Genomic DNA, 144179 nt, shown 5'->3' with positions numbered 1-144179 from the left:
GAGTGATCAGAAATTAAGTCATTCTGTGGTACGATTACCAGGTTGTCTATGTTTATACCATAAGTAAGTATTAAATCTAAGGTATGTTTACAGCGGTGAGTGGGTCCTGTTACATTTTGGGTAATACCTAAAGATTCTAAAATAGAGTCAAACGCAATTCTGAGTGGATTATATTTATCCTCATAATGAATATTAAAGTCACCAACAATTAAAGCTTTTTTAGTTGATAAGACTAATTTAGAAAGAAAATCGGCAAATTCGTTAAGAAATTCTGAGTAAGGACCAGGAGGTCGATAAACAGTAACCAGCTTAAACATACTAGTTTTATCAGATGAACATTTATTGGTTATGTCAGAGATAAGAACCTCAAACGAGTTTGTTATGGGAGTTGATTTTACAGTAAGACCTATGTCCTTGTCATAAATTGTGGCTATTCCTCCACCACGACCGCTAAGACGTGGCTTATGTTCATAACTGTAACCCGGAGGAGATGCTTCATTTAAACCTAGATACTCATCAGGTCTAGCCCAGGTCTCAGTTAAACAAAGTGTACTAAGACTATTATCTGTAATTATTTCATTTACAATTACTGTTTTGCATGCAAGTGACCTGATGTTTAGAAGTCCTAACTTTAGTTTAACTTTACTAGGGTTTTCATGATGCTCATTTAGATTAATTTTAATTAAGTTATTATGACATACTTTTTGATTTTGTTTTGGCTTACACCTGCCACGGTAAACAGACACAGTCTCAATGGTTTGTGACCTAAGGATTCCGGGTGACGTCCGATGGCGACTCGCAGACAGTCGGTTAGGCCTGTTAGTCTGCTGCCTGGTCTTGGCTCTGGATAGTCATTTAACACTATCTGCTGCTACACTAACGCGGTGGTAAAGCCTGTCACCTATGCTGCAAGAAATGCGAGCAGCACCCTCCCACGTGGGGTGGACACCATCCCGCTTCAAAAGACCAGGCCTTCCCTCAAAGGTGGACCAGTTATCTACAAAATCAATGCAGTTTTCTGAGCACCATTTAGACATCCAGCGGTTCAGCGACAACAACCTGCTGTAGGTTTCGCCACTGGGTCGAATCGGTAAGGGGCCAGAGCACACTACTGCCTCAGACATCGACCTAGCTAACTCACACACCTCTTTAACATTACTCTTAGTAACCTCAGACTGCTGTAAACGAACATCATTAGTGCCGACGTGGATAACAATCTTCGAAAATCTACGATTAGCATTAGCCAGCACTTTCAGATTTGCTCTGATGTCAGGCGCCCTGGCCCCCGGAATACAAGTGACTATGGTTGCTGGTGTCTCTATGGGGGTTGCAATACGCACGTGTCGGAGCTGATAATCTCCTATAACCAGAGCACTTACATTAACAGGCTTCTCAGCGGGTGGCTCACTGAGTGGGGAAAACCTGTTGGACACGTGCAACTGAGATAATCGGTGCTTTGCCCTACGACTATGTCACCAAGACGTCACCCAGTCGCCCCGCTGTGAGGGCTCTAATGCCGGAGTCTGGGGTTCTGTACCTGAACTGCTGGCATTCGGGACTGCTACAGCTAAATCTAAGCCCTCACTAGTAGTAGTCTGTTCTAATGCCCGAATGCGCCCTTCTAACACTGAGATCTTCTCCGTCAGACTAACAACTAATCTACACTTATCACATATAAAGTTATCACTAAACACGGAGAAGGAATAACTGAACATGTTGCACTCGGAACAGGGATATAAAGCTCCTGCTGGGGCCATTATAATAACAAAGAAATGTACTTAGCTTAGAAGATGAGTTGATGTTTAAGTTGGATTCACCGGCGCTTCTGCTGGTAGTCACAGAAAAACAGCTTTAATTCCGGACGAAACAGGCATTGATAAGCTGAAATACAAAAACCAACAACCAAACAAACACGCTTCGTTTAAGACAAAACGGCTGTAATTCTAAAGGAAAACGGTGTTTATGCGCTGGTGTACAAATAAAAGAAAAAGAACGCGGTTCCTACGGACAGAAAACCATAACTCCCCACAAAACAAAGGTGTTTAAGCGCTGAAGTACAAAATTAACCAAACACAAACGCACTTCGTGCGGACAGAAAACGGTTTTAATTCTGGATGAATAAGATGTTTATGCGCTGGGGTACAAAACCGGCTTTGTTCTGATGCCGGTAGCAGAAGTTTCCTAGTAACAGACTTTGAAAACAAGCACAGATTTACGTTAGTAAACACAAGCGTAAACACAAGCGCTTTTTTTACGATAGACAAAATAACACTCTATATCCGAATCAGAATCAGAATCAGATTTATTGGCCAGGTATGTGGATACACACAAGGAATTTGTTTCCGGCTGATGGTATGTCTCTAGTAATGGTACGATACAGTGTACAAGCAACGTATACATTAAACATTAAACACAAAATCACAAAATTATCCAAACTATAAGATTATATACACACAATATACAGATATGTAATTTAGCAGCATCTGAAATATTTACAAAACAGTAAAGTGCACAACATGTAGGATGAGTACTACAGTGTAGTCAATTTGGCAGCAGATGAATATTTTTACGCTTACGTGTTATGTATTATCAGTCATTTATTTATTTAGTAGGGAGATGGCCTGTGGGAAGAAACTGGTGGTTTTAATGTGGATGGATCTATAGCGCCTGCCGGAGGGGAGGGGTTGGATAAAGTAATGTCCAGGGTGTGAGGAGTCAGTGATCATTTTCTCTGCCCGTTTCTTGGTTCTTGAAGTATACAAGTCCTGGAGAGAGGGGAGAGGAGCACCAATGCTTTTTTCAGCTGACTTCACCTGTCGCTGCAGTCTGTTCCTTTGTTGTGTTGTGGCTGCACCAAACCAGACTGTGATGGAAGTGCACAGAACTGATTCGATGGCCGCAGTGTAGAATTGTCTTAGCAGCTCCTGTGGCAGTCCCAGCTTTCGCATTTTCCGCAGAAAGAACATTCTCTGTTGGGCTTTCTTGATGGTGGAGTTGATGTTATACTCCCACTTCAGGTCCTGGGAAATGATAGTGCCCAAAAACTTGAAGGACTCCACAGTTGAAACAGGACTGCCTAAAATTGTGAGTGGGAGCCGTGCTGGTGAGTGTTTTCTGAAGTCCACTGTCATCTCTACAGTCTTGAGCGTGTTAAGCTCCAGGTTGTTCTGACCGCACCAGTGCACCAGCTGGTCGACCTCTCGCCGGTAAGCAGATTCATCTCCGTCGCGAATCAGACCAATTATTGTAGTATCATCTGCAAACTTCAAGAGTTTCACAGATGGGTCACTGGAGATGCAGTCATTGGTGTAGAGTGAAAAGAGCAGACTAATATCAACTATGCGCGAAAGATTAACGTTTAAATTATATGTTTAAAACATACGTATATAAAAAGTTATTTAGCTAATGGCTACAAACAAACAACTAGGCTACAGTCTCAGCGTGCGTACCACCAGAAACGGAAACCAGCATCAGTGTCAATTAGAGGCCAAAATCCTCCACACATTCTCTATTGGGGACAGATCAGGACTGCAGGCAGGCCAGTCCAGTACCCGTACCCTCTTCTTCTGCAGCCACAGCTTTGTAATGTCTGCAGCAGGTGGATTTGCATCATCTTGTTGAAAAATGCTGGACGTCCCTGGAAAAGACGACGTCTTGAAGGCAGCACATAAGCAATTCTCCACATTCTCCGCAATTACAGAGCGTCCACACCAGGGTTCGATTTAGTCCAACCGAAACTGACGAGTATGAACACGAGCTAAAAAGTCTTATTAATAAGAGAGCTGGCTTCTGGCTGCACCTGATCTCTGACCCCAAGGACCAGAGCTGCCCACCCCGAATATAGACAGAGGCGCAGAGCTTGGGGGTTCTTGGTGATAGAAACTTGTGGTGATCAGGGATGTTGGGTTGCTGTTGTTCTGCCTCTCTCATCCGATCACTCAGGTTTGATGATGGTGGGGAGGTGGGCGCTGATGTCCTCATAAAGCCTTCATGACCTTGTTACCTGCTCGCTCTCCCTTTTAGTTCTGCTGTAATAATTAGTGGGCGGAGTCTAAAGTGACTTTCTGTAGAACTGATATTTTACTCTTAATGATTCACATTGTAACTCCATCTTCTGTTGTTTTACCCCGAGGTGGTTCTTTTTTTTTTTTTATATATATATTTTTTTTTAAACAACACAGCAAAACATTCTGGATATCAACGTGTACATAGTCGAAACAAATTACAAAGCAATACCCAGGAGAAAAAAAAAATACAAAGAGTAAAATAATAAAAATAAACACAAATAAACCAAATAGAAAAGAAGTGGGACAGTCACACCTAAAACAAAGCAAAACATGTAGTTCAAATACAAACTTCACAGTCAGAATCTGAATAATTACAGAGAAATCACAAAAGGATTTTGTGATCACAAATTTCTAATATGGTCTAAGAAAGGGTCCCAAACTTTGGGCTTAATAAACATGTCCAACTCTGTCCCCTCTGGTAATTGAGGAAACTGAGGGAATGTACTTTTGGCAAAACTACGATATCTAAAAAAATGTTGCTGAGGTAATACAAACCTTTGAGCTAATTGTTGGAATGTTGCAAATGAGCCATCAATATATAGATCCTTAAATGTTCTTATACCCAAACTGCACCAAATATTAAATGCACCATCCACAAGTGATGGAGGGAAGTATGGATTTGCAGCTATCGGAGCCAAAACAGAGGCTGATTGAAGCTGGAAGTAACGTTTAAATTGGTTCCATATTCTCAAGGAATTTCTAACCATCACATTCTTTGTGTAAGACGAATAGGATATTTTGGTCAGTGAACAGACCAGAGTGCCAAGGGAAGCCGGTTTGACTGAGTTAGCTTCCATGTGAAGCCAGGCCGGCGACGCTGAATGGGGACTATATTGCAACCAGTACTGTATGACTCTAAGGTTGACTGAACCGAAAAAAAAACTAAAATTTGGTAAGGCCATACCACCAAGCTCCCTGGGTCTCTGTAAAAGTTGCCTCCGCAATCTTGTTTTTTTTTTTTTATTAAGCATAGAGCAGTTTAATCCACTGAGTAAAAGTTTCTCCGAAACCAAATTTTTCCAAGGTATAGAAGAGATATTTCCATTCCACCCTATCAAAGGCTTTCTCCACATCCAATGATATTACGGCTTCTATTACGTCAGATTCAGAAGGGTTATATATTACATTAAACAAACGACGTATATTAAAAAAGAGATGTCTGTTTTTAATAAAGCCGGTCTGATTCGAAGAAATAACTGTAGGTAATACTGTTTCTAGTCGAAGTGCGGGAGTCTTTGATAGAAGTTTATAGTCTGCATTTAATAAATTAATTGGACGATACGAGGAACAACTAAGAGGATCCTTATCCTTTTTAAGTATAAGTGATATTAAGGCCTGATTAAGGGTTGTAGGGAGGTGTCCTGATTCTAGTGATTCATTAAACATATTTAATAATAATGGCGCCAATTTATCAAAGAACTTAATATAAAATTCTATAGGATACCCATCCGGGCCCGGACTCTTACCAGTTTGCATAGATTTTGCTGCACGAGACAGTTCTAAAATTGTTAATGGTTCATCCAACAACAATTTGGTTCATGCGTCTGGATCCAACAAAGGAATCTCCAATGGCCTAAAGAAATTATCAAAGTCAACAACATCTGCCTTTAAGTCAGAAGTATATAATGTACTATAAAATTGTCTAAATTCATTATTAATAATGGCAGTATTCGTTGTGATTCCTGAAGCTGTTTGAATTTGAACAATCTGATGAGAAGCAGAAGAATGTCGTAACTGATGAGCCAAAACTTTACTAGCCTTGTCCCCAAATTCAAAATAGTTGGATCTAGACTTAAATAATAACTCTGCTGCCTCATCAGAGGCCAAAATATCAAACTCTGCCTGTAAAATAAGCCGTTGTTTATAAATATCCATAGAAGGAGATACCGCATATTAATTGTCTAATTGAGAGATGTTTCTAATTAAATCATCCATTTTCCTCTTCTTACATCGTTTTTTATGTTGTGTATAAGAGATTATAACCCCCCTTATATATACTTTTATTGTCTCCCACAGAATGGATGCAGAGATTCCTGGGGTGTTGTTAGTACTAAGGAAGAAATCTATTTGATCAGAAATGTGATTTAAGAAAATATCATTCGAAAGAAGCAGCGAGTTAAAACGCCAGGGAATCTGGTTATTATTTAGCTCAGCAAGTTTCATGTTCATTACAACAGGAGCATGATCTGAAATGACAATTGTGTCATATGAACAGGATTTTACATTTTGGATAATTCTACTGTCCACCAAAAAATAGTCTATCCGAGTGAAAGTATGGTGTACGTGGGAAAAGAAGGAATATGCTCTACCTTTGGGATTGTGAAAACGCCACAAATCTGAGATTGCAAAATCTTTCAGAAAAGTCTTGATCACTGTGGCTGATTTGGACTCTGGGCTAGGTTTTTTGGAGGAGCGGTCTAGTACCGGGTCAAGCCAACAGTTAAGGTCTCCACCTAGAATAAGCGCATGTGAAGACATGGGGCATAGACATTAACTAAATGTACCGGGGTATTGTGTAGTTTGCCAGTAAGTATAATATACCGCCCATTCGGATCTGATATTACATTTGAGCAAATGAAAGAGACCGATTTATGAAACAAGATTGCCACTCCCCTTGCTTTACCGGAAAAAGAGGAATAATAAAACTGACCAACCCAACCAGCCTTAAGTTTGCACCTGTCTGATTTATCTAGGTGTGTTTCTTGAAGGAAAATAACCCAGCACCCAGATGTGATAAATGTTGGAACACTTTAGTACGTTTCTTTGAGGAATTCAGGCCCTTACAGTTCCAGCTGATAAATCTAAGTTCACCACCCCCATGGCGAAAATGTGTTACGGACTGTATCCTAATAGGACATTAGTAAAGACATAATAACAGATTGAGAAAGTGTGAAGCTTGCAAAGGACTTGAATCTGACATTTACTGGCCCTTAAAACAAATAAAGAAAACATAAAAAAGGAAATAAAAAACCAAAAGTGAGTAAAAACTAAACTAATAAAAACTAATAAAATACAGAATAAATCCAAAAGTCCCCACCCACCTCCCCAACTAGCACCTCCCCAACTGAGATGCAAGAACAAATTCTCCCCAACAAACCTAGCACAAGCCACTCCATAGCAACTTTCCAAACCTGGAATGCTATATGAGAGAAAAATGGACGTATTTTAATAAAAAAATACACAACATTATTATTAATAACCTAACATCGACAGCCATCAAATCACGTTACCCTCCACAACAACTGTTCAAATAAAGAACATTAATAATAACAGTCACTAAATAACTCACGTGTCCCTATAACGGGTGCGATTACTAAGAAAGTTTATCGGCAAAATCCACCGCTTCTTTTGCATCCTCAAATCTGTGTACCGTACCGTCTGGAAGGGTGATTTTTAATGTTGCTGGGTAAAGCAGGCCAAATGTAATGCCCGCAAAAGACCTTAAACGGCGTTACACATCACCAAAAGCAGCACGTTTCCGTGCGACAGATGAAGTGTAGTCCGGAAAAATAAAGATTTTCTTGCCTCCGTAATACAATGGTGAAGACCTACTGGCCCGCTGCAAGATCTTGTTCCGAACATGAAAAAAGTGTACTCTGGCAATGAAAGGTCTAGGTGTCTCAGTTTCTTTGGGTTTTGCATGGAGGGTTCTATGTGCCCGATACAGCAGTGGTTTCTCTTCCAGTCCGAGCACGTCTTGAAGCAGCCCCGCAACAAAGTCCGAAACCCGAGCTCCCTCCGATCCTTCTGGGACCCCAATAATTCGCAAATTATTTCTTCGCGAGCATGCCTCAAGGTCCTCACATCTGTCTTCAAGGCGTCTGCATTGGGTAGTGAGTTTGCCAACAGCCGCTTGTAACTCAGTGAGCTGTGTACTGTTATCATTACCGGAGCGCTCCAGCTCCCGCAGCGTTTCATCATGCGAGTCCAGTTTTTGTTGTAAGGGATTAATTAAGTTAGAGAGTTCAAACTTAACAGCCGCAATTTCCGTCCAAAGCCCAGAAGAGAATGAATCAAGTCTGCTACAAATGTCGGACCTTAGCGCGTCCATCATAGTTTGCAGCAGTGAAGCACTAACCGCGGTATCAGGTGGGATGTCCACTTCTCCCTCAGGTGTATCAGCCACGAGTGCCGCAGGCTTGCGGCCCAACTTTGAAAGTTCCGTTTTGCTGCGGGTAGCTGACATTTTGTCCGATAAGGCAATGCGATAATATCTATCTGGGGTGTATTCAAAAGCTGTTTTATGAAAAAAAGAATTGTTGTGTTAAATATAAAAATGAATTTAGTCCATTTTCTCTCAGAGCAGCGGGAAAGCACGTCTACATCCTACGAACACCACAGCGCCCCCACCCCAAGGTGGTTCTGATGGAAACCTGTTCATCCTCTCGAGGTTAAAGACTGCAGGTCGAGACTGCTGTGCCAACAATGCTGCTCCTGCCAGATGTGATGGTAACCTGGCAAGTTTGCACTAAAAATGTCCAGAACTTACCACAGACTTTATCACAGACTGGACTGAATAATGAAGAACTCAGATTTTTTTTGTTAGTTATGACTTTCAGTTCAATTTAATTTTGTGTTTGTATGATTTGTGTAAATTCTATTTATTCAAAGTTTCTTCCAGGCCACCCGAGGAGGACGGAGGTTCCTGCTGAGTCTGGTTCCTCTCAAGGTTTCTTCCTGTAATTTGAGGTTGTTTTTCCTCGGCTGCTCAATAGGGGTTTTTGGTCTGTTGGTCCTGGATTCTGTAAAGTTGCTTTGAGACAATGTTCATTGTAAAAAGCGCTATAAAAATAAAGTTGACTTGACTTGACAGGAAGGAACATGCCTCCGTCCCAACTTTTTTGGAGTGTGTCGCAGGAATTTGTTGTTGTTTGAGACCCATACTAGTGTTACACACTTTGTTTTGCATTTGCCTCAGAGCTGTGACGGACGTGGAGCAGCGTTTTAAATGAAGCGTGTGGTTGGAAGTGCAGTTTATGGAAATGAGTTCTGCTGAGGTGGTTTTACATTCGGTCTGAAACAGCAGCTCAGTCCATCACAAACAGCGAGACCAAACGAGACGTCAGTCCTGATCCTCTAAAGATTTACGTTCTTCAGATGTCAGGTATCTTTTACTGCTCTGCTATAATACTTCTGTATGATATAATATTATAGAACCTGAATAGTTTAACAGAAAGATATTTTATAGACTGGCTGTTTGATCTTTTTAGATTTTTGTACTTGGTGTTACTGCTGTAGAATTACTGCTGTAGAATTACTGCTGGAGTAAATTTGTGTTGTGTGAGGTGGTTTAAACAGACAGAGTTTTGTACGACTGCTGAAGAGTGTATTCTCATTTTTCATCAGTACCACGTTCATCAGTGATGCAGCATCATGTCTTCATTCTCCTGTTTATCTCAGGTGAGACGATCATTCAATGTGTAGTGATAAAATATAAGTAGATTCTGAGGTAACTGCTGTACAAAAAACGTCAGGATGCTTCAGTCTGCATTAAAAATCCTCGTATCTACAGGTACATTTACTATTTCATACAGCAGACTTTCTCAACCAAATATTCTACAATGAAAATTTCAAAAACCAGGGTACACAGTTTATCAGCTGCCTCGTACGATTGCCGTGTTCTACCACTTTTTTAGCATTTTACCCCAATTTTCTTTCCAATCTAGTTGCATCCAATTTCCCATTTGTATTTTACCTCCACTCCTGGCCAAGGAGGGTAACTAACACAAACCGAGCAAACCTAAAAGACTCCTGACATCTCTGGCCAGTAAAGGTGCAGATTATTCATTCACGGTAGGGTTCGGTAGGGTTTCTGTTTTTGCATTTCTGATTCAGATTCTGATCCTGCTTGTCCTTACTGGTTCCTTAGTTTCCAGTCCAGAGTGGTAAGAAAAGGTCAAATACGTAGATACACGTTCCATGAAACACCTTGACAGTGCGGCTTGGACACATCGTCAGTGATGACCCCCGGGTCATTGGGTGTTTCGGGTCTTAAATCATCAGACACCCTCACCTGGGCAACCCAACCAAGGGTGATCAGTCCCCGGTTTGTGTCCAAGCAGCGCGCTACTCCATACCTCTCCCTTCTTGATCCACAGCCACCTTGAGGCTTTTTCGGCAGCCTCACTGATGTTTCTGGTGGCTCTTCGTTCTAGCAACCTTCTGATGCCAAGGAGCTTGTGGGCCTCCTCCATCCGGTCTTCCCAGGGGACTGTAAGCTCCAGCAGCACTACTTGCTTAGTGGACTCAGATGTTAAGACCATGTCAGGCCTGAGTAATGTCCTTGCAATGTGCTCTGGGAACTTCAGCTGCCTCCCATGGTCCACTTTAAACTGCTAGTCATGGGCTGTGGCTAGTAGCCCAGTTGAGACCTTGTGTGCTGCCTGAGGTTTCTCCCCTGCCCTGATGAAGGTGATGTTGTGCTTTGCTGGGAGCTGATGTTTCCTCTGCTGGATTCCAGTACAGATGGTGTCAGCTACTGCCTTCAGCACCTGGTCATGGCGCCAGGTGTACCTCCCCTCTCCCAGGGTTTTAGGGCAGCAGCTTAAGATGTGCTCTAAGGAGCCTCGACCCATGCACAGTGGACATGCTGGTGTTTCTGCTAGCCCCCAGCAATGTAGGTTGGATGGGCTTGGGAGGACATCATACACTGACTGGATCAGAAACTTGAGTCCTGCTGGCTCTGACTTCCAAAGCTCTGTCCAGGTGATCTTCCGTGCGGATGCATTGTTCCAGTTAATCCAGGCTCCTTGCTGACGCATGGCCACGATCCTGCTGCGGCGTTTCTCCTCCACCCCTGCATGGATCTCTGCCTGGACCATCTGGAGTCTCTCTTTCCCCTGGGCTTTGTCGTAGCATTGTCTTGTGTAGCTGCCAAGCCCAGCCCGTCCAACTGCCACTGAGCCAAATAAGATGCCATGCCTCAGCCTCGCTTCAGCCTGTTCAACTGCCTCCTGCGCCTTTCACTTCCTTCCGGTTCTAACGGTGATGCCTGCGGAGGAGACCCTGTTGTCAGCTGAGTCTCTGTAGAGCAGTACCTCCCTGGCTCTGGTGACTTTGAACTCCTCTGTCAGACCAGTAAAAGGAAGCTGCAGCTTGTTGGTGTGCCCATACAGGGAAATGCTGCTTAGGCTCTTCGGCAGGCCCAGCCACCTGCGCAAGTACTGGCTGATATTGTGCTCGAGGCCCTCCACGATGGTTATTGGGACTTCGTATATCAACAGTGGCCACAGGAGTCTCGGCAGGATACCATGTTGATATATCCATGCCTTGAACTTACCTGGGAGACCTGACTTATCCACTGCTGATAGCCAGTTTTTCAGCTCCGCTTGCGTTGACTGGACTGCTGCCTTGTCTCTCAGAGTGCTATCGACGGTCTTCCCCAGGCTTTTGACAGGCTTCTCCGACACCTAAGTTGAAGCGATACTTCTCCACCACTCTACCTTTCCTCAGGACCAGAGACCTGGATTTGGCTGGCTTGAACATCATTCTCACCCATGTGATGATCCTTTCTAGTCCCCCCAGGAGCCAGCGGCATCCTGTCACTGTTGTATTAACTTTAAGTGTTAACTGAAACCTCACAAAGTAAATAGACTAAAGCACTGGTCCCCAACCACCGGGCCGCAGACCGGTACCGGTCCGTGGGTCATTTATTACCGGGCCGCACAGAAAGAATTCATAATTAGAGATGCTACAAGAGCAATTACATTTCCATTACTCAACACAATCACCACTAAGTGGGAGCAGTATCTCGTTGCATCACCTGTTTAAAATCACCTCATTATTTAGTGTTTTCACCTCATTACTAGCACAAAATTGCCCCCGTCCCAACTTTTTTGGAATGTGTTGCATACCTGAAATGCAGGAATGGATGTTTATTAATAAATGAAATAAAGTTGAGCAGATAAAACATGTTTTTATTTGATTTGCATTTTCCATACTGTCCCAACTTTTTCTGATTTGGGGTTGTAGTTCCTGAGCAAACTGATCTTTTTGAGCCTGACTTACAACAAGAACAAGTACAGGGACAGTACATGGACCAGGAGCTCCGTGCCCACCTCTCAAATACACCTCTGTCAGAATAGGGTGGCTGTGTGCATCGGCTCAGGCTCCGATTTATTCCACCACATTCTTTTAATGACCACTGGTGCGAAAGCCGTGACTGTAAAAAGGTTGAGAAATGCCGTCGTAGACTTTTACAGACACTTTTTAGTGTCTCCTGATATTTTTTTGAAAAACACATTTGGTGTGATCAGGGTTTAATACTGAATAAAAAAATCTCGTCCACAGGGGTTTCCTCACTCGTCTCTCGTAAATACCATCTAATCCAGCAGAATAAAACATGGAGCGATGCCCAGGCTTACTGCCGAGCCAACTACATCGACCTGGCTACCATTGAAACGGCTGCAGACCTGCTCCAACTTCAAAATGAATCACAGAGACAAAATTCCAATTCCAGCGCCTGGATTGGACTGTACAATGACGTCAATAGCTGGCGCTTTTCTCTTGGAAATGCCTCATTGGGATGGTTCAAGTGGATGAACGGGGAGCCGAACAACTCAGGCGGGAGGGAATCGTGTGGCATGATATATAAACAGTATTGGAATGATGGACGGTGTTACACCCCACTTCCGTTTGTGTGTTTTGATGGTGAGTAATTCTAGATGATTGACTTTATTATCTGAAGTTAAACACAACTCTGTGTTCAGTTTGATTTAAAGCAGTGGTTCCATCTTGGGGACCTCAGTATGTTGTGAAGGGGCTCCAGGATGGTGCTTAATGAAGAACACAGAACAGAACATTATTAAAGTAGTTCTGAAACAGAAAGCTGAAAACTGTTGGTCTGTAGTGAAGCCATGTTTTAGCTCAGAGCAGAACCGAGTTTTATTTATCAATTATTAAAGCACAAAAGAATAAAAACAAAACATTCAGTGTCCTGACTGGGGTGTAATACTGCATTGCACCCAGTGATTAGGTAAGCTTATAAATAATAGATATTGTGGAAATATTGGAGATATAAAGACCCCAACCATACCCCCCTCCGGTCCTAGAGGCCAGAAATCAGGTGTAGCCAGAAGCCAACACACAACATGAAAGCACCAGACTGCCCAGACCGGAGCCACACACCCCTAGTTTAGAAAGACTAATCAAAAGCCTGAGTAATTAAATCTGTTTTCAATCTACATTGAGACGTGTCTGAATCCCGAACAGAGGCAGGAAGATTATTCCAAAGTTGTGGAGCAGCTGAGATCTTTTTCATTCTAGAAACTATAAGTAACCCTGCACCTTGTGAACGAAGTGGACGTGTTGGGCTGTAGTGCTCAATAAGTTTACTCAGATACTGTGGCCATGTAGCGCTTTAAAAGTTAGTAAAAGTATTTTGTATATCATCCTAAAAAATCTTCTACCTGTACTTCTGTTCTAACAGGGTTTCAGCAGATTTATACCACTGGACTGGTGTTTACTTAAAGTAGAGTAGGGAATGTTAGAGGTTGCTCTGGAAAAGAGCATCTACTAAATGTCGTAAATGTAAATGCTGCTGTTAGGGTATAAATTGGTGCCACCAGCCAGCAAGGCAAAGAAATCTATGCACTCCCCTGACAGTCTGACACAGGAAACTCACATACAATGCCAGACTTTGTCTGTCATTGTCTGTCTGTCTGTCAACGTCAATTCCACTTCCAGAGATGACATGATCTAGGAAATGCAAGACTCTCTTTATGACATGACAATTTTTTAAGTTTAGTGTTAATCCTGCTTTTTCTGCCACATCATACCCACTTTATTTAGATGTAGTCTAGGTTTGAGGATCAGAGTACACTAGGAGCTTGACATCAGATCTATCAGAGCTTCTCTGCAACTACAGAGAAGAATGAAGGTGCCGATGTAGACCGATAATTTCTCTCAGGATACACAAACATATAAACCGAGATGGTAATTCCTCCATCCTCAATATAATATCATACATGTGGAATCTAAGGTTTTAGTTTACTTGTGGCTATTTGAGGAATGCTTTTATCCAAGGACACTTACATTTGACAGTGGATAGAATTTCAAAACTAAAGGTTAAAATGTATACCAAAGGGTCCAACAGTGGCAGCTGAATGCTCTGCTGCAGCTACTTCATGGTTAGAATTTTCCTTTTTTTAATTGTTTTAACCCCAAATTTCACATCAGCAAGGGTAACTTTTGTTTTCTTCATTCTCACAGACATGAAAAACGGCTCTGATAGGTACATTGTTTACTCTGTTAAGAAGACATGGTACGATGCCCAGAGCTACTGCAGACTGTATCACACTGACCTGGCTAGTGTCAGAGACTCTACTGAAAGCCTAATCATACAGGGGAAAATCTCTGCTTCCTCAAGTGTTTGGGTCTGGTTTGGACTGTTTAGAGACACCTGGAAGTGGTCAGACCAAACCAACATGTCCACCATCAACTGGATGACCGGACAACCTGACAATAAGCTGGGAAATGAAGACTGTGCTTATATAAACGGACAGGTTGCTGACACTAAATGCTCAGAGCTAAAACCTTTCTTCTGTCACTCAAGTAAGTTAAAGTTACTTTTAATATTATATTTATTTTATTTTGTTTAACTGCACGTCTGTGTGCATTTCTGCATGCAGCTCCAAAACGGATACAGGTCGTGAAGATGAAGTTTCAGTCGGATAAGAACTTCAATAATCCTGTAGTAAAGGCAGCCATCTTGGAGCAGGTGGGTCTCCTCAAGTATAAATTATAGAAATGAATAAAAAGGCATTTCAGCTTTTAAGGTGCCCATGTAGACCAATCATCTCTACTCAAACACAAGCAAGGTGGCAATTTCTCCCTCTCGGCCCAGTTTCACTTGCTAGATTTTGTACCAGTTTAACCCAATAACGCCGCTGTATAAATTAGCAATAAAGGTGATTTTCTGTATTTTAGATCAGACAGAAACTGCAGGAGCATGGACTGTCCAAGGACATCATGCTAAAATGGAAAGAGCAGCCAGGTGAAGTCAACTGAAATAGAACATTACTGTAGTGAAAGTCAGGAATCGGTTGCATATGTATGTGATCTGTTCATTTTTTAATGCAGTTTTTCGGCCAGGAAAGAAACAGATCTTGAGGCTGAAGGTTCAGTCAGACCAGAACTTAAACAATCCTACAGTGAAGGCAGCACTCCTGAAGCAGGTGAGTCTCCTAAATCGAGTAATGTCCAAGGTGGCAATTCCTCCTCCTCCTCAGATTTATATTATTATTACATATTTTCTGTATTTCAGATCCAGAAGAAACTGAAGGAGAATGGGCTAGCCCAGAACACCATGGTGAAATGGAGTGAGCCAAGAGATGGAGCGGTGTTCAAGAAAATAAAGAGAAGATATAACATTACTGTGGAAAAACAGTGCAAGGTGACACAGATTTAAATCTTAATAATGTCGTGCGCTAGCACATTTTAAAATGTAGCATGCTAATTTATATAAAAACTGATATGAAGATGAAATTGAGTTAAGATTGAGAATTTTGGCCACGACGACCAGAATTGTGTTTGGAGGAACATCACTGTACCTGCAGTAAAGCATGACGGTGGTAGTATAGCTGGTAGGAAACAGGACGTAGACCAGTCCAGTGATCCGGTAGGACAATGACTTAAATACACATTAATACTGATTTTATAAGAATAATAACCAGGCTAAAATTAAAGTTATAGAAGTGGTCAAAGATCAACACAGTGTTCCAGCTTGTTCCAGAAGCTTGTTCATGGATGTTAAAAGTGACGGACTGAGGTGAAAATGTACAGACTCACAATCCAAAAGTTTAAATGAATATTATTTAATATTTATTTATTTAATATTATTTAATATTTATTACTTATGATTATTATTTAATATTTATTACTTATGATTATTATTTAATATTTATTACTTATGATTATTATTTAATATTTATTACTTATGATTATTATTTAATGGCACCTTTGGAATTTTAGTGAAATAATCTGGGCCAGAATATTCGATATTAACTTAAATGATTAAATCAGTCGTGTAGACTTTATAGGCTTTATAATATCGTTTAACTTTGTGACCCCCTCCTTTGTCTTCTTCTCCTCCTGAATTCTGTCCAAGTGAACAGCAACAAAAATACCAGCAGCTTTTAATTCAGGATCAATCTTTCTGTACCAACAGTTTCAACACATTTCCATTTTAAGATTTTATTCCATCTTTATGATTGAGTGACTGTCAGGAAGTAAACAACTACATGTATACTGTAATGTTATAAACATAATATATACCATATTAAATGAAGCATATATTGTAATGTTTAGCATATTTGTAACATATTTGTTAGGTTGAAGAAATGTAATTGTGACTTGTGTACTGTATATACGAAAGCAACACATTTACAACCTAAATATGACGTTCTTTTATTAAATTGCATTAAACTTAAATAAAAGAATGAAAGAGTTCAGTCTGGGTTTAAAGGGTTTAAAATACTCATTACTCACTCTGCCTTGCCTTGCATTTTAAACACACATTTTACATACACACAGAACATGCAAAACAGCCTTTAAGCTACATAGTTCCAGCACTCTTAAACCTCCACAAAGGCTTTACCACATAGTTCAGCTATTTAGATGGAAATATTTCCACATTTTTATTCAAGTCAAAGCTACAATTTTGATCATGTACTCCTCCTCGTGTGCTAACCTCACAAATGCTAAGTGTGTCCCAAAATGAATGAGAACTGAATACCACATTGCTCTTAGTCTCACAGGGACGGCCTTCTTCTCTAACCAGATTTGACATTCGGAGTGAATCTGGGGCAAAAGTGGCTGGAAACCATTAAACAGGGAACCTGTCTCATTAGCAGTTCATTTTATAGGCTAGTCATAGCTCAATGTAAAAAATAATAGAATAACTAAGGTTTGGGAGACATAACACAATTAAAACTCCTCCCTATGCCTGACTGCCTGTATATTTCACAACCCACAGTTTCTCCACAGCTGAATGATCTTGATGTTCTAAATAAAAATAAGGGGTGTTTGGATGCCCAGCACAGCGGGAACCACCCTAAACTCCAGCCCAACATTCTCCCCAAGTTCACCACGATTACTCCTCATCCACTGTTACTATGTTAAGTGTATGACCACTAGTATAGTTACACACTACAGTATGTAGCACAGGAGATCCCTTTCTCATTCTCGGATTCTTCTATCATTTGTGCCATTGATATGTGGTGCCCCACAAGGTTCGATTCTTGGTCCACTCCTGTTTTTTTGTACATGCTTCCTCTTGGCCAGATTCTACGAGACTGTGGGCTATCCTACTACAGCGAGTGCAGATGACACTCAGATTTACTTTGCCCTGTCCCCAAATAATCAGGGTCCGCTTGACTCACTTTGTAAATGGCTTGAGCACATCTCTAACCGGATTGGACGATAAAGATAAACCACAGATTGTTTTATTGTGAAAAGATATGAGAGGTACAGACTAGCCCCTTTAAATAAAAAAAACTCGCACATAACCTTGGCATACTTACGGACTTAGATCTCCAATTTAGTCATAAGATCATAAATAGGATTAAAGATTGTCTGAGTAAACCAGACCTGCAGAAACTCACCCACACCTTTATTTTCCAGCAGGATTGACTACTGTACTGGTCTAACTGGACTTCCAAAAAAGATCAAAAGAGAAAGAGCTTCAACTGATTCAAAATGCAGCCGCTAGAGTTTCTCACTTTGAGCAATAGAAGAGAACACCCCCACCCCCATTCTCCTATTAAGGTCCTGCTACTGGTCTATAAACTAGCATTTTTATCAGATCTGCTACAGAAAGCCAAGCAGGAATCCCACATTGCTAGAAATTAGTCAGCTAGTCCAGACTAATGTGAGGATTTAACATGGAGACACAATGTTTAGTTACTACAGCAGTCTTAAATGGGAGCAGTTTACAGAGAACATTAACCCTAACCCTAACCCTAACCCTAACCCCGACTTAATCCAGAATTAAAATGTTCCTGTCTGACCAGACTTGCAGCTTGGTTTAAAACTCTGCTCACTTTTCATTCTGTAACTACACATTTTTTTTAAGTATTTTTTTCTTATTTGATTTTTTTATTTGTAAAGGCACTAATTATAAACCACTGCCTACACATCTGTTCACTGCTTCTTATAAAATGTAATGAAGTTTCAGTTTTAGTCACTAGCTTTATCATGCTGGAGTTGTTGTAAACTGCTGCACTGCAGTGAAGCGTCCATGCGAGGTGTTTATGCAGCTCTCCAAAACACTCCAGTGATTTAATACCCATGCAAATTCTTCTCAGTGACGGCTCAATATCACTTTGCATTTCGGGGTTCGGCTTCGTTTTTTTATTTACATGAGTCTGGCTGTTTTCCATAACCTGGTACCTTTCTGCTTTTTACACCATTCTCCTTAAATCCTCAAACCATGTGTGTCATTTAGGTTAAAACTGAATTTTGGAGAAGTTCAGACCTCTAGAAGTTGTTTTTTTCTACAGCAGCCTTTAGAAGCCTGGAGAAGTAAGTAGGAATGTTATTGATTAATAAATAAATTATTTAATTAATGAAATGATTCTGTATATGGACCATGAGCTTGCTGGACATCCCACTCTAAAACCCTGGGTATAAACATGAAGTTGTGTCAACCACCCACCCTTCACAACTCTAACAGTTTTCACTCTTTAGAACAGGCTTTTCACAAGATGAAATCAGTGCCTATTCAGGTCAAAATTAAACAAACGTGTTCTGATGTTGGATGAAAAGGTCTGGCTCACAGTCAATATTCCAATTAATCCCAAATATGTTAAATAGGGTTGAAGTCAAAGCGATGTACAAGCTACTGGAGCTTCTCCACACCAAACCTGCCAAACTGTGTCTTTGTGCACACAATTAAACAGGGAAGGGCCTTCCCCAAACTCTTTCCTCAAAAATGTTAGCAATGGGTGTGTATGAAATACCTCAAAATCAATAATAATTATATACACCCCAAGTCAGACAGTATGGAAAATTTAAATATAATAAAAACACAGAGTTTCTTACATTGAATTTGACTTTTATTTGATGTCAGACAGGATGAACCTGAGATATTTCATCTTTTATCTGTTTAACTTCATTTCATTCATTAATAAACATCCATTCCTGCATTTCAGGCCTGCAACACATTCCAAAAAAAGTTGGGACAGTAAAGCATTTACCACTTTGTAATGTCGCCGTTGCTTTTCACCACTTAAAAAAGATTTTGGCACCAAGGAGACCAAAGCTGCGTCCGGAATCGCATACTTACAGAGTACGTACTAGATTGGAGGAAGTATGCACTACTCGGCTGGTAAAAAAGTACATACTTTCAGTACAGAAGTGTGCAGTATGCACACAACACCGCTACGTACTACATCTGCCATCTTACCAATGTCAAGTGATGACGTAATATCACCATAGTTACAGACGAATTACAAACCCCACTCACCAAAATTTTGGATATTTATCATCTTTTTGTTATTTATTCATCTTTAAAAATTTTATTTTATTTATCTTACTTACATTTGTAAACAAAGGACTCTCCGTTTTCCACTATCTTTCTTGTTTCTTATTCCGCTTTGAACGCCTACCCAGCTCCAGTTGCATTATGGGATACATTAGTGGACCGCAAGAGTGCATCGCTTGCATACTCAAACATGGCTGCCCAAGAAGTATGTCATCCGGGTACTTCTCACATACCTTTTTGTGTGTACTATGTATTTGGACATACTAACCGCCCTCGCGTCTTCATTTCGCGTACTATTGAGTATGGAAGTATGCGATTCCGAACGCAGCTCATGTGATTTAGTGTTTCAGCTTTTATTTTGTCTCGTCTCAAACATGCAGTGCCAAACGTTTAGCAACGTATCACCTGCCCCACGAGGGGCAACAGGGCACCGGATCACTTCTATATTCAGTTCAAGGACAGTTATAAGGTTCTCGCATCGCCTCTTACAATGCGGGGTGCATCAGCGGAAACATGGATGAATACAAAGCTGCATTCTATGGAGTGCAGATGGTGGTGAAGGGGAAAATAGAGTTACAGTTCTAGCAGAGAGGCTCTAGAACCCAAAAGTCTTTGAGCAGCCTGGACGATAATAGTCACCAACAATGATATCCAACTAAAATCCTTTAATCCAATCTCTCCCTGTTCCAACTCGTTTATTTAAAGATTTGCTCCCTGCCATTGTAGAGGCCCTGCTCACTTTAATAAATGCATCCCTTATCCTTGGATATGTACCCAAATTTATTAAAATAAACAGAAACAGGTGCACATGCTAAACATTACAGCTGTTGCTACATTAACAGGAACACTTGGTGATTGATTTGGGAATGTGGTATTAAAAATCAAACTGTTAGTTTATTTGGTACAATTGAATGTGTCACACTTGTGTTTCTTAAATGTTGTTAAATGAAAAAAACTCTTCCCACACTGTGAGCACTGATATGGTTTCTCTCCTGTGTGAATGTGCTGGTGTATTTTGAGATTACTCTGTTGATTAAAACTCCTCCCACACTGTGAGCAATAATACGGTTTCTCTCCAGTGTGAATGCGCTGGTGTATTTTGAGATCACTCTGTTTAGTAAAATTTTTCCCACACTGTGAACACTGATACGGTTTCTCTCCAGTGTGAATGCGCTGGTGTATTTTGAGAAGACTCTGACGATTAAAACACTTCCCACACTGTGAGCACTGATATGGTTTCTCTCCAGTGTGAATGTGCTGGTGTTGTTTAAGATGACTCTGACGATTAAAACTCTTCCCACACTGTGAGCACTGATACGATTTCTCTCCAGTGTGAATGCGCTGGTGATTTTTAAAAACACTCTGGTTAGTAAAATTTTTCCCACACTGTGAGCACTGGTACGGTTTCTCTCCAGTGTGAATGCGCTGGTGTATTTTGAGAAGACTCTGACGATTAAAACTCTTCCCACATTGTGAGCACTGATACGGTTTCTCTCCAGTGTGAATGTGCTGGTGTTGTTTAAGATGACTCTGTTGATTAAAACTCTTTCCACACTGTGAGCACTGATACGGTTTCTCTCCAGTGTGAATGCGCTGGTGTTTTTTGAGATTACTCTGTATATTAAAACTCTTCCCACACTGTGAGCACTGATAAAGTTTCTCTCCAGTGTGAATGCGCTGGTGTTGTTCAAGATGACTCTGTCTATTAAAACTCTTTCCACACTGTGAGCACTGATACGGTTTCTCTCCAGTGTGAATGTGCTGGTGTATTTTGAGTTCACTCTGGAACCTGAAGCTCTTCCCACACTGTGAGCAGACGTTTCCTTCTTCCTGTGTGGGACTGAGAGAGGTGTTAATGCTGACAGTACAAGAGGACGTTTGCTGATTACTGGAGCTTCCGGTGGGCGTCAAATCCTCATCTTCAGTCTTAGTCTTCACCAGAGTCTCATATTCATCATGGTTGCAGCTCTTGATGTGATTGTGGAGGTGATTTTGGGTTGTAGAGGAACGTGGACACGAGGAGCAGGAGGAATCCTTGTTCAGTTCTGAAGCAGAAAGAATCAAATATATTTATATAAATAAACAATAAACAACAAATGTTATGTTTGCTATTTGAGGAACCTTCCAGGATGTGGAAACAAAAAGTGCTTCTACATGTGGCTAAGAAACCCAGTACAACAACCCAGTCCAAAGCACTTCAGGCTGAACTGAAGACATCTGGAGTTTCAATCCTTACCATACACCACACACTGAACAAAGCAGGGCTCTATGGACGAAGGTCGAGAAGAACCTCTGCAATGTATGCCAGCATTATGTTCACATCTACCTACAGTGAAACATGGCGGGGGATCAATAATGTTGTGGGGCTGCTTTGCTGTAATCTATCATTATTTACATGACATGTAACTTGTTCTTGTGCAGGAAGTTTTATTATTTCCATGTTCTATCAGGTTTATAAGTCTATTAAGTGATCCCTAAAGTGTTTATCTCAAACTTCTATGAGAGTACAGCAGTTATTGTGGGAATACATTTCTCAGTCACATATTTGTCTCTGCACAAACATAGACGTTGTTTCTGTTCCTGTTTTCTAGACACATCTCTGATGCTCGGAGCCCGGCACACACCATAATTCAAGGAGTCTGTAAAGAATTTGTAGCCAACTTATTTGCCGAAGTAGTCAGTGTGAGATATTATTGTACATTTGGCTTTTGTCCACTTCCCCCTCCCTTCGCTGCTCTCTAACTTTCTTGCAGGAACACTGTGACCTTCTAACAGTCGACCTTCACTCTCCTCTCTAAACACTTTCCACTTATCACCTAAGCTTTTACCTTGTAATGCTTTTGTAATAGTACCATCAGGGGCTGTATTATTTGGTATGAAAGCACAACATGAACCTCCAATCATTACACAAACGCCCTCTTTTCTGCTTATATCATGTCTAATGCTAAACGCTTCTCACAAACTGTTAGATAAAGTATGTGTTCTTATACTTTTGGTGACTTGTTCTCCTCTAGCCTCTGTGTTGCAACAGAGGTTTTTATTTCAGCACTGGTTAACCACGCCCCTGTTTAAACAGGTTTTATGTCCCCACTAGATCCTATCCTATCTGAGCAGCAGATCTAACAAATGCTGGAGAATTACATTTACATTTTCAGCATTTATCAGACGCTTTTATCCAAAGCGACTTACACAATGAGCGGAACACGATGAGCAATTGAGGGTTAAGGGCCTTGCTCAGGGACCCAACAGTGGCAACTTGGTGGTGGCGGTACTTGAACCAGCAACCTTCTGTTTACTAGTCTAGTACCTTAACCACTGAGCTATCACTGGCCCACGGAGAATGCGGGCAAGTCAGTTCAGGTAAGTGATTTTTCTCAGAAATGTTCTTATTTTGATTGTCGGTCTGGAGAGGAAACGGTGAGCTGAAACTGGTCAGCATTTAGAGTACGGTTCAGAATAAAGTGTTGATTGGAGGTTCCACACACCTATCTGATTACTCTGGTCTGGGATCCCTTATTTATTGTTGTTGTTTTAGGTTTCCTCTCTTCTACTCCTGTTGTGTCATTAGTTATTATTTGGTCAATTATTATTGTTACTCAATTTTTAGCATATTTGATATTTCTTGAACATTTCCTGTGAGAGAGGGAGTACTCAAAATCATTTTGTTGTCCTGTCTTTAGTGTTTTAAAACGGGTGCCAACGGTTCTGAGAATGTTGACTGTTCCAAATTTACATGAAACTTCTGAGCAATGGCTTGATAGATTAGGACAAAGTTGGATTGATAATTTCTAAGGATGGATGAAATTCATAGGTTTGAGGAAGGGTTCTTTTAAATCTGAATATTTGTGAACTGCTACACTGTGTATAGTGGATAAATATGGAGACCCTGATTGGGAATATGGATTTATGACAGTTGGTTTAGATCTTTGGATGAAAAAAAAAGGTATTTAAGATTAATGTAAGATGGAAAAACAAAAATAGCGAATAAAAGGAATACAGATGACAAACAAAAATGGCAAACAAAATGGTGCTTCATCTCAGAAGCAGCAGTCTCCTCCTTTAAACAACCCTCAGTGGACTCCTGGTCCCACCCAATAGGCTTCTATGCCAATGATGGTGTACCAGGTCAATCCCAAAGCTCCTCCTAATTCACGATAAAGCTGCCCACACACCAGAGACCCTGAGATGCAAATAGATTGGTCCTGCTAGACTACCACTCTGTCTGTTTTCTACTTCACCTTTATTGTCTTTACAGGTAGAGGATGAAGTTTATGACTTTCTTGTGGACACTGGTGCCACCTTAAGTGGTCGTCAGTACAATAGTCCAGTCTCTAACAACAAATTAAGGTCTGTGGATATAGAAGGGGTCTCAACCAACTGTCCAATTACACATCTGTTATCTGTTGATACGGTTTTACAACCATTTCCTTTACTCATCGATTCGTGGTCATTACTAACTTACCTTTTAATTTGAGATGCGATGTAATGCACAAACATGGCGTCATTTCCTTATTCTGAGTAACACTAATTCTGAGGCTTGTGTTTTCTCTGTTTCAAACGATCATCCACAGTTACAGGATGTACAATGCTCTCATGCTCTTTCCTCTTTCTCTATCCCTGAACACCTGTTCTCAGTTCCTATTTCATTGTAGACCACCCACAAGAACGAGGCCGGTCTTATTCCGTGTAATTCTTTAAAGACACAGGAGCCAGTATTCATAAAACAATATCCCCTGTCTGCTGATAAGGAGAGTGGAATACAACCTGCCATCTTATCATGTTTAGCTCAGGGCATCATTGTTCCTACTGTTTCTGCCTATAACAGACCTGTGAACCCAGTTTTAAAGGCAGATGTAATCACAATACTCACATCTGTACCTGCCTCTTACTAACGGTACACGTTGTTGATATTCGTTTAAAGTCCAGCAGTTGTCTCTGCTGTGGTCAGACATGCTTTGGGAGGCCTTATCTTACCTGCAGGCTCTACACTTATCAACTATGCACAGGCAGCTGAACTTGTAGCATTGACACAAGCCTGCACTATTTTCTCTGGACAGGTTGTGACCATTTACACACCATTTACCATATGCATATGGTATTGCACATGATTTTGGGAAAATATGGTCAGAAAAAGGATTTGTTTCTGCTGATGTGTTTACCCCAATGGAGCATCCACTCTTGACACACTATTTGGATATTACCTACCTGTATCTTCAGGTTCTTCCTTTTTCACATGCTTCCTCTGGAAACCTCCACACTGTTGGTCCACTGGGGAGAGGTGTTCCTCAGAGATGACTTGTTCCACAGGGATTAAAGATCCTTCACCTGAAATTCCATCAACATGTGAAGAAGAAACTCAACAACTGGAGGAAATGTAAAATTGTGGGTTTGGTTTTCCAATCACAAATAAATCCTAGTTAGATTTGAACCTTAAATCCAGACTGGAGTGGAGCAGCACTTCTCCACAGGACAGTACGGTACAGTACAGGTTCTAATCCCACTATCCACATTCTCTTATTATTTCTACTGATTAGTGACTCCAATACTAACCACACTGTACTGTACCATACTGTACTGTACTGTACCACACTGCACTGTACCACACTGCACTGTCCTATACCACACTGTACTGTACCATACTGTACTGTAACACACTGCACTGTACCACACTGCACTGTACCACACTGTCTGGTGGAGAAATGACTCGTTGTTCCATATTTACTTACAGAAGAAATCATCGTCCTCATCTTCTTCCTTTTTTATTATTTTCATCTGGAATCCTTCATGTTGTAGATCCTCCGGGGTGACGTGTCCCTCTTCTGCTGACTGCATTATTAAAGATCTAATACAAAGATAGATAGATGTACTTATTATAAGAAGAAGCAACCAGTGGCGCTAAATGACTACCGTCCTGTTGCTCTGACCTCCCACCTGATGAAGACACTGGAAAAACTGATGCTGGGCCACCTGAGATCACTGGTAGGAGCTGACCTGGACCCCCTGTAGTTTGCATATCAGGACGACATTGGAGTGGATGATGCTGTTATCTATCTGCTGGACAGAATGTACTCCCATCTAGACACTACAGGCAGCACTGTGAGGATTATGTTTTTTGATTTCTCCAGTGCATTCAACACCCTACAGCCTGTCTTACTTGGGGAGAAACTTCGGCAGATTAAGGTGGATGTGTCTATCATCTCATGGGTAATGGACTACCTGACTGGTCGACCCCAGTTTGTGAGATTGCAGGGCTGTGTGTCAGACATGGCTATATGCAGTACGGGGGCTCCCCAGGGGACTCTATTAGCACCGTTCCTGTTTAACATCTACACCTCGGATTTCAGATACAACTCATGCACATGCCATCTGCAGAAATTCTCCTATGACACGGCCATCGTGGGGTGTATCAGGAATGGGCTGGAGGCTGAATACAGGAAGCTGGTTTCAGACTTTGTTGACTGGTGTACACTGAACAAACTGCAGCTCAACATCAGTTAGACAAAGGAGATGGTGGTGGACTTCAGGAAACTCCGACCTCCCCTGGCACCAGTCACTATAAATGGAGCAGAAGTGGAGGTGGTTGACACTTACAAGTACCTGGGTGTGCACTTGGACAACAAACTGGACTGGAGTTTTAACACCTGTGCGGTGTTCAAGAAAGGACAGAGTCGTTTGTACTTTCTGAGGAAACTGAGGTCCTTTGGAGTGTGCACTAAACTCCTATGGACATTCTACTAGTCTGTTGTTGCTAGTGCCTTATTTTATGCTGTTGTGTGCTGGGGCAACAGCATCAACAAAGGGGCAATGAACAAAATAAACAAACTAATTAAGAAGGCTGGCTCTGTTGTTGGAGTCAAATTGGACACTCTGGAAGAGGTAGCAAAAAACCGGACACTCAATAAGCTGCTTTCTATTATGGACAAAACATCACACCCCCTGCACACTACAGTGGAGAAACAGAGAAGCACAGTCAGTGGTGGACTGATACAGCTGCGCTGTAATAAAGAGCGCCGTGTGAGATCTTTTCTTCCCTCTGCAGTAAGACTCTACAATGATTCTCCCCATTCCAGAAACACTACGGATCTCCTGCCACCTGAACAGTGTTGATTTTCTTTTATCAGTGCAATATCTTTTTATCTCTTTTAGTGCAATATACTTTTGTAAAATTATAAATTTATATATTTTTCTCTTAGTGCAATAATACATATGCTGCTGTTTTTGATGACGTCCTGTCTTTTTGCTTATGCCCTGTTATGTTTAATTGTGTTGTTTTTTGTCTGTCTTCCCTTGTGTAACTTGTACTGTAATTTGTAAATTGTAACTGTAATTGTGTAATTTGTAAAGTACTGTGACACTGCAATTTCCTTTGGGATCAATAAAGTCTTATCTTATCTTATTTCTCCTTTAAGGAATATTCTGCCTAATTCTTTTAGACTCTTTTAATTGGCTATTGTTTATTCTGTGAAGCTCTAAACACGGTGAGAACGTTACAACTATTGTGGGCAGCATCTAGCAGAAAAGACCTCCAATAGAACTTCTTAGATCTTGTTGGAATGAGTCTGGAGCTAAATGGATTTAGATGATGCTTAATCGTATTAAAAACATCTATTTAAAACATATTCAGGTTTGTTTCATGACTTTTTGTTTATTCCATGATTCCATGTGTGTTCCTTCATAGTTTTGATGTCTTCAATATGAATCTACAATGTAGAAAATAATAAAAGAACTTCTGACTGGTACTCTGTGAGGGTTCCATTAACGTGGAGGCGTCTCATTAATAGAAAAGATGATGGATCTCAGAGCTAAACACCTCGAGCACATTTTTGGAGTCTGTTACAGCATCAAATTCTAAATATGTTTCTGTTTACAAACTACAATGAAGTTAATCAGTGAAACATTGGAAATCTTTTCTTTCTACTTTTATCAGTGAAATAAAGATTGAAGAGAATGAACACATCACACATTCTTCTTTTTACTGGGTTTGAGCTTTGTACCATTTGTCTGAATAACTAAATGTAAAATAATAAATGTGTTTTAAATATTGAACTCCACTAAATATCATAAATGTGAATAAAAATAGAACTCGATGTGTTTCTATAAAAATGTTAGATTTAGTTCTGATCAACTGATTCATTTTGCTGGATCGGTTCAAATGAATCGGTTCATCAGTACTGAATCATGTGAGATGCTAACAGTTAGCGGAGAAGCTAGTAGTTTGTGTGAAAAGGAAGTTAAAACTCCTCAAATCCTCACAGTGATATTTTATTATGAACTCTAGTTCTGTTATTAATTAGAATGTAGTTAATAATTAAAGTGTAATAAATAAATAAATCAATATTTTACTTACAGATGATTCACTTCAGTACAAACACACCAGCTGCTGCAGCTTCTTCTTCTTCTGTTTAAATTGAGGTGGTTGATCTACAACGTTCAGGTTTATTAGCGCCCCTACTGGACTGCAGTGTAAGTACTGATACTAACTCATTCATTCATCAGCTTTATTAAGCCTGATCAAGGTCGTGGTGCTCTTATTATTATAATTTACTTTATTTATGCTAATACCATATTGAGAACATTAACATTTACCTCAGATATGATGACAGATAGCTAATAATGTTTTTTATTGAGCTACAATGACAGAATTTATACTTAGCATGTATGCTAACACAATTCAGTGTGATCAGCCATACTACAAACATTAACATTTACCTCAGATATGATGGCAGATAACTAATAATGGTTTTTTATTGAGCTAATGACAGAATTTAGACTTAGCATGTATGCTAACACAATTCAGTGTGGTCAGTCATATTGAGAACATTAACATTTACCTCAGATATGATGACAGATAACTAATAATGTGTTTTATTGAGCTACAATGACAGAATTTAGACTTAGCATGTATGCTAACACAGTTCAGTGTGATCAGCCATACTACAAACATTAACATTTCTCATCTGTACTGATTAAAAGCTTTGATGAATTCTCTTATCATATCACCACCGACTTCCAGTTTAGGTCAGACCTCTGCCACCTTCAGAAATTCTCTGATGACTGTGTGGTGGTCGGGTGTATCAGGGATGGACAGGAGGATGAGTACAGAGACCTACTGAGCAGCTTCGTTGAGTGGTGCAGGAGGAACCATCTGCTCCTAAATGTGTCCAAAACCAAGGAGATGTCCGTGGACTTTCAGGAGGACTAGGACCACAATCGGACCTGTTACCATCATGGGTCAAAATGTGGAACTGGTGGACACATAAGTACTTGGGTGTTTGGCTTGACAACAGACTGGACTGGAGGGCTAACACAGAGGCTGTGTACAGGAAGGAGATGAGCAGACTTTACTTCCTGAGAAAGCTCAGGTCCTTTAATGTGTGCAGCAAGATGTTGTCCATCTTTTATCAGTCGGTTGTTGTGAGTGCTGTGTTCTGTGTTCTTAGCAGCAGTGTGTTGGGGAAGCAGCCTCAGAGCAGGAGATGTAAAGAAACTCAATAAACTGATCAGGAAGGCTGGCTCAGTGTTGGGCTGCTCACTGGACAGTTTCGAGTTGGTGGTTGGAAGGTCGTCACTGAATAAACTCACAACCATATTTGATAACCCATCACACCCCCTTCATGACCCCTTCTGTCTATCTATCTACAGTTGCCCCCTCATAGATTTCTTTTGTTTTTGCACATTTGTCACATTTAAATGTTTCAGATGATCAAACAAATGTGAATATCAGACAAGGAGAACCTGAGTAAATACAAAAAGCAGTTTTTAAATGATTTCATTCAATAAGGGAAAAAAGCTATCCAAACAACCTGGCCCATGAATTAACTATGATTAACCACAATTTTGGGAAAGCTGGGTTCAATTTCACTAGCCACACTCAGGCCTGATTACTGCCAGACCTGTAGAATCAAGAAATCATTTAAATAGAACCTGTCTGACAACATGAAGTAGCTAAAAGATCTGAAAAAGCAACACATGATCCCCCGATCTGAAGAAACTCAAGAACAGATGAGAAACAAAGTCACTGACATCTGAAAAAGGTTACAGAGCCATTTCTAAGGCTTTGGGACTCCAGCGAACCACAGTGAGAGCTATTATTTACAAATGGAGAAAACATGGAACAGTGGTGAACCTTTCCAGGAGTGGCCGGCCTACCAAAATTATTCCAAGAGCACATTGACGACACATCCAGGAGGTCACAAAAGAACCCAGAAGAACATCTAAAGCACTGCAGGCCTCACTCACCAAGTGAAAACCACTGCTGACCAAAAAGAACACAAAGGCCCGTCTCACATTTGCCAAAAAACATCTTGATGATCCCCAAGACTTTTGGGAAAATATTCTGTGGACTGACGAGACAAAAGTGGAACTTTTTGGAAGGTGTGTGTCCCGTTACATCTGGTGTAAAACTAACTCAGCATTTCAGAAAAAAAGAACATCATACCAACAGTCCAACATGGTGGTGGTGGTGTGATGGTCTGGGGCTGCTGTGCTGCTTCAGGACCTGGACGACTTCCTCTAATTGATGGAACCATGAATTCTGCTCTCTACCACAAATCCTGAAGGAGAATGTCCGGCCATCATTTCGTGACCCTAAGCTCAAGCGTGTTGGGTTCTGCAGCAGGACGATGATCTGAAGCACACCAGCAAGTCCACCTCTGAATGGCTGAAAATAAACAAAATGAAGGTTCTGGAGTGGCCTAGTCAAAGTCCAATTGAGATGCTGTGGCGTGATCTTAAACAGGCCGTTCATGCTGGAAAACACTCCAATGTGGCTGAATTAAAACAATTTGGAACAACATTCCTCCACAGAGATGTGAAAGACTCATCACCAGTTATCACAAACGCTTGATTGCAGTTGTTGCTGCCAAGGGTGGCACAAGCAGTTATTAGCTTTAGGAGGCAATTACTTTTTCACATAGGGTAAGGTTGGTTTTGATGGCTTTTTCCATTAATAAATGAAATTATCACTGAAAAACTGCAAGTTGAAATGTGTTTGATCATCTGAAAAAGCAAAAACCAAAGAAATCTGTAAAGGGCAAATACTTAATCACAGCACTGTATATGTCTGTCTGTCTATGTATCTATCTATTAAAAATCAAACCCTTCGTTTATTTATTACAATTGAATGTGTCACACTTGTGTTTTCAAATGTTTTTAGACGAGCAAAACTCTTCCCACACTGTGAGCACTGATACGGTTTCTCTCCAATGTGAATGCGTTGGTGTATTTTGAAACCACTCTGAGTATTAAAACTCTTCCCACACTGTGAGCGCTGATACGGTTTCTATCCAGTGTGAATGCGCTGGTGTTTTTTGAGTTCATTTTTGAACCTGAAGCTCTTCCGACAATGTGAGCACTGATAGGGTTTCTCTCCAGTGTGAACGCGCTGGTGTATATTGAGATAACTCTGAGTATTAAAGCTCTTCCCACATCGTGAGCACTGATATGGTTTCTCTCCAGTGTGAATGCGCTGGTGTATATTGAGATCACTCTGTGTATTAAAACTCTTCCCACACAGTGAGCACTGATACGGTTTCTCTCCAGTGTGAATGCGCTGGTGTTTTTTTAGATGAGTCTGTTGATTAAAACTCTTCCCACATTGTAAGCACTGATACGGTTTCTCTCCAGTGTGAATGCGCTGGTGTATATTGAGATAACTCTGTGTATTAAAACTCTCCCCACATTGTGAGCACTGATATGGTTTCTCTCCAGTGTGAATGCGCTGGTGTATTTTGAAATTACCCTGTTGATTAAAACTCTCCCCACACTGTGAGCACTGATATGGTTTCTCTCCAGTGTGAATGCGCTGGTGTCTTTTGAGATCACTTTGGAACCTGAAGCTCTTACCACACTGTGAGCACTGATAGGGTTTTTTTCCAGTGTGAACGCGCTGGTGTACTTTGAGTTCACTCTGGAACCTGTAGCTCTTCCCACACTGTGAGCAGACGTTTCCTTCTTCCTGTGTGGGACTGAGAGAGGTGTTAATGCTGACAGTACCAGAGGACGTTTGCTGATTACTGGAGCTTCTGGTGGGCGTCAGATCCTCATGTTCAGTCTTAATCTTCACCAGAGTCTCATATTTATCATGGTTGCAGCTCTTGATGTGATTGTGGAGGTGATTTTGGGTTGTAGAGGAACATGGACACGAGGAGCAGGAGGAATCCTTGTTCAGTTCTGAAGCAGAAAGAATCAAATATATTTCTATAAATAAACATTGTTAGTAAATGTTAAAAAGGAAACACATTTTTCACCCAAACTGAGATCCTGTGTTAAAGTCCTGTAACCTGATTCATCCTGAATTATTAACACACACAGTTAAACACAGTTGTGGTGAATATTATCATCACCCTCGTATATTAAGACGTTATGAATACATATGTATACAAGCAGGAACAGACCACCAATCAGCTTACTCAAGCCTCCTTCCAAGCAAACAAACAAACACATACACATACACACTTATCTGGAGTTCCAGTGGCCCCGAACCAGGATTTGGACATGATCTATTCCATTTAGGAAAATAACTTGTTGTATTTGTTGTAATTTCTATTAATAGTATCAGAATATAAACATACTGTCCCCATAATTATACATTTTAACTCTTTGACTCAAGATATAGTGTTAAGAGTTATGTTATACCCACACCCTGTCCACAAGGCTAAAAAACATTTGTACTGTACTGCGTGTTTAAATCACATATGTAACCATTTCTGTGTATTACACCTGTTTATAAATTGGTATTTAGATTTTGTTCCATTATGTTAGTGTTAGATCTTAGTTACACTTATGTCCATATACTTATGGTGTTAGACCTAGTATTTCTTCACTTCTCACTGCTTATAAGCTGAGCATGCAGCTCTGAACATTGTTTTGGCTAGTTGTGATCTTGTTTATTAAAACTCTTCTTCTCTCTAAAACTTTCTCATGTAATCCTGTGTTTATAAAAACGGTTTTCTGTTAATAAACTGAGACATTCATACTTTGACTTGGTGTCTTGTCTGGGTGCTTTCCTCGTGCACCAGATTCACTGAATGATTCTTCTCCTGGTTAAGTTCTTTCTATTAGCTCAAAGGATGGGACTTTGGGTGACTGAGTAAAAACCTAACAAATGGTGGAGAATGTGGGCAATCAGCCAGGATGGTCCTGAGGGTACTGTCATAAGGAATGGTAAAAAGGGTCGTTGTAATTTTTGTGGAAAACTTGCAACATTTCTCTCCCAATAATAAAAATATGGAACAAAGTGCGTCCTGTATCAGTTCAATACGGAACACCACGTTTAGTTTCCAAATAAGAAATGATACTGTATTTTACGGGATGGTTCACAACCCTAGTGGTCAGTCATATTGAGAACATTAACATTTACCTCAGATATGATGGCAGATAACTAATAATGTTTTTTATTTAGCTACAATAACAGAATTTATACTTAGCATGTATGCTAACACAATTCAGTGTGGTCAGTCATATTGAGAACATTAACATTTACCTCAGATATGATGGCAGATAACTAATAATGTCCCAAACTGTTTTCTTCTGCTGACAGAACATTTCATCAGAACAACCATCAACAAACTGGTCTGGCATGAGTTAGAAGCTGCTGAAATGAGATGGCTGACACTGTCCACAATCGAGCAAGCTTTACATCATCATGGACTCAGATGTTATTAGGTAAGAAAGTAGCTGCAGCTTTAAATTGGCACCTTAAAGCTGGACTGAAGCTGGTTGTGGGTCAGATAGAGTCTCTTCAGTTGTGATAAATATAAGGATCATTTCTGTAATGCACTTCAGTATCTTGTCCTGTCTTGAACATCCTCCTCTATCACACCAACCACCTGCATTCCTCCCTCACCACATCCTAAAACCTCTTCTTTGGTGTTCCTCCCAAGTCTAAGTTCTCTGTAAGTTGGTCACTACAGTTAGAAGTCCTTTCAGGTGTCCTACAGTAGAGTTTTACTCCAGTTTGATTTTAGGAATCTGAAAGAGCCTGATGGCTTCACCAGCCAGAAACGTATGCTTAGCCTAAGTCTGTGTGCTAGCACCGCTGCAGTTAAGCTAAAGCATTTTTATTTCATAGCCACATTTATAGAGAAGTAACAGCAACACATCAAATAATTCTTTATTAAATTAAAACTGCTATTATTACCATTACAATCATAGTCATTCATTATAAACCTGCACTATTACTAGTGTTTATTTCAATAGAAAAACTAAATACAATAAAATCATAAAAAAATCAGTGAGCACAAAATATTCTACATTTATAAAAGTAAAAACGTATACTCAGGATTTTAAAGATCATTTAAAGTAAAAAGAAAAGGAACTTTTACATGTAGAATTTTAAAGGAAAACTTTCACTCACTCACAAGAAGGATTTATATCAGTCAGTCCACATACTGGTATGTTTTTGGGAGGTGTGAGGAAACCCTGCTAAGCCACTGTTCCACCCGACTGCAGAGACTGTGGGTTCATTTATTACAATAAAAAGAAACAGGTGCACATGCTAAACATTACAGCTGCTGCTACATTAACAGGAACACTTGGTGATTACTTTGGGAATGTGGTATTAAAAATCAAACCCTTCGTTTATTCGGTACAACTGAATGTGTCACACTTGTGTTTTTCAAATGTTTTTAGACGAGCAAAACTCTTCCCACACTGTGAGCAGTAATAGTTTCTCTCCAGTGTGAATGTGCTGGTGGGTTTTGAGATCACTCTTTGTATTAAAACACTTCCCACACCGTGAGCAGAAACCCAGTACAACAACCCAGTCCAAAGCACTTCAGGCTGAATTGGAGTCATCTGGAGTTTCAATCCTTACCATAAACCACACACTGAACAAAGCAGGGCTCTATGGACGAAGGTCGAGAAGAACCTCTGCAATGTATACCAGCATTATGTTCACATCTACCTACAGTGAAACATGGTGGGGGATCAATAATGTTGTGGGGCTGCTTTCCTGTAATCTATCATTATTTACATGACATGTAACTTGTACTTGTGCAGGGAATTTTATTATTTCCATGTTCTATCAGGTTTATAAGTCCTCCCTAAAGTGTTTAGTCAGACCTTCCAAAGTCAGGGGCTGTATTATTTGGTATGAAAGCACAACATGAACCTCCAATCATTACACAAACGCCCCCTTTTCTGCTTTTATCATGTCTAATGCTAAACGCTTCTCACAAGTCAAGTCAAGTCAAGTCAAGTCAACTTTATTTATATAGCACTTTTTACAATAGACATTGTCTCAAAGCAACTTTACAAAATCCAGGACCAACAGATACAAAAAACCCCTGTTCTAACAAACTGTTAGATAAATTATCAGTGTTCATAAACTTTTGGTGACTTGTTCTCCTCTAGCCTCTGTGTTGCAACAGAGGTTTTTATTTCAGCACTAGTTAACCACGCCCCTGTTTAATCAGGTTTTATGTCCCCACTAGATCCTATCCTATCTGAGCAGCAGATCTAACAAATGGTGGAGAATGCGAGCAAGTCAGTTCAGGTAAGTGATTTTTCTCAGAAATGTTCTTATCTGCTGGATTGTCGGTCTGGAGAGGAAACGGTGAGCTGAAACTGGTCAGCATTTAGAGTACGGTTCAGAATAAAGTGTTGATTGGAGGTTCCATACACCTATCTGATTACTCTGGTCTGGGATCCCTTATTTATTGTTGTTGTTTTAGGTTTCCTCTCTTCTACTCCTGTTGTGTCATTAGTTATTATTTATTCAATTATTATTGTTACTCAATTTTTAGCATATTTGATATTTGTTGAACATTTCCTGAGAGAGGAAGTACTCAAAATCTTTTTGTTGTCCTGTCTTTATTGACGGTTGATGTTGACGGTTCCAATTTCACATGAAACTCCTGAGCAATGGCTTGAAGGATTAGGACAAAGTTGGATTGATAATTTGTAAGGATGGATGAAATTCACAGGTTTGAGGAAGGGTTCTTTTAAATCTGAATATTAGTGAACTGCTACACTGTGTATAGTAGATAAATATGGAGACCCTGATTGGAAATATGGATTTATGACAGTTGGTTTAGATCTTTGGATGGAACAGAAAAGTAATTTGGGTGAAGGTAAGATGGAAAAAGAAAAAAATAGGGAATAAGAGGAATACGGATTCTGTGTCTGTTATTGTAAGTCAGACAATAAAAACAGAATCTATTGAGTGTTTCTTAAGCACAAACAACTAAACCTAAGATGTATCTTGATTTATATATTGTAAACACTGCTTGTACTTTTGAAGTGAAGGAGACTATAGTTCTGATTGACGTGTTGCTATCAACACTTGCTTGAATAATATGCATGCACATGATGCTCAGGTTATGCGTTTACAATCAGGCATAACTGACATGAGTGTGGAGTACTTTCAGAAGCATGTGTGAGAATGAGAAGGTTCTGGAGCATTTCCTGTTAAGTGTACTAATTCCTCTGCTTTGTCTGTTTCTTGTGTACAGGATGCTTCATGGGGGGCGGTCAGGAGGAATGGTAGAAAGGGAAATTGTTTTTATTGTGAAATACCTGGTCATTATGAACGTGAGTGTTATAAAAACAGTGTGAACAGGGTACAGGTTCTGAATATGGTAACCAGTCCCAGCAGGGCAAAGGTAAAAACAAGAATGGCAAACAAAATGGCGCTTCATCTCAGAAGCAGCAGGCTCCTCCTTCAAACAACCCTCAGTGGACTCCTGGTCCCACCCAGTGGGCTCCTATGCTAATGATGGTTTAGCAGGGCCACTCCCACAGCTCCTCCTAATTCACAATAAAGCTGCCCACACACCAGAGACCCTGAGGTGCAAATAGATTGGTCCTGCTAGACTACCACCCTGTCTGACAAGTTTTCTACTTCACCTTTATTGTCTTTACAGGTAGAGGATGAAGTTTATGACTTTCTTGTGGACACTGGTGCCACCTGTAGTTCCTTAAGTGGTCGTCAGTACAATAGTCCAGTCTCTAACAACAAATTAAGGTCTGTGGATATAGAAGGGGTCTCAACCAACTGTCCACTTACACATCTGTTATCTGTTGATACGGTTTTACAACCATTTCCTTTACTCATTGATTCAAGGTCATTACTAACTTACCTTTTATTTTGGGATGCGATTTAATGCATAAACTTGGTGTCACTATTACCTTACTCTGAGTAACACTAATTCTGAGGCTTGTGTTTTCTGTTTCAAACTATCATCCACAGTTACAGGATGTACAATGCTCTCATGCTCTTTCCTCTTTTGCTATCCCTGAATGCCTGTTCTCAGTTATTATTTCATTGTAGACCACCCACAAGAACGAGGCCGGCCTTATTTCATGCAATCCTTTAAAGACACAGGAGCCAGTATTTGTAAAACAATATCCCCTGTCTGCTGATAAGGAGAGCGGAATACAACCTGCCATCTTCAATTCTGAAATTGCTAAAAGTAACGCTCTAGCTGATGCTACAGACAAACAGGCTGCTCAAGGTCTGATGGTTACAGACAATCTCTCCTTTCCTTCTACTGATGTGTTTACCCCAATGGAGCATCCACTCTAGACACACTATTTGGATATTACCTACCTGTATCTTCAGGTTCTTCCTTCTTCACAGGCTTCATCTGGAAACCTCCACACTGTTGGTCCACTGAGGAGAAGAGTTCCATGACTTGTTCCACAGGGATTAAAGATCCTTCACCTGAAATTCCATCAACATGTGAGGAAGAAACTCAACAACTGGAGGAAATGTAAAATTGTGGGTTTGGTTTTCCAATCACAAATAAATCCTAGTTAGATTTAAACCTTAAATCCAGACTGGAGTGGAGCAGCACTTCTCCACAGGACAGTACGGTACAGTACAGGTTCTAATCCCACTATCCACATTCTCTTATTATTTCTACTGATTAGTGACTCCAGTACTAACCACACTGTACTGTACCACACTGTACTGTACCATACTGTACTGTACCATACTGTACTGTACTGTACCACACTGTACTGTACCATACTGTACTGTACCATACTGTACTAACCACACTGTACTGTACCATACTGTACCATACTGTACTGTACCATACTGTACCACACTGTACTGTACCACACTGTACTGTACCATACTGTACTGTACCATACTGTACTGTACCACACTGTACTGTACCATACTGTACTGTACCGTACTGTACCACACTGTACTGTACCACACTGTACTGTACCACACTGTACTGTACCACACTGTACTGCACCACACTGTACTGTACCATACTGTACTGTACCGTACTGTACCGTACCATACTGTACCGTACCACACTGTACTGTACCACACTGTACTGTACCACACAGTACTGTACCATACTGTACCACACTGTAATGTACCACACTGTACCACAATGTACTGTACCACACTGTACTGTAAAACACTGTACTGTACCATACTGTACTGTATCATACTGTACTGTACCACTGTACTGTACCATACTGTACTGTACCATACTGTATCACACTGAACTGTACCACACTGTACTGTACTATACTGTACTGTACCACGCTGTACTGTAGTTCCAAACAAACCCGGCGCTGTCATGTTCTCATATGGGACAGGCAGCAGTGAATGAAATATTAAACGCTAAATAATAAACATTTGTACAATTTCTGGGTATTTTCACCTGCCTTTACATTTACTGCATCTGCTTTAATGTCAGTTTGGTATATGAAGTGGAAGATTGATGTTTATAATGACTTGTTAATAGGTCGTTCTTGTTAACACACAGTACATTATATTAGCATACATTACATAATGCCATATCATTAAGTAGTAGAGAAAATATACAGTACAAAGATTAAAGTTTTTTTATGTTTTGTTTTTTGCATAAACTATAATCTCCCTTCACTTTCCTGAGGATTCATAATAATAATCATTTTGGTTAAACACTAAGTCATGTGCTGGATTCATAAGGTTTACCTGCACTGAATGAACAGATTGATAAACACACTACCGTACCTTTAACATTATAGTGCAGGTACATGAAATAGCTTCATTCATCTCTTATTTCATGAGTGATTAATCATTCATTCCTACATGTAATACATGAATGAATTCATTATGAATATGCACAAGTTCATTTTGTCTAATGTAAGTGGTGGACAAGGTACACAAACCATGTAGTTGAGTTAAAGTAGAGATATTAAGGTAAAATATTACTCCAGTAAAAGTAGTAGTAAAAGTAAAAATACTCGTTACCTCCACTAAAGTACTGAGCTAAATTTACCTTCAAATGTACTTAAGTATGAAAGTAAAAGTAGCATGATTTATTATGGCTCTAATGTTTTATGATCATTTCTGTAACAAGACTCTTGATTAATCAACTCATTTTAGGTGAAAAGACTCTAGTGGCATTAATTTAGCTTAACTGACTAAGCTAAATTCGGTTATACCTATTAATTAAGATAAACATGTAACATTTAGTGCTGAGCAAATGCTAAACAATAATTAAGTACAGTGGGGCCAAAAAGTATTTAGTCAGCCACTGATTGTGCAGGTTCTCCTACTTAGAAAGATGAGAGAGGTCTGTAAAATCCAGGAAATCACATTGTAGGATTTTTAAAGAATTTATTTGTAAATTATGGTGGAAAATAAGTATTTGGTCAATAACAAAAGTTCAACTCAATACTTTGTAACATGACCTTTGTTGGCAATGACAGAGGTGAAACGTTTCCTGTAAGTCTTCACCAGGTCTGCACACACTGTAGCTGCTATTTTGGCCCATTCCTCCATGCAGATCTCCTCTAGAGCAGTGATGTTTTGGGGCTGTCGCTGGCCAACACGGACTCCACAAATTTTCTCTAGGGTTGAGGTCTGGAGACTGGCTAGGCCACTCCAGGACCTTGAAATGCTTTTTACGGAGCCACTCCTTCGTCGCCCGAGCGGTGTGTTTGGGATCATCGTCATGCTGGAAGACCCAGCCACGTTCCATCTTCAATGCTCTCACTGATGGAAGGAGGTTTTGGCTTAAAATCTCACGATACATGGCCCCGTTCATTCTTCCCTTAACACGGATCAGTCGTCCTGTCCCCTTTGCAGAAAAACAGCCCCAAAGCATGATGTTTCCACCCCCATGCTTCACAGTAGGTATGGTGTTCTTGGGATGCAACTCAGCATTCTTCTTCCTTCAAACACGACGAGTTGAGTTTTTACCAAAAAGTTCCATTTTGGTTTCATCTGACCACATGATATTCTCCCAATCCTCTTCTGGATCATCCATACGCTCTCTGGCAAACTTCAGACGGGTCTGGACATGTACTGGCTTAAGCAGGGGGACACGCCTGGCACTGCAGGATTTGAGTCCCTCTCGGCGTAGTGTGTTACTGATGGTAGCCTTTGTTACTTTGGTCCCGGCTCTCTGCAGGTCATTCATCAGGTTCCTCCGTGTAGTTCTGGGATTTTTGCTCACCCTTCTCATGATCATTTTGACCCCACGGGATGAGATCTTGACCCCAAGGGAGATTATCAATGGTCTTGTATGTCTTCCATTTTCTTACAATTGCTCCCACAGTTGATTTATTCACACCAACCTGCTTGCCTATTGTAGATTCACTCTTCCAAGCCTGGTGCAGGTCTACAATTTTCTTCCTGGTGTCCGACAGCTCTTTGGTCTTGGCCATGGTTGAGTTTGGAGTCTGACTGTTTGAGGCTGTGGACAGGTGTCTTTTATACAGATAACGAGGTCAAACAGGTGCCATTAATACAGGTAACGAGTGGAGGACAGAAGAGCTTCTTAAAGAAGTAGTTACAGGTCTGTGAGAGCCAGAAATCTTGCTTGTTTGTTATTGACCAAATATTTATTTTCCACCATAATTTACAAATAAATTCTTTAAAAATCCTACAATGTGATTTCCTGGATTTGTTTTTCTCATTTTGTCTCTCATAGTTGAAGTGTAGCTATGATGAAAATTACAGACCTCTCTCATCTTTCTAAGTAGGAGAACTTGCACAATCAGTGGCTGACTAAATAATTTTTGGCCCCACTGTATATTAATGACATCAAATTAATTATTTATTTAAAACAAAGCAATATTCAGCTGAAAATGCTTGATAAGTAGTGGAAATGAATGGGGCTCTATGGGATGTTTGGAACTATTCAAAGCTCCAAAACCCGGAAGCTGTGCAGAAAAATGTCCCGCCCCCGTAACAACGGTTCCCTGTGGGAGTGTCGCCACTCTGTTCTCTCTACCGCTCTGTACTGTACCACGCTGTACTGTACCACTGTACTGTACCACACTGTACTGTACCACTGTACTGTACCACACTGTACTGTACCACACTGTACTGTACCATACTGTACTGTACCATACTGTACTGTACCATACTGTACTGTACCACACTGTACTGTACCATACTGTACTGTACCACTGTACTGTACCACTGTACTGTACCACACTGTACTGTACCACACTGTACTGTACCACTGTACTGTACCATACTGTACTGTACCATACTGTACTGTACCACACTGTACTGTACCATACTGTACTGTACCACTGTACTGTACCACACTGTACTGTACCACTGTACTGTACCATACTGTACTGTACCACACTGTACTGTACCATACTGTACTGTACCACACTGTACTGTACTATACTGTACCACACTGTACTGTACCACTGTACTGTACCACACTGTACTGTACCACACTGTACTGTACTATACTGTACCACACTGTACTGCACCACACTGTACTGTACCACGCTGTACTGTACCACACTGTACTGTACCACACTGTACTGTACCACACTGTACTGTACCACACTGTACTGTACTATACTGTACCACACTGTACTGCACCACACTGTACTGTACCACACTGTACTGTACCACACTGTACTGTACTATACTGTACCACACTGTACTGCACCACACTGTACTGTACCACACTGTACTGTACTATACTGTACCACACTGTACTGTACCACTGTACTGTACCACACTGTACTGTACCACACTGTACTGTACCACACTGTACTGTACTATACTGTACCACACTGTACTGTACCACACTGTACTGTACTATACTGTACCACACTGTACTGTACCACACTGTACTGTACCATACTGTACTGTACTATACTGTACTGTACCACACTGTACTGTACCACACTGTACTGTACCACACTGTACTGTACCATACTGTACCACACTGTAATGCACCACGCTGTACTGTACCATACTGTACCACACTGTACTGCACCACGCTGTACTGTACCACACTGTACTGTAAAACACTGTACTGTAAAACACTGTACTGTACCACACTGTACTGTACTATACTGTACCACACTGTACTATACTGTACTGTACCACACTGTACCATACCACACTGTACTGTTCCACACTGTACTGTACCACACTGTACTGTACCACACTGTACTGTACTATACTGTACCACACTGTACTGTACTATACTGTACTGTACCACACTGTACTGTACTATACTGTACTGTACCACACTGTACCGTACCATACTGTACTGTACCACACTGTGCTGTACCACACTGTACCATACTGTACTGTACCACACTGTACTATACTGTACTGTACCACACTGTACTGTACCGTACCATACTGTACTGTACCACACTGTACTGTACTGTACTATACTGTACTGTACCACACTGTACCGTACCATACTGTACTGTACCATACTGTACTGTACCACACTGTACCATACTGTACTGTACCACACTGTACTGTACTGTACTATACTGTACTGTACCACACTGTACCGTACCATACTGTACTGTACCACACTGTGCTGTACCACACTGTACTATACTGTACTGTACCACACTGTACTGTACTATACTGTACCACACTGTACTGTACCATACTGTACTGTACCACACTGTGCTGTACCACACTGTACTATACCACACTGTACTGTACTATACTGTACCACACTGTACTGTACCATACTGTACTGTACCACACTGTACTGTACTATACTGTACCACACTGTACTGTACCATACTGTACTGTACCACACTGTACTGTACCATACTGTACTGTACCACACTGTACTGTACTATACTGTACCACACTGTACTGTACCACACTGTACTGTACCACACTGCACTGTACTGTACCACACTGTCTGGTGGAGAAATGGCTCATTGCTCCATATTTACTTACAGAAGAAATCATCGTCCTCATTTTCATCTTCTTCCTTTTTTATTGGTTTCTTCTGGAATCCTTCATGTTGTAGATCCTCCGGGGTGACGTGTCCCTCTTCTGCTGACTGCATTATTAAAGATCTAATACAAAGATAGATAGATGTACTTATTTCTCCTTTAAGGAATATTCTGCCTAATTCTTTTAGACTCTTTTAATTGGCTATTGTTTATTCTGTGAGGCTCTAAACACGGTGAGAACGTTACAACTATTGTGGGCAGCATCTGGCAGAAAAGACCTCCAATAGAACTTCTTACATCTTGTTGGAACTAACGATTATTTTCATAATCAATCTGGTGATTCTGTTTTTAATTAATTGAGTAGAAAGATTATTTAAAATACAAAAATAGAAACAATATTTAAATAAAACATCCACAACACTAATATGATTTCTCTTTTTCATTTTGTTTAATCAAGTTAGCTGTTTAATTATTTTATGGAATATTAAACACTGCCATTTACCTCATGAAATACTGCTGTTACATGATTTTCACTGTGAAATCCTCTCACATACCAGTAATTCAACCATTACAAAATAGCCACAGGCCACAGGTGTGTAAGACACACATTAAAGACTGCAACATAACTTCAGGGAAGCTTTGTATTTTAGCTGCCCAGAATGGCTCGGTTACAGTGTAAAAACGCTTTACATGTACTGATTAATGTGCAGAAATACCTAATAAACCTCTTTGTTTACTCTGCAGGTGGAGAATGCAGCCACGCCCTAAATTACTTCCCGACTTCATTTGTTTTTCTCTCCCATTTTTCATTTATTTATTTAAATTATTTGCTTGATAATAATAATAATAATAATAATAACAATAATAATAATAATAAACTTTAATTGGTTTTACCTCAATTTATAAGGGATAGAAAAATTAAGGGATTGTTCTTTTTTCATTTTTTTGTTCCTTCAATTGAATTTGATTGATAATAATAAAACATTTTGTAATAAATATGTTTGCACTGATTTAGTTTATGTCACTATTATCACATGAACTGTTTGAATTAGAGCATTATAGCAAATGTGATCACAGTGATTCAGATCATTGTTTAAATGAATGGGAATGTCTGAGGGGGTTCAGGACAGAGGGGGTTCAGGACAGAGGGATTAACATGAACATGTTCTCCGTCTGTTGTTCTGTTAAAAGGAACATTGAAATCATCTGAACTTGAACACCGAGTACTGCTGGATCACACAAATAAAGACTGGGAAGATGTTTCTGGCTTTTGTTCTACTAACTTACACTGAACGTCTTAAGAATGTGAAGAAAACTAGGACTATAAAGCTCCAAACACTGAAAGAGAACATTCCAGGAGAAGTGAGATGTTGTGGAAACGTTTAGGGAACATTCCAAAGCAACATTTTCTGTATCATCATAGAATAAAAGAACTGAATCAATGGAACTAAATTCCCACATTCTCACTGCAGGTTCCTATAATCGGTGTAAATGAGCTCGGGGATGTTCAGGGAACGTTTTCATAACATCACAACATTAAGAAAACTGGACAGAATAACGTTAATAACGTTCCAATACAACCTTCTTACAACCAAAACTGTGATTCATTTTGCTGGATCGGTTCAAATGAATCGGTTCATCAGTACTGAATCATGTGAGATGCTAACAGTTAGCGGAGAAGCTAGTAGTAAAAAGCTCCTCAAATCCTCACAGTGATATTTTATTATGAACTCTAGTTCTGTTATTAATTAGAATGTAGTTAATAATTAAAGTGTAATAAATAAATAAATAAATAAATATTTTACTTACAGATGATTCACTTCAGTACAAACACACCAGCTGCTGCAGCTTCTTCTTCTTCTTCTGTTGGAATTGAGGTGGTTGATCTACAACGTTCAGGTTCATAAGCGCCCCTACTGGACTGCAGTGTAAGTACTGATACTAACTCATTTATTCATTCAGCTTTATTAAGCCTGATCAAGGTCGTGGTGCTCTTATTATTATAATTTACTTTATTTATGCTAATACAATTCAGTGTGGTCAGTCATATTGAGAAAATCAACGTTTACCTCAGATATGATGGCAGATAACTAATAATGGTTTTTATTTAGCTACAATGACAGAATTTAGACTTAGCATGTGCAGTTCCTTCAAGTAGTATTTAACCCCTAGCTTTAATATTTTGTGGAATAACCCTTGTTTGCAATTACAGCTATTAATCATTTTTTATAAGACCTGATCAGGCCGGCACAGATGTCTGGAGTAATCTTGGCCCACTCCTCCATGCAGGTCTTCTCCAAGTTGTCTACGTTCTTTGGGCATCTCTTGTGGACTTTGATCTTGAGCGCCTTCCACAAGTTTTCAATTGGGTTAAGGTCAGGAGACTGACTAGGCCACTGCAACACCTTGATCTTTTCCCTCTTGAACCAGGCCTTGGTTTTCTTGGCCGTGTGATTGGGGTCGTTGTCCTGTTGGAAGATGAAATGACGACCCATCTTAAGATCCTTGATGGAGGAGCGGAGGTTTTTGGCCAAAATCTCCAAGTAGGACGTGCTATCCATCTTCCCGTGGATGTGGACCAGATGGCCAGGCCCCTTGGCTGAAAAGCAGCCCCACAGCATGATGCTGCCACCACCATGCTTGACTGTAGTGATGGTATTCTTGGGGTCGTATGCAGTGCCATCCTCTCACCAAATGGCCCAGGTGTGGTTGGCACCAAAGAGCTCGATCTTGGTCTCATCATACCAGAGAACCTTAAACCAGTCTGCTTCAGAGTCCTCCAAGTGATCATGAGCAAACTTTAGACGGGCCTTGACATGACGCTTTGAAAGTAAAGGTACCTTACGGGCTCGCCTGGAATGGAGACCAGTGTGGTGGAGTACATTACTTATGGTATTTATTGAAACCAATGTCCCCACTGCCATGAGATCTTCCTGGAGCTCCCTCTTTGTTGTCCTTGGGTCAGCCTTGACCATTCGGACAAGCCTGGCCTCGGCACGGAAGGAAACTTTGAAAGGCTGTCCAGGTCGTGGAAGGTTAACAGTAGTTCCATGAGCCTTCCACAACCGGATGATGCTCCCAACGGTGGAGACAGGTAGGCCCAACTCCTTGGAAAGGGTTTGTACCCCTTGCCAGCCTTGTGGCCCTCCACGATTTTGTCTCTGATGGCCTTGGAATGCTCCTTAGTCTTTCCCATGTTGACCATATATGAGCGCTGTTCAGTTGTTTGGGGAGAAGCTTTTATAGTCAAGAGAGGCGGGAAAAAACAGATCATTAATCCAAGCATGTGAAGCTTATTGTTCTCAATACCTCAATTACCTCTTAATACTTGAGGGAACCAAACATAATTCTGGTGGTTTGAGGGGTTGAATAATAATTGACCCTTTGGTAAACTTTTTCAAAAATGAATAAACAGATAAATAACAATCTTTTTTTTTTGCTGCAGTGCATTTCACATGTCCAGGCCCATCTACAGTCCAAATTTAAAAATGCCGAGTTAACTCTAAATGTGTAAACCTGCAAAATCTGCAGGGGGTTGAATACTACTTGGAGGCACTGTATGCAAATACAATTCAGTGTGGTCAATCATATTGAGAACATTAACATTTACCTCAGATATGATGGCAGATAACTAATAATGGTTTTTATTTAGCTACAATAACAGAATTTAGACTTAGCATGTATGCTAACACAATTCAGTGTGGTGAATCATATTGAGAACATTAACATTTACCTCAGATATGATGGCAGATAACTAATAATGGTTTTTATTTAGCTACAATAACAGAATTTAGACTTAGCATGTATGCTAACACAATTCAGTGTGGTCAGTCATATTGAGAACATTAACATTTACCTCAGATATGATGACAGATAACTAATAATGGTTTTTATTTAGCTACAATGACAGAATTTAGACTTAGCATGTATGCTAACACAATTCAGTGTGGTCAGTCATATTGAGAACATTAACATTTACCTCAGATATGATGGCAGATAACTAATAATGGTTTTTATTTAGCTACAATAACAGAATTTAGACTTAGCATGTATGCTAACACAATTCAGTGTGGTCAGTCATATTGAGAACATTAACATTTACCTCAGATATGATGACAGATAACTAATAATGGTTTTTATTTAGCTACAATGACAGAATTTAGACTTAGCATGTATGCTAACACAATTCAGTGTGGTCAATCATATTGAGAACATTAACATTTACCTCAGATATGATGACAGATAACTAATAATGGTTTTTATTTAGCTACAATGACAGAATTTAGAATTAGCATGTATGCTAACACAATTCAGTGTGGTCAGACACACTAGTAACATTAACATTTAAGAGGCTGTAATTCCAGTGTGTTTATTTGATATGAAGTTTCACAAGTTATTTAGGTCATTTAGGGTTTGTTTTAGGGCGTCCAAACACAACAGAACTCGTATGTTTACAGTTGAAGGAACTAAGTAGACAGGATCTTAAAGTTCACCTTAAAACCCTCAACATCAAGTTGAAAGCTTAACTGTAAACTGATGAACTTACAGTAACTGTGAAGTTCATAGTAAAACTGTTTACCAAGTTTACATTTGAACTGGGACACTTGAAAGTAGCTCCAAAAATTGCACCCGATGTGGCAGGAAAATCCCCTGACAGGCAGAAACTTGGATGTTTAATGTGATGCTGTACAATCTTCTACAGTATAATGTTAATTAAGTTTGTGGCATCGTCTCCTAATTACTCATTACTTATTATGATTAAATACAGCTGCTGACATCTTTGTGTTCATATAAACAAGACTAGTTAAGTATATGGAACAGTGGTCTCTTTTTAAAGGTTTATAAAAGAGTCCCAAACTGTTTCCTTCTGTCATGAGTTAGAAGCTGCTGAAACATGGCTGACACTGTCCACAGAGAAGTGACACTAATAACAGCAAATCATTTTATTGATAGAATATAACATCAAATAATTCTTTATTAAAATAAAACTGGTATTATTACCATTACAATCATATTCATTCATTATAAACCTGAAACATTACTGATGTTTATTTTAATAGAAAAACGAAATACAATAAAATCATAAAACATCAGTGAGCACAAAATATTCTACATTTATAAAAGTAAAAACGTATACTCGGGATTTTAAAGATCATTTAAAGTAAAAAGAAAAAGAACTTTTACATGTAGAATTTTAAAGGAAAACTTTCACTCACTCACAAGAAGGATTTATATTTCTCGAATTTCCCCCATGGGGATCAATAAAGGAATCTTATCTTATCTCAGTCAGTCCACATACTGGTATGTTTTCGGGAGGTGTGAGGAAACCCTGCTAAGCCACTGGGAAACTCTGGGACATTCTGCTTGGTTCATCTTGTTCCAACATACAGGCAGAAACTAAAATCAGCTAAGCCTGTGGTTAAAACTGTGAAGAAGTGGACCAGCGAGGCAAAGCAGGAACTGCAGGACTGTTTTGACTGTACTGATTGGAGTGTTTTTGAGACTGCAACCAACAGTTTGTATGAACTCACTGACAATGTGACATCGTACATTAGCTTTTGTGAAGACGTTTGTGTGTCCACCAAAACCTTCTGCAAATACAACAATGATAAACCATGGTTTACAGCCAGATTAAGGAACCTTCATCAAGCAAAAGAGGATGCCTACAGAAGTGGGGACAGATCGCTGTACACACAGGCCAAAAACATGCTGACCAAGGAGATCAGAGTCACCAAAAACTGCTACACTGAAAAACAGCTTTTCAGCCAACGACTCTACATCAGTATGGAGAGGCCTGCAAGAGATAACCAACTACAGGAGATCACCCAACTCTATTAAGGCAAACAAAGACCTGGCTGATGACCTTAATGTTTTCTATTGTGGGTTTGAGAAGGACACATTCACACACACCCTCCACCCCTGCACATCAACAGCCCACATCACACCTTCCCCCAGGATACACAATCTGCATTACAAATAGGTCAGATAGATGTGTCACTGGAGTTGTGCGAAGTCCCATCCTGCTTCAAACGCTCCACCATCATCCCATTTCCCAAGAAACCCTCCATCACAGGACTTAATGACTACAGATCGGTTGCTTTAACATCTGTGGTCATGAAATCCTTCAAACGACTGGTTATAACACATCTTAAGAACATTACTGGCCCCCTGCTAAACCCTCTGCAGTTTGCCAACCTTTTTGTGGATTTTACCTCAGCGTTTAACACCATCATACCAGAACTCCTCCACCTCAAACTGTCTCAGCTCAGTGTGTCCCCCACCATCTGTCAGTGGGTCACCAGGTTTCTGACAGACCGGACACAACAGGTGAGGCTGGGGGATATCACCTCTACCATAAGAACAGTCAGCACTGGTGCACCACAGGGCTGTGTCCTCTCTCCACTGCTATATCATCTCTACTGAAATGACTGCACATCTAGACCCAACAGTGAAACTTCTAAAGTTTGCAGATGACACTACGATCATTGGACTAATCTAGGATGGAGATTGATTGGCTGGTGCTCTGGTGCAGTCAGAACCACCTAGAGCTGAACACACTAAAGACTGTAGAGATGGTAGTGGATTTTAAAAGAAAACCTTCGACACTGCTCCCAATCACCATATTCAACAGCACTGTGTCTACCGTGGAGACCTTCAGGTTCTTGGGAACTACTATTTCCAATGACCTCAAGTGGGAGGCCAACACCAACTCCATCCTCAAAAAGGCCCAGCAAAGGATGTAGTTTCTGCATCAACTGAGGAAACACGGTCTGCCACAGGAACTGATGAAACAGTTCTACACCACAGTCCCTGAATCTGTCCTGTGCACATCCATCACAGTGTGGTTCAGTTCAGCCACAAAACAGGACAGATGCAGATTGCAAGGAAAGGTGGATAGAGCGGCAATAATCATCGGTGCTCCTTTGCCCACCCTCCAGGACTTATACACAACAAGGACCAGAAACTTGGCAGAAAAAATCATCACAGACTCCTCACACCCTGGACACGAACATTTTACCCTCCTAAAACCTAACAGCTTTATTCCAAACGCCATCAAGCTCATTAATAACTAAAACTGAACTGCTGTTTACTGTTGTTTACACGCCACACTGCACTTTATACCTGCTGTATAATACTGTAACTGCATCTTACCTTACTGAACTATTTACCTTACACTATTTTTATATTTTCTGTAAATATGCAATTCTGCTGAACATGTAAATTTGTGCATTGTCTACATATAGGCTTGTCTGTATATTGTATTGTTTGTAAATTGTAGAGAGCTAACAACAGCCAGAAACAAATTCCTTGTGTGTGTGAACATACTTGGTGAATAAAGCTGATTCTGATGCTACCATTACAGCTGCTGCTACATTAACAGGAACACTTGGTGATTACTTTGGGAATGTGGTATTAAAAAACAAACCGTTTGTTTATTTGGTACAACTGAATGTGTCACACTTGTGTGAATGCGTTGGTGTTTTTGGAGACCTCTCAGAGTATTAAAACTCTTCCCACGCTGTGAGCACTGATATGGTTTCTCTCCAGTGTGAATGCGTTGGTGTATGTTGAGCTCACTCTGTGTAATAAAACTCTTCCCACACTGTAAGCACTGATACGGTTTCTCTCCAGTGTGAATGCGCTGGTGTTTGTTGAGATTACTCTGTCTATTAAAACTGCTCCCACACTGTGGGCACTGATACGGTTTCTCTCCAGTGTGAATGCGCTGGTGAATTTTCAGAACATTCTGTAAAGCAAAACTTTTCCCACAATGTGAACACTGATATGGTTTCTCTCCAGTGTGAATGCGCTGATGTATAATGAGATATGCCTGTGCAGTAAAACTTTTCCCACACTGTGAGCACTGATAAGGTTTCTGTCCAGTGTGAATGCGCTGGTGATCTTTGAGAACACCCTGTTGAGTAAAACTCTTCCCACACTGTGAGCACTGATACGGTTTCTCTCCAGTGTGAATGCGCTGGTGTAATTTGAGATTAGCCTGTTGATTAAAACTCTTCCCACACTGTGAGCACTGATACGGTTTCTCTCCAGTGTGAAAGCGCTGGTGATGTTTGAAATGACTCTGTTGATTAAAGCTCTTCCCACACTGTGAGCACTGATACGGTTTATCTCCAGTGTGAATGCGCTGGTGTCGTTTGAGATCACACTGGTACCTGAAGCTCTTCCCACACTGTGAGCACTGATACGGTTTCTCTCCAGTGTGAATGCGCTGATGTATAATGAGATATGCCTGTGCAGTAAAACTTTTCCCACACTGTAAGCACTGATACAGTTTCTCTCCAGTGTGAATGCGCTGGTGTATATTGAGATATGACTGTGCAGTAAAACTTTTCCCACACTGTGAGCACTGACACATTTTCTCTCCAGTGTGAATGTGCTGGTGTATTTTAAGATGACTCTGTCTAATAAAACTCTTCCCACACTGTGAGCACTGATACGGTTTCTCTCCAGTGTGAATGCGCTGGTGGGTTTTGAGTTCACTCAGGTACCTGAAGCTCTTCCCACACTGTGAGCAGACGTTTCCTTCTTCCTGTGTGGGACTGAGAGAGGTGTTAATGCTGACAGTACCAGAGGACGTTTGCTGATTACTGGAGCTTCTGGTGGGCGTCAGATCCTCATGTTCAGTCTTAATCTTCACCAGAGTCTCATATTTATCATAATTGCAGCTCTTGATGTGATTGTGGAGGTGATTTTGGGTTGTAGAGGAACGTGGACACGAGGAGCAAGAGAAATCCTTGTTCAGTTCTGAAGCAGAAAAAATCAAATATATTTATATTTATATTAACAATAAACAACAAACGTTATGTTTGCTACTTGAGGAACCTTCCAGGATGTGGTGGAAACAGGAAAATCACTGAGAGAACCCAACGAAAAGTTCTTTAAAATGTGGCTAAGAAACCCAGTACAACAACCCAGTCCAAAGCACTTCAGGCTGAACTGGAGAAATCTGGAGTTTCAATCCTTACCATACACCACACACTGAACAAAGCAGGGCTCTATGGAGGAAGGCCAAGAAGAACCACTGCAATGTATACCAGCATTATGTTATGCTTATGCTTTGAGCAGGAAGTGGATCAGGAGGACACTCATGGATCTTTGAATTGACTCTGAACTTCACCTTTAAGAGGAGAATGATACATCTCTGATGCTTGGAGCCCGGCACCACTGCGCCCAACTGTACTGGAGCCCAACACCAACGCATACCACACCATAATCCAAGAAGTCTGTAAAGAAAGTGTCGACTCCAGAATTTGTAGCCAACTCATTTACCATAGTAGTCAGACCTTGTAAAGCTTTTGTAATAGTACCATCAGGGGCTGTATTATTTGGTATGAAAGCACAACATGATCCTCCAATCATTACACAAACGAATTCTTTTCTGCTTATATCATGTCTAATGCTAAACGCTTCTCACAAACTGTTAGATTTAGAGATCGGGGTTTTTGGCACCGATTCCGATCTCCGATCTCCTTTCAGGGATATTGGCCGATAGCCGATTCCGATGGGGGAGGGGGTTGCAAATTTAGCAGTAAATAAAATACATCAAACAATTATTTTTTTACCCGCAGGAGACATATTTCATTAGTCTAACTGACCACACACACACACGCAGGTTTAACGTTATCCAGTTCAGTCTGAAAAAACCTTAAAAAGAGCCTCACGTATTGCAGCTGTGAGGGACAGAGCACCTAAGCAACTCACTCACCTTTCACACCTGTGTTAATGTGACAGAACAATAAAGTTATTTGATAGCAGTGTTGGTTATGGTGAAGATACCAGTAGTGTTGGTTATGGTGAAGGTACCAATAGTGTTGGTTATGGTGGAAGTACTAGTAGTGTTGGTTATGATGGAGGTACCAGTAGTGTTGGTTATGGTGGAAGTACTAGTAGTGTTGGTTATGGTGGAGGTACCAGTAGTGTTGGTTATGGTGAAGGTACCAGTAGTGTTGGTTATGGTGGAAGTACTAGTAGTGTTGGTTATGATGGTGGTACTAGTAGTGTTGGTTATGGTGGTGGTACTAGTAGTGTTGGTTATGGTGGTGGTACTAGTAGTGGTGGTTATGATGGTGGTACTAGTAGTGTTGGTTATGGTGGAGGTACTAGTAGTGTTGGTTATGGTGGTGGTACTAGTAGTGGTGGTTATGGTGGAGGTACTAGTAGTGGTGGTTATGGTGGTGGTACTAGTAGTGTTGGTTATGGTGGTGGTACTAGTAGTGGTGGTTATGGTGGAGGTACTAGTAGTGTTGGTTATGGTGGTGGTACCAGTATTTTTGGTAATGGTGGTGGTACCAGTATTGTTAGTAATGGTGGAGGTACTAGTAGTGTTGGTTACAAAATAAAACTTTATTAAATAAAAATGTGATTTTGCTGAAGATGAAAAAGTCTTACTGAGTTCATCTCTATCTTCAGGTTCTTCCTTCTTCACAGGCTTCATCTGGAAACCTCCACACTGTTGGTCCACTGGGGAGAAGAGTTCCATGACTTGTTCCACAGGGATTAAAGATCCTTCACCTGAAATTCCATCAACATGTGAAGAAGAAACTCAACAACTGGAGGAAATGTAAAATTGTGGGTTTGGTTTTCCAATCACAAATAAATCCTAGTTAGATTTAAACCTTAAATCCAGACTGGAGTGGAGCAGCACTTCTCCACAGGACAGTACGGTACAGTACAGGTTCTAATCCCACTATCCACTGTACTGTACCCCACTGTACTGTACCACACTGTACTGTACCACACTGTACTGTACCACACTGTACTGTACCATACTGTACTGTACCACACTGTATTGCACCATACTGTACTGTACCAAACTGTACTGTACCACACTGTACTGTACCATACTGTACTGTACCACACTGTACTGTACCATACTGTACTGTACCACACTGTACTGTACCATACTGTACTTTACCACACTGTACTGTACCACACTGTACCATACTGTACTGTACCACACTGTACTGTACCACGCTGTACTGTACCACACTGTACTGTACCATAATGTACCACATTGTACTGTACCATACTGTACTGTACCATACTGTACTGTACCACACTGCACTTTACTACACTGTACTGTACCTCACTGTACTGTACCACACTGTACCGTACCACACTGCACTTTACTACACTGTACTGTACCACACTGTACTGTACCATACTGTACTGTACCACGCTGTATTGTACCACGCTGTACTGTACCACACTGTACTGTACCACACTGTACTGTACCACACTGTACTGTACCACACTGTACTGTACCAACCTGTACTGTACCACACTGCACTTTACTACACTGTACTGTACCACACTGTACCATACTGTACTGTACCACGCTGTATTGTACCACGCTGTACTGTACCACACTGTACTGTACCACACTGTACTGTACCATAATGTACCACACCATACTGTACTGTACCATACTGTACTGTACCACACTGCACTTTACTACACTGTACTGTACCACACCGTACTGTACCTCACTGTACTGTACCACACTGTACCGTACCACACTGCACTTTACTACACTGTACTGTACCACACTGTACTGTACCATACTGTACTGTACCACGCTGTATTGTACCACGCTGTACTGTACCACACTGTACTGTACCACACTGTACTGTACCATACTGTACTGTACCACACTGTACTGTACCACACTGTACTGTACCACACTGTACTATACAGTACTGTACTGTAGAATACTGTACTGTACCATACCGTACTGTACCACACTGTACTGTTCCATACTGTACTGTACCATACTGTACTGTACCACACTGTACTGTACCACACTGTACTGCACCACACTGTACTACACTGTACTGTACTGTACCACGCTGTATTGTACCACGCTGTACTGTACTACACTGTACTGTACCACACTGTACTGTACCATACTATACTATACCACGCTGTACTCTACCACACTGTCCTGTACCATACTGTACTGTACCACACTGTACTGTACCACACTGTACTGTACCTCACTGTACTGTACCACACTGTACTGTACCACACTGTACTGTACCACACTGCACTTTACTACACTGTACTGTACCATACTGTACTGTACCATGCTGTATTGTACCACGCTGTACTGTACCACACTGTACTGTACCACACTGTACTGTACCATACTATACTATACCATGCTGTACTCTACCACACTGTCCTGTACCATACTGTACTGTACCACACTGTACTGTACCACACTGTACTGTACCACACTGTACTGTACCATTTTGTACTGTACCACACTGTACTGTACCACACTGTACTATACAGTACTGTACTGTAGAATACTGTACTGTACCATACCGTACTGTACCACACTGTACTGTACCATTTTGTACTGTACCACACTGTACTGTACCACACTGTACTATACAGTACTGTACTGTAGAATACTGTACTGTACCATACTGTACTGTACCACACTGTACTGTACCATACTGTACTGTACCACACTGTACTGTACCACACTGTACTGTACCATACTGTACTGTACCACACTGTACTGTACCACACTGTACTGTACCACACTGTACTATACAGTACTGTACTGTAGAATACTGTACTGTACCATACCGTACTGTACCACACTGTACTGTTCCATACTGTACTGTACCATACTGTACTGTACCATACCGTACTGTACCACACTGTACTGTACCACACTGTACTGTACCATACTGTACTGTACCACACTGTACTGTACCACACTGTACTATACAGTACTGTACTGTAGAATACTGTACTGTACCATACCGTACTGTACCACACTGTACTGTTCCATACTGTACTGTACCATACTGTACTGTACCATACCGTACTGTACCACACTGTACTGTACCATTTTGTACTGTACCACACTGTACTGTACCACACTGTACTGTACCATACTGTACTGTACCATACTGTACTGTACCACACTGTACTGTACCATACTGTACTGTACCACACTGTACTGTACCACACTGTACTGTACCACACTGTACTATACAGTACTGTACTGTAGAATACTGTACTGTACCATACCGTACTGTACCACACTGTACTGTTCCATACTGTACTGTACCATACTGTACTGTACCACACTGTACTGTACCACACTGTACTGTACCATACTGTACTGTACCACACTGTACTGTACCACACTGTACTGTACCACACTGTACTATACAGTACTGTACTGTACCATACTGTACTGTACCACACTGTACTGTACCACACTGTACTGTACCACACTGTACTGTAGAATACTGTACTGTACCATACCGTACTGTACCACACTGTACTGTTCCATACTGTACTGTACCATACTGTACTGTACCATACCGTACTGTACCACACTGTACTGTACCATTTTGTACTGTACCACACTGTACTGTACCACACTGTACTATACAGTACTGTACTGTAGAATACTGTACTGTACCATACTGTACTGTACCACACTGTACTGTACCATACTGTACTGTACCACACTGTCCTGTACCATACTGTACTGTACCACACTGTACTGTACCACACTGTACTATACAGTACTGTACTGTAGAATACTGTACTGTACCATACCGTACTGTACCACACTGTACTGTTCCATACTGTACTGTACCATACTGTACTGTACCACACTGTACTGCACCACACTGTACTACACTGTACTGTACTGTACCACGCTGTATTGTACCACGCTGTACTGTACCACACTGTACTGTACCACACTGTACTGTACCATACTATACTATACCACGCTGTACTCTACCACACTGTCCTGTACCACACTGTACTGTACCTCACTGTACTGTACCACACTGTACTGTACCACACTGCACTTTACTACACTGTACTGTACCATACTGTACTGTACCACGCTGTATTGTACCACGCTGTACTGTACCACACTGTACTGTACCATACTATACTATACCATGCTGTACTCTACCACACTGTCCTGTACCATACTGTACTGTACCACACTGTACTATACAGTACTGTACTGTAGAATACTGTACTGTACCATACCGTACTGTACCACACTGTACTGTACCATTTTGTACTGTACCACACTGTACTGTACCACACTGTACTATACAGTACTGTACTGTAGAATACTGTACTGTACCATACTGTACTGTACCACACTGTACTGTACCATACTGTACTGTACCATACTGTACTGTACCACACTGTACTGTACCACACTGTACTGTACCTCACTGTACTGTACCACACTGTACTGTACCACACTGTACTGTACCACACTGCACTTTACTACACTGTACTGTACCATACTGTACTGTACCATGCTGTATTGTACCACGCTGTACTGTACCACACTGTACTGTACCACACTGTACTGTACCATACTATACTATACCATGCTGTACTCTACCACACTGTCCTGTACCATACTGTACTGTACCACACTGTACTGTACCACACTGTACTGTACCACACTGTACTGTACCATTTTGTACTGTACCACACTGTACTGTACCACACTGTACTATACAGTACTGTACTGTAGAATACTGTACTGTACCATACCGTACTGTACCACACTGTACTGTACCATTTTGTACTGTACCACACTGTACTGTACCACACTGTACTATACAGTACTGTACTGTAGAATACTGTACTGTACCATACTGTACTGTACCACACTGTACTGTACCATACTGTACTGTACCACACTGTACTGTACCACACTGTACTGTACCTCACTGTACTGTACCACACTGTACTGTACCACACTGTACTGTACCACACTGCACTTTACTACACTGTACTGTACCATACTGTACTGTACCATGCTGTATTGTACCACGCTGTACTGTACCACACTGTACTGTACCACACTGTACTGTACCATACTATACTATACCATGCTGTACTCTACCACACTGTCCTGTACCATACTGTACTGTACCACACTGTACTGTACCACACTGTACTGTACCACACTGTACTGTACCATTTTGTACTGTACCACACTGTACTGTACCACACTGTACTATACAGTACTGTACTGTAGAATACTGTACTGTACCATACCGTACTGTACCACACTGTACTGTACCATTTTGTACTGTACCACACTGTACTGTACCACACTGTACTATACAGTACTGTACTGTAGAATACTGTACTGTACCATACTGTACTGTACCACACTGTACTGTACCATACTGTACTGTACCACACTGTACTGTACCACACTGTACTGTACCATACTGTACTGTACCACACTGTACTGTACCACACTGTACTGTACCACACTGTACTATACAGTACTGTACTGTAGAATACTGTACTGTACCATACCGTACTGTACCACACTGTACTGTTCCATACTGTACTGTACCATACTGTACTGTACCATACCGTACTGTACCACACTGTACTGTACCACACTGTACTGTACCATACTGTACTGTACCACACTGTACTGTACCACACTGTACTATACAGTACTGTACTGTAGAATACTGTACTGTACCATACCGTACTGTACCACACTGTACTGTTCCATACTGTACTGTACCATACTGTACTGTACCATACCGTACTGTACCACACTGTACTGTACCATTTTGTACTGTACCACACTGTACTGTACCACACTGTACTGTACCATACTGTACTGTACCATACTGTACTGTACCACACTGTACTGTACCATACTGTACTGTACCACACTGTACTGTACCACACTGTACTGTACCACACTGTACTATACAGTACTGTACTGTAGAATACTGTACTGTACCATACCGTACTGTACCACACTGTACTGTTCCATACTGTACTGTACCATACTGTACTGTACCATACCGTACTGTACCACACTGTACTGTACCACACTGTACTGTACCATACTGTACTGTACCACACTGTACTGTACCACACTGTACTGTACCACACTGTACTATACAGTACTGTACTGTACCATACTGTACTGTACCACACTGTACTGTACCACACTGTACTGTACCACACTGTACTGTAGAATACTGTACTGTACCATACCGTACTGTACCACACTGTACTGTTCCATACTGTACTGTACCATACTGTACTGTACCATACCGTACTGTACCACACTGTACTGTACCATTTTGTACTGTACCACACTGTACTGTACCACACTGTACTATACAGTACTGTACTGTAGAATACTGTACTGTACCATACTGTACTGTACCACACTGTACTGTACCATACTGTACTGTACCACACTGTCCTGTACCATACTGTACTGTACCACACTGTACTGTACCACACTGTACTATACAGTACTGTACTGTAGAATACTGTACTGTACCATACCGTACTGTACCACACTGTACTGTTCCATACTGTACTGTACCATACTGTACTGTACCACACTGTACTGCACCACACTGTACTACACTGTACTGTACTGTACCACGCTGTATTGTACCACGCTGTACTGTACCACACTGTACTGTACCACACTGTACTGTACCATACTATACTATACCACGCTGTACTCTACCACACTGTCCTGTACCATACTGTACTGTACCACACTGTACTGTACCACACTGTACTGTACCTCACTGTACTGTACCACACTGTACTGTACCACACTGCACTTTACTACACTGTACTGTACCATACTGTACTGTACCACGCTGTATTGTACCACGCTGTACTGTACCACACTGTACTGTACCATACTATACTATACCATGCTGTACTCTACCACACTGTCCTGTACCATACTGTACTGTACCACACTGTACTATACAGTACTGTACTGTAGAATACTGTACTGTACCATACCGTACTGTACCACACTGTACTGTACCATTTTGTACTGTACCACACTGTACTGTACCACACTGTACTATACAGTACTGTACTGTAGAATACTGTACTGTACCATACTGTACTGTACCACACTGTACTGTACCATACTGTACTGTACCACACTGTACTGTACCACACTGTACTGTACCACACTGTACTATACAGTACTGTACTGTAGAATACTGTACTGTACCATACCGTACTGTACCACACTGTACTGTTCCATACTGTACTGTACCATACTGTACTGTACCATACCGTACTGTACCACACTGTACTGTACCACACTGTACTGTACCTCACTGTACTGTACCATACTGTACTGTACCACACTGTACTGTACCATACTGTATTGTACCACGCTGTACTGTACCATAATGTACCACACTGTACTGTACCACACTGCACTTTACTACACTGTACTGTACCACACTGTATTGTACCACGCTGTACTGTACCATAATGTACCACACTGTACTGTACCACACTGCACTTTACTACACTGTACTGTACCACACTGTACTGTACCATACTGTACTGTACCACACTGTACTGTACCACACTGCACTTTACTACACTGTACTGTACCACACTGTACTGTACCATACTGTACTGTACCACACTGTACTGTACCACACTGTACTGTACCACACTGTACTGTACCACACTGCACTTTACTACACTGTACTGTACCACACTGTACTGTACCATACTGTCTGGTGGAGAAATGACTCATTGCTCCATATTTACTTACAGAAGAAATCATCGTCCTCATCTTCTTCCATTTTTATTATTTTTATCTGGAATCCTTCATGTTGTAGATCCTCCGGGGTGACGTGTCCCTCTTCTGCTGACTGCATTATTAAAGATCTAATACAAAGATAGATAGATGTACTTATTTCTCCTTTAAGGAATATTCTGCCTAATTCTTTAAGACTCTTTTAATTGGCTATTGTTTATTCTGTGAGGCTCTAAACACGGTGAGAACATTACAACTATTGTGGGCAGCATCTGGCAGAAAAGACCTCCAATAGAACTTCTTACATCTTGTTGGATTGAGTCTGGAGCTACAGTGGGGCCAAAAAGTATTTAGTCAGCCACTGATTGTGCAAGTTCTCCTGCTTAGAAAGATGAGAGAGGTCTGTAATTTTCATCATCGGTACACTTCAACTATGAGAGACAAAATGAGAAAAAAAAATCCAGGAAGGTTGGTGTGAATAAATCAACTGTGGGAGCAATCGTAAGAAAATGGAAGACATACAAGCCCATTGATAATCTCCCTCGATCTGGGGCCCCACGCAAGATCTCATCCCGTGGGGTCAAAATGATTATGAGAACGGTGAGCAAAAATCCCAGAACTACACGGAGGGACCTGATGAATGACCTGCAGAGAGCTGGGACCAAAGTAACAAAGGCTACCATCAGTAACACACTACGCCGAGAGGGACTCAGATCCTGCAGTGCCAGGCGTGTCCCCCTGCTTAAGCCAGTACATGTCCAGGCCCGTCTGAAGTTTGCCAGAGAGCTTATGGATGATCCAGAAGAGGATTGGGAGAATATCATGTGGTCAGATGAAACCAAAATGGAACTTTTTGGTAAAAACTTAACTCGTCGTGTTTGGAGGAAGAAGAATGCTGAGTTGCATCCCAAGAACACCATATTGTGAATGGAAATTTTATATTGTATTAGTTATTTGCATTAAACTCATAAGTTAGTTTCTGCTTTCTTAGTTCAATTAGCAGAGGTAGAAGAGACTTTTGGAAGGTTTCTTAAGGGCAGAGATATGTTGACCTTGGCATGGGCTTCTTGCTTCCGTGGGAATGCATGGGTGTTAGGATTGTGTGTGCGGGGGTGCACACAGGGTTTTGATACAGATGCATTCTTGTGGAAGTACGCCATGTTTCTAACAAACTGACTATTCTTGTAGGATGATAAACAAGTTTAGTGTGGAAGGTTGACCTTGAGCTGGGTTGCTGAGAAGAGTTAGCCTGAAGGGGCAGTAAAGCGGGGTATAAATACTGCGATACTACAGACGGCATGGGCCTCTCGCCTCTGTAAAGCTGTGTGAGCGTTTGCATTGAGATTGGTCCTCAGCTGAGTAATAAAGCATTACAAGGTCCTGGAGTGGCATAGCCAGTCTCCAGACCTCAACCCCATAGAAAATTTGTGGAGGGAGTTGAAAGTCCGTGTTGGCCAGCGACAGCCCCAAAACATCACTGCTCTAGAGGAGATCTGCATGGAGGAATGGGCCAAAATACCAGCTACAGTGTTTGCAAACCTGGTGAAGACTTACAGGAAGCGTTTGACCTCTGTCATTGCCAACAAAGGTTATTTTACAAAGTATTGAGTTGAACTTTTGTTATTGACCAAATACTTATTTTCCACCATAATTTACAAATAAATTCTTTAAAAATCCTACAATGTGATTTCCTGGATTTTTTTTTCTCATTTTGTCTCTCATAGTTGAAGTGTAGCTATGATGAAAATTACAGACCTCTCTCATCTTTCTAAGTAGGAGAACCTGCACAATCAGTGGCTGACTAAATACTTTTTTTTTTATGCCCCACTGTATTTAAAACATATTCAGGTTTGTTTCATGACTTTTTGTTTATTACATGATTCCATGTGTGTTCCTTCATAGTTCTGATGTCTTTAGTATGAATCTACAATGTAGAAAATAATAAATGAACACATCACACATTCTTCTTTTTACTGGGTTTGAGTACAATTTGTCTGAATAACTAAATGTAAAATATAAGTAATTAATCGTGATTGATCGCATTTTTCCTAAATACTGAAGCTTTCAATAATGTACATGTAATTGTTAAATAAACTCAATGGAATAATATCTATACTATACTAATTTTGTTTAATTGTTTTTGTGGGGTTTAACCCAGATTCTCCTGTAGTTGGAGGGGTTGACGGGTATTTGTGTAAAATGGGTGCCAGACTTGCTTTTGCTCTCTCTTGTTGACCACCACTGTAGTGGACACCCCTTCATTTCCACTTTGGGCTCTGCTTTATGGTGGTTCAGACATTGTTCTATAAACTCTTCCACTTTATCAGTATGTGTATCAGAACAACCCAGCAAGAAGGCAGACCTTCTCTTCTTTCGAGGCCGTTATACAGGCTTGAACCTCACTAAATAGACTGGATCATCGTCTGAGGGCTACATATAAACAAGTGGCATAAAGCTGCAACACCACTGAATAGCAGACATATTTAAAATGAGATAGAAAGCACTGGATGTTTTAAACATGTTAGTAAATTGTTATTACACTCACTACTTACCTGTCTGTATGTACAAACGCCTGCATACACACAGATGATCCAGGGGAGAGTGAGCAAAACGATTACACGGGGAGAAAACAGACATGAGTAAGTAGAATTATGAAAGTCTTTTCGAATGGAAGACTTTCAAATCCCATAAGTAACCAGAGAGCAGGAACAGACACACATAAATACATGTAAAGAAAGTTTAAACACACACACACACACACACACTCAGGGCAAGGGAGCAGAAAGGAAAAAAAATTATGTACCAACTTTTTAAAGTAAAACTTCCAATCTAAAACACAATTTTAATCCATCATTAGTCACAATGGTCTGAAGTAAACACCCGGCTGCGTTAATTTTTTTTAACGCGTTAAATATTTCAAATTAATCGCAATAATTAACGCGTTAATTTTGACAGCACTAAAAATAATAAATGTGTTTTGAATAATTGATGGATTTATCTAAAACTACTTACAATCAATCACATTTGTGGGTGATTCTTCAATTGGGGGAACTTTTACGTCCCTAGGTTATACATTTGTGTTAAAAATACTTTATTACAAAACAATTATTTTAGGTATTAAAAGATCATTCATTGCATCATTAAAAAAAATTACATACCAAAATAATCATGATTTCCATTTTTTATGATGATTTAAACATCAATATTTTGCCAGACTTTAAAACTTTGCTGATCCAATAAAATGCTAAAAAGTGATCAATTCATTATAAAAATCACAATATGAGTTTTATAATAACTTAAAAAGAAACTAAATATAATTTATTCTTTTTCATATTTGTACAACCTGTGCATATTTTTGAGCAATATATTACTGTCCCCAGCATTATCGTCATTACCGCAACAGTGTGTTTCTGTAGGGAATCATTTGGAGGTAACACTTGTTTATGTTGTAACCATGGAAACAAAGACTCACAAGGAAGCACATGCCAGCCATGAGAGAAGATTAACATTTTAATGTCTGGAAATGTGAGTAATTTAATCATGTATTCCTCCTGATCATAGAGTATATTTATTCAGCATCATTACCATTTACATCAATATGGCAGTACTTTACTAAAAAAGCCATGGCCTAGCTAGTTTTATTCTTTTAAAAATAATTATAAAGTTGTCATTACCGCAACACGTCATTACCAACACATGATGACATTTTGCTATGCCACTTCGCAGATAAATATGAAATATTAAAATTCAACTGTAGCCATCATTAAGTCTTCGCTCTAAAGCATGTAAGCATTATCTTGACATAATTCAAACGAAATTATTACTCATTTTATTTTTCAAAAGTTAAGATGGTAAAAGGAGCCCGCAATTGAAGAATCACATTTATAGCAATTATAACTGAGAACAAAGAACTGGTAGCTCAGTGGTGGAGATACTGGTCCAGTAATTACTCACTGGTTCTAGCCACACTCTTCTAAGTTACCACTCTGGGTAAAAAATGTCCACTAAATATCATAAATGTAAATAAAAATAGAACTCGATGTGTTTTTATTAAAATGTTAGATTTGGTTCTGATAAACTGATTCGGTTCAAATGAATCGGTTCATCAGTACTGAATCATGTGAGATGCTAACAGTTAGCGGAGAAGCTAGTAGTTTGTGTGAAAAGGAAATTAAAGCTCCTCAAATCCTCACAGTGATATTTTATTATGAACTCTTGTTCTGTTATTAATTAGAATGTAGTTAATAATTAAAGTGTAATAAATAAATAAATCAATATTTTACTTACAGATGATTTACATCAGTACAAACACACCAGCAGAAGCAAGTATGTACAGTATCTCTGCAGCAGTGTTGCCAACTCCTCAGTAAGGAAAGCAGCTATTGGCTGTCCTAAAAGTCGCTAGAAGTCGCTAAATGACGTCATTGCCTAATTTGCATATGAACCATTTGCATGTAGTTGACGCTGTAGAAGAGGAATAACATCGTGGGAAAGACAAAAAGTGGGTAAAAAAACCCCACCCTAAATATGTTTAGAACTACAAATGAACATTCTTCTGTTAATTCGTGGTTTGTTTTTGTTTTTTAAGAAAATACTGAGCTACTCTGGGCAGGGTTGCCAGATTGCGACAGTAATTTTCAGCCAAAATGCATGAAAAAACGCCCAAAACACAGGATAAGCAGATGGTGTTTAGCATTTCACAAATAATAAACCAGTTAAATCATCATGACCTACAAATTAATATCTTAAAATGTACAGATCAGTAATTATACAATATAAAGGACAAATTTTTTTTGCTTGCATGTCTTTAAAGTAGCCTGCCAAGTTTGTAAAATGCATTATTTGTTAGGACACAAACCTCTGCATGTAAATAAAAATAAACTTGCAAGCAATGAAAGTTTAACCTCTCGTACATATGAGACTTGCTTACCTTCGTATTCAACTCAAATCACTTGTCTAACATATGAATCAGTGTATTGATGGGTGTGGCAACAGTGTCTTGGACTGGAAAGAATAACCTGTCAATAAAACTTTTGACAACGGGTTGGATGTGGTGGGAGAAGGTAGGGAGAAGGTAGACCTATTTCTATTCCACCTGCTTTAGCAATAGCTTTTTTTTTTATTTATATTTTAAGCTGCCAAAATAATTACAAACCAGCCCAAATTTTGTCCACCTGCCAAAGTGTGTTTTTCCCTGCCAATTTCCAACAAAATCCGCTCATTTTGGTTGAAACCCGCCCAATCTGGCAACACTGACTGTGATACTGACCGCCCGTGCTTGAGGACAGTAACTGCAGAACAATGTGTGTTTTCACGTTCGAGTCTCCAAAAGTCTCCAATAACACCAGAAAAAGTCGCTAGATTTGTCGCTAGTCGCTTTTTTGAAAAAAAGTCGCTAGAGGGGTCTGAAAAGTCGCTAAATATAGCGACAAAGTCGCTAAGTTGGCAACACTGCTCTGCAGCCCGGAGAACCGTGGCTTATACCGCAAGTGGGAGGAGCTTATACCGCAAGTGGGAGGGGCTTATACCGCAAGTGGGTGGATATCAGCGAAAGAACGTCTGTTACCCCTTTTCCACCAAAAGCACCCTGGTTCTGGTTCTTGAACCAGTTCTGTTCAGATTTCTCTGAACCTTGGTGTTCTGTAGAGAACCGACGTGCGTTTCCACCAGATTTTGAGAACTAAGCAGCGTCATCATCGGTGGGCGAGTTAAGAGCAGTAATATCATGGTGGAGTGTGTGGATTATGTGCGAGCATTTGTGCTGCTGTTACAGATGTTTGTTTTTATGTAAAAAGCAGCGATCTAACTATCGGTGATGAGAAGACGTGACGTGTTTGTCTCAGTTGTTGTTTTCTGTAGTTTATTAACGTGAGAAGAGTTTTGCGCTTCGCTTTCACCGCAACTCTCGGTGCAAATAGCCGATTTACTCAGCGCTCGACTTGAGCAATAAAACATCACTAAAGTTCCACAACACGAACATTAATCTGTGTGAAATAACCATCAGATCTACTCTAAAATACCACGTGTATCTGTGTTTAACTGGATTTACACGTGTGGTGTCTATGCAGCTCAGGGAGTTGAAAAAGCTTCACGCTTTATTTTTCACGTTAAGCGTATTCCGTTCTGTCCGGGTCACTTTTATCACGTCACATCACACAGTTCATCTTTTTAAAGGCGCTTTGAAAATATCAGCGGCAAACTGGCTCAAAATGTAATCAGGGGAAGTTTAAAAGATAAAAATGCAGCGATAAACTCCATACGAGACACCAGCGGACGCCATTGTTGCTAACGTGCTGTGCTGTACAACATGACACGCCCACAGATGGACGTCACGGTTCAGGCGGAAAAACCAAGTATTCTGTGGTGCCAGATTGGCCCGCTAGTGCCGGTGGAAACACGTGGAACCGGTTAAAAGTCAAGTTCGGGTATCAGAACGGGCTCTGTGCCGCGTCGGTGGAAAAGGGGTATTTGCAAGCCAGGGTCCTAAAAGAGCAGAATGAGATGATTTTCCGGTTAACCCACTATTTCATATGCAAATTTGACGCTGTATTTGGGTGATTCTTCAATTGTGGGCTCTTTTCACCATCTTAACTTTTGAACAATAAAATTTGTAATAATTTCGTTTTAATTATGTCAAGATAATGCTTACATGCTTTAGAGCAAAGACTTAATGATGGCCACAATAGAATTTTAATATTTCATATTTATCTGCGAAGTGGCATAGCAAAATGTCATTATGTGTTGGTAATGACGTGTTGCGGTAATGACAATTTTATAATTTTTTTGAAGGAAAAACTAGCTAGGCCATGGATTTGCTAAAGCTAGTCAACAGCTAGTACAAGATACACTTTAAATACATATAAATAATGTGTAAATTTCTTTTTTTGGTAAAGTACTGCCATATTGATGTAAATGGTAATGATGCTGAATAAATATACTCTATGATCAGGAGGAATACATGATTAAATTACTCACATTTCCAGACATTAAAATGTTAATCTTCTCTCATGGCTGGCATGTGCTTCCTTGTGAGTCTTTGTTTCCATGGTTACAACATAAACAAGTGTTACCTCCAAATGATTCCCTACAGAAACACACTGTTGCGGTAATGACGATAATGCTGGGGACAGTAATATATTGCTCAAAAATATGCACAGGTTGTACAAATATGAAAAAGAATAAATTATATTTAGTTTCTTTTTAAGTTATTATAAAACTCATATTGTGATTTTTATAATGAATTGATCACTTTTTAGCATTTTATTGGATCAGCAAAGTTTTAAAGTCTGGGTTGGGGACAAGGCCAAAGTAGCAAAATATTGATGTTTAAATCATCATAAAAAATGGAAATCATGATTATTTTGGTATGTAATTTTTTTAGTGATGCAATGAATGATCTTTTAATTCCTAAAATATTTGTTTTGTATAAAGTATTTTAACACAAATGTATAACCTAGGAACGTAAAAGTTCCCCCAATTGAAGAATCACCCATGTTATCATTTGTTAAACTTTTTTATTTACAGACATCAGAAACATAATAAAAATACAATAAAAATAGTATGTGTTACCTGTTATTGTTCAAATATCATTGTCAGGTACAAGTTACAGGTACAAGTTAAATTAAATGCATTTAAGTTCTGATTTTGGATAAGAGGTATTACTAAACAATATTAATAATAGCATACACCATTTACATTTACAGCATTTAGCAGATGCTTTTATCCAAAGCGACTTACACAATCAGCTGAACACAATGAGCAATTGGGGGTTAAGGGCCTTGCTCAGGGACCCAACAGCGGCAACTTGGTGGTGGCAGGGCTTGAACCGGCAACCTTCTGTTTACAAGTCCAGTACCTTAACCACTGAGCTATCACTGCCCACCAATCAGGCATGACATTATAATTCCCTTCTTGTAAATCTAAAACCCAAATAATGAAGTTGGACTAGGGCTTTGATGATTATGCTTTCATATTGTTCGTTTCAGATATAAGTTAATTGCAGTGTGTTCAATTATTTTATAACTTTTGTATAAATAATAGATTATTATATCTCTACTTGATATTACATAGTGAGTCCAGTGTGCTTTCATTAGAGAAAACGAGTGTACACTGTTACACTTCCACATATTTACAGGCAATTCCCATGGGTTCCTCACCACCCATATTAACTTTCAGATCTTTTATAGAAAGGGAGTAGTAGCCTATATGTATGCAGACATTTTCCCCCATGTAGGACACATTTTATGTGGTTTCAATTAAAAATGTTTACCTTGTTAATTTTATGATCACACACAGATAGTTTTGAATCATAAATATTTTGTATATATCATAATTTAACAATAGACTTACTGGTAAAACTATGTAAATTCATACATTGAATTCAAATTCATTGGGGGCACGCATGAGGGGCAATGTGTAAACATTGTATTGACCCAGAGTCCCTGCTCATCATGACAGGCTTGCAAAAACAGCTCCATATCCTCCCTGTGCTCAAAAACAAACAAGGCAAGGCAAGTTTATTTGTATAGCACCTTTCATACACAGTGGCAATTCAAAGTGCTTTACATAAGGAAAAAATAATAATAATAATTAATAGCATTAAAACATTCCTGAGATCTAGAACCTCAGAAAGACTTTTTGCAAACATTTAGTTACAATTAAAAGAGCATGGAATTCAAACAAGAGAGATAAAAAATTAAGAACAAGACTAAAAGAAATTCCGCCAAGATTTCGGACTTGGTCTTTGGTTTTTAGAGCCCGGGAACTGAGGTGTTCACTGACACGAGACCTCTTCTCTTTGCTGCCAAACACAACAATCTCTGTTTTGTCCTTATTTAACTGTAAAAAATTCTGGCTCATCCAGTTATTGATGTCCTCCAGACACTGACACAGTGAATCTATTGGGCTGTAATCATCTGGTGAGAGAGCCAGATATATCTGTGTGTCATCTGCGTAACTATGGTAATCAATGTTTAGGACTGTTCCGGAAAGTCCAACCCAGTTTTCCAACCTGTCCAGCAGTATTCTATGGTCTACAGTGTCAAAGGCAGCACTAAGATCCAGTAAAACCAGAACTGATATTTTACCCGAGTCAGTATTCAGCCGTAGATCATTTAACACTTTTACGAGAGCCGTTTCAGTGCTGTGGTGAGCTCGAAAGCCTGACTGAAATTTGTCAAAATAACCACTGGAGTTCAAAAAACTGCTGACTTGATTGTAAACAACTTTCTCAATGATCTTAGCTATGAAAGGAAGATTTGAGACCGGCCTGTAGTTGTTTAACACAGACGCATCCAGAGATCTCTTTTTTAGGAGTGGCTTAATGGCAGCTGTTTTCAGTGACTTTGGGAAAACGCCTGATTCTAGTGAGCCATTAACTATTTGTTGCAAATTTGTTGCAAATTTTTTGAGTTAAAAATAGTTTTAAAAAAATTCAGATGGCAGCATGTCGATTATTTAAGATGCTGAACTGTTTTCTCCAGTGTTTTTTGGTCTATTGTATTAAATTGTGACATAATAGTCATGTTATTTCTAGGTGTCTGTAGGGGCAGCATGGTTTCATCGTTTGACTGAGTGGCGTTGATGGTCAGTCTAATAGTTTTGATTTTTTCACAGAAGAAATGAGCAAACTCATTACATTTCTCTGTGGACAGAAGTTCTGGCGTGATCTGTTTTGGAGAATTTGTAAGCTTGTCGACCACGTTGAATAGGCACTCTATTCAACGTGGTCGACAAGCTTACAAATCCTCCAAAACAGATCAGGGTGTTGTTGATGTTCCTGTTAATGATCTTAGAGAAGTGCAGCTGTCTAGCCCTGCATAACTCCGAGTTAAAACTACAAAGGCTTTGCTTATAGAGATCATAGTGGATTTGAAGTTTAGTTTTCCTCCACTTACGTTCAGCTCTCCTGCATTCTCTTTTCAGAGCTATTACCATCATTGTGTTACGCCATGGTGCTTTCTGTTTGCTCAACGTTTTCATGACTTTTACCGGGGCAACCACATCCATGACAGTCAATATTTTCACGTTAAAGTTATCCAGGAGTTCATCAACTGACTCTGCAATTAAAGTTGGTGATATAGCTATGGCCTCCATAAACCGAGAACTAGTACTTTCATTTATGCACCTTTTCTTAACAGAAACAGAGCTAGTTTGAGCAGCTGGAGTGATCAGCATTTCAAAGAAGACACAAAAATGATCAGAGAGGGCCAAGTCCTTGACCATAACAGAAGAAATGTTAAGACCTTTAGAAATAACTAGACTAGTTCTATGTTATAAAACAGACATGCACAAGTACACTTCAAATTAGTTTGTTTCAAAAAATGAAAAAAGTGACATACAAGCACACGTTAACCAAAATAATTATTCAAATACTTGAGTTCCTCACTGCTTTATACATGTATTACCATACCTTTGCAGTGTCTTTTGGCTGGTGGTAAATAAGAGACTGAAAAAAAGCAAAATCACACACAGTATACACAGACAAGTCACATTATTATTGATGTGCTGGTTACCAGCATCCTCAGCAAAGACCAGCATGTGCTGTGTAGCTCCCTCCAGTAATAAACACGAGGCACGAGATCATGGTTAAAAACGGGGTTTTATTTCCTGCACACCAACCCGTGAGAACTGGGTTGAAAGAAAGAAAAATAAATAAATAAATAAAAGATTGCAATAAAAAGGGTGTGTATGTCCTGCATTACAATTCATGCTCCTATAACTGTACAACCGGTAGCATGTAGCACATAACATAGGAAAATACACGTGACTGTATAACTTTATAAACTGTATAAATTTCACTTATAATTTTACTTGTTTACTTACAAACATAACTTACTAACACATACTTACATAACATAAGTTAAGCGCTTAAAATATCTTATAATATAACCTTAACAAATATCATATAATTATTACGTTATATAGAATAAAACAATGTAAACAAAACATACCTCGTAGGCTGCTTCATACTTAAGAGGGGCTAAATGTTGAATATTGTTGTTCTCTTTAACTTCTTTCTTGAAAAATATATAAATATACTTAATAATAAAACTTAGTTCAGAGCTCTTCTTTCAGCTTGCTTCTTTGGCGCTTTATGAATATGGTGCGTAGTTAATTGAAATATGTGTGGAACATTAGAGCAACAGCAATTAGTTCCGCCCAGCAGGGGGAGCAATGGGAAAATAAACTGACAATGTGGGGCAGTTACATGCTGGTAACCAGCATCCCCATCAAAAACATGTTCACCACCAAGTCCAGCGTCATGCTGGTCTGTGTTTTTTTTCAGCAGGGTAGGTTGCTGTTTTAATACATTAAGCCACGGTAAGCTGTTTTCACGTTAAGCGTTTTACAAACTCTCCTACTGAACCCATCAGTTTTGCTTTAGCATTTAAAACTGGCCTATAACATGTAACGAGTGTTTAACGTTACCTGCTTGTGTTCCTTCATTTGTGACATGATTTTAGTGAATCGACAAGCACTGGAAAAATGTACCTAAAATGACAATAGGAGAAACTAGTCTGCTAGGACCGCAAACGTTGGCACTACTATTGGCATAATAACATTCATTGTAACAACACCAAAAACGAAATTCTGATTCTACATAAAATAATATTTACACAACTAACTATAAAGCAAATATTTCTTCTGTCTGGAGCTATTACTCTGTGCAATTATACCTTTAAAGTTACTTACAGTATACACTTCTCAAACACTGTGAAGGGTAAACACTCCCTGGCCTGTACGCAACTTGTGGAACGGTTTTGTAACGCCCGTTTGGAGTTGTACCACCCACTTTTTGTATAATCCCCTCCCACTTTCGGGTATCCGCCCACTTACGGTATAAGCAATGTATGATGACAGATAACTAATAATGATTTATATAGCTACAATAACAGAATTTAGACTTAGCATGAATGCTAACTAGGGTTGCCAACTTTCAGGACTGTAAATAATGAACACCCTGGGCTGCCGGGTTGGCGGAAGGCATAGGGTGGGGGGTGTTTTGGCGGGTGTTTACCTGAGCAGGAGCAGGGGTAGGCGGTTGGGGTTGCAGCTATATTAAGAAGAAGATATACGTTATTTATCATATATACATATACAGGTGTTCAGTACAATGAAATTCTTTCTTCACATATCTCAGCTTGTTTGTCGGCTGTCTGTCGGCTCGGCACCCCGCATCTGACCCGAATTTGGCTGCATGTCAGTACTGTCGGCTGACTGAGACTCGGCGAGAATGCGGCTCAGGGTGAAACTAAAGTATCACAAGCGGGGCGGCACTATGGGGGGGCAGATTCTCTCGCTGCCCCCCTAAACAACGCAGTCCAGAACCGGGTCTGCATGTCAGTGTGAAGGTGGATGATGTACAAATGTTGTTGCACTATTGAGAGAAAATGTTCCATGATGTTCTTGATGTTGTTCTGATTAAAATATGCTTCTGATTTATTATTATAAAGAATAAAAATTATAAATGTTAAACTAATAAGTAAATAAAACATTTTGTATTCCTATGACGGTGTAAGACCCGTTATACTCTTTATACAGTGGGGGAAATAAGTATTTGATACACCGCCGATTTTGCTACTTTTCCCCACCTACAAAGAATGAAGAGGCCTGTAATTTTTATCGTAGGGACACTTCAACTGTGAGAGACAGAATCTAAAAAAAAATTCAGATAATCACATTGTATGATTTTTAAATAATTAATTTGCATTTTATTGCATGAAATAAGTATTTGATCACCTGCCAACCAGCAAGAATTCTGGCTCTCACAGACCTGTTAGTTTTTCTTTAAGAAGCTCCTCCTATTCTGCACTCATTACCTGTATTTACTGCACCTCAATAAATAGTTTGAACTCATTACCTGTATAAAAGACGCCTGTCCACACAATCAATCACACTCCAAGCTCTCCACCATGGCCAAGACCAAAGAGCTGTCTAAGGACACCAGGGACAAAATTGTAGACCTGCACAAGGCTGGGATGGGCTAAAAGGACAATAGCAAGCAGCTTGGTGAGAAGGCAACAACTGTTGGTGCAATTATTAGAAAATGGAAGAAACACAAGATGACTGTCAATCTTCCTCTGTCTGCTGCTCCATGCAAGATCTCACCTGGTGGGGTAAGGATGATCCTGAGAAAAGTCAGAAATCAGCCCAGAACCACACGGGAGAACCTGGTCAATGACCTGAAGAGAGCTAGGGCCACAGTCTCAAAGATTACTGTTAGTAACACACTACACCGCCATGGATTAAAATTCAGTAGGGCACGCAAGGATGAAGAAGAAGGATGAGTACAACCCATCCCAACTGTAAAGCATGGGGGTGGAAACATCATACTTTGCATTTCAAGGTCCTGGAGTGGCCTAGCCAGTCTCCAGACCTCAACCCAATAGAAAATCTTTGGAGGAAGCTGAAACTCAATGTTGCCCAGTAACAGCCCCAAAACCTGAAAGATCTGGAGAAGATCTGTATGGAGGTGTGGGCCAAAATCCCTGCTGCAGTGTGTGCAAACTTGGTCACGAACTACAGGAAACGTCTGACCTTACTTATATACTTACTTAATACTTATTTTCCTCACTGTACATGGTTTGTGTACTTTGTACACTACTTACATTAGACAAATAAACTTGTATATTCATAATGAATTCATTAATGTATTACATGTAGGAATCAATGATTAATCACTCATGAAATAAGACATGAATGAATGCTGTATCCTGTACCTGCACTATAATGTTACAGGTACGGTAGTGTGTTTATGAATCTATTCATTCAGTGCAGGTAAACCTTATGAATCCAGCACATGGCTTAGTGTTATTATAAATCCTCAGGAAAGTGAAGGGAGATTAGTTTATGCAAAAAACAAAACAAAAAAACTCTTTAATCTCTGTACTGTATCTGGTCTCTACTACATTTACATTTTCAGCATTTAGCAGACGCTTTTATCCAAAGCGACTTACACAATGAGCTGAACACGATGAGCAATTGAGGGTTAAGGGCCTTGCTCAGGGACCCAACAGTGGCAACTTGGTGGTGGCGGGGCTTGAACCGGCAACCTTCTGTTTACTAGTCCAGTACCTTAACCACTGAGCTATCACTGGCCCTACTACTTAATGATATCGTATTATGTAATGTATGATAATATTGTGGCACCGGCAAGTTATGGTTAGGGGATGTGGAACCAATGTGGCTTTTTTTGCATTGCGGGATACACGAAGTTGGATAAGCCAAGTTCAGATTTGCCAATACTAACTTTTCTATTCATTTGCATGGGCAATGGGTACCGTCCAAGTTGGCATGTATTGCATGACGGGGGGCAGATTTTCCGGGTTTCGGCCAATGCCAACTAAAATCACACCACGAAATCGACTCGACGGTGGCCAGGGTACCGAAATGTCCCCGTGACCATCCGGTCATATTTTCCTCGAAACATGGCCGATGGCCCCGGGACCCGGTGGGTGGGTCGGGGGGGGCGTGGCCAGAGCGCCGAAGGGTCCCAGTGCCCACCCGGTCATATTTTCGGCAAAAGTCGTCCCACGGCCCCGGGACCCGGTGGGTGGGTCGGGGGGGGGCGTGGCCAGAGCGCCGAAGGGTCCCCGTGCCCGCCCGGTCATATTTTCGGCGAGAGTCGTCCCACGGCCCCGGGACCCGGTGGGTGGGTCGGGTGGGGCGGGGGGGGACCCCCCTGCGACCCCCGAGGACTTTCTGCGACGTGTTCCCCGAGACTCGCCCGATCGTCCCCAGGCCCGTCCGGGGGGGCGTGGGCGGGCGGGGGGGGTCGACCGCGGTGGTCCCGCGTCTCTAGGACCTCCCCGAGTCTACTTCCGGTTCCCGCCCACTTGGGGGGCGGGGCTTCGGGGGGCGGCCGGGGGGCCCCCACCGAGTACACTTGGGGGGCGGGGCTTCGGGGGGCGGCCGGGGGGCCCCCACCGAGTACGGGCCCGGTACGAGCACCCCGTGTGGAGAGATCGCTCAAAGAAGGCTTCTTCGCGGGGGGGGCGGGGGGGGCGGGGGGGCCGGGGGGGGGGGTGGGTGATGGTGTCTTTAGGGCGGGGGGGTTGGCGGGGGGACTTAGAAATCGGAGTGCGAAAGCTGAAGATCAGGGCTCTGTGCTGTCTGTGCTTGCACGTCTGCCATAGGACCTTATGTGGAGGTGTGAGGACGGGCCTTTTCCGAAAGAACGTCGTACCGGCACCAAAATCGGAGGGGTCGTGCAGGGGCGCGTCCCTTGCGACATATCCGAGCCCCGCGGCCGTGGGTCGGGAGGCCTCCGAGATAAGCGCGTCAGGGGGTCCCCCGAGGGAGGCGGAGCTCGTGGGGACCCGGGAATCGGAGAGGGCGTAGGGGGGAGCGCCCCGAGCGACCAGTCCGAGCCCCGCGGCCGTGGGCCCTCCGGTCTGGGGCGAGGGCCCGAGAGAAGGGTCGTCTCCGGTGACGCTTCGGGGATATAATTCCCTAACCCGCCCGTTTAAGTCCAGGCCAGAAAGCCGCCTGGGGCGACCGCGCACGCGAGTCTGGCGCTCCCGTCCGGGTCCCGCGTCTCTAGGACCTCCCCGAGGCTACTTCCCGTTCCCGCCCACTTGGGGGGCGGGGCTTCGGGGGGGCGGCTGGGTGCGGTCGGGGGGGCGCCCCCACCGAGTACGGGCCCGGTACGAGCACCGCGTGTGGAGAGATCGCTCAGAGAAGGCTTCTTCGTGGGGGGGGGGGGGGTGGTGGTGTCTTTAGGACCCCCCCCCACTTGAGCTTTCCCAGATGAACCGTTCGATATGTCTTACCTTTCACTCAGCCAGAGCAGTGTGTGTGTGTGTGTGTGTGTGTGAGAGAGCTGAAAAACAGGACTTTTTGCCATAGGAGTGTATGTCGAAAAGTGTGAAAAAAGGCAGTTTTCGAAAGGTCGTCGTACCGCCACCGAAATCGGAGGGGTCGTACCGGGGCGCGCCCCGAGCGACATATCCGAGCCCCGCGGCCGTGGGTCGAGAGGCCTCCGAGATACGGCCCCCGGGGCGTATGCGAGTAGGCCTAGGCCCGAGGAGCGCGTCCGGGCGTCCCGCGAGGGATCCGGAGGCCGTGGGGACCCGGGAATTGGAGAGGGCGTACGGGGGCGCGCCCCGAGCGACATGTCGGAGCCCCGCGGCCGTGGGTCGAGAGGCCTCCGAGATACGGCCCCCCGGGCGTACGCGAGTAGGCCGCGCCCCGAGCGACCTGTCCGAGCCCCGCGGCCGTGGGCCCTCCGGTCTGGGGCGAGGGCCCGAGAGAAGGGTCGTCTTCGGTGACGCTTCGGTGATATAATTCCCTAACCCGCCCGTTCAAGTCCAGGCCAGAAAGCCGCCTGGGGCGACCGCGCACGCGAGTCTGGCGCTCCCGTCCGGGTCCCGCGTCTCTAGGACCTCCCCGAGGCTACTTCCCGTTCCCGCCCACTCGGGGGGCGGGGCTTCGGAGGGGCGGCGCGTCAGGCCCGGGGGGCGACCCACGCCGAGTCCCGGGCCGACACGGGCAACCCGGGCGCGAGCGCGCTCCGAGGCCTCTGGGCGCGTGGGCCGTGAGACTTGTACTCTGGCAGACTGTGTGCTGAGGTCTGTGGTGGAGAGATACAGATCGTCCCCGGTGACGCTTCGGTGATATAAATTACTAACCTGCCCGTTCATGCCCGGGACGGGGGGGTAGGGGGGGGGACCGGGGGGACCCCCCCCCACACGTCGGATCTCCAGCCGAACTGTTCGATATGTCAAGTCGACTTTATTTACGTAGCGCTTTTTACAATAGACATGGTCACAAAGCAACTCTACAAAATCCATGACCAATAGATACAGAAAAACCCCCGTCGGTCCTCTCACTCGTCGTCGCGCTCATAGGACCGGACGCTCCGGTCGAACGGAGGAAATGCCGTGACCTTCGACGTTCTATTTCGGGCGAGAGTTCTTTCGGGCTCCCGGGTCGACTATAAAGACCAGGGTTAGGTAACAAAATTACAAAAGTGTCCCGGAGTCCCAAAGAGGTTTTTCACGGTTCCAGGCCGAACCCGAGGCCCAGACCTCACCAGATCCCTGCAGGAGGCCCCTCGTGCCGAGACGCGCCAAACGGCACGGTCCAGGGCCCTCTGGCTGCAAGTGATGACAAAGACCAGGGTTAGGAAGAAAAGTACAAAAGTGTCCCGGAGTCCCAAAGAGGTTTTTCACGGTTTTAGGCCGACCCCGAGGCCCAGACCTCGCCAGATCCCTGCAGGAGGCTCCTCGTGCCGAGACGGACCAAATGGCACGGTCCAGGTCCCTCTGGCTGCAAGTGATGACAAAGACCAGGGTTAGGGAGAAAAGTACAAAAGTGTCCCGGAGTCCCAAAGAGGTTTTTTACGGTTCCAGGCCGAACCCGAGGCCCAGACCTCGCCAGATCCCTGCAGGAGGCTCCTCGTGCCGAGACGCGCCAAACGGCACGGTCCAGGGCCCTCTGGCTGCAAGTGATGACAAAGACCAGGGTTAGGGAGAAGAGTACAAAAGTGTCCCGGAGTTCCAAAGAGGTTTTTCACGGTTCCAGGCCGAACCCGAGGCCCAGACCTCGCCAGATCCCTGCAGGAGGCTCCTCGTGCCGAGACGGACCAAACGGCACGGTCCAGGTCCCTCTGGCTGCAAGTGATGACAAAGACCAGGGTTAGGGAGAAAAGTACAAAAGTGTCCCGGAGTCCCAAAGAGGTTTTTCACGGTTCCAGGCCGACCCCGAGTCCCAGACCTCGCCAGATCCCTGCAGGAGGCTCCTCGTGCCGAGACGCGCCAAACGGCACGGTCCAGGGCCCTCTGGCTGCAAGTGATGAGAAAGACCACGGTTAGGTACAAAAGTGACCCGGAGGACACACTTTTTTTATGATGATCTTAATGTCATGTTATTACACATGGATAGATAGATAGATAGATAGATAGATAGATAGATAGATAGATAGATAGATAGATAGATAGATAGATAGATTTATTCTTGTTGTATTATGATTTTAACGTCATATTTTAATTTTTTAAGGAACAACAGATGCCACCCGAGGCAAAGTCAGACCCAGGAGCTAAGTAGGTGTGATCACTGCTTTAATGAACCCATAGTGCTACAAAAAACACCTCGTCATAAAACCTACAGCAAGAGACAGGCAGAACATGCCGACTCCACACTGGGAGTACACGGACCGCCCCACCTAGGGTTCGAACCCAGGAACGTCATCACGACCGAAGACCCTCGGTTCGTCTGAGCCGCTTCGGCCACGTGTCCCTTGAACACTAGGGTCTCGACTGGGGTCTGAGTTCTCAGTAGTGAGTGAGTGAGTGAGTGAGAGAGAGAGAGAGAGAGAGAGAGGGGGGGAGGGAGGGAGAGAGAGAGAGAGAGTGAAACAGTCTGCCATTAGCCGTGTGTCAGTTCACATCTGCATATCTGACGTGTGAGTGTGTGTGTGAGTTCTGCGCTGTTCTGAGAGCCACAAGTGCTAGGATTGGAAGTGTTTGCTGTGTCTTTGGAGGTAAGGTGTTTCTATTGAGTGTGTGTGTGTGTGTGTGTGTGTGTGTGTGTGTTAGTGTTGTGCATTTTTCAGACTTTAAAATTACATTTTGACTGTTTTAGGACTTTTTGCACTGTGTGACCTAAAATGCATGCGCTCTCAGGAGAAGGTGAGGGTCAGTGGAACGTGTGTCATGTGTCTGATGATGTTTTTCACTGTGTTTTTGCTTTGATGCTTAGATGTCTACACGTTGCCAGCAGTGCCCCATTTGTGGGGTGGATTACAGTAACCTTTCTCAGCATCTGCTGAAATTCCATCTTGTTTGCAACAAGGAGGAGAAGATTCTGCTGTTGCAGCTTGCGAGCGGGCGGTGAGTACGGGCCTGAAAACTTCTTTGACACGTCTTAGAAAATGCATGGTGATGAACAATGCGAGACACACGTTCTTTCTGTTCAGTGTCAGGGAAGCATTCACATGCACCGTGCCCGGCTGCAGTAGCAAGACTGTGAAGAGGTTGGACCGGCACCTTTCTACGGTGCACGGGGACCTGGAGGTGGGTGATCTCGCTTGTCTCTCGAATCTAGGGTTCAAAGTTCGCGTCACGAGAGCACGACACGTCCTCGTGTTCTGTCTTTTTTTTCTCTTTCAGCCGAGCGAGAGGAATTACCACATCCTGAAGTCGAAGAGGAACTCCATATTGTGCAAGCTGGCGAAACTGAGGGCCAGCCACCCGACAGTGCCCATGATGACCACGTTGGACATCGGGCACACCGGGAGGCTGAGTCCTCCGGTCGCCGGTTCCTCCGCGGAGGCCGGCGCCGCGGAGGGCGAGGCCCGTGTCGAAGTGCCCGCGGACGACCCGCAGCCCGCCACGCCGTGCGACAACCCTGCCTGCCCCGCCACGCCCCGGGTGAAGGAGCTCGAGGCACAGCTGAACCTGGTGCCTCAGGGCGCGTGCTCCCGGTCCGACTGCCAGGACAACCTGTTGGAGCTGGCCCACCTGCAGAGGCTCGTCTCACGCAGCCCTAAGGTGTTTCTGCGCAAGAAGTTCTCGCGGCGGGACAGCTTCACAAAAGTAGAGTCTCCCGTCTACGGTGAGTGCACTACCACCGCCACGCTTTTCCGTGACACGCGAGGCGTCGTTCTCATTCTCGATTCCTTCACAGAGAACTTGCTCAAGGATTTCATGGAATCCATATGCGGCACGGACCCCTCCAAAAAGAAGCTGGAGAACGCGAAGGGGTGCGTGACCCACGTGCGCCGTTTCCTGATCTACGCCGGCCAGGGCAAACTGCTGAATGGAAACTTTGTGTTTCTCAAGGAGCACTCCAACATCAGAAAGTGAGTATCGTGCACGTCATCGCCCCGGTCCGTCCGTCCGTCCCCGTGTGCGATTCTCGCTGACCCACGCCTGTGCTATCGTGTGTGTGTGTCTGCCTGCCTGTCTGTCTGTCTGTCTGTCTGTCTGTCTGTCTGTCTGTTTTTCAGTTGGATCCATGTCTTGTTCCAGGACAAAATGAAGTCCACCACCGTGAGGAGTAACCTGATGAGCTTAAAAAAGTTTTTCGACTTCTTGTCGTATGTGTCTCGCCACGTCACCAAGCTGAACGGGGTGGACTTCATTTGGCTCCGGGCGGAGGTCGCGCGTCGCTTACGTGACATCCAGCGAGACGTTACGTGCCACCGGCAGGCGGTGCGCAAGGAGGCCTTCAGTGAGTGTCCACGCCGTAGAGCTCACGTGTCTTTGCCGCGGACACCACGGCCTTACCCGTAACGGTCCCTCGCTTTTCTTTCCCCACAGAGAACATCGTGTCGAAGGAGGATCAGCGCTCCTTCCGGCGGGATGTGCGTAAGATCATCCCCGCCAAGATCGGTCAGTGTCGCCCCGTCCGTCTCGTTCCGCTTCGCCAGCGTGAGACGAAACCTATCCCAGTCTCTCTGTCTCCTTTTTGTTTTTCTTGCAGAATCCCTGAAGGACGGGTCCACAGAGAACTCGCACCAGGTGTTCGGCCTTCTGGCCGGGTACTTCCTGTCCATGTCCGGCCATCGGGCCGGCGTCATGAAAAATATGAAGGTGGACGAGGTCCTGGAGGCCGAGGTGGACGGCGAACGGGTCATGATAAACGTGAGTTTCACGTCAGGTTACCCGTGGTGCCGACCGGCCATTTTCGTGGAGTGTCACGGTCAGTCTCGCCCAATGTTCTTCCCACTTTGTGTTCCATGCCACAGGTCCAAGACCACAAGTCAGCCTCCACGTACGGACACGCGCAGCTCAGCTTGACGAAAGAGGAGCTGGCGTGGCTGGAGGAGCTGATCGCGGTGCGCCACATGCTGCCGGGGTCCCACTCCCCCTATCTGTTTTTCACCGCCTTGGGCGGGAGGTGTGAGAAGCTCCTGAGTTTCTTCCAGACGGAGTGGAGGCGGATGGGGTTCGGCGGCACTTACACCTTCCGCAACCTACGAACCTCTATGGTGCACCATGTGAGTACACGTTCGTCTAGGCCTCGCGAAGCGCACGTGTGTGAACACGTCGTAGAGATTCGTTTCCATTGATCTGTCTGTCTGTCTGTCTGTCTGTCTGTCTGTCTGTCTGTCTGTCTGTCCTCAGACCAAGAACCTGAGCCCCAAGAAGAGGCTTGCGGTGCACAGGGCTATGTGCCACTCTGAGGCGGTGGCCTCGAAGTTCTACCTACCGCTTAACACGGTGCATGAGGCCGCGCAAGTTCGTAGGTTGCAGGAGGGTGAAGTGTCGCCGCAGGAACGCCCCCACTGCAGCCAATGCAGCCAAGACCCCCCCCGGCATGGACAGCCCCGCCGTCGGCCCCCGCCGCCCGCCGCTGCCTAGGGAAGGACTTTGGACTGTCGGACACCAGTGACGACGACTCTTCCGGAGAGGACCCCGGTGCACGGATGGAGGGAGCGTCCCCTCCGGAAGAGTCGCGTAGGGTTCTGAGAACGCGGGTCAGGATAGCAGAGCCACAAGCTTCCAGTTCCGATGAACCCTCTGTCCCGGCCGCGCCCCCCCCCGGGCAGTCCTTCACAGGTGAGACGACCGCTCGCGGATCGTGTCGCGTGACGTCCGAGTCCCACGTCGGCATCGCCTGACCGTCTGTGTTTTTTTGTTTTCCCAACAGGAATACGGAGAAGTCCTCGGTGCCGTGGTGTCGCCGGACCACACGTACATCAACGCGCCCGTCAAGTTGAGTTCCGATGCGATGGACGACATCGTCCGACGCGGGCCTGCCAGGGTCGCCCTGAGGCCGCTGGCGTTAAAGATGGACACCTCGTCCGAGTCGAGTTCTGACTTGGAAGTGGAGTTGGTGTCAATGGAGCCCAGCGCCACCTTTTAGGGCTTGAATGTTTGGACTCGTTGTGTTAGGTCGTTAGGGTCAGCCAGGGAACCGTTCCATTCCATGTAGGGTTTAGCTTTTAATAGTCGTTCGTGTGCGGTCCGAGTCGTGTCTGTTCGAATTTCATCGTTGACAGTTCGTCGTTTTAAGTTGTATGTCACTTCTTGTTCTTGTTATTAAAGTTCTATTTTTTAAAAGACGTGTCTCTCTTTTTCTTTCTCACTCACCCGTTTCGTTTGCACCACCACCACCACCACCACCACCGCCGCCGACGTGGCGTGTGTCGTATCACACCCTGTCTCTCTGTGTAAGTTCAGGACCCCTGGCCCAGAGTCTCGGACGAGACCCATCATCTCCACCACGGTTCGTGCGAGTCACAGGTAAGTGAGAAAGAGTTGGCCAGACTTCACCTTCAGTCCTGACCCAGCCATGAGCCCTTACCTGACCTCTACCCCCCCTAGCCTAACCCCCCGACCTAGGTGTCCCAGCCCTCAGCTGACCTCCACCTTCCTCCCTGACCTATCCCCGAGGCCCGCCCGAGCCCGACTCTCTGTCGTACTCGGAAACCTCTGGGTTAGGGTCCTAGGCCGACTCGGGGTATCTCGGGACAACTCGGCCATTCCCAAAATCCTCTCAAGCCGGGAACCTTTGACCATATGGTCGGTGAGGATGGCTTGGGAATCCCGATGACGACTCGGGGATATAAACCCCTAACTGCTTACAATCGGACATGACCTCGCACCACCCCGTAGGCCGAACCGAAGGCCCATCCCTAGCCGGATCCTTGCGGGGGGGGTCCGCGTGCCGAGACGTCGGACACGGTCTCGACGGGCCTCGTCCTTCGTGCGCGCGTGCGTGTTCGGACCATGACAGATGTGTGAGCAAATCACGTGACGTGTCAAGAAACAACGGTGGGACTGCATTTGGGCTCTTAGACACCGTCCTGACCCCGATCCACTCATAAAACCCTCACCTGACCCTCGACGCTTTGAAAATCCTACGATGGATTCCTTCCTTCTCATTCTGTCTCTCGTAGTCGAAGTGTACCTAGGATGAAAATTACAGACCTCTCTCATCTTTCTAAGTAGGAGAACCTGCACAATCAGTGGCTGACTAAATACTTTTTGACCCCACTGTATATGGCCAAGGGGATACCAGGGACATCATGTGCAGCGTAGATATTTATTCATATGCACACCTTTATGGCTCGAACAATGTGTGCATGGCTTTTCTGTCTAATACACGGTACTGGAATGCACCGTACGGCAATCGGTTTCACAACACGCAGAGGTAGAAGTTCCTGCTGGTGATGTCCTGCTAACAGATAACAGACCGATATGTATGTCGGATGTCTTGCAACGCCCATGTGTTCTGCAAACCAGAGCTGTTTTGAGCTCATATCAGGTGGCATACGAACATGTGTAAACAGGTATGGCACTCCTGTGTAATACATAATGCAGCAGGCCTAATATTGATTGTTAAAAAAAAAATACATTTTTGGACTAAACTCATTAAAGATTTGTAATGTTTAAATCTGTGAATGAAAATGCAAGAGTGCAAAAAGGTGATAACGGTCTGGTTTTACCATTGATGCAGGGGCACATATTGGGAGTTCAGAGATGACAGAGTGCAGAGATGTAGGGCGTGTGTGCCGTGTGTGACTGTTAAGCTGCTAAAATTTGGTGTCGAGCAAGAACAGAGAAATTCTAGGGTTAGGGAAGATCAGTCTCCTCGGTTTCTCAATTTCATATAGAAATTATTAAAGAAATTAATTCTGCGGTTAGTCCGAGATCTCTGACAAGTGCGACAGGAAATTCTGTACTCTATTAGTCATTTGCTCTCTCTCAGTCTATCGCTCTCTCAGATCGACAGACCACCGAAGTCGTCCGTCTGACCTAGAGTGTCTCGGCCCAGACCCGATCCCGACCCTGGGGTCGTGAACCCCACAAGTAGAGGGTTAGGGTCAGACGACACGTGGCAAATCCAGGGACACTTTGGTCGTTCCCAACATTCCCTCGGTCCGGGAACCTGTGCTAGAGAGGTTCCCGGCCTCAGAGAGACCGGGGAAACGTTTCCCGGACGACAGATCGGTCGTGATATCACACTTTTGGTACCATGATGCCACTTTGGTACTATGATGCCACTTTTGTACTAGCTAAACACTAACCCGTGAGCACTCCGGGGACGCTTTTGTACTCTGATGCCACTTTGGTACCATGACCCCACCTTGCGTCAGATGGCGAAACTAAGCCGTGAGCCTCCCTTTTTTTTTCTTAGGGTACGCTTTTGCAATCTGAGGCCACTTTGGTAATAGCCGAACACTAACCCGTGAGCCTCCCGGAGTTTGAAGGGGACGCTTTTGTACTCTGATGCCACTTTGGTAATTGCAACCCTCCAGAGCTCCAGGATGGACTCTGTGCCAACCTGGCATCTCCCTGTTGCCCCAGAACACCCCAGAGGGTGGTGTTTGGGGTTCGGTGTCTAGCTGACCTTCCTGTACTTTTCTGTGAGAGACGACACATCCACCCAATTTCCCAACCCGTAGATCACAGAGAGTGCTGGTCGATAATGTCCATTCCGACCTTCAACACACACGTCTGCCGGCTCTCCTCGGGGCTGTGTCCTCTCTCCACTTCTCTTCATCTTATGTACCGATGACTGCAGATCCACGCAACCCTCCTGGTTGAGTATGCCGACGATACGGTTCTTCTGTTCATGCTGTCGGGCGCATCACAGACCCATGGTCCAGCTCTCCAGGAGTTTGTGAACTGGTGTGCCAACTCATGCCTCGAGTTGAATGTTAGCAAGACCAAGGAGATGGTGACAACCTTCCCCAATAAAAAAAAACAAAACAAAAACACAGAGCTGGTTTCTGCAGTCACCACCTCAATCCATGGCATGCCTGTCGGATCGGTGGAGGAATATAAATATCTGGGTACCATCCTCGACAGTCGGCTGAACTTCTCAGCCAATACGGAGGAGATTCTCAGGAAGTGTCATCAGAGACAGTACCTCCTCAGGAAGCTCAACTCCTTTGGCGTGAGTAAAAACATCATGCAGAAATTCTACTACTCATTCATCGAGAGTATCACCACCTTCTCTATCACCTGTCGGTTCCATTCAACCAGCCTTCGGAATAGGAACCGCCTACAGAGGGACATTACAATATGCGGGAAGACCATCGGACTGCCACTCAGAAATCTGTCTGTAGTGTACGAACATCTAACACGCAGGCTAGCACATCGGGATCACCCAAGACCCCTCCCACGCTCTACACTTAGCGTCCGAGTGGCCGCCCTCAGGTCATCGGCTTCGCTGTCCGGCGTGCAAGACTCGAAGGAGATGGGCGACTTTTGGACCCAGAGCCGTCCAGCTCCTAAACTCGAGGCCTTTCCATTCAAACACTTCCTCGTAATACCTCATTGCAATTTGCACTACTGTGTGTGTATATATATATATATATATATATGCACACACACACCTAACAGTCAGTCACTTTATATCTTGTATTAATTACTTAGTCACTTTATATTCATATTCCAATTTTTTTTTTTTTGTCTTTGTTGCTCTGTGTGCCTTCCTTCAATTGCCCCTCGGGGATGAATGAAGTTTTCTGAATCTGAATCATCCAGTAGCCTTGAAGTAGCTCTCGGTCTGGAAAGGGTCGGTGACATAGAGGGTCCCGGCCCAGACCCGACCCCGACCCTGGGGTCGTAAACCCCAAAAGTAGAGTGTTAGGGTCAGACGACACGTGGCAAATCTAGGGACACTTTGGTCATTCCCAACATTCCCTCGGTCCGGGAACCTGTGCTAGAGAGGTTCCCGGCCTCAGAGAGACCGGGGAAACGTGTCCCGGACGACAGATCGGTCGTGATATCACACTTTTGGTACCATGATGCCACTTTGGTACTATGATGCCACTTTTGTAATAGCTACACACTAACCCGTGAGCACTCCGGGGACGCTTTTGTACTCTGATGCCACTTTGGTAATTGCAACCCTCCAGAGCTCCAGAATGGAGCCAACCTGGCGTCTCCCTGGTGCCCCAGAACACCCCAGAGGGTGGTGTCTGGGGTTCGGTGTCCGACTGGCCTCCCTCTACTTCGCTGTGAGAGACGACACATCCACGTGCCCTGTCGGTGACGTAGGGTCGGCCCAGTGCCAACACAGCACTCTGTCTTTGCTCTGTCGGGGCTCGGAGCGACATGGGAAGCTGGGATTACGGTTTGGGAATCTACAAACAGTTTCATAATCCTTCCCTTCCCAGCCCAGAACTCGACCCGTCGACCACCCGACACCGCCCTCGTGCCTCACGCCACCGGTTAGGGTCGCATTTCAGCTTTCGCCTTCGGGTCACGGAGTCCGATCGGAGAGGCGACCTCACCGTCGCGTCGGGCCCGGCCAGGCGGTCTCCGTGATGTGGTTTTCGAGGCGCCCAGTGGCCCGTGTCAAAAGTTAGTCTTTCTCAGCCTTTTCGTGGTGACCGATGACCCTATCACGGCCCCGGGGGGTCGCCCTGCGAGTCTCGGGCTGTTCCGAGTCGTCCGACCCCAAAGGCCCCCTGGGACCCCAGGGACACTTTGGTGCTCTTGGGGGCGTGCCCCAGGACACATCGGTCACTTCTGGGGAAGGGGGACCCCTGGTGGGCTATGCGGTCAGGGGTTATCAAATCTATTACCAAGTGGGCACAGGGGTCAAGCGATCACTTCCTCTGTTCGACGCCACCGGCCTGGCCGGAGTGCGTAACCGCAGGCCGAGTAACCGGAGAACCGGAGGGGGTGGGGGCTCCGTTCCAATTTTCACCGGGACCTGGGCCCCAGGGGGGCAGGCTCAGGGAGTTTGGGATTTTTAGCGCACCCTGAGGCCGCGCGATAAATCGGAGAAAAATCCCTATGGGATTTTACATGGGTTTTTTGCCGACTTCAAACGCCCATAACTCCGCCTACGAGCGTCTGAGACGCCCGGTGCAATTATGTTTTTTGCTCCATTTTTCACGGAGATTACGAATCTGGTGTCCGTTACCAATGTGGCATTGGCCCCTAATTATAGGGAGGGGCGTCGGGGCCACCAGATGGTTGTTTTAGACACTCATTCACACAAATGGACATTCACACAACAGACAGACAACACAAAGAGCTGCCTATCCAGCCCTTACCGCAGCCACCCCATCCCCAACACTGGGCTACACGGCTACGGTAAGTCTGAATGGCACGGCCGCAAGTGCCTCTGGGCAAAGCCCGCCCCGGCCCCCCAGTGGCGCCGCTACAATATTATGTACTGTGTGTTAACAAGAACGACCTATTAACAAATTACAGTCGAATCCGGTTAATCGGACCACATCGGGACGCGATCGTTTTGGTCCTAATAACCGGCTGGTCCGATTACACGAACATGCCCTATGTTACAAGGAATGATAGTGGAATGATAGCTTTCTCGTGTAGACTTTAATCGTGATTGACAGGAGGGAATTCCTTGCACGTGTTGCCGGACACTCTTGTTTACGCTTGACTTCATTTCGCCGAAAAGCGGAGATGCAGATGGATCCAATAACCACGCTGCTGGCTACTGGGTGCTTCGTTGTGGGAAAGAAAGTGGTGGGCGTGTTCACCTCCCGCTGGTTTCGCTCTTGTCAACACCACTTTTTGGATTTCCTGACCTTTGATAAAAGCATAAATTCTCCCGGGGAGCCCAGGAATCCTCCCATATCTCGCTGACCCGCTTTGCATCCGCTCTAAGTGGCGACTTGTGGCATCTTTTTCTTATTCGCTCTCACGTTCTTTGGTCCGATTAAACGGAATTTTGGTCCAAATAAGCGAATAACATTACACGTACATAATAGGATTTGTTTCGGTCCGAATAAGCGGCTAGTCCGATTAACCGGTGGTCCAATTAACCGGATTCGACTGTATTACAACATTTACATTTACATTTACAGCATTTAGCAGACGCTTTTATCCAAAGCGACTTACACAATGAGCAATTGAGGGTTAAGGGCCTTGCTCAGGGACCCAACAGTGGCAACTTGGTGGTGGCGGGGCTTGAACCGGGAACCTTCTGTTTACTAGTCCAGTACCTTAACCACTGAGCTATCACTGGTATTATGTAAAGGCAGGTGAAAATACCCAGAAATTGTACAAATTTGTATTATTTAGCGTTTAATATTTCATTCACTGCTGCCTGTCCCATATGAGAACATGACAGCGCCGGGTTTGTTTGGAACTATTGGAGTGTTACATGAACCACGTGGCGGCAAGATCAAGGAGTGTCGCAACTCTCTCTACGGCTCTGGGTGGAACGAACTTCCTCTGTTTGTCCGAACATCTGAGTCTCTGCTGTCTTTAAAAAACCTTCATCACCTTTATACTAAACACTTAAGCTGACTTGTACTTACTTACTAACACTCTTTTATTTCTTTCACAAAAAAACAAACTTAAAACTTAAAAAAAAAAACCCTAACAGGGTTTTCGCAGATTTGTGTTCTTGGACAGTTGTTTACTTAAACTAGAGTAAGGTCACTTTGGAAGCACTGCTGTAAGTCGCTCTGGATAAGAGCGTCTGCTAAATGCCGAAAATGTAAATGTAAATGTAGCTGTATAAAAACCATTATTAGCTATCTGACATCATATCTGAGGTAAAACAGATCTTCCTCCAGATGAGCAACCTATCACACTCTCCACCACGGAGGTCTACCGCATGCTAGGAATGCTAGTAAATGCTAGGAAGGCTGCTGGCCCTGACGGAGTACCTGGACGCATGCTAAAAACTTAAAAAGCTTGCTGGGGTCTTCACTGACATTTTTAACCTGTCTCTGGCCACGACCATGATTCCAACAAGCTTCAGGACAGCCACCATCGTGCCAGTACCAAAACATTCAACTGCTTTAGCACTGAACGATTTCCGGCCTGTTGCACTCACTCCCATCATCTCCAAGTGCTTTGAAAGACTAGTCTTCTCTCACCTGAAAGCCAGTCTACCAGCTACATTAGATCAGCATCAATTTGCTTATCGTCGCAACAGGTCAATAGAGGATGCTATCTCCACTGCACTTCACACCACACTGACCCACTTGGACTGCCATAACTCCTATGTTAGGATGCTTTTCATCGACTTTAGGTCAGCATTTAACACAGTGATTCCTTCCAAGCTGATCTCAAAGCTCAATCAGCTCAGCACCAGCGCATCACTCTGTAACTGGATTCTGGACTTTATAACCAACAGACCTCAGTCTGTAAAATTAGGCAGACTCCACTCAGCCTCCATCACCCTGAACACTGGTGTGCCACAAGGCTGTGTGCTGAGTATCCTCTTGTACTCCCTGTTCACCTACGACTGTGTTCCTGTTTATGGCTTCAACTCTATAATCAAGTTCACGGACGACACCACGGTGATAGGCCTAATCAAAGACAACGATGAAGCGGCCTACAAGGAGGAGGTTCAGCATCTGGCTGCATGGTGTGAGGACAACAACCTGGAGCTTAACAGGGGGAAAACCAAAGAGATTATCGTGGATTTCAGAAGATCAGGAAGTCAGGCACATGCGCATCAAGTGCATTAATGGTGCTGTAGTAGAACGAGTGCCCAGCTCCAAATTCCTCAGCGTCCACATCTCTGAAGATGTCTCTTGGTCGCTTAACTCACCATTACTGTGGACTTTTACCGCGGTGCCATTGAGAGCATTCTTACAAACTGCATCTCTGTGTGGTATGGCAATTGCTCCACAGCTGACCAGAAAGCTCTCCTGCAGTGGTTAAAACCGCCCAACACATCACCGGCACCCAGTTACCCACCATACAGGACATTTACCATTATTAGTTATCTGCCATCATATCTGAGGTAAATGTTAATGTTCTCAATATGCCTGACCACACCGAATTGTGTAAGCATACATGCTAAGTCTAAATCCTGTCATTGTAGCTTAATAAAAACCATTATTAGTTATCTGCCATCATATCTGAGGTAAATGTTAATGTTCTCAATATGACTGACCACACTGAATTGTGTTAGCATACATGCTATAGCTCCAAAAATAGTTAAGTACTCTAACAAAGAATTATTACTTCATTACTTTACACCACTGTCTACAGCAGAGTTTTACTCCAGTTTGATTTCAGAAATCTGAAAGAGTCTGACGCCTTCACCAGCCAGAAACGTATGCTTAGCCTAAGTCTGTGTGCTAGCACTGCTGCAGTTAGGCTAAAGCATTTTTATTTCATAGCCACATTTATAGAGAAGTGACACTAATAACAGCAATATATCAAATAATTCTTTATTAAAATAAAACTGCTATTATTACCATTACAATCATATTCATTCATTATAAACCTGCAACATTACTAATGTTTATTTCAATAGAAAAACTAAACTAGCCACTAGGGAACACAAGCCAGTGTATCTTTTGTGCCAGTCCCAAGCCTGGGTAAATGGTGAGGGTTGTGTCAGGAAGGGCATCCGACATAAAACACTTTGCCAAAACTAACATGCGAGTTCATCCAAGAGATAACATACCGGATCGGTTGAGGCCCGGGTTAACAACGACCGCCACTGGTGCTGTTGACAAACAGGGTGCCGGTGGAAATTGTGCTACTGTTTGTCGAAGACCACGAGGAGGGAAACGTGTCAGGAGACAGAAAGAGAGGAGGAAAGTCAAGAGTGTAGGACTGAGGGTGGCAACTCTAAATGTGGGGACAATGACAGGCAAAGGTAGAGAGCTGGCTGACATGATGCAGAGAAGGAAGGTAGATGTTTTATGTGTTCAAGAGACAAAGTGGAAGGGCAGCAAGGCTCACAGCATTGGAGCAGGGTTTAAACTGTTTTACCATGGTGTGGATAGAAAGAGAAATGGAGTAGGGGTGGTCTTGAAAGAGGAGTTAGCAAAGAACGTAGTAGAGGTGAAAAGAGTGTCAGATAGGGTGATGTGTCTGAAGGTAGAGGTAGAAGGTCTGATGTTGAATGTTGTCAGTGGTTATGCTCCACAGGTTGGTTGTGAGAAAGAGGAAAAAGAGAAGTTCTGGAAGGATCTAGATGAAGTGATAAAAGAGTATTCCCAGGGAGGAGAGAGTGGTGATCGGAGCAGACCTAAATGGACATGTTGGTGAAGGAAACAGAGGAGATGAGGAAGTGATGGGTAGGTTTGGTGTCAAGGAAAGGAACCAGGAAGGAGAGATGGTGGTGGATTTCGCCAAGAGGATGGAAATGGCTGTAGTCAACACTTATTTCCAAAAACGGGAGGAACATAGGGTGACATATAAGAGTGGAGAAAGGAGTTCACAAGTAGACTACATTCTGTGTAGAAGAGGAAACCTGACAGAGATTGGGGACGGTCATGGTAGGGGAGAGCGTGGCCTGACAGCATCGGATGGTGGTGTGTAGAATGACTCTTGTTGTGAAGAAGAGAAAAAGAGTCAAATCAGAGAAGAAGACCAAATGGTGGAAGCTGAGGAATGTGGTGAAGAGTTCAGAGAGAAGCTGGTAAAGGCTCTGGGTGGTAAAAAAGAGCTTCCAGATGACTGGGCTATTACAGCAACAGTGATTAGAGAGACAGGTAGGAAGGTACTTGGTGTGGCATCTGGACAGAGAAAAGATGATAAGGAAACCTGGTGGTGGAATAGTGAAGTGCAGGAAGCGATTCAGAGGAAGAGGTTAGCCAAGAAGAAATGGAACATTGACAGGACTGACGAAAATAGACAGGAATATAAGGAGATGAAACGTCAGGCAAAAAGAGAGGTAGCAAAGGCAAAGCAGAAGGCGTATGAGGAGTTGTATGGGAGGTTGGACACTAAAGAAGGTGAGAAGGACTTGTATAGATTGGCCAGACAGAGGAATCAGGCTGGAAAGGATGTGCAGCAGGTTAGACTTGTCAAAGATAAGAATGGTAATGTTCTAACAAGTGAGGAAAGTGTGATGGGAAGATGGAAGGAGTACTTTGAGGAGCTAATGAATGAAGAGAATGAAAGGGAAAGAAGAGTAGAGGTCATAGGAACGGTGGATCAGGAAGTAGGAAAGATCAATGAGAATGAAGTTTGGAAAGCTTTGAAGAGGATGAAGAAAGGGAAGGCAGTTGGACCTGATGACATACCAGTGGAAGTATGGAAATGTCTAGGTGAGATGGCAGTGAGGTTTTTGACTCAATTATTCAATGGCATTGTTGAGAGTGAGAAAATGCCAGAGGAATGGAGAAGTGTGCTGGTGCCCATTTTTATCAACAAGGGTGATGTACAGGGAATTAAGTTGATGAGCCACACAATGAAGATCTGGGAGAGAGTTGTGGAAGCTAGACTTAGACAAGAGTGAGCAGCAGTATGGTTTCATGCCAAGAAAGAGTACCACAGATGCCATCTTGCTTTGAGAATGCTGATGGAGAAGTACAGAGAGGGTCAGAAAGAACTTCATTGTTTCTTTGTCGATTTGGAAAAAGCATATGACAGAGTGCCAAGGGAGGAGCTGTGGTGTTGTTAGAGGAAATCTGGAGTAGTGGAGAAGTATGTCAGACTGGTACAGGACATGTATAAGGAAAGCAGGACAGTGGTGAGATGTGCTGTAGGAGTGACAGATAGCTTCAAGGTGGAGGTGGGACTACATCAAGCATCGGCTCTGAGCCCCTTCTTGTTTGCTTTGGTGATGGACCGACTAACAGATGAGGTCAGGCAGGAATCCCCATGGACTATGATGTTTGCAGATGATATTGTGATCTGTGGTGAGAACAGGGAACAGGTGGAAGATAACTTGGAGAGGTGGAGATATGCACTTGAAAGAAGAGGAATGAAAGTCAGCCGTAGCAAGACAGAGTACATGTGTGTGAATGGGAGAGAGACAGGTGGAATAGTGAGGCTACAAGGAGCAGAAGTCACAAAGGTGAAGGACTTCAAGTACTTAGGATCGACTGTCTAGGAAAATGGGGAGTGTGGTAAAGAGGTCAAGAAGAGAGTCCAGGCAGGATGGAGTGGATGGAGAAAAGTTTCAGGAGTGATTTGTGACAAAAGGGTGACCGCAAAGGTCAAAGGAAAAGTTTACAAGACAGTGGTGAGACCAGCTATGTTGTATGGTTTGGAGACAGTGGCATTGACAAAAAGACAGGAGAAAGAACTGGAAGTGGCAGAACTGAAGCTGTTGAGGTTCTCCTTGGGAGTGACAAGGTTGGATAAGGTTAGGAATGAGATAATCAGAGGTACAGCACAGGTTAAACAACTAGGAGATAAAGTTAGAGAGGCCAGACTGAGATGGTTTGGACATGTCCAGAGGAGGGACAGCGGGTATATTGGTAGAAGGATGTTAGAAATGCAGCTGCCAGGAAAAAGACAAAGAGGAGGCCAAAGAGGAGGTATATGGATGCAGTTAGAGAGGACATGGAAGTAGTTGGGGTGAGGACAGAGGACGCAGTGGACAGAGTGAGATGGAGGAGAATGACTCGCTGTGGCGACCGCTGAAAAGGGAAAAGCCGAAAGAAGAAGAAGAAGATTTCAACAGAAAAACTAAATATAATAAAAACATAAAAAATCAGTGACCACAAAATATTCCACATTTGTAAAAGTAAAAACGTATACTCGGGATTTTAAAGATCATTTAAAGATGAATTTTTTGTGTGTATTTGATGTATCTTGCTACTGAGTAAGAATTAAAAGTGCATTAAAACTCTTCCCACAATGTGAGCACTAATATGGTTTCCCTCCAATGTGAATGCGCTGGTGTTTTTTAAGAGTACTCTGTGCATTAAAACTTTTCCCACACTGTGAGCATTGATATGGTTTCTCTCTAGTGTGAATGCGCTGGTGCTGTTTGAGATGACTCTGTTGATTAAAACTCTTCCCACACTGTGAGCACTGATACGGTTTATCTCCAGTGTGAATGCGCAGGTGTTTGTTGAGATAACTCTGTGTACTAAAACTCTTCTCACAATGTGAGCAATAATACGGTTTCTCTCCTGTGTGAACGCGCTGGTGTATTCTGAGATCACTCTGTGTATTAAAACTCTTCCCACACTGTGAGCACTGGTATGGTTTATCTCCAGTGTGAATGAGCTGGTGTAGTTTGAGTTCACTCTGGAAACTGAAGCTCTTTCCACACTGTGAGCATTGATGTGGTTTCTCTCCAGTGTGAATGCGCTGGTGTGCTTTAAGATTACCCTGGTGATTAAAACTCTTACCACACTGTGAGCACTGATATGGTTTCTCTCCAGTGTGAATGCGCTGGTGTATTTTGAGATTAGCCTGCTGATTAAAACTCTTTCCACACTGTAAACACTGATGTGGTTTCTCTCCAGTGTGAATGCGCTGGTGTGTTTTGAGATTACCCTGGTGATTAAAACTCTTACCACAATGTAAGCACTGATACGGTTTCTCTTTAGTGTGATTGCGCTGGTGTACTTTGAGTTCACTCTGGAACCTAAAGCTCCTCCCACACTGTGAGCACTGATGTGGTTTCTCTCCAGTGTGAATGCGCTGATGTACTTTGAGATCATTCTGTAATCTGAAGCTCTTCCCACAATGTGAGCACTGATACGGTTTCTCTCCAGTGTGAATGCGCTGGTGTATTCTGAAATTACTCTGAGTATTAAAACTCTTCCCACACTGTGAGCACTGATAAGGTTTCTCTCCAGTGTGAATACGCTGGTGTATTCTGAAATTACTCTGAGTATTAAAACTCTTTTCACACTGTGAGCACTGATAAGGTTTCTCGCCAGTGTGAATGCGCTGGTGTATTTTGAGATCACTCTGGAATTTAAAGCTCTTTCCACACTGTGAGCACTGATGTGGTTTCTCTCCAGTGTGAATGCGCTGGTGTTTGTTGAGATTACTCTGTTGATTAAAACTCTTTCCACACTGTGAGCACTGATACGGTTTCTCTCCAGTGTGAATGCGCTGGTGGGTTTTAAGATGACACTGGAACTTAAAGCTCTTCCCACACTGTGAGCACTGATACGGTTTCTCTCCAGTGTGAATGCGCTCGTGTACTTTGAGTTCACTCTGGTACCTGAAGCTCTTCCCACACTGTGAGCAGACGTTTCCTTCTTCCTGTGTGGGACTGAGAGAGGTGTTAATGCTGACAGGACCAGAGGACGTTTGCTGATTACTGGAGCTTCCGGTGGGCGTCAGATCCTCATGTTCAGTCTTAATCTTCACCAGAGTCTCATATTTATCATGGTTGCAGCTCTTGATGTGATTGTGGAGGTGATTTTGGGTTGTAGAGGAACGTGGACACGAGGAGCAGGAGGAATCCTTGTTCAGTTCTGAAGCAGAAAGAATCAAATATATTTCTATAAATAAACATTGTTAGTAAATGTTAAAAAGGAAACACATTTTTCACCCAAACTGAGATCCTGTGTTAAAGTCCTGTAACCTGATTCATCCTGAATTATTAACACACACAGTTAAACACAGTTGTGGTGAATATTATCATCACCCTCGTATATTAAATATTTCATTTAAAATTACGTCTTTACTGAAACTACTTACACACAAAAACTAAATCAGACTAACCTGTGATTCATTACAAATTAGACTCACTGCCACCGGTCACATGACTTTAATTAGCCTATGAATTAAGATTTTTAACCAGTTTTATTCACTGTTTCTTTTTTCACAATGGCGACTTCAACAGTTTAAAACGTTATGTTTGCTACTTGAGGAACCTTCCAGGATTTGGTGGAAACAGGAAAATCACTGAGAGAACCCAACAAAAAGTGCCATAAAATGTGGCTAAGAAACCCAGTACAACAACCCAGTCCAAAGCACTTCAGGCTGAACTGGAGACATCTGAAGTTTTTAATCCTCTATAGACGAAGGCTCTGCAATGTATTCCTGCGTTATGTTTACATCTACCTACAGTGGAACATGGTGGGGGATCCATAATGTTGTGGGGCTGCTTTGCTGCTCTGGGACTGGAGAACAATAATGTGTTACAGGATTTGTGTGTTTGTTTATTTCTGGTGGAATGTTTCATCTATCAGCAGTTACATGATGTATAAGTTGTTCTTTATGAAAGTCTACTCATAGTTTATAATAAATAAAAAACAATTTATTCATTCTGTCTCGAGGAGTGACAGTCCAGTGTTCAGTCTCTATATTAATGGTTTAACACCTGACCACAACAAGTGCTTCAGAAGAACTCCAACAGAATATTAGATTATGAGATTATGGAGGAATTACAGTGATTGTAAAAGACATATTTTAAAATAGTGTTGGTTATGGTGAAGGTACTAGTTGGTTATGGTGGAGGTACTAGTAGTGTTGGTTATGGTGGTGGTACTAGTAGTGTTGGTTATGGTGGTGGTACTAGTAGTGTTGGTTATAGTGGAGGTACTAGTAGTGTTGGTTATGGTGAAGGTACTAGTAGTGTTGGTTATGGTGAAGGTACTAGTTGGTTATGGTGGTGGCACTAGTAGTGGTGGTACTAGTAGTGTTAGTTATGGTTGAGGTACTAGTAATGTTAGTTATGGTGGAGGTATTGATAGTGTTGGTTATGGTGGAGGTATTAGTAGTGTTGGTTATGGTGGAGGTACTAGTAATGTTAGTTATGGTGGAGGTACTGATAGTGTTGGTTATGGTGGAGGTATTAGGAGTGTTGGTTATGGTGGAGGTACTAGTTGATTATGGTGGTGGTACTAGTAGTGTTGGTTATGGTGGAGGTACTAGTAATGTTAGTTATGGTGGAGGTACTGATAGTGTTAGTTATGGTGGAGGTATTAGTAGTGTTGGTTATGGTGGAGGTACTAGTAATGTTAGTTATGGTGGAGGTACTGATAGTGTTGGTTATGGTGGAGGTATTAGTAGTGTTGGTTATGGTGGAGTGTGGGACTGCTGAGGCATGTAAACTGTTTCCCCTGATTGTAGCGTAGTCGTGTAGAGGATTGGGTTCACCTTGAAAAGATCAGGTTGTACTCCAAAATAGGTTTTATGCCCCCAAAGGGGTGTTTTATTAGAACCAACACACACGAAAAAGAGAAAAGAAAAACTGTGCAAAAAGAAAATTAAACAAATTAAAATCAACAAATACCCTTCGGGATTATTACGGCTTATCTAGCCCCAATCAGCAATCCCTTTTATAGTTATCTGACTTACTAGCAGTCAGGTTCAAGGTAGTAGCACCCTCGCCACTCTCTCACAGCATGCATCATCCACCCTTTTAAACTGTCCTATTTTCCCTCCATTTAACCCCTACTTTGCAGGACTGAACCATTCTGAGGCTGGTGGGGTTACATAGATACAGTCCCTGACAGAAGTTCTGTCGCTTATCCATGTTGTGGAAACAAAAGCTTATAACCTGACTTTAAATTCATCCATTGGTTTTAGAAATGACTCATATGAAAGCTGAAACCCTCCCAAATGAGGTTTAATTTACGAAAATAAATTTGCTTCACTGCAGAAATATTGATCATTTAATGAACACAGAAGTGGCTGGCACCTTTAATGTGTCTCAGCGTCAAGTACAAAGAATTAAAAAAAGATTTGAAGAGACTGGAGATGTTTTTGACAAGCCCAGGTTCGGCAGACCCCGCAAGACAACTGCTAAGGAGGAACGTTTGTTGGTTAGAAAATCCAAAGCCAGCCCCTCTTCCACTGCAGCAGAGCTCCACCAGGCCTGGTCACCTCAAGTCCCTGTGTCAACTAGAACAGTTTGTAGGATTCTGTCTCGAAATGGCCTCCATGGTCGAATCAGTGCCCAGAAGCCAGCACTAAACAAAAGGCAATTAAAAAACCGTGTGGCATTTGCCAAGGCCAACAGCCTGCTAAACGGATGGACGCTGGAAAAGTGGCAGAAGGTGGATTTCTCAGATGAATCTTCAGTTGAATTACACCACAGCCGCCGCAAATACTGCAGGAGACCTACTGGAGCCCGTATGGATCCAAGATTCACCCAGAAAACTGTTAAGTTTGGTGGTGGAAAGATCATGGTCTGGGGTTACATTCAGTATGGGGGTGTGCGAAACATTTGCAAGGTGGAAGGCAATATCAATAGCCTAAAATATCAAGAAGTATTAGCTACCTCTTACATTCCCAATCATAAAAGGGGTCAAATTTTGCAGCAGGATGGTGCTCCATCTCATACATCCATCTCTACATCAAAGTTTCTCAAGGCGAAGAAGATCAAGGTGCTCCAGGACTGGCCAGCCCAGTCACCAGACATGAACATCATTGAGCATGTTTGGGGTAGGATGAAAGAGGAAGCTTGGAAGACAAAACCAAAGAATCTTGATGAACTCTGGGATGCATGTAAGACTGCATTCTTTGCTATTCCTGATGACTTCATCAATAAATTGTATGAATCATTGTGGAACCGCATGGATGCAGTCCTTAAAGCTCATGGAAGTCACACAAAATATTAAATATGGCTCTAATAGCACCACAACTTCATTCACCAATGTTATGAAACATATCTTTGTATTTGAAGTAAATTATTTGTTTGATTTTCACATTACTTTCTGTGGGCGACAAAACTTTTGTCTTGCCAAAATCTGACCTTTCTGTGTTCATTAAATGATCTATATTTCTGCAGTGAAGCAAATTTATTTTCGTAAATTAAACCTCATTTGGGAGGGTTTCAGCTTTCATATGAGTCATTTCTAAAACCAATGGATGAATTTAAAGTCAGGTTATAAGCTTTTGTTTCCACAACATGGATAAGCGACAGAACTTCTGTCAGGGACTGTATATCCATACATAACAAAAACAAACACAGACACAATACACATACCATTCACCATATCACCACATCCCATTTACCGGTAAATATATTCTGCTCTGGATATCCATACTTATCCGCTAATTGACTCTACTTTGCAGACTCCTGGCAGCTACCCTCCCCCTTTCTACAACATGGCCGTGGGCTCTCTCGGCCAGTATAAAGGAAGCCCTGGAAGGCGCCGGCTCTTTCCCTAAGGAGCTGTATAGTAAACAATCTGAGGTAAGTAACTGTGCACACTTATATACATATATACACAACCTAATCTTGGGGATGAGGCAGGCTATCTGACCTCATCACATGGAGGTACTAGTAGTGTTAGTTATGGTGGTGGTATTAGTAGTGTTGGTTATGGTGGAGGTACTAGTAGTGTTAGTTATGGTGGAGATACTAGTAGTGTTCCGGTTGAGAGTTACGCTGTGCGCTTAGTTTTGCTGCCGCTTCTCGCCGTGATCTTTTCTCTATTTTTCTTTTCCTGATTTCTTTCATCACGCTGGATATTATGGACTGAGATTCTCCTGTTTTTCGGACCGCTGCTGCCGTCTTGCTCGTTATTTTACTATGCGTATTATACTTGCGCTACTAACTTTTCTTTCTAATACCGGCTGCTATTGCTTGGCTGCGAGCCCGCTTACACGAATCGGCCCTGTAGCTTCGGCAAGGTGAGTGAATGTCTTTTCATTCTTTTTGTTGTTGGCTATCAGCTTCCATCAGTTTCGAGTGTTGCTGATTGTTTGTCTGGTTGGGTTCAGCTCTGTTTTGGCTAACGTAGTGCTTGCAACTTTGCGTCACGGTGTTGTAATGACGAGCCGGCGGCTATGCGGGTTGTCGGAGTTTTTACTTTTGGTCTACATTTTTGGAACTTCTGAATTTGACTCGGTGATGGATGGGGTAGTTGGCACTCAATGCTCTAACCCCAAATACACCTACACTACTACGGATCTCCGATGTCTACGCTCATTCCACCGGCTTGATGCTTCAGTGTATAGTCTATGCCGTTCTATTGGCATCACTAGGCGACCTCGCTACATACATCGCGGTCGTAAACACCGATCTCATCCTCTACCTCCTGTGCCCTGTGTTAGTTACCCTGCTGTAAGGATTACTGATCGTGGGTTTAGGAGACGCTCTGGAAGCTCGCACCGTGGAGTAAACCACAGTGTTCTACGGGAGGTTCCTTGCTACCACTGTGCATCAGTCCACTACATCCACATCATCACATCGTCTGTTTAATCTGGCTCTGCTAAACTGTCGCTCACTCACTGACAAAGCTGCACTAGTTAATGACCTCACTGGACAATACCACTTGGACCTATTTTTTCTAACTGACACCTGGCAAGTACCTGGTGAGTTTTTTCACCTGAATGCTGCCACTCCCCCTAACTTTAAATACCTAGCCTCACCTAGGAAAACTGGCAGGGGCGGGGGTCTTGCAGTACTTTTCAGTGAAGGAATTGAACTGTGTATGTGCAATATACAGGAGGTCTCCTCCTTCGAGCTCATGGTTCTCAAGGCACACGGATGCAGCCCATTTATCTTTGTGCTGGTTTATCATCCCCCCAAGGGCTCTATACCTGAGTTTCTGTTGGAATTTAGAGAGGTTTTGGCTTCAGTCAGTTCACTTTCTGCCTCGTTTATTGTTCTTGGCGACTTCAATATTCACCTCGACTCTGGATCCTCTTCTGCCTCGGAATTTCTGTCACTTTTGAGCCGTTTTGATCTAATACAACACGTGGACTTCCCGACTCACAAGAAGGGACATATTTTAGACATAATTTGTTCTACATGTGGGATTATCAATAATTTGACTGGACATTGCATAGGTGTTTCCGATCATTTACTAATCAACGCCTCTTTTTCTCTACCTGCTCCCAAATCTCGGCTCAAAACTGTAGTCTCTTATCGTAATGTAAAAGCTGTTGACTCTCTCTCTCTGTCTGCTTCTCTGGAGGCTTTCAACCTTGCTTGCATTAGCTCTATGGAATCTGTCGAGGATGCAGTTTTATTTTACAACCAGACTCTCTGTACTTGCCTTGACACCTTGGCACCAGTAAAAACTAGGTCTGTGCCCTCTACCCGTAGGTCTCCCTGGTTTACGCCTGCTCTCCGTATTATGAAAATTGTTGGTAGACGTCTTGAACGTCTCTATAAGAAATCTGGGCTGCAGGTTCACTTTTTAGCTTATACTGATCATCTGTCAAAATACAAGTCTGCATTAAATGATGCTCATTCATCATTTTATGCAGATGTACTTAGGAAAGCCGGACAGGATCCTAAGCTTCTGTTTTCAGCTGTGAACAAGCTCCTACGCCCTCCGTCTGAATTACTGGCTGCCTCAACTGATTTATGTAATGCCTTTTTCGATAACAAGGTGTCAACCATTTATCAGGAATTGCTGAACTCTCCTGCTGACCACCACTGGTCCCTCTCTTCCTCTTTTTCCCCATCATTTTCACTCTCAACCTTCTCTCTGACTGATTTAGCCAATATTGTCAAAATCATAACAAGCTTGAAGTCCTCATCCTCTCGACTTGACCCAGTCCCCACCCATCTTCTTCAATGCTGTGTCTCTGTCCTATCAGAACCTATCTGTCACCTAGTGAATCTTTCACTCTCCTCTGGTTATGTTCCTGTTCCATTAAAAACTGCTGCTGTAACTCCGATCATTAAGAAACCTGACCTGGACAGGTCAGTTCTGAGTAATTTTAGGCCTATTTCAAACCTTCCCTACATTTCCAAAGTCCTTGAAAAAGTCGTGGCTTCCCAGCTTCTTGACTTTATGAACTCTAATGAACTCTTCGAAAAATTTCAATCTGGCTTTCGTTCTCACCACAGCACAGAGACTGCTCTTCTGTGTGTCCTAAATGACCTCCTTTCATCTGCTGATTCCGGTTGTGCGTCCATTTTATTGCTCCTGGACCTCACTGCTGCCTTCGATACAGTCAACCATAGCCTTCTTCTAACTCGGCTCACTGAGATTGGTCTCTCAGGGACTGTACTATCCTGGTTTAATTCGTATCTGACTGACAGGCATCAGTTTATCACAATCAGGAATTATGTATCGGATACAGTGTCCATCAAGCAAGGTGTTCCTCAGGGGTCCGTCCTTGGTCCCCTTCTCTTTATTATCTATATCCTCCCACTCTGCAACATTTTTTGCAGGTACAAGTTAAATTTTCATTGTTTGCTGACGACACTCAGGTTTATCTTAGTTTCAAACCGACAGATCCTTTTCCTCCCGCTCACCTAACTAGGTGTCTTAATGAACTAAACTCCTGGCTTCGGGCAAATTTTCTTTTACTGAATGCTCAGAAAACAGAGTTTCTAATTACTGGTACAAAGTCCACCGTCCACTTTCTCTCTAACTCTGTCCTTTCTATCAGTGACATCATAATCACACCCTCTGACACTGTCCGCAATCTCGGTGTTCTGTTCGATGCCCTTCTGTGTTTTGAACCGCACATAAAATCTCTATCCAGGTCTGCATTCTTCCATCTCCGCAACATCGCGCGTATCCGCCCTCTACTGTCCTCTGCGGCAGCTGAGACGCTGGTCCACGCCTTTGTGACTTCTCGGCTGGACTATTGCAATTCTTTGCTCCATGGGCTTCCCTCTAAATCTATACGCCCCTTGCAAATAGTCCAGAATTCTGCTGCACGGATCTTAACCCATACAAAGAAGTTTGATCACATCACCCCAGTCCTGGAGCAGCTTCACTGGCTGCCCATTACCATGCGCATACAGTACAAAATTATACTTCTCACCTATAAGGCACACAAAATGCAGCAGCTCGAGTGCTAACTAGAACAAAAAAATTTGACCATATTACTCCTGTTCTATCATCTCTACACTGGCTGCCAGTTAAATTTCGCATTGATTACAAAATACTTTTACTAACTTATAAAGCGCTACATGGTCTGGCTCCACAGTATCTGAGTGAACTTATTAATCACTACAGCCCAGCGCGTCCACTTCGTTCACAAGATGCAGGGTTACTTATAGTTCCTAAAATTAAAAAGATCACGGCTGGTGGAAGAGCATTTTCTTACAAAGCTCCACAACTCTGGAATAATCTTCCTGCCTCTATTCGGGATTCGGACACAGTCTCAATGTTTAAGTCTAGACTGAAAACATATTTATTTTCTCAAGCTTTTGATTAGTATAGACAAAGGCCCAGAGCTTGGGGGTTCTTGGTCATAGAAACTTGTGGTGATCAGGGATGTTGGGTTGCTGTCGTTCTGCCTCTCTTGTCCGATCACTCAGGTTTGATGACGGTGGGGAGATGGGCGCTGATGTCCTGTGAAAGCCTTCATGACCTTGTTACCTGCTTGCTCTCCCTTTTAGTTATGCTGTAATAATTAGGGCTGCCGGAGTCTAAAACTCTCTGTAAAACTGTTTGTCAACTAGCATTGTACATTATTAACTACATTCTCTGTTGTTTTACCCCGAGGGCATTCTGATGGAAACCTGTTTACCCGCCGAGGTTAAGGATTAAAGTCGAGACTGCCGGGACAACGATGCTGCTCCTGTCAGATGTGACGGGTCTGGAGTAATTGCAACGACAAGAAATCACTATAGACTTTATTGAAGACTAGAGCGGATAACAACTCTATTATTATTTAATTGTTTATTTATCTATTTATTACCAGTTATGACTTTTAGATCACTTAATTCTGTGTTTGTATGATTTGTGTAAATCGTGTATTTATTTAAAGTTTCCTCCAGGCCACCCAAGAAGGATGGGCCCTGCTGAGTCTGGTTCCTCTCAAGGTTTCTTCCTGTAATTTTCAGGGAGTTTTTCCTTGCCACAGTCGCCCTCGGCTTGCTCAACAGGGGTTTTTGTATCTGTTGGTCCTGGATTTTGTAAAGTTGCTTTGAGACAATGTATATTGTAAAAAGCGCTATATAAATAAAGTTGACTTGACTTGACTTGACACTCCATGGGTTGGGTCCCCGTTATCTTTCAGACCTCCTAAAATTTTACAATCCATCCCGTAACCTAAGGTCATCAGATGCCGGTCTCCTAGTGGTCCCCAGGTTCAGACTGAGCACCATGGGTGGTCGATCTTTCAGTGTTGCTGCCCCTGCGCTTTGGAACTCTCTTCCATCCTAGTTACGGTCTACTACTTCTGTATACAAATTTTTAACTTTACGAAAAACCCATCTCTTTTCTCTGCACTTTTCCCCTTCCTCCCCTGCTATTTTGGCGTGATTGTTATTTTTTGTTATTTTTGTTTGTAAAGCGACCTTGGGTTTTTGTGAAAGGCGCTATATAAGTGTAACTTATTATTATTATGGTGGTGGTACTAGTAGTGTTGGTTATGGTGGAGGTACTAGTAGTGTTGGTTATGGTGGTGGTACTAGTAGTATTGGTTATGGTGGAGGGACTAGTAGCAGGACTAGTGATACAGTTTAAATTCCTGGAGAAAAAATAAGGTCACAAAATAAAACTTTATTAAATAAAAATGTGATTTTGCTGAAGTCTTACTGAGTTCATTTGTATCTTCAGGTTCTTCCTTCTTCACAGGCTTCATCTGGAAACCTCCACACTGTTGGTCCACTGAGGAGAAGAGTTCCATGACTTGTTCCACAGGGATTAACGATCCTTCACCTGAAATTCCATCAACATGTGAAGAAGAAACTCAACAACTGGAGGAAATGTAAAATTGTGGGTTTGGTTTTCCAATCACAAATAAATCCTAGTTAGATTTAAACCTTAAATCCAGACTGGAGTGGAGCAGCACTTCTCCACAGGACAGTACGGTACAGTACAGGTTCTAATCCCACTATCCCCATTCTCTTATTATTTCTACTGATTAGTGACCCCAATACTAATCACACTGTACTGTACCACACTGTACTGTACCATACTGTACTGTACTACACTGTACTGTACCATACTGTACTGTACCAAACTGTACTGTACCATACTGTACTGTACCACACTGTACTGTACCATACTGTACTGTACCACACTGTACTGTACCATAATGTACTGTACCAAACTGTACTGTACCATACTGTACTGTACCATACTGTACCACACTGTACTGTACCACGCTGTACTGTACCATACTGTACTGTACCACACTGTACTGTACCACGCTGTACCAGGGCTCTAGACTAACTTTTTGTACTGGTTGCACTGGTGCGCCTAACTTTTTTTCTTGGGTGCACCAGCACAAAAGTTAGGTGCACCCAAATTTTCAACCGCATCACATTTAACACCTGTTTTACAGGTTCACTTTTTTTTTTTACATTGACTGATTGATATTGATTAACTAACAATCTGGTCAACATAAAGTTCTTTATTTGAAGCACAATTCTACAAGAAAGATAACTTAATTGCTTAAAGTGCTTCACTGAGCTGAAATTTAAACTCAAGATAAATGAAATAAGAAGAAAATCTAAATTAAAAGTGCAAGTGTTTTAAAGGCTTCAAACTGAACATCGCATTTAATGATAAGAATATTACATATGGTTAATGCAGTAACGAGACGCATCTTATTGACATAGGCTACATGACATGACATTATTACATTTTGAGTCAGTTTGCTGCTGATATGTTTAAAGTGCCTTAAAAAAAGATGAACTGTGTGATATGAGGTGGTAAAAGTAACCCGGACAGAACGAACAACGTTTAAAGTGAAATATAAACAGCACACGAAGTAAATCCAGTTAAACACAGATACATGTGGAGCTGTTAGACTGGGTTTGATGGTTATTTCACACACATGGATGTTTGTATAATGGAACTTTAATGATGTTTTATCTATCAATTTAAGCGCTGAGTAAATCGGTTATTTATGCCGAGAGTCGCGGTGAAAGCGAAGCGCAAAACTCACGTCAACAAACTAAAGAAAACAACAACTGAGACAAACACGTCACGTCTTCTTATCACCGATATTTGATTGATGTTTTCACATAAAAACCAACATCTGTAACAACAGCACAGATGCTCACACATATCTTACACACTCCGCAATGCTATTACTACTCTTAACTTCCGCTGTGTAATGCCCACCGTTGATGACGCTGGTCCCGCTCTTCACTATCTTTGATTGGTTTAGACATATAGATATGATTAGATATGGATTTAATGTGTGTGTGTTGTTGCACCGGAGAATTTAGAGTCACAGAGACTTTTCTCCCCTCGAACGGCTGGTCGCACCGGTGCGACCTCAGATTTTTTTCAGTCGCACCATTGAGAAATTAGGTCGCATGTGCGACCAAATTGGTCGCACTCTAGAGCCCTGTGTACTGTACCACGCTGTACTGTACCTTACTGTACTACACTGTACTGTACCATACTGTACTGTACCACGCTGTACTGTACCATACTGTACTGTACCACGCTGTACTGTACCATACTGTACCACACTGTACTGTACCACGCTGTACTGGACCATACTGTACTACACTGTACTGTACCACGCTGTACTGTACCATACTGTACTACACTGTACTGTACCATACTGTACTGTACCACACTGTACTGTACCATACTGTACTGTACCACGCTGTACTGTACCATACTGTACCACACTGTACTGTACCATGCTGTACTGGACCATACTGTACTACACTGTACTGTACCACGCTGTACTGGACCATACTGTACTACACTGTACTGTACCATACTGTACTGTACCACACTGTACTGTACCATACTGTACTGTACCACGCTGTACTGTACCATACTGTACCACGCTGTAATGGACCATACTGTACCACGCTGTACTGTACCACGCTATACTGTACCACGCTGTACTGTACCATACTGTACCACACTGTACTGTACCACGCTGTACTGGACCATACTGTACCACACTGTACTGTACCATACTGTACTGTACCACGCTGTACTGTACCATACTGTACCACACTGTACTGTACCACGCTGTAATGGACCATACTGTACCACGCTGTACTGTACCACGCTGTACTGTACCATACTGTACCACACTGTACTGTACCACGCTGTAATGGACCATACTGTACCACACTGTACTGTACCATACTGTACTGTACCACGCTATACTGTACCACGCTGTACTGTACCATACTGTACCACACTGTACTGTACCACGCTGTAATGGACCATACTGTACCACGCTGTACTGTACCACACTGTACTGTACCATACTGTACTGTACCACGCTATACTGTACCACGCTGTACTGTACCATACTGTACTGTACCACACTGTACTGTACCACGCTGTACTGGACCATACTGTACCACACTGTACTGTACCACGCTGTACTGTACCATACTGTACTGTACCACGCTGTACTGTACCATACTGTACTGTACCACACTGTACTGTACCACGCTGTACTGTACCATACTGTACTGTACCACGCTGTACTGTACCATACTGTACCACACTGTACTGTACCACACTGTACTGTACCACGCTATACTGTACCACACTGTACTGTACCACGCTGTACTGTACCACGCTGTACCACACTGTACTGTACCTCACTGTACTGTACCACGCTGTACTGTACCATACTGTACTGTACCACACTGTACTGTACCATACTGTACCACACTGTACTGTACCTCACTGTACTGTACCACGCTGTACTGTACCACGCTGTACTGTACCACACTGTACTGTACCATACTGTACCACACTGTACTATACCTCACTGTACTGTACCACGCTGTACTGTACCATACTGTACCACACTGTACTGTACCTCACTGTACTGTACCACGCTGTACTGTACCATACTGTACCACACTGTACTGTACCTCACTGTACTGTACCACGCTGTACTGTACCACGCTGTACTGTACCGTACTGTACCACACTGTACTGTACTGTACCACACTGTACTGTACTGTACCACACTGTACTGTACCATACTGTACTGTACCACACTGTACTGTACCACACTGTACTGTACCACGCTGTACTGTACCACACTGTACTGTACCATACTGTACCACACTGTACTGTACCTCACTGTACTGTACCACGCTGTACTGTACCATACTGTACCACACTGTACTGTACCTCACTGTACTGTACCACGCTGTACTGTACCATACTGTACCATACTGTACCACACTGTACTGTACCTCACTGTACTGTACCACGCTGTACTGTACCACGCTGTACTGTACCATACTGTACCACACTGTACTGTACCACACTGTACTGTACTGTACCATACTGTACTGTACCACACTGTACTGTACCATACTGTACTGTACCACACTGTACTGTACCATACTGTACCACACTGTACTGTACCTCACTGTACTGTACCACGCTGTACTGTACCATACTGTACCACACTGTACTGTACCTCACTGTACTGTACCACGCTGTACTGTACCATACTGTACCACACTGTACTGTACCTCACTGTACTGTACCACGCTGTACTGTACCACGCTGTACTGTACCATACTGTACCACACTGTACTGTACCACACTGTACTGTACCATACTGTACTGTAACACACTGTACTGTACCATACTGTACTGTACCACACTGTACTGTACCACACTGTACTGTACCATACTGTACTGTATCACACTGTACTGTACCACACTGTACTGTACCACACTGTACTGTACCACACTGTCTGGTGGAGAAATGGCTCATTGCTCCATATTTACTTACAGAAGAAATCATCGTCCTCATCTTCATCTTCTTCCTTTTTTATTGGTTTCTTCTGGAATCCTTCATGTTGTAGATCCTCCGGGGTGACGTGTCCCTCTTCTGCTGACTGCATTATTAAAGATCTAATACAAAGATAGATAGATGTACTTATTTCTCCTTTAAGGAATATTCTGCCTCATTCTTTTAGACTCTTTTAATTGGCTATTGTTTATTCTGTGAGGCTCTAAACACGGTGAGAACATTACAACTATTGTGGGCAGCATCTGGCAGAAAAGACCTCCAATAGAACTTCTTACATCTTCAGTGAAATAAAGATTGAAGAGAATGAACACATCACACATTCTTCTTTTTACTGGGTTTGAGCTTTGTACCATTTGTCTGAATAACTAAATGTAAAATAATAAATGTGTTTTAAATCATTGATGGATTTATTTAAAACTACTTACAATCAATCACATTTATAGCAATTATAACAGAGAACAAATAACTGAACTGGTAGCTCAGTGGTGGAGATACTGGTCTAGTAATTGCTTACTGGTTCTATCCACACTCTTCTAAGTTACCACTGTTTACATTGTTTGATTGGATTAAAACATCATCGAAAGTCACTTTGAGGTAAAAATGTCCACTAAATATCATAAATGTAAATAAAAATAGAACTCGATGTGTTTCTATAAAAATGTTAGATTTAGTTCTGATAAACTGATTCATTTTGCTGGATCGGTTCAAATGAATCGGTTCATCAGTACTGAATCATGTGTGATGCTAACAGTTAGCGGAGAAGCTAGTAGTTTGTGTGAAAAGGAAATTAAAGCTCCTCAAATCCTCACAGTGATATTTTATTATGAACTCTAGTTCTGTTATTAATTAGAATGTAGTTAATAATTAAAGTGTAATAAATAAATAAATCAATATTTTACTTACAGATGATTCACTTCAGTACAAACACACCAGCTGCTGCAGCTTCTTCTTCTTCTGTTTGAATTGAGGTGGTTGATCTACAACGTTCAGGTTTATTAGCGCCCCTATTGGACTGCAGTGTAAGTACTGATACTAACTCATTCATTCATTCATTCAGCTTTATTAAGCCTGATCAAGGTCGTGGTGCTCTTATTATTATAATTTACTTTATTTATGCTAATACCATATTGAGAACATTAACATTTACCTCAGATATGATGGCAGATAACTAATAATGGTTTTTATTTAGCTACAATGACATGATTTAGACTTAGCATGAATGCTAACTATGGTTGCCAACTTTCAAAACTGTAAATAATGAACACCCTGGGCTGCCGGGTTGGCGGAAGGCATAGGGTGGGGGGTGTTTTGGCGGGTGTTTACCTGAGCAGGAGCAGGGGTAGGCGGTTGGGGTTGCAGCTATATTAAGAAGAAGATATACGTTATTTATCATATATACATATACAGGTGTTCAGTACAATGAAATTCTTTCTTCACATATCTCAGCTTGTTTGGAAGCTGGGGTCACAGCACAGGTTCAGCCATCGTACGGGGCCCCTGGAGCAGACAGGGTTAAGGGCCTCGCTCAAGGACCCAACACCCGATTCCGGCACCCCGCATCTTGCCCGAATTTGGCTGCATGTCAGTACTGTCGGCTGACTGAGACTCGGCGAGAATGCGGCTCAGGGTGAAACTAAAGTATCACAAGCGGGGCGGCACTATGGGGGGGCAGATTCTCTCGCTGCCCCCCTAAACAACGCAGTCCAGAACCGGGTCTGCATGTCAGTGTGAAGGTGGATGATGTACAAATGTTGTTGCACTATTGAGAGAAAATGTTCCATGATGTTCTTGATGTTGTTCTGATTTATTATTATAAAGAATAAAAATAATTAATGTTAAGCTAATGAATAAAACATTTTGATGTTTCTATGACGGTGTAAGACCTGTTATACTTCTTATAGGTGCCCCCCCCCCAGCCCCCGTTCAGGTAAACACCCGCCAAAACACCCCCCCCCCTATGCCTTCCGCCAACCCGGCAGCCCAGAGTGTTCCTTATTTACAGTTCTGAAAGTTGGCAACCATAGTTAGCATTCATGCTAAGTCTAAATTCAGTCATTGTAGCTCAATAAAAACCATTATTAGTTATCTGCCATCATATCTGAGGTAAATGTTAATGTTCTCAATATGACTTACCACCAGGGCTCTCAAGTTCTTAAATTTGCTTGGAGTTAGATGGGGGGGGGGGGGGGGGGGGTCCCTCCCCAGTGTCCCATCCCAGGGGGGGGTCCCTCCCCAGTGTCCCATCCCAGTGTCCCATCCCAGTGTCCCATCCCAGTGTCCCATCAGCATAAACACAATTTGCCTCAAATGGGCCCCTTGAACAGCAGTGGTCATTGTCTCTTCACTTTACACTAAATTCTGTAATATTAAATAAATTGTTTTAGCTACGCCTTTCTAAACAAACAAACAAAAAACAGACAAATGAAATAAAGAAAAACAAATGGGCTCCTTGAACAGTGGTGGTTATTCTGTCCCTCTGTGTGTGTTTGTGTTTATGAGTGATGATGTGTGTTGTAAGTGTTTGTGGCAGATTTTGATGCCTTGATGCCTTGATTTTTGGGGGCTCCCATTTAAAGCACTGTGGTTTAATGTCAGCCATTGTCACGATCATGATGGATGACAGAGTTCTGGTTTTGGTTTTATTGAGCCCCACCATAAAAAAACCCAGTGATAGCTCAGTGGTTAAGGTACTGGACTAGTAAACAGAAGGTTGCCGGTTCAAGCCCCGCCACCACCAAGTTGCCACTGTTGGGTCCCTGAGCAAGGCCCTTAACCCTCAATTGCTCATCGTGTTCCGCTCACTGTGTAAGTCGCTTTGGATAAAAGCGTCTGATAAATGCTGAAAATGTAAATGTAAAAAACCCTCTCTGCATCTGCATTTGAGTGTGGCAGAACTAACACCAGTTTGGCAATTGTAGACAGCCTCGGAAATCTGCTCATACCCGTCACCTTTGAAAAAAATGAACCAAGGAAGCCTAATTACACTCCTACATAGTTTTATTTTATATTTTGCAGTTATTAAGTTGCTCATGTCAGTGGCTGTGTGCTGAATATTTCTTACCCTATTCTTCAGTGAGGTCATATTCCCCCAGAAAGCCTCAATGTCAAACATGGCTGGGTCTTGGGGCATAGGGTGTTCCATCAACTGGTAGTCCAGGAATTCCTCACCCAGCAACAAGAAATTCTATTTTCTGATTGGCCGATAGGTATCTAATTCAAGACCGCTGTATGAGCGCAGAGTAATCTGCCTTTGACTCGTGTGTAGTATTTTCTGTGCGGCAAAGTTAATCATTTCTTAGCGTGAGAAATGCCATGTGTGGCGTGTTAGCTTGTTGAAATGCGTGTGTCTCATGCTCAATGCGTGAGACTTGAGAGCCCTGCTGACCACACTGAATTGTGTTAGCATACATGCTATAGCTCCAAAAATACTTAAGTACTCTAACAAAGTATTATTACTTAATTACTTTACACCACTGCCTACAGTAGAGTTTTACTCCAGTTTGATTTCAGCAATCTGAAAGAGCCTGATGCCCTCGACAGCCAGAAACGTATGCTTAGCCTAAGTCTGTGTGCTAGCACCGCTGCAGTTAGGCTAAAGCATTTTTATTTAATAGCCACATTTATAGAGAAGTGACACTAAGAACAGCAACATATCAAATAATTCTTTATTAAATTAAAACTGCTATTATTACCATTACAATCATATTCATTCATTATAAACCTGTAGCATTACTGATGTTTATTTCAATAGAAAAACTAAATACAATAAAATCATAAAAAATCAGTGAGCACAAAATATTCTACATTTATAAAAGTTAAAACTTATACTCGGGATTTTAAAGATCATTTAAAGTAAAAAGAAAAGGAACTTTTACATGTAGAATTTTAAAGGAAAACTTTCACTCACTCACAAGAAGGATTTATATCAGTCAGTCCACATACTGGTATGTTTTTGGGAGGTGTGAGGAAACCCTGTGTTGAAAATAATCGTGTTCTTTTATCCAGGAAAAAGAATAAATACTCATTTGTCAAGAATACAATTTATTACGAATCAAAATACATATATTGGTAAAAGTATATTCTGAGCTCAGGTAGCTTTGTACACAAACACCCCAGCGGCTGATGTATCGCAAAGCCCGCCTTTTCCTCGTGTCTCGTTGTTTTTCTTAATCTTGACTCCGCCTTCTCTTACAGTATTGCCAATAAACATCAAAACACTTTCTTTAAAATATTGAACTTATGCACGTACACAGCAGTCAATACAAAGTTTGTGGTTTTCTGTTTTTAGATATCTTTGCTTCACTCATTGCAAAGTCAAGAGAATAAACACCCACACACGTCCTGTTCTTCAGACACCCTTAAAGGTTAAGTTATTCTTGTCAGCTCGTAACAGGTGCAGAAGTCATCCAAAGTCTCAGGTCGATCAGAGTTCAGTCTACATAAAATCAGACACTCTTTCTTCTGCATGTAAGAATTCAACTTACAATAGGGCAGTAATAAAGACACATAAAATCTATTAAAACAAATTACATGTATAATCGATAATACCCAACACCTGCTAAGCCACTGTACCACCCGACTGCAGAGACTGTGGGTTCATTTATTAACATAAAAAGAAACAGGCGCACATGCTAAACATTACAGCTGCTGCTACATTAACAGGAACACTTGGTGATTACTTTGGGAATGTGGTATTGGGAATGTGGGTGAACCTCTACAGCACATCTTCAACATGAGTCTGGGATTAGGAAGGGTCCCTACACTTTTATCCAAAGCGACTTACAATTATAACAACACAATTTTGGGCAATTGAGGGTTAAGGGCCTTGCTCAGGGGCCCAACAGTGGCAACTTGGTGGTGGCGGGGCTTGAACCAGCAACCTTTTGATTACTAGTCCAGTACCTTAACCACTGAGCTATCACTGCCCTACACGGTATAACGGTCCCTACACTCTGGAAGACATCGTGTCTTATTCTTGTGCCTAAAAAGAGGTGTCCAGATGTGCTAAATGACTTTCGACCAACTGCGCTCACCTCACACATCATTAAGACCATGAAGCGTCTGCTTCTCCGCCTCCTCAGACCTCAAGTACCACACACTTTAGATCCAGTACAGTTTGCCTACCTGGAAAAGGTGGGGGTTGAGGATGCCATCACATATCTCCTCCACAGGGCCCACTCTCATCTGAACAAAGGATGCAGTGCTGTACGAATTACTTTTTTTTTCCTTTTCCAGCGCCATACAGCCTCTCTTACCCAGGGACAAGCTGACTGGAATGCAAGTGGACCCACACCTCGTAACCTGGATCACTGACTACCTCACTAGCAGACCACAGTACGTTAGACTGAAGGACTGTACATCAGAGTCTGTGGTCAGCAGCACAGGAGTACCACAGGGGACTGTTTTTTCCCCCGTCCTCTTTACACTACACTCATTGGACTTTAGCTACAACTCTGAGACCTGCCACATGCAGAAGTTCTCAGACGACACAGCTATTGTGGGATGTGTCAGGGATGGCCAGAAAGAGAAGTACAGGAACCTGGTGAAAGACTTTGCTGTGTGGTGCCGGGTGAACCATTTGCAGCTAAATGCATCCAAGACAATGGAGATGGTAGTGGACTTTCATAGGTCAGAGCAACCCTTGCAGCCAGTATCAATCCACGAGACTGATGTGGAGGTGGTCGAGACCTACAGTGGGGTCAAAAAGTATTTAGTCAGCCTCTGATTGTGCAAGTTCTCCTACTTTGAAAGATGAGAGAGGTCTGTAATTTTCATCATAGATACACTTCAACTATGAGAGACAAAATGAGAAAAAAAAATCCAGGAAATCACATTGTAGGATTTTTAAAGAATTTATTTGTAAATTATGGTGGAAAATAAGTATTTGGTAAATAACAAACAAGCAAGATTTCTGGCTCTCACAGACCTGTAACTTCTTCATTAAGAAGCTCTTCTGTCCTCCACTCGTTACCTGTATTAATGGCACCTGTTTGACATTGTTATCTGTATAAAAGACACCTGTCCACAGCCTCAAACAGTCAGACTCCAAACTCAACCATGGCCAAGACCAAAGAGCTGTCGAAGGACACCAGGAAGAAAATTGTAGACCTGCACCAGGCTGGGAAGAGTGAATCTACAATAGGCAAGCATGTTGGTGTGAATAAATCAACTGTGGGAGCAATTGTAAGAAAATGGAAGACATACAAGACCATTGATAATCTCCCTTGGGGTCAAGATCTCATCCCGTGGGGTCAAAATGATCATGAGAACGGTGAGCAAAAATCCCAGAACTACACGGAGGGACCTGATAAATGACATGCAGAGAGCTGGGACCAAAGTAATGTGGAGGATATGGGTTTTCATGCAGTAGTGAGGGCACGCAAGGGTTAACGTCAGAGCCAATCACAGTGTGTTTACCTTGTTGTTTAAGCGCCCGTTTTCCAGTGTTGTGGTGAACAGAGCGAGTGCGAAAGAAGAAACCAGTCCAGTCTAACCGTGAATATCTTAAGGTTTTGGGAAGTTTAGTCAAGTCGCTGCACCTGTTGTTGGGCTGAGGGGTGTTAGGGCTTGTTTAGTCACCTTGTGCAAAGGTACAAGCGAGGAGAACTGACTCAAAACGGAGATACAGTGTGTGTAATGGCAGACGCGTTTAACCTCGCAATAGACAAAGTTGATAAAGTTTGAGGCTTCGTCTGTGTTGTGTGTAAAACGTGGACTTAGGGTAGTGATACGACTTCTGGAACGAAGTAAGGACGTGTTTATTTGACTTTCCAGAGCCATTTTGGTTTAAGTGGATATTATTAAACTACAACCAGACTGCTGTGTGAAGTGCAGGACAGAGCGCCAGTGCCTTGTGACTGTTTAATTCAATTGGATACTTGCGTTGGGACAAAGGGGGACTGAGACATTGCAAGTGAACTGACTGTTGTTAACTTCTTGCGTGAAGGACGATTTTTGTGCACACGTGTGTTCGAACTGCATGCTAGAAACGGGGGCCGCTGTTTGCTGTGTTGAACTGTTCTTTCCCTGCCATTCGGACATCCTCTCAGCTACTCCAGTCAACAAATGAAGGGAAGTGATCAAAGTATTCTGTTTATTATCTTCTAAATGTTCCAGTGGTTATTCAGGGATATTTTGTAACAAGAGCTTACTAGAGTTTTTTGTGCAAGATGTTATGTTTAATTGTAAGGAACTGAATAGTATTAACAGTGAACTGAACAGTAGTAACTGAGTATTTGAATCTTGTAAAGCAAACGTTGCTTGTTACAGATACTGTAGATGACAATTGTAACTTCATTACATTTGTGTTTTAATTTGTTGCATTAAGCTATTAAGTTGATATATATTCAACATAACTCATTACAGTTTTCTTAAATAAACATCATTTGGATGTTCAAAGTTGTATGATGTCTTATCCTGGAGTAGGGGCGTCTCACCTGTTCTGCTAGGGGGAAAGTTAACATTTATTTAATACTTATTAGTATAGTGTTAATAACAAAACTTCGGGTTGCCACTGTGTGTATTTTCCGAAGCCCACCTGCTGTCATCTATTAGTGAATTACATATTTCACGCAGATTAGGTACAACCATACTTATACCTATAAGTACAGAGACTAATTGTACTGGGGAGTGAAGACCTAGATCTGTACACTCTGCGGTCGTCCAGGGTAAGTTTAGTTTTCATTCTACCCCTACTAGGTGGGGTGAGATCCACTACCCGCTACAGTAACAAAGGCTACCATCAGTAACACACTACGTCGAGAGGGACTCAAATCCTGCAGTGCCAGGCGTGTCCCCCTGCTTAAGCCAGTACATGTCCAGGCCTGTCTGAAGTTTGCCAGAGAGCTTATGGATGATCCAGAAGAGGATTGGGAGAATATCATGTGGTCAGATAAAACTGAGATAATGCTGAGTAAACACCATACCTACTGTGAAGCATGGGGGTGGAAACATCATGCTTTGGGGCTGTTTTTCTGCAAAGGGGACAGGACGACTGATCCGTGTTAAGGGAAGAATGAACGGGGCCATGTATCGTGAGATTTTAAGCCAAAACCTCCTTCCATCAGTGAGAGCATTGAAGATGGAACGTGGCTGGGTCTTCCAGCATGACAATGATCCCAAACACACCGCTCGGGCAACGAAGGAGTGGCTCCGTAAAAAGCATTTCAAGGTCCTGGAGTGGCCTAGCCAGTCTCCAGACCTCAACCCCATAGAAAATTTGTGGAGTCCATGTTGCCCAGCGACAGCCCCAAAACATCACTGCTGTAGAGGAGATCTGCATGGAGGAATGGGCCAAAATACCAGCTACAGTGTGTGCAAACCTGGTGAAGACTTACAGGAAACGTTTGACCTCTGTCATTGCCAACAAAGGTCATGTTACAAAGTATTGAGTTGAACTTTTGTTATTGACCAAATACTTATTTTCCACCATAATTTACAAATAAATTCTTTAAAAATCCTACAATGTGATTTCCTGGATTTTTTTTTCTCTTTTTGTCTCTCATAGTTGAAGTGTAGCTATGATGAAAATTACAGACCTCTCTCATCTTTCTAAGTAGGAGAACTTGCACAATCAGTGGCTGACTAAATACTTTTTGGCCCCACTGTACAAATTCCTCGGGGACGACAAACTGGACCGGTAAGCTAATACGGACATCTTGTACAGGAGAGGACAGAGCCGGCTCTACTTCCTAAGAAGACTGAGGTCCTTATATGAAAACCTCCTCCATGTTTTATCAGTCTGTGGTTGTCAGTGCTCTTTTTTATGCTGTGCTGGGGAGGCAGTATTAAGAAGAAAGATGAAACAAGGCTGAACAAAATGTGCAATGCTCGTCACTTTATCACTTTACTATTTAATATTTAATCTAGATTTAATCTGTACCATATACTGTATATGTAGAACTGCACCTTCCTGCTTTTTTAATTTCATTAGTTTATTTACACTCAATCCATCCTCATCCATAATAATGACTCTGTAGTTATTCATAACGTTATCCAATATATGTATATAAAAGCTCTTCCCACAATCTGATCAAAGTAAGGAAAAAGGACAGTTGTAGCCTAGTGGTTAAAGTACTGGACTCGTAATTAGAAGGTTGCCGGTTTAAGCCCCACCTCTGCCAGGTTACTGTTGGGCCTTTGAGCAAGGCCCTTAACCCTCAATTGCTTACATTGTATACTGTCACAGTACTGTAAGTTGCTTTGGATAAAAAGCGTCTGCTAAATGCTGAAAACATAAAATGGAAGGAAGGGCGTCTCTCCAAACTTGATGAAAAATGGTCAATCTTAATTACAGGAAGCAGTAGCAAGATACACGGGTGGGTTCATGTGTAGGCCAGTTGCCTCTGTCTGTGATGGTTGTTGATCACTCATTATAATAATCCCTTTATGTTGGTTAGAACTTGTGAGAGCTGTCTCTGCTCTTCCTGTTTCTTATGCTAAATAAACCAGATGGTCTCCTTAACTGTGGGGAAAGACACCCTGGTTTAGAACTTGATTATGATAATATTGCCATTGGGTGCAGCTAGGTACAACCAGTCACAGCTGGGTCTTCACTGTAATTCTTACAGTGTGAATGTGCTGGTGTTGTTTGAGATGACTCAAACTGATTAAAACTCTTCCCACACTGTGAGCACTGATATGGTTTCTCTCCAGTATGAATGCGCTGGTGTATGTTGAGAGAACACTGTTGATTAAAACTCTTCCCACACTGTGAGCACCGATATGGTTTCTCTCCAGCGTGAATGCGCTGGTGGGTTTTGAGACCACTCTGTGTATTAAAACTCTTCCCACACTCTGTGCACTGATATGGTTTCTCTCCAGTGTGAATGCGCTGGTGTATTCTGAGATCACTCTGGGACCTGAAGCTCTTCCCACACTGTGAACACTGATACGGTTTTTCTCCAGTGTGAATGCGCTGGTGTGTTTTGAGATCACTCTGGGACCTAAACCTTCCAGGATGTGGTGGAAACAGGAAAATCACTGAGAGAACCCAACAAAAAGTGCTTTAAAATGTGGCTAACAAACCCAGTACAACAACCCAGTCCAAAGCACTTCAGGCTGAACTGGAGACATCTGGAGTTTTTAATCCTCTATAGACGAAGGCTCTGCAATGTATTCCTGCGTTATGTTTACATCTACCTACAGTGGAACATGGTGGGGGATCCATAATGTTGTGGGGCTGCTTTGCTGCTCTGGGACTGGAGAACAATAATGTGTTACAGGATTTGTGTGTTTGTTTATTTGTGGTGGAATGTTTAATCTATCAGCAGTTACATGACAAATAACTTGTTCTTTATGAAAGTCTACTCATAGTTCATAATAAATAAAAGTCCAGTGTTCAGTCTCTATATTAATGGTTTAACATCTGCAGCATCTGGGAATTTCAGTAATTGGGTGCTTTTTAAAAAACGTATAGTTTGTGTTTATGTTCTCCCTCATTGGTTTGGGTACTGGAGTAATTACAGCTTCTCTTTTGCAGCTGGAATATTTATACATAAAGTGGCTGTTAACACCTTCCTATAAACGTTATTAAACACCACATTAACCCCCCCCCCCCCCCCCAGTGTAGCAGTGAGTCCCCATATTGTTTACCTGACCACAACAAGTGCTTCATAAGAACTCCAGCAGGATAATAGATTATGAGATTGTGGCGGAATTACAATGATTGGAAAAGCTGTATTTTAAAATAGTGTTGGTTATGTTGGAGGTACTAGTAGTGTTGTTTATGGTGGAGGTACTAGTAGTGTTGGTTATAGTGGAGGTACTGGTAGTGTTGGTTATGGTGGAGGTACTAGTAGTGTTGGTTATGGTGGAGGTACCAGTAGTGTTGGTTATGGTAGTGTTGGTTATGGTGGAGGTACTAGTAGTGTTGGTTATTGTGGAGGTGCTAGTACTGTTGGTAATGGTAGAAATACTAGTGGTATTGGTTATGGTACTAGTGGTGTTTGTTATGGTGGTGACACTAGTAGTGTTGGTTATGGTGGAGGTACTAGTAGTGTTGGATATAGTGAAGGTACTAGTAGTGTTGGATATGGTGGAGGTACTAGTAGTGTTGGTTATATTAGAGGTACTAGTAATGTTGGATATAGTGAAGGTACTAGTAGTGTTGGTTATGGTGGAGGTACTACTAGTGTTGGTTATGGTGGAGGTACTCGTACCTTTTAAGTACTTGGGTATCTGGCTTGACAACAGACTGGATTGGAGGGCTAACACAGAGGCTGTGTACAGGAAGGGGAAGCAGCCTCAGAGCAGGAGATGTAAAGAAACTCAATAAACTGATAAGGAAGGCTGACTCAGTGTTGGGCTGCTCACTGGACAGTTTCGAGTTGGTGGTTGGAAGGAGGTTTGATAACCCATCACACCCCCTTCATGAGCTGTTAGTCGGACAGAAGAGCACTTTCAGCAACAGACTCATCCAGCTCCGCTGTAACAAGGAACGGTTCTGGAGATCGTTTATACCAGCAGCGATCACACTGTATAATTCTTCACTGGTTCGGGACATCATCGAACACTAAAGTACTATCAGGACAGACTCATGGAGCATGATCTAACACTGTTTATAAGTCCACAGTCAGAAACATCCCCCAGAGAAAATATTCCATATTACCAGTACAAACAGGCAGGAACTTGAAATTTCTCACCTGTACTGATTAAAGGCTCTGATAAGTTCTATCATAATTGGCTTCTTTAGGTGTTCATTTTAATCTTATCAGTTTTACAGTTTCTCACAGTCCATGACTGAATGTTGCCTGGTAATGTTAGCATTTACTTTTTGGTTTTGTTTTTGATTTACAAAGTGATCTACTATAGCAGGCTTTGGTCTGCTGCTCCTTCAGGAAAGAGTTTAGCAAGCAGAGATGTTTTACTTTAAATATTTATACTTGAAAACTTCATAAAACTTCATGACTTGCTATTCCAGCATTTTTAGTTTGTCTATAGTGGCATCCTCACCAATTTTGAGTCCGGCTACTCTTTTGACAAAAATTCTGTCTCTAATCCTACCTGCACCATCCCTCTAACATATTCATTCCTAATCTGGTCCATCCTCGTAACTCCCAGTGAGAATCACAGCATCTTCATCTCCATGCTCTCCTGAATTTGCTCTTCTACTCTTGCTACAATTCATTTAATCCACAATTATAGTCCATGATGACTCTGTCTAACCTCATTAGTCAGACTGTCCATGACCATTACAAACAGGAAAGGGTGCAGAGAGAGGAGCTGTGGAATTATATGAGGACACTGAGAGTGGCAGAATAATGAAGTATGTGAAAAGTGGTGTAAAATATAAATGAAGACGAGCAGTGAGATGTTCAGAAGTAATTACAGACAGGTTCAAAGTGGAGGGGGTACTGCATCATGCTAGCTAGCTCGATAGCTAGCTCGATAGCTAGCTCGATAGATGATAGATAGATAGATAGATAGATAGATAGATAGATAGATAGATAGATAGATAGATAGATAGATAGATAGATAGATAGATAGATAGATAGATAGATAGATAGATAGATAGATAGATAGATAGATAGATAGATAGATAGATAGATAGATAGATAGACACACAGACACACAGACAGATAGATGCTTTATTGATCCCAAAGGAAATTAAAGCCCCAGTAGCATAATACAACAAATAATTAACAGTACAAAACAAAAGCAAACAGAAAAACTAGAAATGAGTATTTCTTGTATTTTACAAAAATGGATAAAAAGACTTCATATCCATACGATACACAAATTATACAAAATACACACTAAACATACACTATAGAAAAGAAAAAAGAAAGGAAATATGCAGTTATAGGCAACTCGAACACAGCTACCAGGAAGGCTGCCACTCGTTGCGGGAAGAACAAAGCTGAAGAAATTACACTTCCTCTTCACTCCTCAGGCATCCTTTTACATTCCATGATTTTGTTAAACAATCTACTTAAATACTCCACAGCCATCTCTCCTAAACATCTCCATGTCTTCACTGGTACGTCATCTGAGCCAACTGCCTTTCCACTCTTCATTTTCTTTTTAGCTGCCCTCACTTCCTCCTTGCTAATCCAAGACACTCTCTGGCTCACTATCTGTACGTTCTCCAACCTTCTCTCTTCACTTTTGTTCATTCATCATCATCTCAATAAACTCCTTCCATCTTCTCAGTACACTGTCCTCATTTATCAGCACATTCCCGTCTGCATCCTTTATTATTCTAACCTGACGAGGAGCTTCTGGCTCTTAATATTGTTCTGGTCATTGTCAGCATTGTTTTATATTCCATTTTACACAAACATGAACACCATACTGTGTAAACTTTATGCAACTCTCATACAGTTTCATCTTCACCACCAAGACGATGTGCTTATTGTGGTTGGGGACTTTATAATAATAATAATAATAATATAATTTTATTTATAAGCGCCTTTCAGGTCACCCAAGGACACTGTACAATTCAAATACGATCAAGTACATACAGAGAACATAAAAACAGCACAGCACGCCAGAGAATCAAGTATAAAATAAATAAAAATAAAATAGAATAGGAACTTAATTAAAAAAAAATTAAGAGACCAGGAATGAAAGGGAATAAAAACTACGAACTATGGAACGCAGTCCTAAAAAGATGCGTTTTTAAGTGCTTCTTAAAAATAGATAATGATGAGCTTGTGCGGAGGAAGAGTGGCAAGGAGTTCCATAATTTAGGGCCTGCCACACTAAAAGCTCTTTCACCGAAAGAGCGAAGTCTGGTTGATGGAACAGACAGTAAATGGGCATCAGCAGACCGGAGTGAGCGTGCAGGACAGTATGGAGTGAGCAGGGCAGAAAGATAACTGGGAGCAAGACCGTACAGAGATTCATAAACCAGGAGTAGAATTTTGTATTGTACTCGGTAATGGACAGGGAGCCAGTGGAGATTTTGCAGTGTGGGGGTTATGTGTTCCCAGGGTTTAGTATGAGTGAGAAGCCTTGCTGCTGAGTTTTGAACATACTGAAGTTTTTTTAAGCTTCTGGAAGGAAGCCCAACCAGCACCGAGTTGCAATAATCCAGACGAGACGTAATAAATGCATGAATAAGGGTTTCAGCAACAGGGTCAGTGAGAGAAGGACGCAACCTAGCAATGTTATTTAGATGGAAGAAAGCTATTTTTGTGATGTTATTGATGTGAGCATCCAGGGAGAGTGTGGAGTCTAAAATAACACCAAGGTTGCGAACCTGGTTCACTGAAGATGTGATAAAACCTGGGATAAATAGCGTGGGGTGGCCGATTTTCTTCAGAGTGGCAGGCGAAGCAATAAGAATGGCTTCAGATTTACTATGGTTTAGCTTAAGGAAATTTCTGGTCATCCAGCTATTGATATCGGTCAGACAACTGACCAGGGATTCAGGAGGCAGAGAATCAGAGGGCTTAGTGCAGATATAAATCTGAGTATCATCTGCATAGCAGTGAAACTGCAGGCCATGCTGTCGAATGATGTCACCTAGTGGAAGTAGGTAAATTATAAAAAGAAGGGGGCCAAGAACTGAGCCCTGGGGGACACCAGAAGAGAGAGAAAGGACATCAGACCTAAAACCACCTATCGAAGCAAACTGTTGCCTACCGGTGAGATAGGATCGAAGCCAAGCTATTGCCATATCAGTTATACCAGTCCAGTTCTCTAACCTATGCAGCAGAGTGTCATGGCAGACTGTGTCGAAAGCAGCAGTAAGATCAAGGAGAATGAGGATGTTGACTAGACCAGAGTCGGCTGCCAGAAGTAGGTCGTTCATGACCTTTATCAGTGCCATTTCTGTGCTATGATTTTTCCTAAAGCCTGACTGAAATTGCTCAAAAAGACTATTGGAAGTAAGGTGTTCTTTAAGTTGAGAAGAGACTACGCGTTCAATAATCTTACCAAGGAAAGGGAGATTGGATATGGGCCGGTAGTTGTTAAGATCATCTGGGGTGAGACCAGGCTTCTTTAGGACTGTAGTTATAGCAGCCAGTTTTAAGCTGGGAGGCACAACACCAGAGCTGAGGGAAGAATTTATAATGTTCGTGATTAGTGGACAAAGTGATGCACAACATGCTTTTAACATGGGTGTAGGGAAGGGATCAAGAATGCAAGTGGTGGGTTTGGAGCCCTTAATAATTCTACTAACTGTATTTTCATTTATGGGGTGGAATGTGGACAAGCAGTTAGTAGCTGGAGGACCGGTTAATTTGAGAGCAGTAGAGCAAGTAGTAGCCTCAAGCTCAGAGTAAATGTTGTCAATCTTCGTTTGGAAGAATGCCAGGAACTCAGAACAGAGGGTCGAAGAAGGGGTTAATGGAAAACTACTAGCAGGCTGCAGTAGTTTATTTATAGTGGCAAAAAGAGCTCTTGGGTTCCCCTGACATTTGATAATGGTAGAGGCTCGAAAGTCAGCCTTTGCCTTAGTTACAGCATTCTTATACTGCAGGATGTGATCTTTGTAGGCAACTGCATGGACTGTCAGGTTAGTTTTCTGACTAAGTCGCTCCAGCTGACGACCTCTTGCCTTCATGGACCTAAGCTCTTGTGTAAACCAGGGGGCAGAGTGGCGGAATGACACAACCCGTGTTTGTAGTGGGGCATGCTGGTTAAGTGTGGCTGACAGGATATTGTTATAGTGTTGAACCAAGCCTTCAGGAGAAGTTAAGGTCAGGGGGAATAAAAACTGGTCAAGGGTATTTGCAAGGTCAGTTGGACTGACTGTTCTAGTATTCCTGAAAGTAATAGTACGAGGGTTGTGAGTTCTTTTACAATGAAAGGCTAGGGACAGTTCAAAGTGGACAGCACTGTGGTCAGAAATATGATAGTCAGTAACATGTACATTGGAGGGAGTTACACAGGGAGTGGTAAAAAGAAGGTCAAGGATATGACCCTTATTATGAGTGGGAGTGGCTACATGTTGGGTGAGATTATAACAATGCAGGAGGTCAAGAAAATCCTTAGCATGTACACACTTATTGGAGTCCACATGAATATTGAAATCACCTAGCACTATTATTGAGGGAAACAGAGGAGAAAGTGAAGCAAGCAAATCGGACATTTCAGACTTAAAAGCAGAAACAGAGTTAGATTTAGGTCGACGATAAACCAGCAAAACCAATAGTGGTAAAGAACCTGCTATTTTCAGAGCAAGGCATTCAAATGAGTTTGTGGGATGGACATACACTACTTTAACCCTGTACAAAGAGCGGTAAAGTACTGCTAGTCCACCTCCTCGACCAGAAGTGCGAGGCTTATCAATATACAGTGTATCACAAAAGTGAGTACACCCCTCACATTTCTGCAAATATTTCATTATATCTTTTCATGGGACAACACTATAGACATGAAACTTGGATATAATTTAGAGTAGTCAGTGTACAGCTTGTATAGCAGTGTAGATTTACTGTCTTCTGAAAATAACTCAACACACAGCCATTAATGTCTAAATAGCTGGCAACATAAGTGAGTACACCCCACAGTGAACATGTCCAAATTGTGCCCAAATGTGTCGTTGTCCCTCCCTGGTGTCATGTGTCAAGGTCCCAGGTGTAAATGGGGAGCAGGGCTGTTAAATTTGGTGTTTTGGGTACAATTCTCTCATACTGGCCACTGGATATTCAACATGGCACCTCATGGCAAAGAACTCTCTGAGGATGTGAGAAATAGAATTGTTGCTCTCCAAAAAGATGGCCTGGGCTATAAGAGGATTGCTAACACCCTGAAACTGAGCTACAGCATGGTGGCCAAGGTCATACAGCGGTTTTCCAGGACAGGTTCCACTCGGAACAGGCTTCGCCAGGGTCGACCAAAGAAGTTGAGTCCACGTGTTCGGCGTCATATCCAGAGGTTGGCTTTAAAAAATAGACACATGAGTGCTGCCAGCATTGCTGCAGAGGTTGAAGACGTGGGAGGTCAGCCTGTCAGTGCTCATACCATACGCCGCACACTGCATCAACTCGGTCTGCATGGTCGTCATCCCAGAAGGAAGCTGACGCACAAGAAAGCCAGCAAACAGTTTGCTGAAGACAAGCAGTCCAAGAACATGGATTACTGGAATGCCCTGTGGTCTGACGAGACCAAGATAAACTTGTTTGGCTCAGATGGTGTCCAGCATGTGTGGCGGCGCCCTGGTGAGAAGTACCAAGACAACTGTGTCTTGCCTACAGTCAAGCATGGTGGTGGTAGCATCATGGTCTTGGGCTGCATGAGTGTTGCTGGCACTGGGGAGCTGCAGTTCATTGAGGGAAACATGAATTCCAACATGCACTGTGACATTCTGAAACAGAGCATGATCCCCTCCCTTCGAAAACTGGGCCTCATGGCAGTTTTCCAACAGGATAACGACCCCAAACACAACCTCCAAGATGACAACTGCCTTGCTGAGGAAGCTGAAGGTAAAGGTGATGGACTAAACCCAATTGAGCACCTGTGGCGCATCCTCAAGTGGAAGGTGGAGGAGTTCAAGGTGTCTAACATCCACCAGCTCCGTGATGTCATCATGGAGGAGTGGAAGAGGATTCCAGTAGCAACCTGTGCAGCTCTGGTGAATTCCATGCCCAGGAGGGTTAAGGCAGTGCTGGATAATAATGGTGGTCACACAAAATATTGACACTTTGGGCACAATTTGGACATGTTCACTGTGGGGTGAACTCACTTATGTTGCCAGCCATTTAGACATTAATGGCTGTGTGTTGAGTTATTTTCAGAAGACAGTAAATCTACACTGCTATACAAGTTGTACACTGACTACTCTAAGTTATATCCAAGTTTCATGTCTATAGTGTTGTCCCATGAAAAGATATAATGAAATATTTGCAGAAATGTGAGGGGTGTACTCACTTTTGTGATACACTGTATTGATAACCCGATGGTGTAGCATCATTGAGAGCTATAAATTCACTTAACAACAGAAAGTCAATTTTCTTGTCAAGAATGACCTCAGATATATAAGCTGATTTATTGTTGAGAGAGCGCACATTAAGTAATGAAAATGTAGTGTTTAGTGGGAGGTCATTCATAGGCGGGCAGATCAAGGCTTTAGGGAGTTGAAGCAGCAGTGAATGATTGACAGAGCGCTGGGATCTTGGGCGACGACGGTACTGACTCCACATACTGGGAATGGATCCAGCTTCCCCAGAATGAAACTTTAGTGAAGGTGCTGAGCTCGAGCCGCGATGTAAATATCGTCGACGGCGAGCGATCCCCAAAGCTAGACATGTATTATAAACTGCAGGGGGAAGCCTGCAGTTTCTGTAGTTTAGTCGGAGGAGTTCAGCGGCAGTGAATGAAACTGGCATGCTTAAGGATACGAGCACGTCACCAGGACACAAACTGCACAAACAGTGGTGAAAAGCTGCCTAGTAATGCTCATCCCTGACACAACACTGAGCACAGCCAAGTTATAGATACACCACGTTAGTCTACCGATCACAACCATGTTATGTCATGATAAAGCAGTTAGATCTACTTACCAAGACATATGAAGGAACGTAACACTACAACATACAAGACTCGATGAAGTAGGTTCGCACCAAGCAGGATAATGAGCAGGGAAAGCTCGTGTTAGACCAGTATCAGTGAGCAGTGAACAGGAAGAGCAACACAGCAGGCAGGCAGGTACAGGAGAGATCGTGATAGTCCATGGAGGGAAAAAGTTCCGATGTTAGTGATAGTCCATGGAAGGAAAAAGTTCCGATGTGTGAGATGTACTGCCACAGATCCAAGGCCACACAAACAATGCCGGTGAAACTGGTGATCCGCTAGCTGAGATGTACTGTCGCTAATCCAAGGTAAGAAATATTGCAGAGGTTGATCCCAAAAAGAAGCTCAGCGTTACGCGAGAGAGAGAAATAAAACAGCTAAACTACTAAATTATAACTATACTACTGTACTATAAGTATAACTAAAAAGCAAACTAAAAAGCAAACAGTCAGGCAGACACCGGAGCAAAGCGGCAACCAACCATGCACAGCGTACTTGCAACCCAGCGCTAACACCGCTAACCTCAAACATGCAGTGCCAAACGTTTAGCAATATATCACCTGCCCCACGAGGGGCAACAGGGCCCCGGATCACTTCTATATTCAGTTCAAGGACAGTTATAAGGTTCTCACACCACCTCTTACAATGCGGGGTGCATCATCGGAAACATGGATGAATACAAAGCTGCATTCTATGGAGTGCAGATGGTGGTGAAGGGGAAAATAGAGTTACAGTTCTAGCAGAGAGGCTCTAGAACCCAAAAGTCTTTGAGCAGCCTGGACGATAATAGTGACCAACAATGATATCCAACTAAATTCCTTTAATCCAATCTCTCCCTGTTCCAACTCGTTTATTTAAAGATTTGCTCCCTGCCATTGTAGAGGCCCTACACTCTAAAAAGTAATGTGTCATTTTTTCTACACAACTACTGTGTCCTGCAGTCTGTAACATGTTTTGTGTCAATTCTGGCCACTTCTTACACAGACACGTGTAAATTAACTCCAATAGTTAGTCTACACATTTATGTGTAGAACTGTGAGAAAATGCATTGTGTAAAAATACAGTATATATTTATTCAACTTTACTTACATTTGTTGGATAAAATAATGGCATTTCTGACTAGAAACATAGATTATTTCCCATGGAAGATTAAAAATAAATTAATAAATTAAAATATGCGTTAACCAATCACATTTCTCCTATCAAGTATATCAGTGTTTCACGGTTGATTCCCTCTTTTTGGACCATGCAAGGAAAGGAACAGGACCTATTCTTACTGGTAAGTTGCAAAAGCAGTGGGGTTTTGCTGTGTTCTATTCTTTTATCCAGGAAAGAAGGACAAATTCTGATTAGTTAAGAGAAAAGATTTATTAAGCATCAAATATACAGATTGGTAAAAGTAATTCTGGGCCCAGGGCACTTCACACACATGACAGCTGTATGTAGAAGTCCCGTCCTCTGTGGGTTTGTGGTTCCTTCTTAAAGGGCTGACTCCTCCCTCTCTAACACTAGTCAACCAAAGCTTTCCCACGATTTCGCTGAGCAAGGGTATTTTCTTTGCACATGCAGCAGAAGTACAAGACTTGTGGTGTTTTCCTGTTCAGTCAGCTCTCACACTGTCTGTGTAGCTAGGACAGGAAACATCTGTACACATTGTTCCATTGTGAACCTTATTTTGCAGCTTACTTCTCAAAAGATAAGATCACTTTAAGTTTGTCTTTCCTTGGTATAGCACGTACAGAACAATAGGCTATTGTATTTCGGTTTCCTCTTTGAAAAACACATACATTCACATTTTAAATGTAAACTCAGCATTTACAAGGCCTCTTACAAAACAGATGTAACATTTGTAATCTGATACAATTAATACAGAACATTAATACTCAATTATACCCAACATCCCCCCTTAATTGTCCTTCAGGACAATTACAAATCAAACAAATAAACAGAATCACACATTTCCTGATACAAAATGAAAATTAAAAGATTAAGCTAAATAAAAGTGCTATCAGCTCCCCGTTATGCGGAGATCGGGCTGAAAAACACCTAATGACTATGAAACAAAAAACCCGAATAAGAACAACCTATGCTAGAATAGTATTTGTGAACAATCATAAGAATAAAGCATAAAAATTAGAACGGGAAAAAGATGAGCAGTAGATGATTTGGATTTGTCAGGTCCTGCAACTTGGGCTTCCTGTTGAGACAGAACTGCTATTCTCACCATTCTGGACATAGTGAGAAGAATTAACAAAAACAACAAAACAGTATAATAGAATATACAATAAGAAAGAAAAACTGAATTTTCCTCCACTTCAAACTTCCTCCAATTCAACTTCTTCTATCTCCTGTAGTCCTAATAGGGGAGTATGCTGCTGAAAGAACTGGGACTTCAGGTCACTCCCGTTGGAGAGAGTAGTCTCAATAAGTCTAGTAAGAAGGGTTCGTATACACGGGATACAACAACAGCCACATACCACGAGCAGAGTCATAGCACAGCAAATTGAGGTCATTATACTTAAAATTAAGGCTTTGTACTGACCAAACATTTTGGTCATCCAAGTGTTAAAGGGGTTCTCAATACCACTATTTTCAGCTAATTCATTACTTAAGGAGGTCAGACCCTCAAGAGCCCTGGTTATTGTCCCATCAGGGGCTGTATTGTTAGGAATAAATGTACAACACTGTTCCCCAAACATCTTACATACACCGCCCTTTTCAGCTAATAAGAAATCCAATGCTATCCTATTTTGCCACGCCATTAAACTAGTCTTGTCAAGTTGCTCGTGTATTCCTTTAACGGCATCTCTTGTGTAATTTACAAATCGCTGCTGATTATAGTATATGTAATTTATCCAATCTACATTTTTATTAACAGTGGACCACCAAAATAACAAACTTTCAAATCCAGCTGCAATTTGGTCTCTAGCTTTAAACTCGTCAGGGACCCCCCTGGGCACTCCAATATTATCAATATATACATGTGGGTCAAAAGAGCCCGATGGGCCTGCGACTGCTCGCTTAACACGGCCATGTGTATCCGTCTCCCTTCCCACCGGCTCTCCACCCAATGGAAGCACATATAGTGGCATCACCAACTGCACCAGGGCACAGGTTCCCTTCCAATTCTTAGGAAGCTTGGACCTTAAGACCTTAGGATCACACATCCACCAAACATCAGCCCTGGAAACGCTCTGATCGCTAAACCACCCGGAATTGAACCCGTCTGAGGTGTTTTCTGCGTCCACGGTGTCTCCACACCACTTCAGCTGACCCACCTCAACGGTCCCCGTGTTCCTAGCGAAACAGGTATAGTTCCCTCTGTAGGGCATGTATGCTGGGGGTACCACCTTCTGCTTCACTTCTGGGAACAGGTAGTGCACAGTGGTGCAGTTCCCACAGCCTGGAGAGCCACTGAACAAGGAGACCACACATTTTAGACCTTCTAGATCATTATATCGATTTAGAGGAAAAGGTACAGTACCCAGGTGTGGCCTTGCTGAGGAGCAAGCATAACAGTTGGATTTGTTGGCAGCGCGCGCAGTATACATGATCCAATTTAACCACTGATTTTCATCCTCGAATCCGGTTTCTAATGCAAACGTGTCCTTTATAGTAGTTATATTTATGGTCTTTATCAATACAGGCGTTTCCGTGGGAGGCCCAGTCACAACAATACTGTTGTCTGGAATGACAGTGGTTAGCTTAGGTGTTGGCTTCGGGATCACTGTCAGTTTAAACAACCCCAGGTTATCCGAACCCGACTGATAGGAGCCTAGCATTAAATACCTGCTGTCCCCTTTCTTTGGATTTTTCAGGGTCAGCGTTAAAGGGTTACATGCACCCTTACTGCAGGGATGCGGGGTGCTGCCTTTTATTAAGGACAACCTAGAGCTAAGTTCTTTTCCGCCTGTTCGATCCCCTGACTTTTCCTGCATATCTACCCAACCTTTGTATCCCCAATCTTTACCTGTGTTTGTCAACACTGCAGACCAACTACTGCACGACAATACATTTACTTCCACATTCCCTTTCTTCCTCAAACACTTAGTGTTACATATGTACTTTTCTGGCCATCCTAACTGATTCTCAACATAACCTGAACAATCCGAGATCGCACACAAATCAAACTGAGCAACACAATCAACACCCTCGGTACATGTAATGGTTGGGAGACCTTTGTTCACACTGCGATAGGTTCTATGAGTAGTCTGGTTTCTGTGGGACTCTGCTGTGGCTATGAAGATAATAGACAGAACAACAACAATTATTATGGAGAGTACACATATTGTTATTTTCATAGATGCACATCCCAGTCTCTTAAAAGCTTGGACGGTCACATCAGAAGGAGGGTTAAAAGGCATTTTTTTTTTTTTTTTTTTTTTAAAGAAGTTGTACCTTCGGCAGGTTTGAAGTGTATATTACTGGGTAGGTATCAGTCTTCTACCCTCTAATGGACAGTGGGAATACACTTATATGGTTTATGAATCAGATTCTACAGTTTTGGTCCCACTGTCTGCCAAATCTTTTCTAACTTCCTGCAATGAGCGGGAAGGTGCTGTAGCGGGTACACAATGTGTTAGGTGGTGCCAAACTGCCCCTTTTTTACCTTTCACTTTGACGGTGTGGGTTGTTACCTCAGTGACTTCCCACGGACCCGACCACCTGGGCTCAGACCACTTTCTCTTGTGGACTTTCACCCGTACCCAGTCGCCAGGCTTGACAGTTTTAAACTCCAGCCACTCGCTGTCATCTGCTGGTGGTTTTGGAGGGGGCTCACTCCGCTGGACCTGTGTAGACAAAACTCGAGTAAGATTAGTTAGAGCCCGCATGTACTCATCTTCCTCTGTTTGCCAAAGGTCCAAAACTGGACCTGTAACATTATCCCTAGAGGGCCCTGGCATCCGTCTCCCCGTTAACAACTCATGTGGAGACAAATGCGTTTTTTCCCGTTCGACTGATCTCATGGACATAAGGGCAAGCGGTAGTGCATCTACCCATGTAAGTTTTCCCCCATGACAGATCTTTGCGATCTTGCTTTTCAATGTCTGGTTTGCCCTTTCTACTAGTCCCTGGGAGCTGGGGTGATAGACAGCTCCAAATTTGTGCACTATTCCCAAGTGTTCCTCCACTTCCCTCAAGTGCTTGCTTGTGAAATGTGTGCCATTATCAGACCTGATCAGTTTAGGTACTCCATAGCGTGGAATGAGCTCATTCTTGAGCCATTTCACCACTGTTTTAGCATCCTCTCGTCTAGAGGGTATTGCTTCCACCCATCTGGTGTATCTGTCAACCATTACCAGAATGTACCTAAATCCCCTTACCACATTATCAGGTCCCATGTCTGTAAAATCAATGCAAATCTCCTTGAAAGGTGCATCTGGAACTGGAAAATGTCCCATGGGTCTCTTAAGGGGACGCTTGATGTTAAACTCTGAACAAGTAGGGCATTCTTCCACATAATTTTCCACTATTGCCATCAGATATGGGTGCCACCAGTGTAATGCCACTTCTTTCATGGTTCGTCTGGCTCCCACATGGGTGGGTCCATGAGCTTGTCTAATTAGCAGGGTGCATAGCTCTGCTGGAGCCACAAGCCTCCCATCTACTGATCTCCAGATTCCATCCCTCTCTACTGCTCCCCTTGCTAACCACTGATTTTTCTCATAGGCACCACTTTTCTGTTGCATCTCACGCACATTGTCAAGTGATAAGTCAGGTATTCTTACGTCAGCCTTTACAGTCATTTGTACAGTGTAACCTCCTGCCTTTTTAGCTGCAGCATCTGCTGCATTGTTTCCCAGTCCCTCCAAGTCACTTGTCTTGGAGTGCCCTTTGCACTTAATTACAGCTACTAGTTTGGGCAACAAAGTAGCACTTAATAAGGCTTTTAGGGCTTCTGCATGTTTCACAGGAGTGTTTTGAGAGGTCACAAATCCTCTCCTCATCCACTGCGGTCCATCCACATGGACTGCGCAGTGGGCATAAGCAGAGTCTGTGTAAACATTTAGGGCCTTGTCCTTTCCTAATTCTAAAGCTTTTGTAAGTGCTACTATTTCGGCAAGTTGGGCTGACGCTGGCTGGGGTATGATTTCTGCTACTCTAGTGACAAAGCCTTTCCCCTGTTGTTCAATTACAGCAAATGAGGCCACATTTCCCTCTTCTCCTCTATAACAACAACCATCACAAAAAAATACCACTTCAGGATTTTCTAAAGGGTCACTACCGAGGTCTTCCCTGAGTCTCAGGTCCCTCTGGGCCACAAACTCACAGTCATGTGGTTCCAAATCAGTGTGCGGTAATTGTTTTGCCATATTCACCGTATCTTTGTGTGTGAATGTGATGTGTGGTTGTGTCAGCGTATCGCTGATCCTCATCTTCCTAGTGGGTGAAAGAGTGAATGCTGTAGAAGTAAGAAAGGCAACAACACCATGGTTCGTGTTGATCACTAGAGGGTGACACATGACTAAATGAGCAGTTTTGTTAACAGCCTTGGCTAGAGCTGCAATTTGTCTAGTGCAATGTGTTTGGCCCTGTTCCATTACATCTAGTTTTGAGCTATAGTACATGAGAATCTGTCTATTACTTTCCCTCCCCCCTTTCTGAAAGAGAACGGCATTTACAATACCGTTCCTTTCAGAAACATCTAGGAAAAAGGGTTTTTCATAATCTGGGGCCTGTAAATGTTCAGCATGCGCCAAGGCTTGCTTTAAGTCAATGAAAGCTTTTTCGGCGTCAATGGTCCAGATTAGTTTTGCTTTAAGGTTCCTGTGTCCCACCATAGCCAAACAATCCCTAAGAGGTTGCGTCAAACCCACATAATCAAAAATGAAATTACGGCTGTAGCCCGTTAACCCCAGGAACGCTAGTAGATCCTGAACTGTACTGGGTTTACCATGTTGCAGGATGGATTGACGTTGTGTAGCAGTCAAAGTGTGACCAGTGGCCGAAATTTGGCGTCCCAAAAAAGTCACCACTGGTCTAGCAACTTGCAATTTGTCCTGTTTCACCTTGTATCCAAGGTTAGCCAGCAACGTGAGCAAGGAGACAGTGGCTGCTAGACAGGTGTCTGCATCAGGGGCTGCTATCAGTAGGTCATCAACATACTGGACTAACACCGTATTGTCAGGTAAGGTTAGGCTGGACAAATCAGCTTTAAGGGCTCTATTGAACAGACCTGGGCTGTCCTTGTAACCTTGTGGCAATCTGTTATATGTATACTTCTGTCCCTCATATGTGAAAGAAAAAATTTGTTGACAGTAGCTGGCCAGTTGGAGGCAGAAAAATGCATTTGCCAAATCGATAACAGTGAAATAACAATGGTCAGGAGTCAGATTTTGCAAAGCCAAGTATGGGTCTGGGACAGGGATATTTTCAGTAACAGTAGCTTTATTAATTTCCCTTAAGTCGTGCACCATACGCCATCCCTTTCCCTCTCCTTTGGAGACAGGTAGGATCGGGGTGTTCCAGTCAGAATTGGATTTTCTGAGAACACCAGCTGTCAGTAGTCCAGCTATGGTGTCTTTTATACCTAGAGATTGTTCTGGTTTTAAAGGATACTGAGGTTTCCATACTGGGAACACACCAGGCTTCAAACCGACCATAATGGAGTGGTGTGTCACCAGACCTACATCAAATGGGTCAATGGTCCAAATGTGAGCTGGAACTTTAATTAGGTAGTTTTCAGTCAGTTCGTGGTTAGTGTGTTCTCTACCATGGTGTCTGGACAGCAATTGTTCCTCCAACACCGCTTTGTCAATGGATTGATTGTCAATTTTCCAGTAAAAGCCGTCTAATGACCTACTTAGACAGGGAATTTCAGTGGGAACATATGTATTGGTCATGGCTTCCTTGACCATTGGGCCCAAAGACCTAGCCTCATATCCTTTTCCTATGGCTAGTGTGACGTGGGGAACAGTTGGGTGGCCAGTAGCTTCCACAAACCAGGCTAGCTGATCTGGGCTAAGCGAGACAGATGCGGCCACTCCAGCCGCACCAACATATAGGTCAGTTATTTCCAATAGTTCAACATGACCCTCCTTTTCCTCCTCCCATGCTTGTTGGTACTGTTCATCAGGTGTGCGCAAATAATTATAGGTACAATGTAATGGATCAATGGGAGGGGAGTAGGCCCCAATGGACAGGATCCAAGGCTTCCAGGACTGATAAGTACGCAAAAGACGTGGTGTGTCTGGCCCGTCGATCAACAGTCTAGACCAATAGACAGTAGCATTAAGTGTCGGGTTGTCTGGTGTCGGGGCATTGGACATGAACAAAATCTGAGCAGTATTTGGCGGACGATGTCCTGCTAAGCATAATTTCAGACCTTGATCTGTACAGTAAATAGTAGCACCTAATTTAGTCAACAAATCACGGCCCAACAAATTGACAGGGCATTTTGGAGCAAATAGGAAAGAGTGAGTTAGGGTCTGATTTCCAACAGCAGTAACCAATGGCTTTGTGTATTTTTGAGTTTCAATTTTCCCTGAATATCCAATTGTGTTAAGTGTCCTGTCTGTCATTGGTGGCTGCCAGCCCCCTGCACCCGTCAAACAGGATGCAGTGGCACCAGTGTCCACCAACAACTGAACAAGGCGACCCTCCACATGGCAGGTGACCAATGGTTCTTTTTCAAAAGCTTTCACACCTGCTGTTGGATACCCTGGGCCCCATCAGTATGAGTCACTATAGACCCCATCCTGTCCTAGCAGGACTGGGGCCTGGTATGCTACGCCAGGTGCTAAACCAGAATTTGGGACATGACCAGGAGCAATAGGCTGTGTTACGGCATATCTTGGGGCACCCTGCAACTGAGCAGGAGGAAACCCCGCAGCTTGCTGACGTCCCATAGGTGACTGAGGAACTGCCATCATTCCAGGTTGTGGTGGGATATGTTGGTTTGGGCAACTTCTGGAGAAATGTCCTGGTTGACCGCAGGCATAACAATAATTCTCCCTTCTTGGCTGTCTGCCATTGAATCTCCCTCGCCCACGGTTGGGTTGGGCCCTATACCCATAGTTTTGATCACTTGGGTAAGTGGGCTGGTACGCACCTGTCAGATATGCTGTTGGATAAGCTGCTGCAGGCGGAGGTAGGGGCTGTACTGGAACGATTGCCTGTAGCTGTGTTTGAGGGGCATACTGATGAAGTGAATTTTGGGATTCCAGGGCCACCAACTGTTTTTTATCTCGTTTATCCTGGGTGGCAAGTTTATCTTTTTCAGCGACTTCAAGTTTAAGCAGACGTCTTGCGAGGACGTCCAGCTCATCCTTCTGTTGCTGTTGGGCTTCCCTATAGCGACGCACATAATGGGCCAGAGTAGCTGTCCATTTTCCATCCTCCATGTCAGCCAAATCAATGACATCCTCTAATTTGGACTGTAATTCTTTAGGTAACCCCCTTAATACTTGTGCCCTGTATAACAACATGGTAGCGTCAGTCCTGTCATGTCTTTCACCTGTGTTCTCTAACCACTGCTCTGCACTCCTTTTCAGGTACACATGTATGTCTTCAGAGTCCTCTAGTTTCAGGGATGATAAATTTGTCAGATTTCGAGTGGTTGGAAACAAGGAACGTATGGAATCCCACAGGGAATTCCTAATGCCATTAAGGGACTGGTCAGATGTCAGTTTATTGGTATCGGACAAATGTTCAACTTGAGCCAGCTTATGTTTTCCTTCAATACGTACCAAAAGAGCTCTGATGTCACCCAAGCACAGAGCATCGCCAGCTGTAAACTTTTCAAGTTGTGTAATCCAATTTTGCCCACCCTTATGTAATGGGGGCAATTTGTTCACTAGCCCCTCCATATCCCTGTGACTCCAGGGGACATATTCGACCCCGGAGTGAGTGGTAACCAGCGGGAACTGCCCAATTTTTGACTGAGCCTTAGACCGAGTGTTCGCAGCTGGAGGGTCAAATTCCAGCTCAATCAGTGGTCCAGTGGCACGGTCAGAATTAGAAACTGGTCCTTTAACTACAAGGTCCATTCCTGTTATTGTTACACTTTGAGAGTGCTCATGAATACCGGGATGGGAGGCCAGAGCTTCTGGTCTGTTAGATACTTTACTACAACCACTTAGCACACTACTTTCGTCATCAGTGTCACTGGCGCAACTTTTAAGCTGTTCTCTATCCTTATTTTGGTGTTCGGGCACACCTGTAAGGCTGTGACGCATGTCTTGGGGAAAAGGATCAGGCCTAGTGCCATGGATGGCAGATATTGGGGTAGATTTTGCATTTGGTGATTGGTAATTGCATTCAGGGTAGCCTGGTCTCCCGGACCTGTCTATTTCAGTCAAAACTATGTGTTTTAGACGGTCTATGTTTGCAACTTGTTCTGTAACTAACAAGGTCAGTCCATCAATTTGGCGTTGTTGATCAGTCTCTCCCTGAAATGTTACATCCAATTCGCCCATTTCTATGCCCAATACACCACTATTTACTTGCAAAACTGGGGCTTGTACGCTTAGCTCAGGAGCAGTTACAATAGGAGAGATCGGGGCAGGTAAGCCTGGTACTAGTTGATCAATACAGTGAACTGCTTCGTTATAAGCGGGAGGTCTTGCTTGTTCAGCCAATATTGGATAGATTTTACTAATTATTGGGAGTAAGGAATCAAAAACGTGATTTCCAGGGCAATTTTCTTCCTTTGTTTTTTCAAGAGTAGGAATATCCTCTGCCCTGACAGTGGGTGTGATCGATGGGACTTTTGAAGATTTAATGTCTACGTTTTTCTCTAGAGGGTCATTCATGTTTACAGTGACGGCCTTCATGTGTAGGAGTAAATCAGTGGCATTAGCCAAACGATCATTGGCTTTGTCCAAAGCAATTTTTAATGGACCAAATCTATGTTCTCCTCCCCTTTGCCACTGAGCTAAAGCGAGGCTTTGATTCCCTTTTTCTACAGAAAGTATACGCTTTCTGTCCTCCCCAGTAGGGGCAAGATTTGAATCTGCCGGATACAAATTCTTATCCTGCCACTCAAGGAGCAATTTTTCAGCCTTTTTGATTTTAGATTTTCTCATTTTTGCAATACTAGTAGTTTCAATTCTACTGAGAATACGCGCCTTCAGTTTTCCAGCTGTGTCTACTTCCTCTTTACTTGATTCAGCCATTATTATAATTTTTAATAAATCTGATTATTACAAAACAAAATACAATACAATAGAATACAACCCCGTCCACCAAAAGAGAACCCAAGTTCCTCCTTGTTAGACCTTAATTTGTTTTCCAAACGATCAAGCTTCTACCACTAGGTGGCGGACAGTCATTGGAACCCAAATGGTCAGAACAAGAAGATCCTTCTGTTAGGTTCACAATACTATACCACCCTTATATTCCTAATTTTCTGGCCAGTTATATTAACCCTTCTGTATCATTAGACACAGAGACACCAGAAAATACACATATATTCTAAATACATTCACAACAAATTCCCACTTGAAAAACAATCAATGCAATAATAGTAATTACAATAATCCACATTTTAACTAGTAAATCAATATACCAGAAAAACTAAAACAAACTCACTAAATTTCAATTTAGTCAATACTCTACTGCCACCTGGAGGAGTCAATCCTCAACTCCTTTACATAAAAAATAACAAATACATACAAATGACAAACCAGGAGTCAATCCTCTACCGGCACTTGGGAAGAGTCAATCCTCGATTCCCTTACATACAAACAACACGAAATAATAAGGCACGAGTCAATCCTCTAGTGCCACTTGGGAAGAGTCAATCCTCAATTCCCTTATAATACTTTTACCAATTTCTATAGGACAATTTTGTACTTAAAATGATACGCAATAATTTAAAGACACTTACTGAATCAGAAGAATTCACACACTCACAACTACTTTATCCTATATAATCCTATGCAGAAATTCAATTTTAATAGGTTTTCTGCTTACCTTTTGACCGGCCTTGTAAGTGTGCAATTTCCTCCAACTCAAGGTCTGAGAACTCTTCTTGGTTCCTTTCTTCCCAGATCACGTCGAGGGTCACCAAAATTGCTGTGTTCTATTCTTTTATCCAGGAAAGAAGGACAAATTCTGATTAGTTAAGAGAAAAGATTTATTAAGCATCAAATATACAGATTGGTAAAAGTAATTCTGGGCCCAGGGCACTTCACACACATGACAGCTGTATGTAGAAGTCCCGTCCTCTGTGGGTTTGTGGTTCCTTCTTAAAGGGCTGACTCCTCCCTCTCTAACACTAGTCAACCAAAGCTTTCCCACGATTTCGCTGAGCAAGGGTATTTTCTTTGCACACGCAGCAGAAGTACAAGACTTGTGGTGTTTTCCTGTTCAGTCAGCTCTCACACTGTCTGTGTAGCTAGGACAGGAAACATCTGTACACATTGTTCCATTGTGAACCTTATTTTGCAGCTTACTTCTCAAAAGATAAGATCACTTTAAGTTTGTCTTTCCTTGGTATAGCACGTACAGAACAATAGGCTATTGTATTTCGGTTTCCTCTTTGAAAAACACATACATTCACATTTTAAATGTAAACTCAGCATTTACAAGGCCTCTTACAAAACAGATGTAACATTTGTAATCTGATACAATTAATACAGAACATTAATACTCAATTATACCCAACAGTTTCAAACTAGTCTAGTACTGAGTATGTTTTATTAATGTTTATTTAGTTCATGTTTATCAGTGTTTTATGTGTCTGTTGTTTGTTTTATGAAGTCAAGCAAAGCTATAAAAAGCAGGTTTTAACCCTGCGACCTGTTTTAACTTACAATAGACCCACAATTGACTTAGTTAGGTAAAAAAGGAGGCACTGAATTACATTAATATAAAAAATTAATATAATATAAAGTTTGCTTTTCTGTTACTATTCAGTAATAAATGTTTTGTTAAACCTGACTAGTGTTTCTTTTTATTGGTATTATTTATCGTTAGCTAACTGGCTAACCGTAAATTGGACTTTTAGTTTGGTCAAAATGGCGCCACAACAGAATGAGTGTGGATGAGGTTACCTCGGCAACCCTCTGTGTTTTCAGTTTTCTCAAGGTAACTTACTTAACTGACCTATTGGGACTTTGTGATTACAGTGATTGAGTAACATAGTTTAGCTCAGTTCGTTTTACTGAATCGTTCTTTTAAATCATCCGTTTAAACGAATCGAAAAACTGAATCGATTGATTCATTAGAGGCCCTAATACAGTTGGTTAGGAAGTGCAGAATCGGTTCTTTAAATCGAATCGTTAGCAACATTGCTTATTGTTATTAGCATTAAAGTAGTAGTGGTGGATATATTTAGGGCAGGGCTCTCAAGTCTCACGCATTGAGCGTGAGACACACGCATTTCAACAAGCTCACATGCCACACATGGCATTTCTCACACTGAGAAATGATTATCTTCGCTGCACAGAAATGACTATAACCTATCCTACACACGAGTCAAAGGCAGACTACTCTATAGAAATAGAATTTACTGTTGCTGGGCGAGGTCTGAAATAGGTTTCAGCTGCAAGCAAGCGTTCCATGAATGCGCAGCCTATGCTCTGTGCTGGAGGTGGAAGAGAACCTAACGTATGTATTAGGAACTGTTAGGATCCGCCAGCACTTACCTTTTATTTTCAGGGTTTCCCAGCGTTTTGTTTTATCCCGGGGTGTATTTAGTTTTTCTCGGTTTTCTTTAGTTTCCCCCGATCGCTTTTGTTCTTGGTGTTGTTTTGCGTTTGTTTTCCCGTTTTGCTCCCTGCTCCCCCTAGCGGCCTGGAGCGGTACTGTTTTCGGAGGTTGCTGCGGTAACCAGCCAATAGATCGCTGGAGGGCGGACTCCACACACACCTGCGCCTCATTCCTCATCTCATCAACTCCTGCATTTATACGCCGGCTTTTCCTGCATTCCTCGCCAGATTGTCTGCTCACCATACGGTACACAGACGGCTGTTCGTCGTGCCTTTAGAAACGTGAGTTCACTGCTATTACCTTTTTCTCCTAACGCATTTTGTTTTTCATCGCTTCCTAGACCTTCCCCCCCGCTCCTGGTTCCGCCGCTCCTGGTTCTCCTGCGTTCCTACGGCTTCCTGTTTTCTGGTCCCACCGTTCCTGGTCTTCCTGCGTTCCTGCATCCGTTCTCCACCTACATCCTGCACTTCGGTTCCTCTACTCATCGTTCGTTCCCTGCATCCCGGTTCATCGCTCCTGGTCACCTGTCCGCCCTGCAGTTCCCCGGCGCTACCAGTACCGCTCTTGCCGCCCCCCTCTCGTTTTGGTTTTCCTTTTGGTTGTTTGTTTTGGTCCTCATTTATATTGTTTAATAAAATCTTTGTGTTATTACTTCTGGGTTTTGGTTGTTTGTGCACTCGCCTTTTGGGTTCTTTCCCCCCCCGGTTCTTGGTGGGTTACGACCCCAGCATAACAGGAACATTGTTCAAAGGAATATAATATATAAACCAGCTGCAGTATTCTTTAGGAATAACTTATATTATGATATAGATTGGAAAATAACACGGCTTTTACCAAATCATTTTTAAATCACAAATAAAGTAAGGGAAGTAACTCTCAGGATTCTGCATAGATGTTACCCTATCAATAAAACTATTGCTAAATTAAAAAAAAGATATAAATACTGAATGTTCATTTTGTCACAAATATGAAGAATCCCTTACTCACTTATTTTGGGATTGTTCATTTTGCTCATTTTTGTGGACTGATTTAAATAATTTTATTAATAGAAAAATTAGCTATAACTTTAAATTGAAAACTGAATTTATTCTATTTGAAATAACTAAAAGTAACATTTAATTCAGATGACACTTATATTGTCAACCTTCTCTTAATATTATCCAAATATCACATTCATTGTTGTAAATTTATGAATAATAGACCAAACTTCAACACTTTTAAGGCATCCTTTATATAGTACATTAATTCGTTAAAACTCTGTAAAAATGTGAAGGCAAGACGTACTTTAACACTGTTAGAAAACTTCTCTGTCGCTTAAGGTCATTTTAGAAAATCATTAAATGGTAAATCTATAAATTCCTGCTTTAGCAAATTTTATTGATAGTTTATTTTATTTCTATTTCTATAACCTCGAGCAATTTTTAGTTAATAATTGTCTAATTTTCATTGTGTATGTGATTGGCTGTGATTGATGTATTCTTTTGTAATATATTTGTTGTTCAATAAATAATAAATCAATTAAAAAAAAAAAAAAAAAAAAAAGGTGGAAAAGAACCATCAGGATCATCAGGTAATACCGACCGCACCCCCCCGGAAAAAGACATCTACAGAACAACCTCTGACAATCCCCCCCCCCACCCCCCATCTCACTCCAAACAAACTTGAAAACTTGAGAGCCCTGATTGAGGGTAAAGCACAACTCTTCCAAAATCCATCATCCGATTACGACGGCCACTAAGGAAAAATTTTTTTTTTTATTTGTTCTGAGATTAAAGTTGATATTATTCTGAGATTAAAGTCGACATTATTCTGAGATTAAAGTCGAAATAATATGGCCATAGCAGCCGCCTCGTGTTAAAATGAGTGATGTTCATGATTTGGTGAAGTTATACTTTCGCATCGGTTTTACGAATAAAGAAATCCTCAATCTCTTGGCACAACAGCACCGGATTGTTATTAGCATAAGGACGCTGAAACGGATTTGCAGTAAACTGCATTTATTTAGAAGAAAGAACCAGACGGACTTAGAGGAAATCTTCTCTTTTGTTGAAGCGGAACTTGCGGGTAGTGGCAGGCTACAAGGCTATCGGTGGTTACATCTCCGTGCTATTCGAAGAGGGTTTGTAGTTTCACAGGAGACGATGAGAATGATCATCAAAATGATTGATCCCGAAGGAGTGCAACTCCGGTGCGCTCGGCGTCTGCGCCGTCGCCAGTACTGCAACCGAGGCCCCAACGCTTTATGGCATATGGACTCGTACGATAATCTAAAGCCTTATGGCATTGCTATAAATGGTTGCATTGACGGATTTAGTCGCCATGTCATGTGGATGGAGGCGTACAACACGAATAACGACCCAAAAGTAATTGCGGGTTATTGGATAAGCACAGTAACGCGCATAGGAGGCTGCCCTCAGCGCCTGCGTGCCGATCCAGGTACTGAGAATGGGCATGTGAGGGAAATGCAGATGTTTTTACGCAGAAATCACTCGGACCCTTACGCAGGAGAGAGAAGTTTCATTTATGGATGCAGCACGGCAAACCAACGCATAGAATCGTGGTGGGGCATTCTGCGTAAACAAAGTGGACAGTTCTGGATGGACATTTTCCAGACGCTCAGAGATGATGGACATTTTTCCGGTGACTTCTTGGACAGAAATCTGATACAGTTCTGCTTCCTTAACCTAATTCTATTAGGAGACCTACGGTAGCTGGTGAATGCACTCCGAGTTCCCAGCGAAGTAGGTCTTACAGAGCAAGGCAAACAAAGGCCTTAAGTGGCAGGAGGACCAATTAGGGCTGATCACCCGCAGCTGTCGAGCTGGCTATTTAAGCCAGCTCTGCACAGCAGTGGGTGTCGCACCTTTTGTTTGTTTCCCGGTTTGTAAGTGGCAGTTCGTCCGCGCTTTCTAGGGCTCAGACGGTATCCCCTGGTGGCATAGCCATTAGGGTGTGTAGACTGAAAGGTCGAGGTACGTCTTTATTTTTTACCTTAGATATTAGCGTGGTGCGACGCCGTGCAGCCCTCGTGCTGCGTTTTGTTTCTCGGGCTAGCATTAGCGATGCTGCTACTCTACCAGCCATTGTGCTGAGAGCAGTACTCTCGCAAGCCCTATTAACCAGTCAGTCATAGGATTCAGTTACCGCTGGGTGGCGACGCTGTTAAGCGTTCGGCTCGTACGCTGTACTCCCCGGTTCGAATCTGCACTTTGTCTGTGTAAACTAAATATTATATTTTTCTCTTTTCAGATCGGCGAACTCCCTCAGCTGTGCACCCCTGCGAGGTATACGCCGATCGCGGACATTTCTAGCCTCCTTTTGGTCTGGAGCTAGTGTATTCGGGAGAATACCTCTTCCGCATTTCTCCACTGTAGCGCCTTAAGTGCTCAGTCACTCTCAGCTACCCGCGCCGTTATAGCGCGGAGATTACGCGACCGTCCCTCACCGAGGAGACCCGGGTTCGCGTTCTCATTTGTTATTTATTTCTCTGTGTTGTTTTCCTTTGCCTGCAGTCTCAGCGGCACCATCGGACTTCCCGATTGGTTTTTATTTTCTCGTTTTTTCTCTGTTTGTGTTTTTTTATGTTA

General features: G+C 42.6%; 3 protein-coding genes and 1 long non-coding RNA gene across 4 annotated transcripts in view; 1 reads left to right on the top strand and 3 right to left on the bottom strand.

Moving 5' to 3' along the window:
* Window positions 1-48994: 48994 nt before the first annotated feature.
* Window positions 48995-95115, bottom strand: LOC134318467 (zinc finger protein 850-like; the record flags this gene model as incomplete). The annotated part of the gene is made up of 3 exons (XM_062999426.1): window positions 48995-49005; window positions 50161-51172; window positions 93799-95115. Coding segments are annotated over 3 exons (2340 nt in total), but the record flags the coding sequence as incomplete, so codon positions are not given.
* A 9120-nt stretch (window positions 95116-104235) lies between these two features.
* LOC134332662 (uncharacterized) lies at window positions 104236-108634 on the bottom strand. Its single transcript, XR_010015281.1, has 2 exons — window positions 108451-108634; window positions 104236-104414 (listed from the first exon to the last, which is right to left on the bottom strand). It is a non-coding gene; the product is annotated as an uncharacterized LOC134332662 (long non-coding RNA).
* Window positions 108635-129251: 20617 nt separating this feature from the next.
* On the bottom strand, window positions 129252-134540 carry LOC134318362 (uncharacterized). Its single transcript, XM_062999244.1, has 4 exons — window positions 132666-134540; window positions 131546-131726; window positions 130159-130339; window positions 129252-129366 (listed from the first exon to the last, which is right to left on the bottom strand). The coding sequence occupies exons 1-4, from the start codon at window positions 134538-134540 to the stop codon at window positions 129252-129254; spliced, it is 2352 nt and encodes a 783-aa protein (XP_062855314.1).
* A 5906-nt stretch (window positions 134541-140446) lies between these two features.
* Window positions 140447-144179, top strand: part of LOC134318339 (uncharacterized) — a 4422-nt gene continuing 689 nt past the window's right edge. Inside the window, exons 1-3 of the mRNA XM_062999207.1 lie at window positions 140447-140838; window positions 140933-141178; window positions 144105-144134. Of these exons, the coding sequence (XP_062855277.1) occupies window positions 140447-140838; window positions 140933-141178; window positions 144105-144134 (668 nt within the window). The remainder of the gene's footprint in view (window positions 140839-140932; window positions 141179-144104; window positions 144135-144179) is intronic.

The sequence above is a fragment of the Trichomycterus rosablanca genome, chromosome 1, assembly GCF_030014385.1.
Source record: "Trichomycterus rosablanca isolate fTriRos1 chromosome 1, fTriRos1.hap1, whole genome shotgun sequence".
Lineage (NCBI taxonomy): Eukaryota > Metazoa > Chordata > Actinopteri > Siluriformes > Trichomycteridae > Trichomycterus > Trichomycterus rosablanca.
The sequence above is the reverse complement of the archived record's forward strand: the minus strand, read 5'-3'. Positions and strand labels throughout refer to the sequence as shown.

Bases quoted from the DNA above. Each gene is read 5' to 3' on its own strand.
- LOC134318362 (XM_062999244.1), bottom strand. From the start codon at position 134,540: ATGGTCGGTTTGAAGCCTGGTGTGTTCCCAGTATGGAAACCTCAGTAT. The intron at 131,727-132,665 runs GTAAGAATACCT...TTGTCTACACAG, and splicing joins AAATGACTGTAAAGGCTGAC to GTCCAGCGGAGTGAGCCCCC. The intron at 129,367-130,158 runs GTTCAATTCCGG...CCTTCTTACTAG, and splicing joins GCAGAAAACACCTCAGACGG to ACTTATTGAGACTACTCTCT.